The sequence below is a fragment of the Rhodamnia argentea genome, chromosome 6 (genome assembly GCF_020921035.1).
Source record: "Rhodamnia argentea isolate NSW1041297 chromosome 6, ASM2092103v1, whole genome shotgun sequence".
In the NCBI taxonomy this organism is placed as follows: domain Eukaryota; kingdom Viridiplantae; phylum Streptophyta; class Magnoliopsida; order Myrtales; family Myrtaceae; genus Rhodamnia; species Rhodamnia argentea.
This window is the reverse complement of record NC_063155.1, coordinates 28,205,422-28,326,981: the sequence shown is the minus strand read 5'-3', so window position 1 is coordinate 28,326,981 and position 121,560 is coordinate 28,205,422. Positions and strand designations below refer to the sequence as shown.

The window sequence follows — 121,560 nt, the reverse complement described above, 5'->3', positions numbered from 1 at the left end:
CTAGATCACCTGTTTTGAAGACGACTCTCTTCCTACGCCTATCCACCCACCGCTTATACTTCATGTTTTGCTTGTTGATCCGATTATGAACTTGTGAATGCAACTCTTTGATCTGTTTTGCATGTTCATCTGCGTCCGAACCGAATCGCTTGTGAACCGGCAATGGCGTGAGACCTAGATGAGTAATTGGATTGCGTCCATAGACTATCTCGAAAGAACTCTTGCTTGTAGTTCGATTATGTGATCTATTGTAAGCAAATTCCGCTTGAGGTAACACCAAGTCCCATTGCCAAGGGCTATCTCCAACCAAATTGCGCAGTAAATTCCCCAATCTTTAATTTAAAACTTCAGTCTACCCATCGGTTTGGGGATGGTGAGAGGAACTAAACTACAATTTGGTTCCCATGTGCCTTCAAAGAGTTCGCCAAAAGTGACTCACAAACTTCACGTCACGATTAGAGGTTATAGATTTGGGAATTTCATGTAACTTAACAATCTCTTGCAAAAACAATGGAGCAACCTGTAAAGCATCAAATGTTTTGTTATAGGAAATAAAGTGCGGTATCTTCGAAAATATATTGACAACCACCATTATGGAATCTTTATTCCGCTGTGTTCGTGGCAATCCCAAAACGAAATCAAGGTCGACATCCTCCCATGGGGCAACCGGGACAAGTAGAGGTATATATAAACCAGCATTGGTACCTTTGGTTTTTGCCAAATGATATATTCTGCATCTCTCTACAAATTGAATCACATCACGCTCCATACAAGGCCAATAAAAGTGCTCACATAGCAAGACCATCGTCTTATCCATCCCAAAGTGCCTAGCTACACCTCCTACATGATTCTCGGTAATAATGGATTCCCTCAAAGAACACCGAGGGATACACAGCCTGTTGCCCTTGAAAAGAAAGCCCTCCTTAATCAAAAACTGCTGAAAATGTCATGTTTTGCACTTCATCCAAATATCTCGAAAATAGGGATCATCAATATACAAATCCTTAAATAATGACTCGAAGCCCAGAACTCTCACCTGCATTGTAGATAGCAAAGAATATCTTCTGCTCAATGCATTTGCTACCTTATTCAACGTTCCCGCTTTATGTTTAATGGCTAAACCGAAAACCCGAAGAAGCTCCACCCACTTTGCATGCCTAGCATTCGGTTTGTGCTGCCCATCGATGTACTTCAAGGCCTCATGATCCGAATACAAAATAAATTCCTTCGAAATAAGATAGTGCCTCCAATGCTCCAAGCTCCTCACTATGGCGTAAAATTCTTTATTATAAGTCGAATATCTTCTCTTCACATCGTTCAACTTCTCACCGAAGAACACCACAGGTTTATTCTTGTGGCTCGGGACACCCCCAACACCAACACTTGAGGCATCGCAATGCACCTCAAAAGCTTCAATAAAATCTGGAAGCACTAAAACCGGGGCTTCAGTCACCTTATTCTTCAATAACTCAAATGCAGCGTCTGCCTCTTTGGTTCACACAAATCTGCCTCCCTTCATACAATCCGTAAGAGGCGCAATAATGGTGCTGAAATCCCGAATAAACCTTCGATAAAAGGACGCTAATCCATGAAAGCTGCATACCTCATGAATATTTTTCGTAGTCTCCCAAGTCGTAATGGCGTCGATCTTAAGTGGATCCATCTGAATGCCTTCCTTCGATACAATATAACCCAAAAAAGTCACTTGATCGGTTAAAAAGTGACACTTCTTGGTGTTGGCATACAATTTCTGCTCTCTCAAAATCTCAAATACTTTTCTCAAGTGCTGCAAGTGTTGCTCAATTGAAGCACTATAAATCAAAATATCATCAAAATAAATGACAACAAATTGGCCAATAAAAGGACGAAAAGCCTAATTCATTAGCCTCATAAAAGTGCTTGGCACATTAGACAATCCGAAAGGCATCACCATCCACTCATACAGACCATCTCTAGTCTTAAACGCCATCTTCCACTCATCCCCGTGTCGCATCCTAATATGATGATATCCACTTCTCAAGCCTATCTTCGAAAAGATAGTCACCCCATGCAACCGATCAATCAAATCATCAAACCGCGAGATAGGAAATCGATACTTGATTGTGATTTTGCTAATAGCTCTGCTATCTATGCACATTCTCCACGACCCATCTTTCTTAGGAACCAATAAAGCCGACATTGCACAGGGACTCATGCTCTTGGACTGCTCCTTTTTCTAACAGCTCCCGCACTTGTCTCTGCAGCTCCTCATGTTCCTTAGGACTCATCCCGTAAGCTGCTTTATTAGGAATAACATCTTTTGGAATGAAATCAATACAATGTTGAATATCTCTCATGGGCGGTAACCTAGGTGACATCTCTCCCAAGACGACATCAGCAAACTCTTCAAGCAAGGGCAGAACTTGAGTGGGAATTTTGGGACTATCAAAATTCTGCTCCGTCACAACAATGGCAAAAAGCTCGGGCGCATTCACTGCCTCTTCTTGGAAGTCCGACTTGGATAGCAGATTATTCATCACCCCCTTTCTCAAATTTGAAGGATTTAGGATAATAATCCGACCATCCTTATTAAAGGTGTAGGTATTCCCGAAGCGGTGATGCTGTGTCTTCCTATTAAATTGCTACGGTCTTCCCAACAGAATACGACAAGCGTCCATCGGGACTACATCACACCACATCTCATCAGAATATCTTTTCTCAATCGAAAATTGCACAAGACACCTCTTACTCACCTTCACCTCGTTCCTTTTCCGAAGCCACGACAGCTTGTATGGTTGAGGATGATCTTCTGTTTTCAGCCCCAACTTCTCCACCATGGTGGTGGACACCACATTCTCGCAGCTCCCTCCATCTATTATCATGCTACATAATTTTCCTCCACTAGTGCACTTAGTATGAAAGATATTATGCCTAAGCCACAATTCATCTTCCGCTACAACAGCATTTAAAATTCTTCTAACAACTAGTGACTCGCCAGAATCAACATAGATATGTCATCCCGATCTAGATCCGTATCCTCTTGTCCTCCATCGGCTTCATCATAAACTGGATCTTCATCAACAGTTGGATTATCAACAAACGTTACGATCCGTCGATTCGGACAATCGGTAGCGAAATGTCAGAGACCCTAGCACTTGAAACATCGCTTGATTGTAGCTCCTCCCCTGCTAGTTCCAGTACTACTCTGCCCTTTCTTGGATGCGGGTTTAGAACTCGCACCCTTAATTGCGGTTGGTGTCGAATTGGTTGAAGAAATCCATGTTTTTCCTCGGGGTTCTTTGTCTGATCACCGATTCTAGAATTTGGAACTGCTGTCCTTCCTTTTATACTGACCTTCTACCTTCAAGGCCAACTCGCACACATCCTCATAGGTCCAATATTGTTGTAACTGGACAAGATCAGAAATTTCATACCGTAGCCCCGCCAAATATCGAGCAATTGTTTGTTTGTCTTCCTCAACCACATCACAACGCATCCGCAATTGATCTAACTCCTCGGTATCTTGCTTGACTGTTAAATCACGCCGCTTAACATTGTGATACTCAATAAACGCCTTCTGCCTATAATGAGTAGGTAAAAAAAAAATTTGCAACAATTTCTTCATCTTATCCCCGCAATTCACTTTTGATTTCCCCTCTCTAGCACGTTGCCTTTTCACATGCTCCCACCATATTGAGGCATGCTTTCGTAGCCTAATAGCCACTAATTTAACTTTCCGCTCTTCAATCGGATCCTTAATATCAAAAATCATCTCTACTGTATGTAACCAATCAATAAACTCATCGGGATGAGCCTTACCTTAAAACTCGGGAATCGCGATCTCCATCCCGAAATTACGAGAAGATGGCTGATTTCCGGGTCGTACTCCTCAATTCCGTCCCTGGTTCAAAACCTCGAAAGGGTTGACATCCTCCTCTTTATCATTGGACTGATCCTCAGATTATGCTCCTTCTTCGGATTGAACATCCAATCTCGCCTCCGCAAGTTGTCGCTCCAAATCCTAGATTCGCCTTCTCTGTTCTTCAATTTCTACGTCTTGCGGGTCTCTTAGATGCGGTTGTTCATCCGCTTCAAGAACGACTCCATGTCCCCGACCACCTCAAGCCTGCCGTCCACGACCACCATGATTACGTTCAGCCATCGGTCCAAGGCAACTTATGCTCTGATACCAATTGATGCCGAAACGCAAACGAAAATTGGTCGAACAGGAGAATTAGAATTGATAACGAGAAACAATCTATTCTCTCAAATACGATTATCAAATTGATAGAATAATATCAAAAAGTCTCCCCTCTTCGAAACCCTAAAATACTCTTTTATATGGTGTTAACCCTAATTACATTAAGGAACATAAAATTACGAAAACGCCACCAAAACTACAAAAAAATGCTCAAAAACCCAAGAAGACAACTCCGAAATGCTAAAAAATGACATTCGTCACAGCATAGCGTGAGTTTCAATCAGCGGCCCGTTTCCATGCAGCCGACCAAATTTTGGCCCATTCCGAGTTCGCCGGTCCTAAGTGCATCGGAGGGCGTTGCGGCCCTCACCGATCACTTGGCAAGGGCTTCGCGCAGCCCCTTACCCAGGCCCGGTGAGAGCCGTGACGACCTCGCCGGATCTGGGCTGAAGGCTTTGCGGCCCTCGCCCCGATCTGGCTGGCTACAAGCTCTGTTCTTACCTTAATGAAAATAGAGCTTGTAACAAGTATGCTATCCCACATACACGGCTCTCCTGGCCTCCCATAGGAATTGTTTTTTTTTAACCACCAAAATCTCCTTCGGATTTTGATTCACAATGTGGAAACACTTTATAATACTAGAATGCTGATGCACAGGTTCCACATAGTGGCAAGTGCCAAGCATGCTATTAGGATTAATCAAAACATTTCGATATGTTAAGAGAATCATACTAGGCAAAAACGAAAGGAAGGATAAAGTGTTTATGAGCTCATGAAATGACAGCACACAAGTTTATTATAGGAGGGCGAAGTCTGCCCCTTAGATTACAAACTGCCGCCTTATATAGGCATGAAGATAGGCAAAATACATAGTGCACACGCCAACAATATTGGCAATAAGGACAAACACAAACATATGAGGTGCACAGATTTGTGCCAGATTTTCAGAATCATATCCTCCGTCCGAGCTTTCAGATGGACTTGGTGAGAAGGCTGATCTAGGACAGATTTTGGGTAGATTTCCGACAGCTTCAAAGCCATGCCCACCCGAAAATGGGGGAGGTCTCGGCAAATCTCCTCAGGTATTCGTCCATGGTGAACTGCCGAAAAGCAGCGGGTTTACCCGAGGATACGAGCTCCGGCAACGGTCCGACCTGAGTCTCTGAATTGTTCAAGTTGTAGAAAACTGCTATCGACACGCGTGGCTCACGATTATGGTTGGCCAACACCCGGTGGTCCACGCTTTTGTACTCATTGTTGGACATGATCTGGGAAAATCGAGATTCAGATTCCTATTTCATAGTATAATGTTACTATTAAACCTACTCAATTGGCTTACAAACGCTCCTAGTACTCAACGGAAGTTTACCTGGAGGATGTCGCCGACATTCACAACGAGAGCGCCCGGGATGGGCGCCACACCCACCCACTCATCGCCGTGCTTCACCTGCAAACCGGGGAGGCGGTCCTGCAGGAGCACTGAGATCACTCCCGGGTCCGTGTGGGACGCCAAGCCGACCGTCAAATCGGGCTGGGGACAGTGCGGATAGTAATTGGCCACCATCGTCCTGCTCTCCGGGCACACCAATTCCTGTAGCTTTGCGGGACTCAATCCTAGGCCCTCGCTCAGCAGTCCCATCAGGATGCCTCCCAGCCGTTGGATCTGCTGATTCCATTCCATCACCTCATTTCTGCACACCTCGGGGATCTCTTCCATGTCCGCTTCCGGCTCCAGCCTTATCTGGAGCGAGTCCCTGCGACATTATTCCTTGCATTGGTTTGAAGTTGAACTAATTCTTTATCCAGTTATTCAATATCACACTCATCACATTAGGATGTGTCATCATCGTCCTTAAATTTTATATATATATATATCAATTAAGAGACTGAAGCTAAATGAAGTGGTAGTGTTGATTACCTCCAGGTCGCCGCTTTGGAGTGGAGCATGCTGGCGTTGGAGAAGAACTTGACCCCCGTCTCGGACTCCTTCCGGTAGATCCTCGCCTTTGCCTCCATCGGCTGCTCATTGAAGGCCTTCACCGCCGTGATTGTGCGGTCCATTACCTCCGTCGGCACACCGTGGTTGACTACCTGGAAGAAGCCGAGCTCGCGAGCTGCTCGCCCCACTTCTTGGACAATGGAAGGCCGCCGGCCGGAGTCGCAGCGGGATAGGTCGATGGTGGGGATGGAAAAGGGCCTGGCCGGGGCAAGCTTGAGGCTGGAGAGGGTCTCGGGCGGGTGGACGAAGAAGGGAGGGATGGAGGTGAGGCCGGAGTCGACGAGACCTTTGACTCCGAGCTTGGATTCTTCGAATTGCTTGAGCTCTTGGGCGTGGTCGAAGGCATGTTGAGTGGCGTCGGCGAAGCCCATGGTTCGACTCCGAGTTCCGGTTCGACCGATGGGAGTGGGGTGCAAGGAAAGAGAAAGGGAAGGACGAAGAGGCGATGTGAGAGGAAGAGACATCTCCTAGATTCATTAAATAAGAAAATAAACTTACGAAAGTCAACGGGTGCTTTCCACTTTCTGTTTATGGAATTTGACCTGGTATTAAAATCAAATTAATAAACGAGATTGGATAAGAATTGAGGGATCATCCAGCTCAACATGTTGGTTTTTTAAAGCAAAGTCTTCCCATTTTTTTACGGGACTGCGAGCAACACGAGGAGCACATCAGAAGTAATGCATTAGGCCTTTAAAGTAATTATTCTGGGATTTTTAGTATTTACAACTATTATTCGTTTATACCATGTGTGGGAAGAATCATGAAAGCTAATTTAAATTGCAATTTAGGGGGAAGTGTTTAATCCATGGACAAAAGAACATGCTAGGGAGGCAATAGTAGCACATGCAGTTGACTTGGGACTCACTTGGCATTCGCTCCCAGAAATATAGCCATCCCCACCAAATGAATGTGGAGACTTCAAATTTTTTTTTCTTTTTGTGCACGGCCCATATTCCTATCAAAATAAGAAATTTTTAATTGTCATTTCTCTAGTGTATGAAATAAGATTATATTCTTGGTGCTCGAAAAGTTTGTTATTTCTAATTTCAGAAAATACAATAACATCTATAAATGAAATTTTCCTAACAACCTTTTAACTGGTCGATTGAAAATAATGGTCATCATATTTTATGATTCGAATCAGACACATTAAGTTGTGCTAGATAGCCCATGAGAAACACTATCTAATCATAAAAGCTAATTTAAGTTGCAATTTAAGGGGAAGTCTTTAATGTATATACTCAAAAGAACATCCAGATGAATGTGCAGACTCCAATTTCTTTTTCTTTTCTTATTATTAAAAAGAAAGTGACATGTGTGGTTGATTCTCTTATCCCAAACAATCTTTTTTATTCTGTGTACATTTTCTTTTTCATTTTTTGTGCAAGACCCATATCCCTATCAAAACAAGAATTTTAAATTGTTATTTCTCTATCGTATGACATATGATTGATATAATTCTTGATGCTCGAAAAACTTGTTGTTTCTAATTTCAAAGGATGCAATGAAATCTAAAAAGGAAATATCCTAACAATGTTTTTATTGGACCATTCAAAATAATGGTCATGATATTTTATGACTCGAATTGTACACGTTACCCACTGATATATAGCTCATGACAAACTATCTAATCATAAAAACTAATTCAGGGAAGTCTTTAATCTATATTCAAAAGAACATGCAAATGAATATGGAGACTTCAAATTTTTTTTCTTTTCTTCTTATTAAAAAAAGGTAACGTGTTTTGTTGATTCTCTAATCCCAAAAAATCTTGTTTGTATTCCGTGTACTCTTTTTTTCTTTTGTGCACAACCATGTTCCAATCAAAACATTTACATTGTTACTTCTCTGTCGTGTGACATACGATTGATATTAGACGATTTCAATGGGAACAGCAGAGCGACGAGGATGAGGAATGAGCCGAGTGTTGCCAGACATATCGACTAATTGTGAAGAAAAATAGATGAAGACGTTAGTTAACATAGTCACACACACATTGTTAGGATTAAGACAATGGCTTGGAATTTGGTAAATCCAAACCAATTACAACTTCAAAAGCGATTGCTTCTATCAACAACAGGGAAGCATCTTATTCTTGCATCACAAATCTTAGCCTGTATGCCTCTTAAATCACGCCCTGAAGTAATTTTTCGGAGATCTCCCATCCAACTCGTTGGTGTGGAATGTCTTCAGGTAATCGCCAACCTTGAACTGTCGATATACAACGGGTTTCTCCTGCCATTTGAGCTCCGAGAACGGTCCGAACGGGCTTTCGCAGTCGCTGGGATAGTAGAAAACTACCACCGACATGCGTGGCTCTTGACTGGCGTTGGCTAGCGCTCGGTGGTCCACACTTTTGTACTCATCATTGGACATGATTTGGATAAATCCAAATTTATGTTAGAACAGATTTTTGTCCCTTATAGAAAGGATTAATACCACGAAAAATTTCAAACTGATACATCTGTGATAAATATATCCCAAATTACTTTTTCGTGGTATTAATCCTTTCTATAAGGGACAAAAATCTGTTCTAACGTAAATTTAGATTTATCCAGATCATGTCCAATGACGAGTACAAAAGTGTGGACCACCGAGCGCTGGCCAACGCTAGTCGAGAGCCACGCATGTCGGTGGTAGTTTTCTACTATCCCAGCGACTGCGAAAGCCCGTTCGGACCGCTTCTTGAGCTCAAATCGCAGGAGAAACCCGTTGTATATCGGCAGTTCAAGGTTGGTGATTACCTGAAGACATTCCACACCAACGAGTTGGATGGGAGATCTCCGAAAAATTACTTCAGGGCGTGATTTAAGAGGCATACAGGCTAAGATTTGTGATGCAAGAATAAGATGCTTCCCTGTTGTTGATAGAAGCAATCGCTTTTGAAGTTGTAATCGGTTTAGATTTACCAAATTCCAAGCCATTGTCTTAGTCCTAACAATGTGTGTGTAACTATATTAAATAACGTCTTCATCTATTTTTCTTCACAATTAGTCGGTATGTCTGGCAACACTAGCTCATTCCTCATTCTCTTCTCTCCGCTGTTCCCATTGAAATCGTCCAATAACAATCGTATGTCATATGACAGAGAAGTAACAATGTAAATATTTTGATTGGAATATGGTTGTGCACAAAAGAGAAAAAGAGTACACGGGAATAGAAACAAGATTATTTGGGATTAGAGAATCAACAAAACACGTTACCTTTTTTTAATAAGAAGAAAAGAAAAAAAATTGAAGTCTCCATATTCATTTGCATGGTCTTTGAGTATAGATTAAAGACTTCCCTGAATTAGTTTTTATGATTAGATAGTTTGTCATGAACTATCTATCAGTGGGTAATGTGTACAATTCGAGTCATAAAATATCATGGCCATTATTTTGAATGGTCCAATAAAAGAATTGTTAGGATAATTTCATTTTAAGATTTCATTGCATCTTTTGAAATTATAAATAACAAGCTTTTTGAGCATCAATAATCATATCAATCATACGTCATAGATAGAGAAATAACAATTTTAAAGTCTTATTTTGATAGGGACATAAGTCTTGCACAAAAAAATAAAAGAAAAAGTACACAGGATAAAAAAGATTATTTGGGATAAGAGAATCAACCAAACATGTCACTTTTTTGTAATAATAAGAAAAGAAAAAGAAATTGGAGTCTGCACATTCGTATGCATGTTCTTTTGAGTATACATTAAAGACTTCCCCCTAAATTGCAACTTAAATTAGTTTTTATGATTAGATAGTGTTTCTCATGGGCTATCTAGCACAACTTAATGTGTCTGGTTCGAATCATAAAATATGATGACCATTATTTTCAATCGACCAATTAAAAGGTTGTTAGGAAAATTTCATTTATAGATTTTATTGTATTTTTCTGAAATTAGAAATAACAAACTTTTTGAGCACCATCCTTACCGGAAAGGAAAAAAAAAAACTTTTCGAGCACCAAGAATATAATCTCTTTTTTGTGATGAAAAAAATAATTTGGAGTAAATACCAATTTGGGGATTTTTTGTGGTGAGAAAAATAATTTGGAATAAATTTATCACATGTGTAGCAGTTTTAGGTTTTTCATGGTATGATTGTTAAGGTGTGTTGAGCACAAATCTCCTTAAGACACTAATTAAACCAATTAATTTGCAAGAATGCAACTTTGCAATTTAAACGGGGTGGGTAAACTTCCATAAGTAGAATTTTACCTGAAGGAGGTCGCCGATGTTGACAACAAGAGCACCCGGAATGGGAGTCACATCCGCCCACTCGTTGCCGTGCTTCACCTGCAGCCCGCTGATCAGGTCCTGAAGGAGCACCGTGATCACTCTCGGGACGGTGTGGGACGCGATTCCGATCGTCAGATCCGGCTGGGGACAGCACGGATAGTATTGCCCCGCCATGTTTATCAGGAGCGTGTCCCTGCAAAATTATTTCGTGCTTTGAACTCATTTCATGTTTTGAAATTTTGAAGTGTTTTGAGTTAACAAAACATCAAAATGAATTCACCCGCAACATTCAAATTAATGAAAAGTAAAACTATATCCAAAGGCGCACTTATGTAGGAAGAAAGAGTTTTCTAACAATATATGTGAAAATCGATACTTTATGTTGAGTCACTGTAAGTTTGTCATTCGTAAAATTCGCAAAATATTTAGAAACTTGTCCAAGGACGTTGAAAATTATGGTTTACACCAAAGAATGAAATAAAATCACGTCAATCTTGAGTTACTCACATTCGTGTCGATGTAGAAATGGACAATCCTATGTCAAACCAAACTAATATCCTAAATCAATAGGAGAGTAAGATAATACGATGCATGTGTGACTTACCTCCAGTTACCCGCTTTGGAGTGACGCAAGTCGATGTTGGCGAAGAAGGCGAGGCCGGTCTCTGATTCCCTCCGATAAATCCTTGCCTTTGCCTCTGCCTCTGTTGGTTGCTCATGGAATGCTTTCATTGCCGCGATCGTTCGGTCCAGGACCTCCGTAGGTACGCTGTGGTTGACTATTTGGAAGAAGCTGAACTTGCGAGCGGCGCTGGCAACCTCCTCGACTACTAAGGGTCGCTGATCAGAGTCAAGGCCGGAGAGGTCGACAGTTGGGATTGATTTGGGCTTGTGCCGACGGGTTTGAGGCTGGATAGAACGTTGGGCCAGTGGATGAAGAGGGGAGGGAGCCGGGGAGGCCTTTGACTCCGAGCTTGGAGTCTTCGAATTGCCGGACCTCTAGGGCTCTGTCGAGGGCTTGTTGTTCATTAGTGTGAAACCCATGCTTACTGCGATCTCCTTCTTCTTCTGAACTTTGCTTGGACGTGTTTTGGAGGTGGGGGAAAGGGGTCGATTTTAAAGGGAGAGAGAGGGGACCATGGCATTCGAAAGATTGCGCACGTGCTGAGAAGTTGTTGCTTGGTAAAAGATGAGTTGGTTCCTGCGCACCTCGTCTTCATCCGAGGAAAAATATAGTGTCTCCTGATAAGTAGCCGCCAATCCATTACCACACTTCCATGTTTTACGTATTATTTGCACATCGTGCAGATCATAGTAGCTCAAGTAGCCATTCTACTAAGCTATATTTAAGTAGATTTTGCAGACAAAAGTAAGTGCAATTATCGTTATTTCCCATTATAGAATGATCTAGGGAAACCCTAAAATCAACCCGGCTCTTAAATTATGGACCCATTCTGGTTAAGATGTTTTATTGAATTGACAAATTTTTTTTATTGGTGTGTTTATCAGTGTTTCACCAGAAATTGACCCAGTCGGCGTAATACTTTTCACCGGAGATTTATCTCTTTTTTTTTTTTTATTATTGGATTTGGTTTAGTGGCAATTCCGACAAGAAGTAGATTGGGTAGAAAGAACTAATTTAAACTAAAGGTAAGTAAATACAAATATGATGGTTAATAATCAAATTGACAGTTACAACCAAATCTTCATAACTCTAGGCTTCATAATTGCATGCTGACCTTATCTACAGGCGGTTACAATTGCTATTTGCCATGGGATATAACCATCAATTGGTATCTTTACCTCGACATCTTCACTAAATTTTCGAGCTTCTGAATTCAATAGTTATCTATGTTTGTTAAGTATCAATGGTCTTTGACAACAAAAAAAAAAAGTATCAATGGTCGACTAATAGCCATCATATTTCGATAGTTGTATCATGGCTATCAATAACTCATCGCTCATATAAACATAAAACCAAAACTCATCGATGCCACATCAATTAAAAATGCTTTGTCATTTTTTGGTGTCAACAATTAGCAAGATTGATGGTTTGCTAAAATATTTGTTCTTATGTGGTAGAAAATTGGCTCTCAACTAGTAGCAATTAACTACATCAATGGTTGTTATAAAACTGTATTTCATGAGCTAGTAGTATATAAGGTTAATGCCATGAAAACCCCAAACTGGTACATATGTGATAAGTTTACCTCAAACTAATTTTTTGATTGCAAAAAACCTCAAAATAGTATACTTGTGATAAATTTACCCTAAATTGGTACACATGCAACTAATTTACCCTCCGTTAGTTTTCGTAAAATTGAGTTAATGCCACGAAAAACTTCAAATTAGTACACATGTGACAAACGGAGAGTAAAAATCTCAAACCGATAAATCCGTGAACTGCCTTATGTCGTCTAACTCAACAATTTGACAGTAAAATTTAACGAAAAATAATTGAGGATAAATTTATCACGGGTATACCGATTTATAGTCTTTTATGGTCAAAAAATTAGTGTGGGGTAAATTTATCTCAAATGTATCTATTTGAAATTTTTCGTGGTATTAACCTTAGTATATAAGGTTAAGGGATCAATCACCTCCATTTATCCAGTTGTAATCATGATTCAGTTTCTTCGCGGCTCCCACACCCAAAATGTCGTGACACACAAAATCGGTAAGTTACGTAAGACGTTATGTGGGTGTAACAGTGAAAATGACCTTCGTCACGATTTGGAACAACAGAAGAATGGTCCTTGAGGGATCATGGTTAGGTCAATTTGCCCCTTAGCGAGAGGAATTTGTTTGGTAAAATATCATATTTCATGATTGAGTAATTAAGTCCAAAACTTTTTGAAAAATTGTTAATGTAGTCTATTTGGCTAATTTTGATCGGAAATTGCTAACATGGTATCGGCGGTCCACGATCGTTCTACGTGGCACGGCCGATATTGACGTGAATAATTTTTGCGAATTTTTTTTTATGTTATCTATTTTTTTTTCATTATTTTTCCGCCAATCGCCGGGCCTCGACGATGGCCGGCGATTGGCCAAAGGAAATAATCAGCGAGGGTCTCCCTTGCTGGCCTTTGACGAGGGGCAATCCCATTGATATATGGCGAAGGCGAGCCTCACCTATGGCAAGTCATTCGCCATTGCCAAGGCCCGATGATCAATGTAGGATGAAAAAAAGAGAGAAATAAACAAAATAAAAACCAAAAAGAATAAAAATTGTAAAAGTTGTATGCTTCAATGCCGGTTGTGCCACGTAGGATGCCCAAGATCCACGTCGGCGATTTCCAATCAAAACTGGCTGAATAAACTATATTGGCAAGTTGTCAAAACGTTTAGGACTCAATTGGTCAAATTAAATGGTTTAGGATTAAATTGATATAAGTACAATAGATTTATAACTTTTTTAGTAATATCACAGGAGATTAATGGGTACTTGATTGTTATCATTTATCTCGATTTTCTGATAAACTAAATAGGTAAATAGATGGGGCAAAGACTGCTATAAAATTGTAACAAAATTAAATTGGATGTGGCATACGGTTAACCAAATCTCCTTAAGATGATTAGTTCCAGTCAACGATGCTAAGCAGCTTCACGAATTATGCCTCCCAAGATATAAGACCTCTAACCCGTTTGTATTTTCACTATACAAACATGACTCTGTCGAACACTTATCGACACCGGCATACTTAGAGAATGACTATAGAGAAAACTAGAGGAGTGCTTTGGGGAGTTCTTCTAGTTCTTATTTTGAAATAAAGAGACACGTCTATTTATATACAGTGAAAAAAGTTGCAGAAACTTGCAAGGACATAAACTCAAGAGTCATATCTGTTATACTCCACATTTAGCAAGCCATTAACCCTTAATAACTACAATATTAAAGTGAGAAATCGCAACAGAATGAAGAGTCACATGAAATGAAATAACATATGAATTGAAAAGATACGTGAATTGAAGAGGCGTATCTCGCTTTGCTCAGTTTCATTAATCTATTAACCGACCATAATTATAACACCTGCAATCTTCTTCTGATGAACTTGGCCGTGGTGTTTTGGAGAGGGGGGGGAGCGGGGGGCGCTTGATTTTTAAGGGGAGAGGGAGGTGACCAAGGCATGCTAAAGAATGTGCACGTGATATAATAGAAGTTGTTGCATGATAAAAAGATGAGATGGTTCACTCACACCTTGTCTTCATCTGAGGAAAAATTTAATGTCTCCTGATAAGGGGCCGCCAATCCGTCACCGCACTCCCATGTTTTATGTTATATTTGCGCATCAAGCAAATCATAGTAGCTTTGAATTTCATTTCTCAAAATTACCCATAAGAATTCTTGTTACTTTTTCTCGTAGAATGATAAAGGAACTCGTGTTTTTTTTTTTTTTTTTTTGCACTTTTAGATAGGAAATCAATCAATACTTAGCAGAATGATAAGCCTTAGATTATCAAAAGTCTGATATGAAAAAAATTGTTCATCCACAAAAAGAACTAATATACTCTAATAAAGTAAGATTTAAATGATGGGCGATATGGATGGGAACAGCATGGTGAAGAGGATGAGGAATGAGCGAATGTTGCCAAACATACCGTTGACGCCTGAATTTTGGTTTTTATTTTATCATAAACTGCTTAAAAAATTGGAGGCTAACTTCAGTCTCTAACAAAAAAAAATAATTGAATCAGTTTTCATATTTATTTTAGCATACATTTACATTAGCATTTGAGTCGGATCGACGTCGGATGAACCTAATTCAATTTGGATTAAGCTCGCAGGAATGTGAAAATCAATCTAGCCGATGATCTTCTGGTCAATTATCGCGAAGGATTACAATTCTCGAGCGGAATTCTAAGTATGGGTGTTTCACAACAAAACGTAATCTTTAGAGCGTGAATCAAGTGAAAGTAGGCAGAAGCAAGATTTTAAATGATTTATTCGGGATCAGAAAATATATTATCAAATAACATGGAATCGTGCATGGAGATTTGATTTTATCTCGGAGTCCAATCTTCTGCTGCTTATAAAAGAAGGAGGGGGGCTTCATCCACAAAAAGAATTAATATACTCTAATTAAGTAAGATTTAAATGATGGGTGATATGGATGGGAACAGCATGGTGAAGAGGATGAGGAATGAGCGAATGTTGCCAAACATACCGTTGACGCCTGAATTTTGGTTTTTATTTTATCATAAATTGCTTAAAAAATTGGAGGCTAACTTCAGTCTCTAACAAAAAAAAATAATTGAATCAGTTTTCATATTTATTTTAGCATACATTTACATTAGCATTTGAGTCGGATCGACGTCGGATGAACCTAATTCAATTTGGATTAAGCTCGCAGGAATGTGAAAATCAATCTAGCCGATGATCTTCTGGTCAATTATCGCGAAGGATTACATTTCTCGAGCGGAATTCTGAGTATGGGTGTTTCACAACAAAACGTAATCTTTAGAGCGTGAATCAAATGAAAGTATGCAGAAGCAAGATTTTAAATGATATATTCGGGACCAGAAAAGATATTATCAAATAACATGGAATCGTGCATGGAGATTTGATTTTATCTCGGAGTCCAATCTTCTGCTGCTTATAAAAGAAGGAGGGGGGCTTCGTCCAAAGAAAAAAAAAAGGTGAGCAGAGAAGGGTGAGAAAGAGAGAGAAGCGTGAGGATCATAGATAGCAGAGTCTTGAGAGTGTGAGAGAAGGGCGACGCACTGGGCGAGCACGGCCAGAAGGAGGAGAATTCACTGACAATTCTCCACGGCCAAAGACAAAGGAAGGCAACATATGAGAGCTTGAGGCGGTGGATGTCTTTATGTGGATTTCGTCCAGATCAGGGAGAAGGCTTCTAAAGCTACTTTCTTTTTTTGTTCCTTTGACATCGTTATTTGTGATTTTGATCTTTGCTCTTCGTTGTTTTACTTTCTTACTTAATAGTCAGAAAACATAACTAGAAAATCACGTGAGAGAGAAAGAAAAGAGGAGGCAGCCGAAGTCTCTCTCCCAACGTCCTCTGCGCGCGCGGTCTCCGTCGCCGAGATTTGTCAGCCTGATGAAGCGGCTATAGTTGCTGATCCGTTCATGAACAGCCGTCCCTCTCGAGCTTACCACTCTCACGTAGACATCGGCAAATACTCTCTCCGTAGCTCCATCTTCTCGTACCATTCATTATTCTACGATCCTGGTTTAGTCTTCCGATAAAGTTAATTTCTTTTCCATTAATTGCTAAGTAGAGTTGAATTTCTTTTCCATTAATTGCTAAGTAGAGTGCAGGCCTGAAGGCAACACCCAGGAAAAAGAGGCCAAAGAAGGAGACATGCGATGGCGTTTATCCTGATGGATCCATGTCAAATGACAGAGAAGGGGGTGAAAAGAAAGAGGTGCACATTCTTCCAGAAAAAGAGAAAAAGTCCAAAGGGGTTGTTCAATGTATGAGATCAACAACTCCTGATGCATTATTTTAGAGAACACTGAGAGTAGAGATTTTTGGGCTATATCAGTAAGAGAACGACAAAACAAAAAGGAAAGTGGAGAGATCTGTCTCTTCTCGAAGGATTTATTTGATTTATTTCCAGACAACCGCTGCCTTGCCCTTCACTGCACCGAACAAGTCCATTGGTCTTGTTCAAATTGTTTCTTTTGGGCAGGTGTCCTAATTAGGAATCAGCAGCTCCCATCAAGCCTTCTCCACAGCCATTGCGAACCGCGCCATCGAGTCTGTGCCGAGCAATCCGTGATTCACCGCCGGTCCAACCGCAAGTCGATTGGTTCGAGTTTGAATTTGGAAAGTTCATCCGCAAATTAGGTAATATTCTTATCTTTATTGGTTTGAAATATTTCATTACCTATTTTGAGCTATATCTTCATCCGACGAAATCTTTTGAGCTACAGGTGATCAATTAGGAAATCTTTTCCTAATCCGCAACCGCATACATTAAAATAAGTCTGTATATCATGCTTTAGATGGAATTATTTTTCATAACGGGCATTTCGAATTTTTAAGGTCGATCTATCGGATCGAAACTTGATTAGAAAGAAATTAAAATATTCAAGGTGATTTATTTAATTTTCATATTTGAATTGAATTTATTGGATTGTTATCTTTTTAGCAATATTTGAATGCATGTTGAAAATCTCTAAAAAATATTGCATATAGATAATTGCTGTATATATATTTGATTTACACATCATTTTAGATAGAATCGCATGTTCAAGATAGATTGCATCATTAGAATAGGATCACTTCGATAATTTGCATATTTAATTGATTTCCAGAGTAATTTAGATTAGATTACATTCTAGGATAAAACATGCATGTTAGAGTAGATTTTTATGCCTTAAATAGCTTATCTTTGATAGGTTAGGGTTTAGGTTCATTTAAACTCTAAGATATACAAGATAACTATTCCTTTGGCATAGTTTATTTTAGGGTCATAATTAAATCCGAAAATTATAAAATGTCATATGTGCCATGTCATCATGCATTTGTCATATCATTTGCCATGTCATTAGTTCATCATATAGAATTGCGTAGTATGGTCTTTAATTAATTCGAACCACGTAGTCGATTTAATATTATTTGTATTATAATTTAGTTTAATTGCATGTTTAGAATAGTCAAGTAGATTAGATTAATTTCATATGAATTCATTCGTGCCATTGCAATAGATTAAAAGTCATGCATTGCATATGAGTTAGACTTCATTTAAAAAAAATTGAAAATCAAAAAGAGAAAACAATATTGCTTGGCGCATGCTCCTTGCATATTATCTTGAGTTTTCCGGATGTAATTTAATTGATTGCACACCCATATGATAACCTATGTTAGTGACTTGGGTTAAAATCAATTAAATTTGCTTGATCAAATTTTTTCATGTAATCAAAATAGTACTAAAAGGGCGTTGCAATAATCTAGCGTAATTAAGTTTCCGCACCCAAAGTACCCAAAATCTCTAGTTCGTAAAAATAAAATAGTCCCCTCGCTATTTTATTTAGGTTCCTAATCAACCTACCATAAATGATTAGTGACAACTCCAATTAAAATCGTGGCATGTTAATTACTTGGGCTTAATACCCAAAAAAACCTCCAACATTAGCATTTGTGACAATTATAGCTAAAACTTTTTTTTTGTCTCATAAAAAACCTCAAATTTTTACTTTTGTCTCAATTTTTCTGGTCTAATATCCAAAAAAATCCTCAACTTTAACATCTATCCCAATTCTACAACCTTCAGCCTTTCGTCTATAATCATTGTTAGTTAATCCTACGTTACTCGAATTTTCTTGCCGAACTTACTAATGAATCTTCAAAATTTAGAAACAAGAGGTTTCAAGCAACAAGAATTTAGATCATTCGACCAAATACTTTCATGTCTAGAAGTTCTTTAGGCTGTTGAGTGCCGAAGAGAATACGGAAAGTGCCATTTTGAGTAACTCTGTATCTCTCGGCAATATGTAGGAAAAGTAAACAACAGAAGAGAAGTTCAAGAATTTTTTCATGTCGGCTTTATCGAAGTGTAATTCATTAACAACGTGGAAATGCCATGTATGATTAACTAATGATGATTGTGGAGGAAAAGCTATCGATGGTAGAATTGGGACAATAATAAAAGTTTGAGGTTTTTTATGAGACAAAAAAAAAGTTTTGGATATACTTGGGACATATGCTAAAATTGAGGGGGGTTTTTTTTTTTTTTTTGTATGGCTAGTAGAATTGAGACCAAATTAAAAGTTTGGGGTAGAATTGGGACAAAAATAAAAGTTGGAGGTTTTGATAAGACAAAAAAAAATTGGATATAATTGTCACAAATACTAAAGTTGAAGTTTTTTTCGGTATCGGGCCTAATAACTTGACCTTAAGTTGCAAATTGGTAGAGTTTGGGGAGAACTCGAGCTAGGTTAGTTAATTTAATTAACTTAGTAATCCATTAACTTGAAAATTTATTTAGATCGCGACGCATACCGACTAATTGTGGAGAAAAATAGATGAACTTGTTATTTAATATGGTTACACACATTCTCAGGACTAGTACGATGCCAAAAACCAAACTGAATTTACAACTCCATAAGCAATTGCTTCTTTCAATAATGGGGAAGCATCTGATTCCTGCATCATAAATCTTACCCTATATATGCCTCTTAAATCATGCCCTGAAGTAATTTTTCAGAGATTTCTCATCCAACTCGTTAGTGAAGAATGTCTTCAGGAAATCCCCGACCTTGAATTGCCGATAAACCGCAGGTTTCTCCGGTGATACGAGCTCTGGGAACGGTCCGAACAGGCTCTCGCAATCGCTTGGATAGTAGAAAACAGCAACCGACATGCGTGGTTCTCGGCTCGCGTTGGCCAGCACTCGGTGGTCCACACTTTTGTACTCGTCATTGGACATGATCTGGATAAACCCAAATTTATGTTAGTGCAGATCTCTATCCTCTACAGAGATGAGGTGATTGTTAAGCTGTGCTGAGCACAAATTTCCTTAGGACGCTAACTAAGCCAATCGATTTTGCCAAAAAGCCACTTTGAAATTTAACCGGGGCCTTAAAACTTCCATGAGTGAAATCTTACCTGGAGAAGGTCGCCGATGTTGACGATGAGAGCACCCGGAATGGGCGTCACATCCACCCACTCGTCGCCGTGCTTCACCTGCAACCCGCCGATCTGGTCCTGGAGGAGCACCGTGATCACGCTTGGGTCGGTGTGGGACGTCAACCCGATCGTCAGATCGGGCTGGGGGCAGCTCGGATAGTAGTGCCCCGCAATGTTTCTCTTCTCCAAGCACGTCAAGTTCTGTAGCGTGCTCGCGCCCAATCCTAGCCCCTCGCTCAGCAGTCCCAACAGGAGGCCTCCCAACCGTTGGACCTGTTGGTTCCACTCGATCACCTCGTTTCTGCACACCTCCGGAATCTCTTCCAGGTCTGCTAGTTTAGGACCCGACCTTATGATGAGCGTGTCCCTGCAAAAATCATTTCGTGCTTTGAACTAATCTCATTTACTTATTCTTCACCCGAATTATCGCACATGGAACTTTAGCGCTTGTTTGTTTGTGATTGTTACAAAGCAAGGCCTCTTTTCTTTTCAAGTTTAATTTAGGGTTAACACCACAGAAAACTTTAAACCGGTACATATGTGACAAATTTATCCTCAAACTATTTTTTTGATCAAAAAAAATTTCGAACTGGTACACTTATGACAAATATACCCAAACTGGTATACCTGTGACAAATTTACTCTTCATCGGTTTTCATTAAATTTAACCGTCAAATTGCTGAGTTAGATGGCACGTGCCAATTCATGAGTGTACCGGTTTGGAATTTTTACTCTTTGTTTGTCACAAGTGTATCAATTTGAGATTTTTCGTGATATTAACCCAATTAATGAATGGTAAACTTGTCACGGGTATATCGGTTTGAGGTTTTTCATGATTAAAAAAATTATTTTATGGTAAATCTATCATAGGTGTATCAATTTAGGTTTTTGATGGGCAAAAAAATAGTTTTAGATAAATGTGTCACAAGCAAACCAGTTTGGGATTTTTCATTATCAAAAAAATGATTTGGGGTAAATTTGTCACGATGTACCAGTTTAGGGTTTTCCATGGTATTAACACTTTAATTTATTATGCAAATTTCAAAAGATTAAAAAAATTATGTATGAACTGACGTGTCAATACTAGTATGTTATGAAAATTCAAAGTGTTTCGAATTAAGTACAGATCAAAATAAATTTATCGCCAGATATAAATTAATAATAAGGTAAAACAATCTCCAAACACGCACTTAAAAAGGAAGAACGAGTTTTGTAACGTTATACGTACAAATCCGTGCTTTATACTGAGTCACTGTACTTTGTCACTGATGACTTTGTACAATCCGCAAAATGATTAGAAACTTTTCCAAGGAAAATGAAAAACAAGGTTTATACAAATGGACACAACAAAATCATGTCAACTTTGAGTCACTCGCATTGGCGTCGTGTCTTCTCAACATAGAAATTGACATTCCTATGCCTAATCAAACTAATTTCATTGATCAGTTGAAAAAGTAGACAAGACGATGCATTTGTGAGTTACCTCCAGCTAGCCGCTTTGGAGTGAAGCAAGTCGACGTTGGAGAAGAAGGCGACGCCGGTCTCCGATTCCCTCCTATAGATCCTCGCCTTCGCCTCAGTGGGCTGCTCATGGAACGCTTTCAGTGCCGCGATAGTTTGGTCCAGGACCTCTGTAGGCACGCTGTGGTTGACTATCTGGAAGAAACCGAACTCACGAGCAGCACTTGCAACCTCCTCGACAACTGAGGGTCGCCGGTCAGAGTCAAGGCCGGAGAGGTCGACGGTTGGGATTGATTTAGGCTTGGCCCCGACGGGTTTGAGGCTGGATAGGACGTTGGGCGGGTGGATGAAGAGGGGAGGGAGGGAGGTGAGGCCCGAGTCGAGGAGGCCTTTGACTCCGAGCTTGGAGTCTTCGAATTGCCGGACTTCTTGGGCTTTGTCGAGGGCTTTTTGTTCATTGGCGTTGGTGACACCCATGGTTTTTCCAGCGATTTCTTCTTCTTTTTCTTCTGAATTTTGCTTGGGTGTGTTTTGGAGATGGGAGGAGGGGGGGGCGGTTTGATTTATAAGGGGAGATAGAGGGGACCATGGCATTCGAAAGATTGTGTACGGGGTAGAAGTTATTCCGAGGTAAAAAGATGAGTTGGTTCAGCCGCACCTCGTCTTCGTCTAGAGATCTACTTGTTGCGAGGTAAAAAGATGAGTTGGTTCAGTCGCACCTCGCCTCCATCTAGGGAAAATTTTAATGTCTCCTGATAAGTAGCTGCCAATTAGTCCCATAGTATAGTGTTTCCTTTGCAGCGTCATGTAGATCTCTAGTAGCTTAAAGTAGATTTTGCAGACAAAAATGGAGATCTCTTTTTGTATCGTTTATAGGTTCCAAATCATTGGAGATCGGCAGATCCAATGAATTATAAAACCAATTCTACATGAATTTCAAAATTACCCGAAAGAATTCTTCTTATTTGTCTCATTTTACAATGACAGAGGGAAACCCTATAATCAACATGGCTCTTAAGATTATGGACCCACTCTGGTTAAGATGTTTTATTGCATTGACGATTATTGAATTGACGATATTCCTTTTTGATAGTTGCGTCTATTAATGTTTCGCCCGGCGAAATTCCTTTCACCAGAGGTTTATCATCGGTCTTTTCTTTTAATTGAATTCGGTTCAAGTACATTGGGTAGCAAGAATTATTTTAAACTAAGGGTGCCTTTGTTTTATGGAAAACGAGTGATTCAGAAACCTTTTTTCAAAAAAGGTCGCTTGTATCATTTGAAAAAAATGAATTAATTAAATATTTTTTATTTTAATTTTCATTCATTTTTTTTATGTGATATAAGCGATTATTTTCAAACAATATTTTTCGATTCACTTATTTCCGCGAAATAAATGCATCCAAAAGGAAAGTAGTTGCAGATACTGGAAGGCCAAATCGAAACTTAAGAAATACATAAGTCCTTGGGTTGATGATCGTGGACAATTTACAATAATTCAGCGAGGCCTTATATAGCCTATTATAAAGTGTAGCCGCTCACAAGTGGTTAATATTCAAATGAATAGTTACAACCGTTTCATAATTTTAGGTTTCATAATTGCACGTCGACCTTATCGACAAGCCGCTACAACTCCTCAGCTGCCATTAGATACAACCGTCAATTGGTATCTTTAACTTGGCGTCTTCATTCTGTTTTTAGTTTCTGAATTCAACACTAATCTATATATAGGACTCAATTGGTTCGATGGACTACATTGGCAAAATATCAAAAGATTTGGGACTCAATTGGTCAAATTACAAAAATTTATTGGCGGAAGTGCAATAGATTATGAATTTTTCTGGTAATTTCCCCCCACAGAATCAGTATGTTATATGGGAGGTTATGCGGGAGTTAGGATGAAAATGACCCTTCGTGCCAACTAGAATACAACGGGAGAATGGTCCTTGAGGGACCGTGCTTAGGTCGCTTTGGCCCCTAAGAGAGAGGAATTTGTTTGCTCAAATATCAAATTTCATGATCGAGCAATTGTTGAGTTGTAAAAAACGGAAAAATCCGACGGCGACATTATATAATTTATATTATAGTATGGCCCTAATTTGATCGCTTACCGTATCACTTTTCGTGTCAATTTGCTGTTCGAAAGAAAGTACTTATTCTTGTGATAGTTGCTTTACTAAAGGGACCCCAACAGTGTAGCTTCGGTTGACTTCTTATAGAACTTCTTTTTCCGTGTTGAGTACAGAATCAAGATCTGACTCCAGATAACCCGATTAAATTACATACTGTAAAATAAGAAGTCGAAAGATTCAGTTGAAATCGTTCGTTTGAAATTTTATTGAAAAGGTAATCACAAGTTCTTCTCTTCATCAGAATAACAGTTTGAGAGCAATTTACTTATAATACTTAGTTGACATTCATGAAATGTATATAATGAATTATATGTTCAGTACATTACGTCTAGTAGAAAGACGGATATTCCTTGCTCATTATCGGACAATGACTTATTCACAAACCTTGTGTGGGGCTAATAGTTTTCATGTCATATCACGTGAAAAACCCTTTTTTGCTCCGCTTAGACCCGTCCCCCTCTAGGGGTATTTTAATAATAGGTTCTACAGGAATTGGACGATCCTATTTAATCAAATACCTAGCGACAAATTCATATATTCCTTTCATTACAGTATTTGTGAACAAGTTTATGAATCATTGTTATGCTTATTACTAAACTCGTTGAAGAGCTGAAATATAATCAAGGTATGTCTTTTTCGTTAGAGGTTGGATCGATCATCGGTTTTTAAGTAGGATGGTGGGCAAATAATAAGTTTGTAATCAGACTTGGCGAGTTTAAAGTACGATTCCCACGATTTAAGGACACAAGTGCATCGAGATTTTTTTTAGGACTTTATTTGTTGATGTATTATTTTGATACATCTTAATTGAGAAGGACTTTTCATGGGGACCGCCCAAATTGGCAAGTTGTGAATCTTGGAGCTCTTATGAAAGATGTACATATTTGGTTAAGAGGTGTAATTTTTTTCTTTAATTCTCTTAGTTATCGTTATATAAAGTCTTAAAAATATATTATTCAACCAGAAGTCAACGCTGGCTTCCTCAATATTCTTGTAACATTTTTTAAGAATGGAAATTTTTACATAAACAATATAGAGATACAATTTCTTACGTGAAAAATAATATGAAGAAATAGATAGTAGAATATTATTGTGAATACATATAAGGAAAGATATAAGAGAATTCAATATTCAAAAGAGCACTATTGCTAAAACACATGTCAAGTGCATTTTGACTTCTTTCATCTTTCAAACAAACTAAAAATAATTCTATATATGTTCATTTGATAGAAAAAATCGTTTGTGTATTGCTATTTGAACCCCCTTAAAACTAGAAGAAATAGCTTACTTTCTGTGCCCACAATAAAAAAGAAATAATCAGAATACACCCATTTAGAAGAAGACGGGAAAAATTGCCAAAAAAGTCTTAAACCTATTATAATTATGTCAATTCAGTCCTGAACTTTTTTTTTTTTGGCCAATTGGGTTCTAAACCTTTTGAAATTGTACTAATTCATCTATTTGACCGGCCGGTGCTGACGTGGATAAATTTAATACTAATTTAATATTTCTCGAATTTTTAAATTCTGTAATAATTTTTTTCTATCGTTTTTTTCTTGTCTTTTCTTTTTTAGGACCGGAAGGAAGGCGTCGGCCACAGGCCACCGGGTGAGGGCCTGCGAGCCCATGCCGGCCTTAACAAGAAAAAAGAGAAGAAAAAAAAGACATAAAAATATTTAAAAATGATTAAAAATTTTAAAAATATATCATATTATTCCACGTCAATGCCGATCGGTCAAATGGACTGAATTGGTACAATTTCAAAAGATTTAAGACTCGATTAGTAAAAAAAATTAGAACTAAATTGGTATAATTGCAATAAATTTATGACTTTTTTGGAAATTTTCCCAAAAAAAGATGCGAAGGTTTTGGTCTTTACACTTTATGGATGGTACACATCTTTCAGATGTGATGAATTTCACCCTTATTTTATCAGTTTACATTTTTAGTCATTGAATACAAATTGCAATTCACTTTAAATATTTTATTCTTGTGAATTTTAATCTTGCAACTAAAGGTAGAGATTAGTAACTTTTTATGGGAGGTGGCAGTCGGCTTATAACTGATTTTTCACCCATATGAATATTTCTTTCGTCAAAGTTCCTCCATAATGACAAAAATAGTCCATGAACTTTAACAAATATATAATTTTATCTTTGAATTTTTAATTTGTTCAGTGTATGGACTTTTAATACATGTTCAATGTAGTACTTGAACTGAATGTTCACTATTGTCATTCCATTAATTTAAGTTCATGAATAATACTGAACATTTTCATATAATTCAGAGACTAAATAGAACATAAACCAAAAGTTCAAGGACCACATTGAACTAATTAAAACGTTCAAGGGCTACATTACACATTGAACTAAAGTTCAGGGACCTCATAAAACAAATTAAGAGTTCATTGGCCACACCTTTGGCCAAAATTGAGAGAACATTGCACCTCGAGCCACATTGCATTGGTCAATTTGAGATCATAATTAATTTACTAAACTTATTTGAACGGCTTGAGTATATTCTTATTTTAGTCGTAGCCCAATTATGAAAGAGCGAGAAACCAATTTTTTTTAAGGATTTGAGCATCGGAAGTCCTAAAATATGTTGCAAAAATACAATCGAGTCTTAAAATTTACGAAAAGTGCGGTGAAGTCCTAAAATTTATCAAATTGGCGCAATTAAGCCTTTTCGTTAACTCGTCCAACTTGGCTAACAAAAAATTATTGACGTAGCTTCTTAATCCTCTCTCCTACACGGCACCGACGTGATTAAAACAATGTCATTAGTGGGATGGCCGGTCAAGGGTTAGTGAGGCTTGGCCAATGGCCGGTGACCGTTGCCCAGGTATGGGGCGGCCAATGGCGGAGGGTTAGTTAGCTTAGCAACGCTCCATATTTTGGTTCAAATTATTTTTTAAGTTTTGACCTGTTAGATTTTCAGACAACAAATTCAACCACATTAAAGTTAGAGTTAGCTAAAATGACGGTAAAGAATGGCTACTGTAAAAAAGAAAAATCACGCGTTTTTAAAGGAAATTCAAGTTGGAAAATAATTTCACCGGAGAAATTTTCCGAGTGGGCTATGTAGTCTGCTACTAGCCTACTACAAGCCCACAGTTCGCAATCCAAAGAAATAGTTTTGAGTAAAATTCGCACGAAGAGATCAATCTGGCTTGCTTCATGTATTATTCATCCAGTTTCGTGATTTCTCCATGTCACCCTTATCCGAAGGCATTGTATTGAGTCGGAACCTATTCCAGCCCCAGCTCGCTGCTTTGGAGCAGAACACGTCGACGTTGGAGGGGAAGGCAACCCCAGCCGCCACCTCCCTCCGGTGGACCCTCGCCTTCCCCCTTTGTTGGCCATTCGCGGAAGGCTTGCACCACCCCCGTTTTGCGGTCGGACCTCCGCCAGCATGTCACGGTTGACAACCTGGAAGAAGCCAAGCCCGCAAGCCGCGCGGGCAACTTCTTCCACCACCCGGGGGTGCTGCCCAGTGGAGTCTGTACCGGAGAGGTCGATGGTGGGAACTGGATCGGGCCCAGATAGAAAAGGCATTGGATGGGTGGAGGCGAGGCCCGAGTCGATGAGGCCTTTGACTTCGGGCTTGGAGACTTCGAATTTGGTCGAGCTGTTGGGCTTCGCCTCGTTGTTGATGGACGTCACTGCGGTGCTCTTGGAGATGATCTTCGAGCGAGCGAGCGAACTGTAGAGGGATGGCAAATTACATAAACACGAACATCAGCCTCTTTCTCAATCTATATAAATGATCGTTTTCGGTATCAATTGAGTAAACAATTCTTGATTTATTATGACTGTCTTCATGCACTCTCGATATGATTAATTAACGATGAAATTCATAGATTCAATTCGATGGAAATCTTAAAAAACTTGACCGTACTTTTTCTTGTTTTCGTACTTTGGGAACTCATTCTGAAAAGTAAATGTTAAATGAAGGCCAACCTATTCTTCCAATGACTAAAAGTTAGTATTTATTCTTATTGTAAGGTGGGAAGTGGGGTTTTTGTCTTTGACTTTTTTTTACTTTTTCGTTGACCAATTTTACCTTTCATCTATGTAAACTGCACGAGTGATATGCATATGAGGGTTGAACGAAAATTTAAAAGTGGGGTTAATTATTGTTTTATTAAGTGATAATGAGGGTTTAAAATTAAACCCAAAGACAGCTCCGGGATTCTCTCGCGTAAAGCCCAATTATTTCCGAAGGAAAAAACAAAATGGACAGAGAGAAAAAGAGAAGCGAATGAAAAGGTGGGTGGAAGTGGAACTATAAGACGACGCCGTTTTCTTCACTCGCTCCCCCACAGCTTGTTCATCTGTTGCGACCCAGCCCAAATCTCTCTCTCTCACACACACACAACCTTCGCGGCCAGAGCCAGCACCGACCGCCGTCGCCTCCGCGACGCCGTCTCCAGCGACCTACCGCCTCCATCGAGCGGCAGTCCACGGCCGGCAGTAGCCAGAAACCGGCCTTTTACGAGCTCTCTCTCTCTAAGGATCCGTGTCGATGGCTGTAGGTACGGTCCTTCCGACTTCCCTTTCACTCTATGCTTGATTTGATGTTTGGAAGCTTATCTGGGGACAGAGGAAGCATTGTGTGGGCAGCATATGCTACTGCTAATATGTTAAGGAGATTTTATCGATCGTTTTTATTGTTTCTCGGTTCTATTTGTCGATTTACTCGGTTCTAAGCTATTTTATCCAAATTTTAAGCTTTCTGCATGACATCGAGGGATGGTGTCGACCCTCATGTTGGGAAATGTGGGGATCCGCTGGTTGGTTCAGTGGATTGAAGTGGGTTGTATTTCGGCTAGGGTTTGAGTGTGGGAACATGGGCCTCTGAAGTTCCAATTCGTGGGTTGTTAAATTTACCCGAGGGTAGAGAGAGTTTTAGATTGTGTACTTTATTGATGGGTAAAATACGTCGCCTTGTCTTTCTGGAGTTTTCATGACTAGGGAATCCTGAATCATCAGATGATTAGATGGACTTAATTGCTGTTATTTAGTTAATCATCAATTAAGGGGAAGTGGGTCAGTGTATTGTTATTAGTATGTAGGTGTCTCTGGCTAATGTTATCATTTTGTAATGATACACTCAAATAGATTGTTTCAAGCTAATATGGAGAATTGACAACTGGAGTCTATACTGGAGCTATTCTCTAGTTCCCTAGTTTGAGCTAGAGTTGAATACAAAAGGATGGTGCTAGGAGTGTTGATCTTGTATCTTAAGCATGAAATTGGGATTCTGACTTGTGTCAAAGGTGGTGATGTTTATGTAAATTGCCCTGCTAAATATTGTTTTTCAGGTAGTGTGGATTGAAGTTAGTCCTGTAGATTTAAATATTGGTCAAATTTGGCTGTGAGCATCAGTCCTGTCTTTATATCACTTTTTAAATCACCTATACCCGGTATCATTGGAAAAAAGTGGTGAACTAGTTGATTTTGAGTCATATATTCTGTCTATGGTTTGCATTTAACTATTGAAAGAATGGGGAGGCCATTCTAAGAAATCGAAACTATCTAAAGCTAATCCTGCGATTGTATTTCAGTGGAATGTGTATGAATTCGTGCATGGAGTTTGTTTTTGAAAGAAATAAAAGCGTAGTGGCTATTTCTTGGGAGTGACCTACTGGTTGTTTGATTTAAAATTATGTATTGGCTCTTAGCATGAGAAATGTGCAAAGATGAATTAGCATTCCGGATTATTAAATATACTTATTTTGTTTCACTCTCATTGAGAGCTGTGTGTGCATTTTGATGGGTGAGGAACTTAATAGATTTATGCTTAATATTTGTGGAATTGTGAGTGCACTCGGTTGTGACGCTTAGATTATTGTTTGTGCCGATCTTGACTTCGATTCAATTTTTTGTGGAACATATAAATGGATCAATTTGGATGATTGGTCATTGTTGTGCTTCAATTGAGAATAAGGGTTTTTCTTTATATGCTGAAAGAACACGGTTTGTGCTTGTATGTGATTAGTGGACTTTTGAACTTCATGCTGCTGGTACTCCACGTGATTATGTTATGGTGCTTTGTTGGTTCTTGTGAAGCCAAAGTTGGATATTATAGGGATGTTATAGATACCGTCCATATGGCATATGGACATGGAAAGTGCACTCTTTTGAATATGCGAAGCCTGAAATGTGGGCTGAAAGGGGTAAAAAGTGTCTTTTTACTTTTCTTAGCTGGCCCAGCAAATGATGACAAGATTATTCTCATTTAGTAGGGTAGGTGGAGCAAAAACACTTGAAGTCTCAAACAGAAATAGAAGGCTTCTTGAGAATAGTCGCTTGTTTTTCTGGTTCCTTACAGATATGTAGATCTTTACTGTAAGATATTGGTGCATCGAGGAAAGGATTTTTCTTTCTTTAAAGTCTGGCTGATACAGTTGGCACAAATCGCATGTGAATATGATCTTATGACTAGCGGAAGTCCCCATAACTAGCTGGGTCAGTTTGGCGAACATGTGTAACTTAAGAAGGATACAATCAGAATTCTAATGAGCTTGATTGAACTAAATTGCTTTCAAGTGCATGTCTCCTGTAAATAAATTATTTCGGAGAATAACTTACATGCTTGGGAGCACATTTATTCACACATTGGCTTTTGATAAACTACAATCACTATTGCTTTGCTTGTAGACTTTAGTTTTGTGGCATAAAGCATGTGCAAAAAGCTATCCTTAAAGGTTATTTCCGATTGGTCTACCCTATTAATACTAGGGAATTTAAACTATATTCTAGTTTTTTAATAAGTATTCTTTTATTGTATGTTTCCTTTTTTCCTATGTTTGGTACATCGATCTATGTGTTTAAGCTAGAATTGACTTTTGTCTCCCTTTCTATTGTTTCCAAAATTACACTTGCAGCTAAAGTGAAAACAACCACCACTTTCTCTTTTATCTTAGTTAGCACTCAATCCACACATATTTAATAGCTACCTACTACAAATCTATTCAACTTAATAATCGATCATTTCCTTTCAAAAAATTGTTCCTTTCTCTTCATACGAATCTGCTGATGATGATGCACATACATGGCAAGAAACTTAATACCAGTAGACTTCTAACCAAAAGAAAAGGGGGGAAAAAAAACATATACAGTCCATAAAAAGTTTAAGATAATTAAAGTGAAGTCATTGGTCCAGTTCACATTTAACATGGAGTAGAACTTGTCAGCCCTAGCTACAACATCATCTCAGCTTCTCTTTCTGGCTGGTTCGTGTCAGTGAGTCAGATAGAATGTCAGTTGTCATTGGAAGTCTTGTACTGAAAAACTATAGTGCTTCTGTTGTTATTATTTTGTACAATTTTGTTTGATTTTGTGTTTGTGAAGATCATGGTGACTTGTGAGACTGATTTGTGTAAATATTTGCAGTTCCAAGGAACTTTAGATTACTTGAAGAGCTTGAGAGGGGAGAAAAAGGAATTGGAGATGGAACAGTCAGTTATGGAATGGATGACGCTGATGATATATACATGCAGTCGTGGACAGGCACTATCATTGGTCCTCCTAATGTAAGCTGGGGGAACATGCCTCTCTCTCTCTCTCTCTCTCTCTCACACACACACACACACACAAATGCTTGAGCATGCACGTAAACACCGAACAGACAAAAATGAAAAGGAAAAGCACCATTGAGCAAGTGAATCACTATCACATAATAGTATCACATAATAGTATACCATCTCAACTGCTTTTGGAGTATAGCTCCTTAAACCCCTTTGCTGGTATTGTGAGATTCTATTTTAGGTCAATTTCTTTCCTAAATTGTGGTTGAGCAAGGAATGGTGATTATCCTAGTGAGCAATCATTTCACAGATTAGTTACTAACGTAATGGATGCTGAAATAGGAAGTTGTGCAAGTTTGAATTTAAGTTGAAGTTTAAATGAATTTTATGCACCTAGAATATGTTATTGATTGAACTTGACTTTGTTTTTTTTTTTTTAATACATATATATATATATATATATATATATATATATATATACATAGGTAGAGAGAGAGAGAGAGAGAGAGAGAGAGACACGTACTCAAATGAGTCAGCTGTTGGCTGGCTGGGCCAGTGAGATGAGAACTAGTATCAATATATTACCTGCTTTAGGTTGAGACATTGGCAAAGTACGTTTGGGTATATGTCATCTTCTTGTCTGCTCACACATAGCTTGTCTTCAAAAAGTAGTTAAATTCCAAGCTCAAGTAATTTTAAGGGGGCTAATATCCAGTCAAAATAGGATGCTCAGACCTGTCTGCTACTGCCTATTAAATATAAGGAACTGGATATTAATATTGCTGTTGCATAAATTTTGTTCATAACTGAACTGGCTCATATGTATGACATCCGTACTTTAAGCAACTTTACTCATAAAAGAAATGGCCTCTGTAATTGTATAGAGCAAATTCCGACCTTCCATTTTTGTATTTGACTTATTAGTTTTGTACAACACTAGTTGAGTCTTTGAATGCCGAAATGCGATTCAACTTCCAAACAATATATAGCACTCCTTTTCTTTCTGAGAAAATTTAGTTTTGCTCACTGACACATGCTGCCTGGCAGACTGTTCATGAAGGTCGTATTTATCAGCTGAAGTTGTTTTGCGGCAAGGATTACCCTGATAATCCGCCTGCTGTGAGGTTCCAGACTCGGATAAACATGACTTGCGTCAATCAGGAAACAGGCGTGGTATGTGAGCAACTTTGATTCAATTCTTCACATAAGAACTTGATTGTTTTGAACTCATTACTGGCTATGTACCAGGTTGAACCTAGTCTTATGCCAATGCTTGGTAATTGGAAAAGGGAATACACTATGGAAGACATATTGTTGCAACTGAAGAAGGAAATGTTGTCTCCACAGAACCGCAAGCTAGCACAACCTCCTGAAGGTGAGAAAGAATTTACTGGCTGGTTTCTTATCTCTTCTTTCTACTTCCAGTGGCTGTCTGTAAAATGAACACTAGTAAAGCACTTTCTTTTTGGGGGACACATGTTGATATACCTACTTGACACGAGATTTGAATTTTCAAGTTGGAATGGTTTGGAGGAAAACGAAAGAGAACCAAACGAACTCTCGTCATTGGAAGTTAAAGTCTCTGAACTGGTTTTGGGATTATAATTTCTAAGCTCTTAGCATGTGCTGTGAAATTGCAGGCATTTTCCCCTTATAAGGATCTTGATAACTTTGGCTCATGCCTGGTTGTAATCACTAAGGGTATGCCTTTTCGAATTGACTTGTTCAAAATGGTCTTACATGCCTTTGTAGTCGGAGAATATAGTAGGTTACTTGTAGTGAGTGGTGAGATATTTCCAATGATTGGGAGCTACTACCTTGTAATATTAGGTATTACACATGACCGCTGATTTGTTTCGAAATCATCGTCCATGTTTGTTTCCCCCCCAAACTTATGTATAAGGTGCAATTTCAGGAAATGAAGAGGCGAGGATGGATCAAAAGGGGCTTGTTGTGAGGTGCTGTGTCATGTGAGGGAAGTCTTTGTTGTTATGTATATAAGCACATATATACTGCCCGCGGTAACATTGCTCGCAAATATTTATGTTGGGGGATTGTTGTAATTGAGAAATGTCTAATTAAGACAAGATCAATCATCCCTCTCATGTTTTTCGTTTTGTGTCTACCAGTAGCTGAATAAGTTTCGAATATAAGTGTCCCCATGTCTCAGTAAAGTTTTGCTCTCCTTGCATTTTGTATTTTGATACCGTAATTGTGTGTCGTTGCATATGAAAATGCTTCCGCCTTCTCGTATCTTTGAAGTCCATATGCAGAAACTGGCACAAGGTTTGAATTTTATTGCAGACCCCTCAGTTACGGTTTCTACCGTCCTGTCCAGTTGGCCAGTCTTAAGCAAGTTGTGAACGATCAATGGACGACACCATATGGAATCATCCAAGAGCTTGGTGAATGAATACCTCCGACGTATTTTAAGCTCTTCAAGCGTAGCTCACATGATGCTCCTGGATCAAGGTTGAGTCTACATATGGAAATCAAGGAGTTAGACTTGAATAAGGAAAAATTGAAGAAAATGGAAAAGGTACTAGATAGACCAGTTTTCATGGGAGACACAGAACCGATGACGTTACGGCGCTCTCATTCTTCCATATAATTTCCTGTCGGGTAAGCATTCTTGGTGTTGTTGATACTAGGAAAAACAGCCGCTCATTGCAGAGCGCCCAATACCGAGTCATTCTCAACCCAGACACCATTTCCGACTTCTGTGACCTCCCGCTATCTCGGCGGCCTTCGGCAGGACTAGTCTCCATCTTATTCTAGAGTCACGACGTTGTCAATTTCTCACTTTCCCTTATCGCTCTCAGTTCGAGTTATACACTACAAAGACAAAAGGCACTCAATCCAAGACGTGTGATTAATTTTAGCGTGAACGACGCGAAACTAAAGTATAGCCCACGTTGTGCACATAAAAAGTTGTACTTCGGGGGCTTGAGATTCACACAACACCTTTTTATCGGGCAGCGATCTTGAGCTCATCGTGCCATGGAACAAAGCTCAATTATATTACTCAAATCATGGGATTCAAGGGGATTGATTACGTGGTGAGTTACCGGGAGTTCCTTGTCGATTTTATTTTCCCTTCCCCAAAAGAGTCCCGGCACCAAAACAGAAAGAGAACAATGCAACACAGTGGTTGTTGGAGAGAGTGTGTTTTTTCCTCTTTAAAAATACTAGGTAAAGTAAGATTGGTCTACAAAATTAATATACTAAGAGAGGTCATAAGTTCTTATTGGGTATTAGACGTATGGCTCACTTGTTTACGTATTCACTTTGAGTCTGCCACATCCCTCAGTTTAGCAACTTTACAAATCAGTCCTCGAATACCGTTGACACCAAAAGAAGTCCAAGTCCTTGCGCGATGACTCGGTTGGTAGAGATTGGGGTGGAAGCGGTAGAGCAAAAAAATTTGCCAAGTGCGGAGAGCTTCTAGTCGGCAGACAACTTTGTTAGTCGACAAGAAGACTAGTTTTAGCCGACGAAGGATTATGTGTGGAAATAACCAAATCTTGAAGCAAAATGTTCAGCAAATGATGATCTTGCGTCGGGATGGGATTAATTGATAATGGTAACGGTGAAGAAGTGGAGAAGATATGACTATCAAGTAGCGAGGCAGGTTATTTGGGGATAGAAATTGCTGCCTTGTAAGAATCGCGTTGAATGTATTTGATTTTCTTCGTTATGGTTTGTTAACTGTCCATAATCGATTTAAAGTGCTTCAATTGTAGTTTGTAGAAATGACCGCCAATTAATTAAAGAACAGCGGCTGTTTACTTTTATCTTCTAGTGCCTTTTACATTTTTTTCCCCTTGGTCGGAAGTAGTACCTTTTACATTACTAACAATAATTATTCCCAATCTCAATACCTTTAAATTTCTCACCTCAAGCCCATTCGTCTCATGTTCAAGAATCAACAAAGATCCCTTCGCATCCTTTACCGATTTATTCATCAATTCATATTCCGAAAGGTATTTCGTGGATACTTTTCGGATACCAATATTGCTATGCAGCAGTCAAACGAAAAGAGACCTGGTCGATCTATATCTCTAATAAAATTCTATCAATTGTGTAAATCGTTTTTCACGGTATTTAGCCTTGTTCCTCCTCGAATGCTGAAGAAATAGAACAGACTAGTAGTTCCTTCTGTCAAATCGGCTCCACTAAGACATTCTAGTTTGCGCCTTGACTTGATCTATCGTTGACCTTAGCTTCACCAAAGTGGACCGACCACTCGCTCACCATCAATCCCATGCATCCACATCATCTTCCTCACTCCCTCACGTAACCCGTCGATCGTATACTTCAACAAGCTCTGCTTCACCAAGCCACTTCCATGAATCCTTGATCGCACACACGTCACAACAGTAGTCCCGGTCATGTCTCTCTCCATGCTCTCGCTCCTCCTCCTCCTCCTCCTCCTCCCCTTCTCGTTCCTTGTTTCCCTCTCTACGTCGTCCTTCGACTCCTTCATCTACGTCCGCTGCTCTCAGTACAAGTACTCCCCTGGCTCGCCTTTCGAGACTGGCGTCGACTCCGTCCTCACCTCCCTTGTCAGCTCCTCCGCCTCCTCCTCCTACAACAACTTCACCATCCCGGGCTCCACCCCCTCCGACACAGTCTACGGCCTCTACCAGTGCCGCGGGGACCTCACCGTGGCTGACTGCTCCTCCTGCGTGTCCCATGCGGTAAGCCAGCTTGGGACCACCTGTGCCGGCTCCTCCGGCAGCACGTTCCAGCTCGAGGGCTGCCTCGTGCGGTACGACAACACGACGTTCCTGGGTGCGCAGGACAAGACCGTGATGCTCAGGAGATGCGGGCCTCTTACTGGGGATGCCAATTCTGATGAGCTGACAAGGCGCGACGCCGTGCTTGGGTATGTAGGAGCCGGGGACGGGACCTACAAGCCATACAGGACCGGTAGCTCGGGAAGCGTCCAGGCAGTTGCGCAGTGTGTGCAGGACCTGAGCAACGGCGACTGCCAGGACTGCTTGGCGGAGGCAATTGGACAGCTGAAGAGCGACTGCGGTGCCGCAAAGTGGGGCGACATGTACTTGGCCAAGTGCTACGTACAGTACTCGGACGGCAATCACACCAGCGGCGGACAAGGTAAGAGGCCTCGCGGCCGTTTATGGTGGTTCACTTACGGTGCATCGCTTCTTAGTTGGGTGTGTTCGTCTCCGTACGTTTCAATTCGTTCAAAACTTTGATTGCTATTTTTCCTTGTGAAGCGACGAATGACAGTCGTCCTGAATTTGAGCACGCTTGTGATTGAGAAGAGAGTGGGACATGTAGGGAGAGTTATGATTCCTGCATGGAGATTGTTTGGCTTCGAAATTGAAGTTACTTAATTTTGACGCTTGAATAGAAATTTAGTGCAAGAACAAGAATGATCCCACAACGTGTGGAAGCTATTTGTTGACAGATAGATTCTTATGCTCGATATGGTTAAGTTTTTTGTTCTTTTCATTTTTCATTTTTGGCTTGCTCTATGATGGCATCGGATGCCCCAATAGGAATTGCTATATTCTTTGATTTTCCCTTCCTATATATCTATATATTTAGCATTGATTATGCTCAAATAGTAGTTTTGAGTTGGACAAAAAGTACTAGATGAAAGAAAGAAGGAAATTCTCTCGAAAGTTCTCGAGAGATCACATCACGTCGTTACTCTTCTGTTCACTTCACACCCTTATTCCATCTTCGTATATACATAGTATCTTAATGCACTTTGATTGTTAAGTACGGTTTTAGATAACAAATTTGTATTGAGTCAGTCACGTTCCGGCATAGAATCAAGAAAAGGTGATGAACGTCTCCATTGGTCAAGACGACTAGAGTTTCCATGAGATTTTCTAGATATATCATCATTCACTTCCTTTTGAAGTTATTACACTAGATACGGAAAGAATGTTTACGAGTTATACATATGTGAAAATGGAAATAGTTCACAAGAAACACCTTCTAGTACAATGTCAAGTTTAATGTAGGAACTCCGATGTTGGACGCGATTGGGTGAGACCAATACAAGGATAGATGACCTCTTGGGAAACTATCTACACATGCACCAAAGTTGTATATGAGACGGGTCAAAACAGACGATAAATCGAATGAGTAAAGCTTGATATAAAGGGCAAAAGGGGAGCATTTTTTGTGTAGTACAGCACCACATATGGAAATTACGACAATGTGTGTACATAGATATGAAGAATTAAGATTGGGGAATGATCACTCGAGGGAACGGACTGCTCAAGAAGTCATCTAGCATAAGCAGGAAGTGGGTTTCAACTCTCCTGAAACGTCGTCTACGTCGCACGTCCCAAACGAGTTTTAAGGTCGTGTATTTGGTGTACGTTCATTGTTCACTATGGTCCCTCTGGAAATCTAGGTTATTAAGAGATGATGATGAATCCAATGCCACTAATTAAGTAGTGATCGCACCATGCTCCACTCGGTGCACGATCGAATCTAATCATCAAACCAAAGAAAAGGACTGTCACTAAATTAAAGGAGGATGCAAAATATTCCAAGATGCAAGCCCAAGTTTTATTCACCATCGTTGTAGATGCATCGTGTTCTGCAGCACGTGAGCTCAGACGGCGCACTGTGAAACGGGTGGCGTTCTAAAGTCGGATCGAGCTATACTTGTAAACCCGCATGATTTGTAAAGCACTTCTTGTTATCGACAATCTGTATAATAAGCGCGAAAAAGATGGAACGAGCTAGTTAACTTGATAGTGCATCGATTGTGTTATTGGATCCAGGAACGACGGATGAAGAGGTCGAGAAGACTGTGGTCATCTTGATCGGTCTCGTCGCTGGGGTTGCGGTCGTGATTATCCTCCTCGCTTTAACAGCAACCATGTGCGAAAGAGCAAGAGGTGAAGGCTTATTCTTCTTTTATTTTCTTTCTCACCTAGCTTTGGGCTGTAGAATTTCAACTAATTTTCCAATTAAACTGCGGTTCTCTCTCTTCTTCTTGTTCTGTGAATATTGCAGGCGGCAAGTAGAGCAACAAATTATGTGGAAGTGATAGAATCAGCTGGCTGATTTCCCGGTTTGGGTTCCTAAATCGTGTAAGATCAAGTCCGTCTAAACCGTTGATTATGTGAACCTCGACATGGGCTCATATGATTAATGATTCAGATGATACTGATGTACATGAATTATACATTAGGAATTCAATAGAACTTTACCTAGAAATGGGCGAAAAGAAAGATTGCTGCTTTGTATAATATATGTAAGTTGTGCACAGAGAGAGATGGTCAAAAGATTGCTGCTTTTCATATTCTATACACGTTGTTGGTTTGCAGCTTTTCATAAAAGCACCGATTATAATTCATGTCTACCCTTTATTTTGAGGTAGCCAAACGTTCGATTCTAAGTGGGTTTCATTGTTTGCACTTTCACGAATTCAAATTCAGAAGAGGTTATGTCCCCGAGAAGTACACTCCATTTGAATTCACGACGCATGGAACTTGGGTATGATATTATATGTATTAATATCGGGGTACGGGTAATTAGAAAAAATAGGTCTAGGTTGATATCTCTTTTGACGCTCCTTTTTGGCACGAATATGTATAACGATGCGAAGGTTGTAGTACGCTCAAGTGTGTTTTGACATCCGAAATTACAGTCGCATACGGTTGAGAATTCTTTCCGAGGAATCGCAAACGGTGATCAACGAGTTCGTTTCCATGGACGAGGCTTTTACATTATTCACAGATACGATTAAGGGCGCGCTTGTTTGTGCTTTTACATCGAGCTTGGTGGACTTTGGAGGTATCGATTAGGTGCTGAAAACTAATGTGTTCAACACTTAATAAAAATAAGCACGTTCTACAATCATAACTAGCTTTGACTTAAAAATTCAGTTTAAGTAAAGAAAATCACTTAATTAGCGAAGTAAGGATGTGGACTTAATTTATTCAACTGGGAAAAGGAAAAACGCATCCGAAATGGGAAATAAAATCCGGCCTTTCACATCGTTCAAAGCCTTCAAAAAAACCCGTCAGTGGTATTCACAGTTCTATACTTGGCAAAACAAAAACAAAAATGTAGTTCGATAATCAATATTCAGTTATTATCAGACATTTTATTTTCATGTTTTAGCACTTACATGGATCAACGCTTACAATTTAGTACTCTTGATTTTTCCGTTTTTCCAAACGAGCTAGCAAGGTCCATTCTGATAGACTATTTAAATATTAGACCTTAGTTTTATTTAACCTTAATTTTTAAAACAGTTGAAAGTGGTCTTACAAAATCTAACTTGATATCAGAGCATATGATCCTGAGTTCAATTCTTTAGTGATCCCCCGGAATCTTACAGATTTTGGACTTGTTTTGGCCAATTACATGTACTCTTCTTGGTAGGGAAGCGTGTACAGAAGTGATGCCATAGCAGAGCATTACAACTTTCGTATTATCCTCCCTATGACAAATCTAACAGTAGTGAACAAATAAAAATCATAAGCTCGATTAATCAATCCAGTAATCGGTATCTTTACTCTTTCTAAGGCCACATAAAGTAATGACACAACAAGATGTTGGCATCATCTATAGTTTGTCTTGCTCCCCCACTTTTTGGGTGGGTCATTTCCTGTAGTTGTTATTATTAATTGGCTGGAATCAAATCTGTATATTCCATTCCGCGGCAGGATCGATCTTTCTTGACACGGGATGACAAGTTTGATGGTTCGGAAACATTACAGAAAATTAGTGGTTTGAGGAATCGGTGGTAGCGAGAAAATTATCAAAAAAGTCATAAATCTAATATAATTATGTCAATTCATTCCTAGACTTTTTTTTGCTAATTCAATCATAAACCTTTTGCATTTATGTCGGTTCAGTCCATCCGGCCAATTTTGATCGGAAATCGCCGACGTGACGCCGCCGAAACCGACATGAATAATTTTTTATAATTTTTTAGTATTTATTCAAATTTTTTTGATTTTGTTTTTCTTTCTTCCCTTTCTTCTTCATCTCGCCGATGGCTGGCCAACCAGTCATGGAGGTTCAGCGACCAGTTGGAGGAAGAAGAAAGGGAAGAAAAAAGAAAGAAAAACTAAATAAAATTTTAATTATTCAAAAAAAAAATTGGAAATGTTATTAAAAATTATCTACATCGGTGCCAGCCGCTCTACATCAACTATTTTCATCCAAAATTAATCGGACACACTAAATTGGAAAAAATATAAAAGATTTAAAACTGAATTGATTAAAAAAATTAAGACTAAATTGATCAAAAAAATAATTAAGACTGAATTGACACAATTGCAATAAGTTTAAGACATTTATTCGTAATTCTTCCGCGTGGAGCCTTGCCGTGCACGACATATTCATCAGATTAGGAAGGATTAGTAACATGATCCCTACCTTAACCCTCTCTCGATAGAAGTCTCTTCGATCTCGTTCCGCAGGTTGTTCTGCTATATCATGACGTGTGGATGAATTTGAAACTTATGTTCAACGGCTTAATCATTTCAAAGCTTTACACACCTAGAGATTGACTTAAATCCCGCAAAACTCTTGGTGCTTATCCTCCAAAAGCTAATTCGATGGGAACATCTGGCGTGACGGTGAACGGAGAGGCCTATCTCACTCTTAAGTGTGTCAAATATTGCACTGTGTTACTGCCGGTTGGATGTCTATTTTGCCAGCAGATAAGATCCACGAAGATGAGGTGACTTTTGTCTATTGGAACACCTAATCAGATGCTGATCTCATTGTTAAGTAGCCAAGGTTGAGGACGACATTCCTAGCATCTCTCTTTAAACATAATTTAGCATACATCTCATAAATCGACAATGTTTACACTCTCAAGATGCCATGTGATCTTAGTATGTGACCTATCGTGGATATTGTGCAGAGTGGCCCAAAGGTCTGGACATCCCTGAGGATCGTATTCGATAAAAGGATTTTCCTTTGACGGGTTGGCTTCACCCCTCTTCTATGTTGTGACTACCTAGAAAATTTTCATATTTTTGAGACATCGAATCCTAACGAAACAAGCGTAGGGATTGAGCTCTACAAGGCAAGCGGGCCTGCGATTTACTAAAGTTTGGGATTTATTCCATGTTTACTTCCGCTAGCTCGAGTCCAATTATATACATTTGCAGAAACCCTTTCATGAATCTTACTAATTTCATCTAAATCATTCGATTACGTTTAGACATGAGAATGCATGAAAGAAATCAACGTGTGCAATCACTGGATGGGCTTGGGCGGAACGGGCCGGGCATAAAGGTCGGGGCCTAAACTTTTGTCAAAGCCCGGTCTTTATAAACAAATCTTTGGGTAGGATCGAGCTGGCACTATACCCTTGCCCAACCCCGCCAGAAATGTCGTCAGGCCATTGTGGCTCGGTCGGCGTCCATGGGGAGTCAGGACCATGATCAGATTCATACCGAGCGGGGGTGTTTTTTTATACTGGATATTATGCATCTAACAACTAATAGCATAGTGCAATGAACAACACCATGGTCACATTGGCATTGTCGGTAACCCGCTCTGGGCCAAACTGGGACGGCCCATGAAGAGGTAGGCCCAGAAGAGAACGAAGACTGGCCCATTTGTCCCGCCCTCAACTTGGGCCTAAACTCAGCTTGATCGACGGTTGAGATGAAAAGCACCGAGAGAAGCAACGCAGAACCTCCACGTGTCGGTGGAGTGGGCTCCACCTGTAACCGAACCGATTTCCCTTCCTTAAAATCCCCAATTCGACGCTCCAAGAGGACTCCTTCGTCCCGAAGAAAAGCACCCCTAACAGATCACCTAATACTACGCAATCGAAAAAATCCAGTGAACGAGAACTCAAGCTCTCCACCCCACGCCGAGCTCAGATCTAAAGCTTCTCCTCGATCATCACGCCCTGCGGATGGCTCTCGAATGGGTGGTCCTCGGGTACGCCGCCGGCGCTGAGGCGATCATGGTGCTCCTCCTGACCCTCCCGGGCCTCGACGGCCTCCGGAAGGGGCTTGTCGCCGTCACGCGCAACCTCCTGAAGCCGTTCCTGTCGGTGGTCCCCTTCTGCCTCTTCCTCCTCATGGACATCTACTGGAAGTACGAGACCCGCCCCAAATGCGAGTCCGACGCGTCCTGCACCCCGTCCGAGCACCTCCGCCACCAGAAGTCCATCATGAAGAGCCAGCGCAACGCCCTCCTGATCGTCGCCGCCCTCGTCTTCTACTGGCTCCTCTACTCCGTCACCCACCTCGTCGTGCGGATCGAGCAGCTCAACCAGCGGGTCGAGCGGCTCAAGGCCCGCGATTGATTAGGTACTCGCCTCTCGAGTTGAATGGACTTTTCCTAAGATCGTGTTCCTAGGTTTGTCCCTTTTTGGTTTTTCGATTTTGTTGTCTGAATGCGCTCGGTGATGTTCCCATATTTTCTGGAAAGATCTTTCGATATGGAATCCGATTATAAGTCTCTGTTGAATCTGTTTGGAGATCTTGTAGAATTGTGGTTAGCTTTCGGTTCGGTGTGTTGGTTATTGTGGTTTTTGAAGATGGAAGGTGGATGTAACCTGAGGCTTGGGTTAAGTAACATTGTCAAATTTTCTGGGGAGGGGGTTGGGTTGACTTGCAGATTCATTATGTGAGTTTCTAGGTGGTTTGATTGAAGTGTTATTGATGCCTAGGGTTTATAGGATCCAGTTTGAGAGGATTTTTCTGTAGCTCAATCGATTTGCAGTTGCACTAAACATTCGTTTGCTGTCTTTATGGAATGCAATAACTGCTTGCACTGCACGGAGTTCGTAACGGGAATTTCCCTGTGCTATCTGATTGTTTCCGAGTATCCCAGCCTAAGTTTGCTTACAGCTTGGAGTTCATAAAAGGAATTTTCTGTGTGCTATCTGATCTGATTGTTTCCGAGTATCCCAGCCTTTGTTTGCTTAGAGGGGATGAAATGCAGATAGTTGTGGAATGGGATGATGTGGAGTAACATTATGTACAGGACTCACCCAACAAATTTAGGGTCCTCATAGAAATAGTTATGAGACTGGAGTACGAGCTGAAGGAAGTCCTTGTGGATTTAGCTATATGCTGCAAGCTATAGTCGTGGCCAATTGGCCTTCCGACAATTGAAAGGAAAAGCGTCTCTTTCGATCATAGAAACATGAATTATTTTTCCCCATTTGTCAGGCTCTGCTATGAGCTGTGGATTGTGATTAATCTTTTATGCAGCAGAAAACGTGAATACACTGATCTAGTTATTTTACAATGAATCCAGTAGGAAAATCGATTTTTTTCCAGCCTCAATTTGGTTCACATAAGATCAGACTCATGCTTGGAGCTTTACCAATTCTCATTAAGACAATAAATAGTATGGTAACATGACGTCTTATCAGACATACTCCTTTTGGTAATTCGAACTAGAAGTTGATGCAAGTCTGATTATTGAAAATGAATAAGGCCGTAATGGGGTTTGCACTAAGGACTGGAGCAATTAAGTGTGTGTGAAGTGTGGGTCATCAAAATGTATTTTCATATCGAGTGGGAGGTTGATGACGGACTGAGTTTGTTTATTGGATCAACAGCTGCAACCAGATCGCTTCTACTAGGTCAGATAAGCTGCACTGGAAGTAAGAGGTCTTGCTACTCATTCCTGCTTGCGACTTGAATATTCTGTATTTTCCCAGAACCTGGTATGCTAATTGAGCTCGACACAATTAATGCACACAATGGTTAAGAGACTATTTTCAGTTGGAGGATAATGATGTTCCTTAGTTGACCTAGAGACCTTTACTGAGCTCCTGTGGGAGAGCGTGGAGATTTAGCTTCTTGGGTTGTTAATGTCGCTGTTGGAAGAAGGTTTTCCAATAGCAGATTGACTAATCTGGTAGTTACCCCCGCAAGAAAAATCTTATCCTGGTATGTTTGTGCATGCCTGAGGTATTCTGTTCTTTCAGCCTAGTCACTACTTTGAGAACCAGCCTTAGAGATGTATCTTAACAATACGTATTCTTCCATGAACAGATAGTGCAAAATGCGACCTTCCTATTCTCGAAGGTTGTGTCATATGGATCCTCAGAGCATGTTCTTTTTTAAATCTGTAGATCTTGCTTGTGCACCGTGATGATTGAATTTTATTTATTGTGAATGTATGAGTATAAATCGGCATATATGCATTCCAGAGTCGTTACAAGTCTATATAAGGCTCCGGTTCAGTCCACATCGCATTCTGTCAGGCGAGATACCAGAGAACATCCTATTTGCCGGATGCTTTGTATTCCTTTTGTCAAAAAAGTTATTTGCCGAGAACATGTAGGAAGAAGATTCTCTTAAGAGACCCTTTCAAGTGTAATATGTGCAGCCAATATTTTCCATATGCTTGGCTTGATATTGCTTTAGGGATCTTACATCTGATTCATGTCAATTCGGGGAAGCCAATCTTTTCCATATGCTTGGGTTGATGCATAGTTTCGATGCAAGTCCCATTATGTTCTTCCTGCGTGAAAGGAAAACTACTGTAATATGTGCAGAGCAATCGGGGTTTTGTGCCTTGTATGTCTTCTTCAACTCCTGTATTCACTCTTCAACTTGTTTTCCAAGAGATTCAGTAGTTTTTGCTTAAAGGAACCGCATAGCTGGAGAGCGCAAAGCTATAAACCACACATCAAATTCTAGTGTGGGTCCAACTCTTCTTCTACTTTGCAATTACGATTATCGCAGTGGCCGATAGGTACAGGCTGCTAATAACCGCAAACGCTAGCAGATACGCGTGTGGAGATGTCCCTACAGCAAACGAAATTCTTCAAAATCATGTATTATGGTATCTTGGACAAATTTAGCTTACTGAAATATTTATTTATATTATATTATTGTAATTATTAACAATCTCTTTTCCATGATCTGTTCGGTATTTTGAATGATAGATTTAGGAATTATGTGATTCTATTTTAGTTATGATTAGTAATGTACAACGATAGTATTTATGGATAAGAGCTTTGAGAATGTTTCTGAAGGATGAAGATTTACGATCATTAGAAACTAATACGCAGAGTCCCCATTCAATGGCCGAGAGGAAAGGCCTGCGTGCTGGGCCAATACATCCATCTCTGCTCTCCCATCTTCTCATCATAACTACTACCCCATGATGCCATACTAAATCAGATTTATTGGTGGCACGGAAGTAATCAGGGGTTAAAATCTATGTAGCACCAACACGAGATGGGATATAACACGGTACGTCGACACGTGATTTCTGAAAAAATAGAAAATTTCAATACGCTGGGATACGTATATTGAATATATATTTTTATATATACATGATAAATTATAATTTTTATAATTTCATTTGCTTTTTCCTTTTTTTATTCCCTAATAAAGAACACAAAATAAAATTTTAGAACAATTACTAGTACAAAAATAAAAGCCCAAGTAAAAAATAAATAAATTCAGAAAAAGTATCACTAAAAGTCAAAACCCTCTCTCTCTCTATAATTCCAAACCCTTTTCTATCTTTTTTTTTTTTTGGGTCATAACAGTACTTTTTATTCAATTGGAAGAATTCTCAGCCCAGGCCCTTTGGGCCTTCTCTTGATCGTGCAATTTTCCACGAATAGAGATAGAGTCGTGGCCCTCGTGAGAGCCTCCATCTCAAAGTCTCCCTCTGTAACCCTTCAGTCTCCTCCTTTTTTCCAACATCGTCGTCCCACCACCGTCGCAGTCTCCTTCGTCCTCTATCTCGTCCCGACATTGCAGTTGAAGAAGGAAATCCTAATTCTCCATCGCAGTGCATTCCCAATCACCCAATTCCAGCAGGTGTACCTTGTGAAGGTAAACCCTAATCTCCCATGGCGAGCCAAGGCAAGACGAGGCAGCAAGCGGCTAAGTGGAACCGAGAGTAGAGAGGCAAAGAGGGGAGGAAGATAAAATTAGGTGAGCGATTTGGGGCTTTTAGATTTCGATTTCACTTAGCTTAATTTTCCCAAATTATCTGAGGACATGTGTCCTAATAGTTGACTGCGTGTCGAAAGCTCGGACACACATTGACCGCGTGTCCGACACGCGAAAAATGCCCAAACTCCCAAGTCCGTGCTACATAGGTTAAAAACTTAAAACTAGCGAAAAAAGCAAACCAAGAATTGACCAACTCGCCGGTCCGGTCCAATTTTGAAAACACTAGTGACGCTATTACTCCTTAGTCCTTACACGATGAACTATATAATGTACCTCGGACTGCGCATGGTTACATTTTCTTTTCTTTTTTTGGTCCAAAAATGTCTTCATCTTCAGTCGTGATATTCTCTGTACGAAGTTGCAGAGATCAAATTTGTCTATCGAAGAAAAGTTTGGCATTTCCTAACTATCAATCTGAACAATATATCCCGTACAGAAATTCTGAAAGGAAGGCCTCACCATTATCGGGAGATCTTAATACGACTTTTCGTCGACACGGCAGGGATTTTTGATGAATCGACAAGAACCATTAAATTAAGCAGCCAATTAGACAGGTCAACATCCAAGACAAGCATACAGGGAGAACAGAGGAGAGGGGAACTTGGTAACAACCCAACTCCACTTGAAGTTTTAATAAATAACCAAGATTCGAGGTGCTATCTAACAATAGTAGGCTAGTAGAAAATCAAGCCTCAACTACATCATGCAAGTTATTTGACCAAAAAACAGGTCAGATTAAAAGACCCCAATTACGTTCACCCATCCATATATCACAAGATGGGGTATTTACAGATTTACAGGAGATTACCTGATATTATACAGCGAACATGGTTTGTGGGTTATTTATGACGCCGAGGTGGGCACCAAGTAGACTTGCATATCTTCACGCTTCAAAGGCAGCGAGTGCTTTGCTTTCAAATGCAAGCATGTATCAGAGCGGAAAACAGCCAAATGAGGAGCCCCTTGTAATTTTATTGAGCAAACATATGATGATGTTCCAGGAGTCGGCTATTGATGCTTTCATTGTCCTGGATTTTGTGCAAGCTTCGGGTGGGTGGCGGCATAGATGGAAGTGTTCACATCAGGCTTCAAGTGAGAAAAAAGGTGCTGCACATCTGGTCTAAGTCTCTCGGATGCTCTACCAAGAAGAACAAGTACCTCAGGTCTGGGCTTGCTGTTTGCCTGCACAGGTCCTCCCTGACCTTCATAATGGACAACATGATGCCTGGCAGAACAATTACAACAACATCGATTAGGCAATGGGTGCAACTCTCATTTCAGAGTACATGTAATTAGAGGAGATTGGATGCTATTGCTTGCAATTCCAGTGAAAGGAGAAGTAAAAGAATTGTTGTAGATAAGATCAGTTCGGGCCAAAATCACAAGGAGTCTTCATATATACAAAATTGACGCTGATATATCATACTTAAGTGGGGAATTGTCAAATTCAAAACAGAGCACTTTTTGGAAAGCACTTTAGAGTGATGTAGTACTTCTCCAAAACCCTGTGCAGCAAAAACATCTGCAATGGTCTGCCGAATAAGTATACGAAAGGAAAAACCACTTACAGGAAATCAATGAGATCCCTTATTTCTGATGCTTCAACGGGGTTTGAGGGTTGTGAGTTCTTCCCAAAGACATCCACCAATGTGCTTAACAACAATGATAGCGTCTGGAAGTGATAAGAATATGAAACGACTTAGTTTGATGAGTGGTGCAAAATAGCACACAACAGATAATTTTATGATGCGCAGAGACAGTTGACAATCACAGAAAGTAGAACACAGAGAATCATGAAAACCTGGCCATCTGAACAGCATACATCTCTTTTGTACACAGTGATTTAGCGGACACATCAAAGTTCTGCTGTTCATGTTATCTTTTAGTGAAAAATAAAATGACTTCAAGAGAGTCATACATTCACCGATAACACGTAACAAGTACATAGGATTTTACGTTCGCTATTGCTGAAACACCATCTGCATCAAGTATTTTCAACTGAATGATGAGTTTTAAACAAAGACTGATTACACTCACTTGAAAAATGTAGCATCCTGCTATAAGACTTCGGAAAAATATAAGGATATTTTATAACTTGCGTGTTATCAGTAAGTATAAAGAATAAAAGTGCAAGTATAAACTTAAAGAAGAATATTCCAGTTGCCAACCATGTTGCTGAAAAAGTCTCCTTTGAAGCTCAGAGTACAGAGCATAATAAAGAAAATAGGAAGACAACACCAAGGAACAAAAACAATAAGTCAACTTATCCCATTGTCTCGCACTTCAAACCAATTATGGGAATCACGATAACCATCCCATTGTCTTACACCTTAACATATTTGATATGACAAAACTGGTATTGCTTTACACTAGGCAAGCAAAAAGAAACAATATAAGTTGACAGCTGAAATGAAGAAATGATGCAATAGAAGAAAACTCACGATACGGGTCATAGACATCAAGATGGGATTTCTTTTCTTTTTCAAGCTCCAATCTTAGTGAATCTCATAATTCTTGGCAAAAGACATTCTGTATATTATAAGATCACGTGAGAGAAGGTAGTGCTTTGTTACTTCACCCTCTCTACTCTACATATGTGCCAAAAGGGAAGGATAGATTCTGTTTTATGTTTCCTGTCTCACTCAAAACTTTGTAATTGTGAGATGACTTCATTTTCCTTCAAAACTTTCAATTTACAAGAAGAAAAAGTCCGATAATCCAGAAAGTTTTTATCCTGCTCAAGTTTTAATTCTGCTATTGTTTCTCAACTAATAAATGGTAAAGAAACATACTTGAATGAACAATGAGCTTCATTTCGCTGCATTGCATTTTCCATAGAAGCATCTAAATACAAGTTAGAGGGATCAATTCCTTTACCTTGTTGAAAAGAGAGTGAGCATTGGCAAGTCTTGGAAGCAATGGACCCATTATACGAAATGCTATTCTCAACATTGCAACGGATGTAATTGGTCTAAGATGTTTGATGATGGCATGTGCCCCTTCCAGCCATTCTTGAGGGAGATTACTGAAGAAGGAATGAAGCAGCGCAACTATGTTACCTGGATATTCCACAAAAGGACAATCATCAGAGTAACAAAAAAGATGCAAGCTCCTACTCTGCTTGGACCATAATTCATGGACCTCTCTTTTATAACAAAAAGATTCAATTGAAACATTGAAAAATATTAGAATTGACTCAGAATTCATTGAATCCACTTATCAGGGCCTCTCTTTTATTGGAACTAAACTTACTTGTTCTAGGTCTAAGGATTTTTTTCATTCAATATAGACACACATGAATAATACAAATAACACAAGAGCGCATACAGATCAGTATAATTATCCATATATTCGCGATGGACATGGGTTGGGTGAATTATGATGTCGGAGTCCATCAAATAAAAGTCAGGTAAATAAACAGCACACGTCATGAATTTTACATGTCAGGCCGAGTATAGGTAGACCGCACAACAAAATGGAGAGTCATTTATTACATCGCATCATCAGAAAGGCAGTAAGTTAAAACTGATCCAATGTTTTCAACGAAAAATCCCATGTAGAATTATTACTAACCGGATCATTGCAATCTTTACAGGCTTAAGATGAAAATTAGTTCAGCATAAAGAAAACTGAGAGTTCGTAAGGGCAATGATGCACACTAGGACATATTCAACTTATGGAATTATTACACAGACTGCTCCTTGATTAGTTGCATATGATAATTGCATATCTGATGCTATGTTTGGGAAACTGGGGATTATGGAGGTGTGAAAAAATTTGAGTGTCAAATTTTTGAAAATTAAAATTCTTGTATGTAGATGAGGAAAAACATTAGAAGTACCATTTTCTTTGCATTCTCCTCTCCCATCATGTTTTCTGAACATATTATTAGGGTAAAATCATCATATTACAGTTACTTCTAACAAAAACCATGAAGAGGATTATTACTTGAAGCGAAAAGGTGGAGGCGCTTGCTGAACATTATTTGAGGGTATGCATATGCGGAAAGGTATTCCAACACTACTGCTGAGAAGGGGTAGTAACGTATGCATACCAATGGCAGTTGAGGTATTATCTTGTGCAGCCCAAGTTGGATCTAACAATGCATAACCAACAGCAGAGTCTAGTTCACCCGATGACCTCTTTATATCAGTCAGCCACCAACTCTCCTTAATTACGCGCGTAGCCTCCAAATAAAGTTGCGAGTGAAATTCAGTGGGAAGCTGAGCTAATAGAAGCCCACAAGCTTGGATCAACAAGCAAGACAGTTGTTGACATGTATAAGCACTTCGCCAGACAAAGTTAGAGGTACTTAAACCAGAAACTGAAGGAGTAGATCTGCTTGCACTCAAGGAATCAGTGCTTCCACCTGAAGGTGAAGTTGGTAGGACTGAACCTTGTCCAACACCATTTGGGGCTCCATGCAGAGAATTACTAGATTGAATTAGGGTAGGTTGGATATTAACAACAATCTGAACTAGGGATGACACAATTTGAGATGCAGATACAGGAAGTGAAAGCAGCTCTATCACAGCAGTTTCAAGAACCAGCTGAGTGTGCGTGCCGGGATCTTGAATTTGATAAAATGCCTTTTGACCTTCTGAAGCGCTCATATGGCCAGGCTGGGCTGGCAAAGTTTTGTTATGCGGAGCTCGAGCTGAATTATTTGAAGTATCCCCAACAGAAACAGATTTTGTGTTGCAATTCAATGGAGGAATCACATGGTTGACCAGCCCCAGTAGCAGAGTAGCAAAATAATCCAGAGGTGGGCACATGACTGGATTTGGAGAACTAATGTGTTGTGGGAATGACTCAGAAAATGGAATCTGGAAAAATAAGAAGTCGTTATGGTTGTACAGACAGCAGCATTTTAAAGGATAAAAATATATAGAGGATATTCACCTTGCTAAGATCAAGTACTTTCAGAATTCGGACTATGAGCTTCCCAGGAAGATTACCATAGAAATACGCGAGTATGTCACGAACAAATGTGAATCGGAAAGGGTGGTAAGCTAGAAAATGAGAGTAAACAGCCAGAACTACGTCAGCCTGATCCATGGCATCATTTTCAATCAGTCTGTAAACAATAAGGGGGATCACAGGAAGCAACCGGGCTGCAATGTCATCAAAAAATGGGGGATACCTGCATCATCAAGAATCATTTTCCCAATTAACTATTCTTGAACATAAACTGCTAGAATGCAGTCCAGTCTAGAGTCCACTAAATATTTGAAATTAAGCTCGTTGACCATGCATCAATGTAGGTTGGAACCATCAAGAAGTATAGCTCACACTATTCTAAAAACTGCTGCAGTAAAACTTAAAGCTGCATTAAATAGATCCAATAACAGTAGGTGTACGGATGGAAACCAGCTTTGAAGAACTTACTTGAGAAGGAGCTCATGATGAAAGTTCTCAGTCCAAGTAAAATGAATGCAGCACAAAGCACAAAAATTTGATCATTCAGACTCTTACCTAGAAGATAATCTATATTGTTCCTATGATTAGTCCTATACAATAACAGGATATGGTCCATCCATGCTATAAGAGCTTCGTTGCACGTTCGTAACTATAATTGATTTAATTGGAGATTTGGAAGCCGAAGATCGAGAAAGCTCTAGAAAACCAGACTCCAGTGATAAATGGTGAGATGGATTAGCCCTCAAAGCTTTCAGAGACCAATTTTTGGGAGGACTGTAACAATTCAATCAGTAACTCTCGAGTAGGCAAGAAAAAGTACTCTAAAGAAAAATGACTGGAGTATCTTCTCCTATACATTAGTTATTTCTGCTCTTCCGTCCCGTCCCCTTTTCCATGTACAAAGAAAAGGTCAATGTTGAATCGTCTTTTACTTGTCTATCCCATACTCACCCTCTGTGACTGCAAACCTTTGAAAGTGACTACAATGGATTAGCTTGATTCAATGTAAAGATGATGCATATAGTTTCAAAAATTTCAAGAAAGATTGAGATTTAGTACATAACCAGCATGTAAACATTGATACATAGTAAGGAACCCATGAAACAGGAATTTTCGTTTTGTCTAATCCAGATTTCACCACAGTGAAAATCAAATTCACGAGGAGACAACTTAGACTGGGCTGATGTGGAAAAAAAAAACGGTGATGCAACAGAAATAAGCATATTGAGTAAATGAAACACAATAAAGTCACCATGTCCCTGCATTTTCAAGCTAATGAACATAATGCAACAGATTGGCCAAATGCAAATCTAACCCGTGTAAGTTCCTATATTGACAAAGGACAAGACAAACTGGTTTCAACAGGAAGAGTGAATATTCCTTGCCAGTTTATTTACATGCTATACAGGATTCCTGCATTGAAGACTTCAACCAGATTGAGTCATTCACACCAGACATCTGTTCATCAACTAATTACTAGACTTCGACCAAATAAAGAAGAGATCTTAAATTGAAAAATCCAGGGTTGCCTATGATAAGATCTATAAATATGAGGGACAGCAACTAATCACTTAATCCTTTAGTAGAAGAGTTTAAAAACCTACTTGTCTAACAGTATTTTAGATGCTTCTTTAGAAATCTCCTCTTGAAAACAAGCCTTTTGAGAAAAGGAAAACAGGAACCAAAATACTCTCCTAGGTATTTCTTACTAATATTTTCTATTGAAACAAGTGCACATGCCAGTTCTTAATTAAACAGTTTAATAAGGGGAATTATAATTGTTGATCATCCAAAATTAACCAAATTGACGAAAGTGGAATTTTCTTTTCAACTTACAGTTAACATAAAATGGTTCTTATCTAAATTTGAAAAACTTCTCCAATCTAGCATCGGGAGCTCGTGTAATTCCTAAATGATCGATCAAGATTCTCTCCTCCCAAAGCAGAAAGTCATGATGAAGATCATATTGGAGGAAGATTATGATTACAATAATGCAATCTCACACTTACTGAAAAATCATCGGATCAGTTTTTCAAACTGTAACCCCTTAACAATTGTAACTATTACAGTATCCAACCCAAAAGCTTAAACTGTTAGGTCGAAGGAGAACTACATATATGCAAGGCATAGACAAACCTCATGCCCAAGTGATGTGGAATTACTTGTAAACCCCCTCTTGCATACAAATAATATGAAGAACAGCATGTGGAATCAACGAACAAGGAATAAGCCCAAAAAAGAACCATGTGAAACAAAATGTTAAATGGAGCATGAAGAATAGACGTCTGCTCCGATGCTATTTAAATAATTTAACCCAAAAGTTTGAGATTCGAGGTGGAGGGAAACTGCATATATGTAGGACCAAACGAAATCCACCAGACAAGCATTGTGAGATTGTTTCAACAGTTAACCATGAACAGGCCTAACATTCTGAAAGGGAATTGACTTGCTTTGAAAGGGATTTCCAATGTTGACATCAAATACCTTCAAATGCATCACGAATACAGAAGTATTTACAACAGGCTCATTTTACCACAAATAAGGGAATTGATTAACACTGAAAGGACACACAAAATCGATAACCAGTACCTCCAAATGCATACTGTCATTTTACAACAGATTTATGAAATACATTGCATCACCATCTGAGATTAAAAGAGCAAAATTCCAAATCTTTTTTAATGTGCCATAAGAGGGCGACAATGCTAGCAAGTTTACCTATCCTTCCATGAGAGATGATTCCCAAGTGCTTTTTGCAGTTCAACACGCTTAAAAGTTCCAGTGTTAGTCCAATGTTCCGGAGATCCACGATTCAAAGTATATTGCTTCACTCTTTGTTGAAGTTCTTGTCGTTCAAGTAGGTTGATCTGGAAAGTAATGCTTGTCAATGCCAATGAAGTAGAAATCCCTCTTTTGATAAATTCATAATTCCTTTATAGGGACAACTGTTCAAGTAGATGGGGAATATAGAACAGCAGTAAGAGAAACACCAAACCATCAAATGTAAAGACCGTTTTCAGACATGGCTCATCTTGCTGCTCCCCCAGAGACGGGGTGGGCAACTTCAGCCGATGCTGGCTGGAATTGAAATCTCATTCAAAGAGAAATATATCAAGGGCCTGCATAGTAACCATTCTCATTCTCATCCCAAAACAGTAAAAAATGAGAATGTTGTTTGGTAACGTAAATAATTCTGATTCTGTTCCCAGAATCAGTTTTAGAGAATCAGAATCAATTTTAGAGTAAAATCCAAAAGCAAAAAAAAATTGCTTCGGGAAAAAGAATGACTTTTGAAAATAGCAAACAGAATGAAGTCTCACATCTCTCACTTTTTCCTTGTAATTTTCTCGTCATTTTTTCCCCTCTACCTAATAAAATAAAATAAAAAATAATTTTTTTAAAAAATAACAAAAAATTTAGAAAATCTTAAAAAATAGAAAAAACTTAGATTATGCTAGTTTGACCTTATTTTCATAAAGTTGGGCCTAAATTTCATAGATTTCACTCTCCTACAAAGAATATTGCAGAGGATGAGGGCATCCAACATGCATACTGGTAGCCGTGCGTCACAAGATATTTCTATGTATTTAGAAAACGCAACATTTAAAGAACTTTAAACATCATGTATTAAAATTTGTATTTCATTCATAACATGCTAAAAAATAATGTATTTTAAATTATTTGAGTGTGCATTGAAAATTAGTCTTTAGTTTATGATGAAATTTTATAAATTAACTGCATAGTTATTTGACTTAAATGAAAAAAATAGGGAAAGAATCATTTTTTTGAAACATAAATTTTGTGCAGTTATCAAACACGTTCTGATTCTCTAAAACTCATTCAAGAATAGAATAAAAAAATTCATTTGAACCGGAATCGGTTTTTCTGGATCGGAATGAGAATCAGAGAATGAGAATAGTTACCATGCGGACCCCAAATATCTGCTCTTAGGAAGCAGTGCTAGAGCATCTCGGTTCGAGTCCACTTTCGGGAAGTGATTGGTCTACCCGGAAACGAAAGTCAGGTTTTTTTGTTATTGGGATAGGTGAATTCTTAAAGCTACATCGAAAAAGATTGAAATATGAGACCACAAACGCTTGAAGTCCACTATACGACCGGACCAGTAGCTCTTCTTATTTCTCAAACATATCGGACCCTATTTCTTATGACTCAAATACTATTTCTTAAGACCACCAAGCCTTAATAAGCTTAGCAGCAAGTCAAACACATCATGGAATTGGCAACGACTTGTTGGCCAGTCAAGCAAGAAGGTTCAGCATGGGATTAATACAAAGTTGCAGTAGGCAAAACCCTAGGAAAGAATAAATTATTAACCATTTTAGGGCCTACACTTGTTTTTCAGCTTGGGCCAAGATGAGCCACCTCAAGGAGTGTCTTCAGAGCCAAGCTTTCCTCAAGCTTTCCCACTGAGTATGTACACTTGGCAAGTTGTAACTATGTATCAGAAGGTTCATTTTTTCTAATTATCAGGCATTTGGATCCAGCTTTTCTCCATGATTTGACAGCAACGATGTATATAAAAGACAACAAAAACTTCTAATCTTGACTTAACATGCAACACAGCCTACTTTTAACAATTCTTCAAATTATGAGCAGTAACATTGAAGAATTTTTAAATTACGGTGAAAACAAGGTACTGAAACAATGAGCACTTTTCATGAAAAATAATTTGTTGAGGCAAAAGCTAAGGCAGCTCTCTACTAAGCTAAGGGGAGATGTGTCAACGGAGTAAGAGGACACTAGGAAAGGTAGGTAATTATGAGGTAGAGAGAAGCAGATGAAGCTAAGCCAAGTCGAAGATAGTAATAGATGTTTCCAGTACAAGATGGTAAAGCTTTGCCAACTTATAACAGAAAAGAAGATTGACAATCGTCAAATAGCAAGGTAATACAAATGGCTGAATCATCACGGTGAAAGCTTATAAAGCAACAGAACATTCCTTGAAGAGTAAAAAAACTACATGACAGACTCATCCATAATGACTTTTTTTTTTGGGTCAAATCCATAATGACAGTTGAAAGACATCATAGTAAGACTACTTCTGACCTATAATTTTAACCATTAGGTATAACATCAGATGCAAATGGTTGGAGTACCATCAATAGGATAACATCCACCATAGTCTTGTCGTATCATTTAATTCCAAAAGTAGCACCACTGTGTTCACCCTCGTACTAGAGCCTCAACTACCTAATATATAAGGGAAAAATTTTCTTCTTATGTTATCAGAAGACAAAATTAATAACGTGCCCCCTTGAAACTGTTGATTTAAAGACAACACTAGCAAGAAGGCAAAAGAGCCTGATTTGATTAGGGGAGCAGAGCAAACAATTAGCAGACTAATTATTATATGATATGACAAATGGATATAAGCTATTGCAACGAAAAGTATAACTGATTTAAATTACCACAATGCGTAAGGCATGGGGGTCATCATCACGGTCAATTAGTGCCAGTAGCAGTATGTCCAAAGGAAGCAACTCATGGTTCCAAATGAGAAATGCAAGGTTGGCACTTGTTTTAAGTAAGAGGTCCTGAAAAGGAAGAGCTGGACATGGATCAAAATGGATGCCTGCATTGTGTGTGTGCGCGTGCGCGCGCGTGCGTGTGTATATATCTATATAGAGAGAGAGAGAGTCCTTATGCACTTGGAATTATTAGAAAGTTCACATTAAAAGACCTGCATGGAATGCCCATGATGAAGTTCCACCTGAACTTGATGAAGAAGAACATCTACCATGGTGTAGATATTAGCAGTCACTTCCTCAGGAGAGAACTCCCTCAATACACGCACCTTATAACCAGAACACACGTATATGTAGGTTTTAGAGAGAGATTGAAGGAGAACTTAGTATTACTGGAATAAACTAGGCCAACAACCTATTCTGCTATTAGGGAAACATGCAACTAATTAATTAGCACCACATGGCAACATGCAAATGCTATAAGGCTTGCTGTAGTACCAGACTCGCAGTGTTAATGTTTTCAGGATGCCCGTGCATCAGAATCCATGCTCCAGCACATAGATATTGACGATGCTGAGGAAAACTATGGCTAATATAGGTTGTCACATAATTAGGTTCTGCGGATGGTGAAAGAAGCTGGGTGCATTGGTTTATGACAGTTCTTTCCGCCTGGAAAAAAAAAAGAGAAAAAGGAACGAAGTTAAAGCAAACCCTGACATTTGAAAATTAGTAACGACCATAGTGCAAATGACGAGGATAACCTTATTCTGAGTAATAATCTACAACACTGATAGCTAAAAACTATGTCCTGAAGCCTCTCGTGCACAATTTTCAGGACTTTCCTGAACTGATATTGCAATGTACATGAGTAAAACACGGGGCCTCATAGTATAAGAGAACTAATTTCTCCAATAACTGCCTCATTAACTGAAAAGCCAAAACATGTCTCCCTCATTTAAGCCTTACCGAGAGGACATTTAAGTACATGAACAGGATGCACACACTGGCTCTATAAGTTAATTTAGCTTGTTAAATAATCATTGCAAACGAAGTCTTTAACATTCCCATTTTTAACCCCTTTGCAGCTAAACAAAACCCATATGCTAGTTTTGAGATTGTTTTAAGTATCATACATCACTTGTCTACAGGGTTCAAATGAGCCTTATATTCGTGTGATCCCTCCACTAAAAGGCTTAAGCTTTTTTGTTGGACTTTCTACCATCTAGGTATCTCCCCAAGTTTATTACACGTGTGAGGTCGATTCCATATGTCACTCTTAGCCCAGTTTACACGTGAGAGGGAGTATTGAAGTATCCCGAATCGCTTGTCTATCATGTAATCACCCTCCACCTAATAACTTAAGCTTTTGGGTCTCCACCTAATAACTTAAGCTTTTGGGTTAGACTTTCAAAAAAGATTACCAATATTACCAATATAGCAAGCATCAAATTCAAACACCACCCGCCCAAAACACATGTGAACGTATATCTTAGCTCATCCATAGACTGGAAACTACACTAAAATCTAAGATGTAATAATCAGATCCAAAGGCAATGATTTTCTCAGCTAAATACAAGCACACTAAATGATCCTTGAACAGTATAATATTCAGAAAACAGTAGAATCATATGCCACGAGACTCCTCATGCCTACGGCCAGAACTGGTGATAGAATGGGGTGGTGAAAACAAGCAAAGGGAAATGGAAGAATGTTTAGACAAAAGGAAGTACAGATCCTGTGAAATCCCTCCATATAGTGCAAGCAACAAACGATACTAGAAAGAAATGCAATCTCATTTGAAATAATTATGGCTAGCAAAAGTAGAGATAACAATGAACTGAAGTTAAAGACGAACCTCCTGCCATGCTTGAATGACAAGGCCCTTCTTATCGATTCGCCCCTTCAAGGCGTCGCGAAGCACAGAAGGGAAATAGCGTAGTGTCTTTTCTGACCACGTATGTTGACTAGTTGCTAGTATTTGTTCCAGCATAGTTTGAACATATAGAAGGTGATCAGCATCAGCAACGCCACGAGTTTTAATGAGTATTGCTAGGGTAATGACCGTCACTCTATTCAAAGTTTCAGTAAATTCAGTTGGACCCTGCCAAAAGAAATATTAGCAATATACTACATAAACAATCTTCAGTATTTGAGATCACAGGAGTAACAGGCAAGAAAGAATAAAAGAGCAGATAACTAGTTCTTCGTTCACCTAATATTTTACTCACCTTCCCTTCCCTTTTCACCGAAAAGAAATCTCTCAGCGAGAAAATTACATTCATGCATAAGTTCTCAGTCAATCTAAATACACGATGATCCCCGCGTTTCCCTTTGAGAGCAGCAATAATTTTCGTGACATCATACATCAAAGCTTTGGTTTTCCCTTGGTATCTGAAAAGAAAGTTTATTCCAATGACTATGGAGAAAGATTAAGATTGATGAAGAATTGGAGCCAAGAAGTTTCAAAACAGGACGATCATCAAAGGAATAACCAGAGTTAAGCATATCATGGAATCCTATGGAAACGAAACAACATTCTATGGACCAATCGGAAGTACCTGTAGAGAGGAAGTAAGCGATAGTTCAAAATCTCAAATAGCAAAATCGTAACACCGGGCTTGCTCAACAAGGCCGGATTTTTCTGGGCCAAATGCTGCAGAAAATGGGACGTAGTCACATCACCATCAAGCAGGCAGAACTTTGCATTAAAGATTAGGCATACTAAAAACCAAGACCAAATGAAAGAAGAGCTTACACTGATGTGAGAGCGAAATAATGAGTGGGGGGCAGCAAGCAGCAGTCTTGTGTATGTTTCCACCATTGCAATGCTAGGCACAACCTGCATTCAGAAGAGACTAGATGATATTGCCAAAGCAGTGGCACATGCATTATCAACATTTACTGGTATATTATCATCTTGGATAGATTAGATGCCTGCCGCTTCATATTCAGGTGTTGCAGAGCATAACCATAGATTACACAGTAACAAAGGATAGAGCCGTACAAATTGGCAATAGATGATTTAATGCCAATTAAAAATTAAGCTGAAGATGAGCAATGATGGAAAAGCAAAAAAGCACAATCCACCAGAATTGTAGAAAGGAGACAGCTCCATTAATGGATACCTGGTTGGAAAATAAAGCCTCCTCCATCTGAAACGCCAATTTCAAACACAGGTTCATTGAGAACCCAGAGATTAGGGCCATTGGTATTGGGCTTACTTCCCTCATTACCTTCTCATTTGTTGGCATATTAGAACCTGGTAATAATTCCGCAACTCCAGCAGAGGATAACCAGTTCATCACCGTGTCATAAGCCGGTTGAGCCATGGTGTAAGATACAACCCAAAACATCCCTATGGACCTCTCATCCATATTCATGTAGTCCATCATGCGATCTCCTGAAAAATAAGTTCAACGAGCTTTAGAAAATCTGCTGGATATGCATGGATTGAAACTTCATAAACATGTCTGAGACATCAGGTTTAAGCAAATGGTGAAGTCCAAATAAACTTTGCCATTAGCATCCACATTGACATCTTGATACCCTAAAACTAGGCTAACAATAAGAAACAGGGATGAATATGGCCACATGCTTGAGGATAGCTTTCACTTGGCGAAGAAATAATCCAGAAGGTTGATTGATTTTCTCCGTTAATATGTGATTCAAACTACAACGATCTAATTCGTGAGTGTGGGTGCAAGCACATTCATCAGGTCTGTGAACTCGTATTATGCATGCACGAAAGTGGTAGGGTGGCACAGCAGATGCGCTCACTAAATACACATGACAATTGTGAGAATAATTAATGCAGCCAAGAGCATAAGTTGTCAAAGCTATGTCAACTGAAGAGTTTAAAGGTGATTTCCAGTAAGCAGCTCAAGCTACTTTTTGGCTCTCCCTTCCTATTTAAAGGTATGCCAAGCTTTATAGTTTGAAATCGCATGACGCAAAACCAGACGATGGACACATATCGGCACATTCATCATCTCTATTTTAGAATATGTGATGGTTAAATTTAGGATGCCGCTTCAGAATTATAATAGATATCTTGATTTGCAGTTTACATTAGTTTGATGCTTAGAGGCAGTCTCCGAGTAAAAGAACATTTCCTGGGTGATCAAGTAAAAGAACACTAACAGAAGGTGCAGGTAATTATTGAAGATTAAGTTAGAGGATGTAAAGTGTAAATTCTGGAAAGTGAGGGTGCAGAGTCTAAAAACACCAATAGAAAAAGATGTTTCAGAAAGGAATAAGGTCTTTAATAAGACTACTCAGTTAAGGAACATTTCCTGGGTGGAGGAACATATGCATTTGCAGCTTCTATTTTAAGGTACCATGAAGTCTCCTTTTGCCTGGCCTGCCATTCCTATTAAAAATTCCTGAGAAGTACATTCCTACTTAAATTAGACCATATGAGCCAATATTATGATAACTAGCACATCAATGGTGCTAGGCACAAGAGATGTCATTTTCTCTGTGTCCAAGATTCTACTTATTCAAAGCATATAGTCCATTTTTTCCTATGCTTTTTTAGAAGCCAATGAACATTTGTCAGCCAATAGAAAGAATGCCTTGAGTGAGAAGACGATGATTATGCAACAGTAGATAGAATTCACAAGTAGTAATAGGTATGTCAATACCATCAAATGACTGAACTCTAACAAGGCTACTTATAAGTAGTACCTTTGCCCACTTGCCTCCACCATTCATCTATTTGCTTTCCTTTCTGAAGCTGCTCATTATTCAAATATTCCCTCGTTGATGAATTCAGGGACCAAATTCGTAAAGTCTGACAACTGCTAATAAAATCGAGTAGGATACTTTGCGGATTATTAGGATCCGAGCCTCTATCTTCTCGATGAAATGACAAAATCTTCCTGATTGTCTCCACCTAGCAGGGGGCATAGCATGAGTTACGTAATGATTCCACATTTCGAACTTCAAGAGCAAGCAACGTTAAACATTTGAAGAATTTGTGAATTAATCTGCAAAGAAAACAGCCATCTACTTTGCAAGGAATCACATGTCATATCAAGGATAAGTCACTGTAAGTGAGAAGTGGGGGTAATTATTTTGTCCGTTTACTCCATGGTCTATTAAAATCTTGTTCATCAATCAAACCCTTCACCAGGTAGTACAAGACAAATATCATCTAAAAGGACCTGATTGCTGGAGAATCACAAGTGTTCCGAGCATAGGCAAGTTACTCTGGAAGAGTTATAACTTCTTGAAACCCTGTAGACAATTATGATCAAAATGTTGCCTCCTCATCCTCAAAGGAAAAGTTTGGGAGCATGGAATCAATTAAATGCTCCTCGGTAATTGAGGTTCATGCGTGTGATCTATATCTGTTCTATGCAAGGTTTGAGCGTGGAAGCATGGAATCAATTAAGTGTTCCTCAGTAATTGAGGTTCATGTGTGTGATCTATATCTGTTCTATGAAAGGTTTGAGCGTGTGATCCATATCTGTACTATGAGAAATTTTTGCCACCAGCAAATGAATTAACTCATTCAGTATCAAAGATCAGCCACCTGAACAAAAACCTATGGACCTTTTCCATTAGCCCCCTCTTTGTTCTAACATAAACACCTTTTCATTGTAAACTACTAAGGAAACATTAATTTACTGGACTGTTGTTCTTATCTTTCAATGTTGAAACTTTCACAAATCTACATTCAGCTGAATAAAAGTTAAGTCCAGTCTTCCACATTGTATACTCCATTATAACTCATCTAGAATCTCCATGCTCACAAGAACCATCTGTTCTAGCAACATTCTACAAGATTTTCATGAAATTATTTTTCCAGCTCATTCTATTCAGCATTTCCCTCTTTCTCTAGTTTATCACTATCATCATCATTATGCAAGTTCACTTTCTTCTGTTTTATAACTTCATTCTCACATGAAGTTATGGGTCCTCTTGAGGACAAGCGCATAATAGATGAAGAGCAGAACACATTACTCGATAGCATATTAGGTGTATTAAGTAGATGCATCCTGCAAAATATGTTTTACAAAGACATAAAAAACTTTACCAACAACACGGACAGTTGAATTACTGTAGGATCGTACCTTGAAGAAAGAACCAAAAATACCACAAATAAATTATCATGTTCATTAAAACACAAATAAACTGGGATGGTCAACAATCAACATATGTTCTGAAGCTTGAGTCAGATGTCGATTGATGACCAAAAAATGCTTTGATCACCATACCAACTTTGTGCCTGTTATCAGCTGAGTTACCATATAAGGAAAGGATTATATTCAACAGGAATGGGTTCCTACTTCATCATGTAAACTTATCTCTCTGTTTTCTAAGACATCGTTCCAACAACAAGATGTGAATTACCTCACACCCGCCAGCAAAAGTACCCCTACTAGAAACAAGACAGTATGGCCGAGGGGAAAAATAAATAAATAAAGAGATCAGGAAAGATACAGTAAAAACACTGAAAAACAGTGATCCAAAACCAATTGATAGTTCAAAACCAACCTTTCTAGAATCGTTATTCAATGCATTTACCACGAGCTCGACTCGAATAATTTCGGCAAGTAGCCAAGTCACATGATTTGTACGAAGAATATATTGATCACCTTCTGTAAGTCGCGCAACTAGTTTGTCCACAAAATCAACAAAATCGATACACCCACTCTTCATTAGGAAAAAGAAGATATCTGAAAAGATGAGCCACTCTGACCAGCAATTTATCTCTGCAACAAAGTATGCTTGTTGTGAGTCCATTCTAAATCCCCAGCAATCTATGAATGACTAGATTTTAATCATTTTTTAGCAGATTTACAAGTCCGGGCACATAAAAAAATTAAACATACCACTGGCAGGATGTAAGGAAATCTGCAGTTTGAGAGCAATTTCCGTCACAATAAACACAAAAGCATAACTTTGAAAATTTTAATTTTAGCAGCAAAACCAAAAGAGCATGGCCAAAGCTTATCTTTCCCTCCATGAACACTCCCATATTTGATAGAAATCGCCTCATCGTATTACGGAGAGGTTCTCATTATCAAATGAGTTACAGCAAAAATATCCTATATAGGGTAATATGATATCTCTTATATCCACAGGCGTGTTTCAATCTTCCCAGGTCTTGGCAAGGTGACCAGCTTTCCCCTTAGTCTTCAAGGAAGTTGTTAGTAAAATGTTAGGATGGGCATCAGCTCCTTTTTTCCTTTTGATAAGTAAAGAGAAATTAACTATGAGACACCAATGGGAAGCCAACCTATGCACAAAAAGAGTTCATATCCAGAAAGAGCTCAAAACTGAGAAAGGGGTCTCATTTACAAGACAAGGAATCCACAATGTCAAGCAAAGCATCTACATCCAAGAACATCTCCCCACTATACCAAAGATGTAGAACTTTTAAGCCTATTTTGACCAAGATCTTGATAGAGGACTCTTGCCACTCAAAAGTTCTCTCATTCCACTCTACGAACTAAAAATCAAACAGAGCAATTTACAATACTGGCTTAACAAGCCGCGAGGGATAATAGTACCTCGCCATGTATCAAGTTCTTGCTCAAGTGATTTGGCTATAACCTAACAAAGCGCCATAGAGGCATAACAGGTTGCCGAAAAAGCACTCATCCAAAGACAATGAAGAAGAAGGTTTGTCACGTTGTCGCCTCTCTGTTTGGAAAGGAAGCATCTATTGCTTAACACAACTCCTCTCTTTTTCAGATTGTCCAAAGTGAGGATGTTCTTGCAAGAAGCTTCCCAACCAAATAAGGCAACCTATGTGGACCTTGGTTTTCTAAATAGATATACAGGAAGTCAATCTATCATCAACCATCATCAACTCCTTTATACAATAAAAGGTTCTAACAAAAAAGTTAGCACTTATGAATATTTCCTCATCAGTATATCATTAGGAAAGGAGGCGATATAAGTCCTAAGCCCAAGAAAAATCAATATCTTAGAAGTCCCTCCAAAGTTCAAAAAATAACAATCCTCACGATACAAAAATGTTCAACAAACCAATCTTTTAGCAGCATGTTTCCACGCCAAATGTCACTCCAAGTATAAGTTCTATTCCCCAACCAACTTTAATGAAGGTGTCCCTAGCCTCTCTAATCCGCCTCCACATTCCAATACCAAGCAATGATCTTCTACATTTGGCAATCCACCCCGTGTTATGTTGGGAGCATGCAGTAAAAATTCGATACCTTCACCCGTGGAGATCGCCAAGAAGGAACCTAAGTCCGAGGCCATCAACATATCCAATTGGCCCCAGCTTCATTCAAAAGTTTAAACAAATAAGTTATGGGCCAATTAAATATATTAACCGCTTCACACCACACCAATTCTCCAATATGCAAGTTTCTAACACGACTCACACATGCATCGCAACAATCTCCCCTCTACGTGTGAGCCTTAGGGTTAGGTCTACTACCCTTTAATTCGGGTATCATTCTACATTGACATGTCTTCATGAAGGTTGCTAGGAAACCGCGTTTGGCACAAGATTCCTTCTTTAAGATATTCAACAAACATCGATACATTATGGGAGTGGGCCACCAATCAATCATCGGCTCTGCTACTATTTGTTAAAAATGGACAGCAGAAGTCTAACACCTTCACCCGAGGAGATCGCTAAGAGACAACCCAAATCCAAACCTACCAACATATCCAGTTGAACTCACCTTGACTCAAAAGCTTAAGACAATGAGTTATGGGACAACTAGAATATATCAACCATTCCATGCCACACCAATTCTTTGATGTGAGAATTTTCTAACACAACTCATAAACAGTCTACCCCTTAGTGAGCTTAGTGTCGGGTCTACTCCTCCTTAATTTAGGTATCCTTTCGCATCAACTTGTCTCACCTTGAATCTCCAACGCCCACCTTCATCCATGGTCTCTTTCTCCAGAGCAAACCATGAAGCCTGCCATCGGGACCGCATTGCTACATTGCCATGCCCACCCTCATTTCTAGATCTCTTTCGCAAGATCAAATTATGAAGGCTGTCCGTAAGCTACATTTGTCACAAGATTTTACTTCCTTGAGATATTCAAGAAACATAGGATAGGGGCACCGATCAATCGTCGACTCCGATACCATTTATTGGGAGCATGCAGCAGAAATCTGATATCTTCACAAGAGGATATAACCAAGAAGGAGCCCATATCCAAGTTCGTTAGCATATCTAGTCGGACCTACCTTCACTCAAAAGCTTAAGCTAATGAGTTATGAGTTGACTATAATATATTTACGAGTTAATACCACGAAAAAACCCAAACCGATACACTTGCGACAATTTTGACCACCAAAAATCCCAAATTGATACACTTGTGACAAATTTACCCCAAACTAGATATACCAGTGTGGGGTTTTCATGGTATGGACCCTATATTAACCGCTTTACACCACACTAATTTTCCGATATACGAATTTCCTAACACAACCACACATTCATCTCAACATGTTATCCAAGCCATATTGTGCAGCCACAATATTCTCCAGAGATGACCATGCACAACATTTCACCGTAACCATTTGCCAAGTAGAGCCTTATTAAAAATCAACAAACATCTAACTCCCAACGACTACTCTATCAAATGTTTGTATTGCCTTCCACTTGACCAAATCGTTGTCCCACCCCAAAAAAAATTCAAAAATAAACAAAAGAAAAAGTTGTTTAGGGCATTAGCATCGGGACTTCACTAGTAATACTATCTTTTCTTGCAAAGATGGTACCTAGCAATTACTTTATTTGGATAACATTTTTTTATGTTATTTAGGGGTGTTCGGGCTAAGATCGACCTAAGCAAGAGTGGGCTTATCTTGTTGTATGACGGAATGAATGGTGCTTTGTCAACCACAATAGGGTGCTAGTGTTCATTCCTAATCATCTACTTAGGCCTTTCTTTGAGTAAAAACTTCAAGAACAAATGAACGTGGGAGCCACCTGTCCAGAAATTTAAGAAGAGTTTGTTGTTTGGAAAAGATTCTTTCTCTTAAAAGGAACACGGGACCTTATCAAAAGCACGTTCTCCAAACTCCCAATTTCCTTGCTCAGTAGCTAGAAGCTATATTCTCAAAAAATAAAGTTCGTTTGATATAATTGTGGCTAAGGTGCAGCTATGTCTATTAATGACTGTGTTGGGAAGTGTTGCAGCTTGCATATTTGGCAATACATGTTTAAAAGCTATCTTAAAATCTAGGATGGACAAATCCTTAAAAACTGTTCTAAGCCATTATATCTTCAGAGATGCTGCAGCTGTGAGGCACTTCCCAAACACTTTATAAAAGTTGCAGTGCATCTTTTCACAACTGAACTTACTCCGGAAAAGTTCTCCAAACAACCTCTATTGTTGTACGTGAAGATCCTCACCCAGCAATTAAATAGATTAAATGTTGCATCAGCATGACGTGCTTCATTATGACAATTTAAAGAAGTTATTTAAGTATCAAAAACAACAATTTCAGCAGCAAGACTGGTTTTTTGGCTTAAGAGGAGTTGATTAGGCAAAAGTGAAGAGCGCAACTTCACTAGCTACATAAAGGAATTGCTGCAAACATTCAAAAAAGAGGATAAACAGCCTCCTCCAAATGATGGCTAAACAAATACCTAACTAAGTCTCAGGTACTTAAGTGTTCAAACAGTTCCTATTTGAATCCATCAGAGTGACTTTAAGGTGGTCTTCCATCATTTTGAGAAAGTACTATTTGGCCTGCTTGGCATAATAAATTTCATCATTTCACCATACAAGCTCTTCTCAGGTTCTTTATCTGCTCAAGCTGCTTTTACATGGCTAATTTGACCTCCAATCATGAGTCCCAGTAATCTCATAAGCACGAATATCTTCATAATGGGCTTATCAGTTGTGCATCTCCTAGCTACTTGATTACCTTTCCTTAAGATAGAGAAGTATATTATCTACAATTATCTTTATCAAAAAACCAATTAAGACCTTGATGTATCCTTTTAGATAGCAAGTTAGATCCTGAACATACCACTGACTGATTCTTAGTCGATCCCCATTCCTTCCCATCAAAGTACCAATGAGAAAATGCAAACCCCAATAATAAACCCATGATCCGATGTTATCGGGCAACGAGAGATGGATGTCGATATCCCATGTTTAACCAGATAGACCTTACATTCAAAGCATGCAATTTTGCAAGTTATCACTCCAAAACTAATATGTTTCCTTCTCTAGAACTATAAACCACAATTCTTCTTAATAGTGCAAGAACGTGATATACAATATATCTAGAATTCCTAAGCTAGTGTACATTTAATTTAGGGAAAATGATACAAACGGTCCACAAACTTTAACCCAATGTGCAATGTCATTCTTGGACTTTTAATATGTTCAATGTGATCTCCGAACTATTCATAAATGTCCAATGTAGTCCTTTTGCTTGCTCAAATGACAAATCAAACGATATTTGATGTCGTGGATCATCCTATGCTGAGTTGGACTTTTAAAAATGATGAGGCAACATGTTCATCTTTTTATCCATCTACTTTTTGAAGAGAAAAAAAAAATTAGGGCATTATATATCCACCAGTAGTTGATGACGTGGATCATTATATCCAGATTAGAGATGAATATCTTACTTGAATAATTTACATGTAATTACTTTTTGTTGTTCAATCTTCAAACTTAAGAAATTGGGAGCCAAATTAACAAACTCCGTTAACAATTAACGAAAGGATGACATTGAACAATTTTATATATCTAGGGACCGATTGAATGTTTACAAATTGTTCGGGGACCACATTGAACAAATTAAAAGTTCATGAGAGATATTGCACATTGGACCAAAGTTCGGGGACCATTTGTGTCGTTTTCCCTTTAATTAGGGGGAAAATCCAACTACATATATGAAGATAGAAGACCTTGCCTGAATTCGTCAACTTCAATAGCTCAATAATCCTATCGATTGTTGCCTCACAAATCATTTCAGACGTAAAAACAGCACCAGGAGTTGGTGGTTGTCCTGAAGGTCTATAGCAAGGAGCTACCAAAAGCACACGCTTCCACCGGTCAGGTGATGGAGTAGTCCTAATAGCATGTCTTATACATCGCAATGCTCTTTCCCAATCCAAACTTCCCCGTACAATTGATGTTGCAAGTTCCTGAAAAATATGATTAATGCGTAAAATCTATCATAAAATCACCTTTAAACTTGGCGATGCATATCGATCTTGTAGAGAACATAATTGTAAATCATTTACAAACATTAGGAATAGCCAATCACCTCTCCGTTTAGTGGTTCTCCAAGCACACTTGGATATGTGATCGGGGAATACCGTAAGTTTCCAACTGCTTCACCAGAAACATTAGGAGTAGTAAGGGTTAGTATCCTTTGAGTTCCAAATGTAGGACAATGAAGGTGCTGATCTAACATCTGCATGTGCATCGCCATCATATCCCTCCTCCTATGGATCTCCAAGATAAGGGTGAATAAGGCTTCATCATCCGGGATGTTCTCTATGAACTGCAAGCCACTGCGTAGCAATTCATAAAAGGGCACCCGGCATTTGTCCTCCTCAACCAGTAGCCAAATCACATCCAAACAACTGTGTAGCCATTCTATCAGTGCCTTGTCAGGTCTCCAGGACTTGATGACATCAGATTCATCCATTCCATGTTGTCTTTGATCCCAGTTAACAAGCCAATTAAGCATATGTGAGAATATGTCAGCGTGAGTCACTGGTTTTAAATTAAAGTCAAGACCTGTCAAGATAATCTTGCAGCATAGCTGACGTAGGCTGCTCACAGCACTGTCTTTTACAGATGAACTGGTTCTCATTGCGGCTTGTTGACCAGAGAAGGAGACATCAGATGATTTTACTGGTGACATTGTCGCACCAGATGATGGTTCAATTGTTGACTGGGCAGGAGAACCTATGACATGAACCGATGACAATGGAGATGTAGGATTGGAAGGCTGAAAGTTCGAATTGGGGATTGCGCCCGATGATGCTACCCTGTCAGACTGTGATAAGCTTGTTGGTGATACTACAGGCATAGACTGGCTCCCCTGACCCGCTGACAGTTCAGCTGACGAAACTGAAGAAAGAAGAGAAGGCAGAAATGTGTCCCAGTTAATGTAACCAATACCACACAAGCTCCGTAGAGCAAAGAGAAGAAACTCTGCCCGTGGCGCATGACCACTGCACTGTACAACCAAAGATATAAGAACAGATTCTGTCACAGCTCGCAGTTGATCTTGGTCCTGAAATGCATAGCACACAATTTAAGCTCACACCTACTAGTTACATACAATTACATAGGTAGAGGGGAGATCAAGGAAAGAAGTGAAAGGAAGATGTATTTGAAATTGGAGTTATTAACCTACAGGAAACTGGTTTTGAAGTTGCTGGAAGTCTACAATGAACTGGTCATTCTGAGGAGGAAGGTCTCTGTTTAAAGCCACAACACGCTTCTGCGCCTTATTCCTGCAGGTGATTTACATACAAATTAAGCAGAATTAACTCCTATGGGAAGCAAACAACCAAGATTTCTCATTGCATCCGATGCACAGCCCAACAACAACCAGAGTCGAACTCTCATTCAAACAACAAATACATTGAAATTTTCCTTTCCAACTTTGGACAGCAAAATCACCTCCTCATCTTATACCTAGAGCAAGGGGAGGTGGAAATCATCTAATTCACCCAATAACGAAAAGACCTTTTTTTAAGTTGGACCGGAATTTGATCATCGCTCCACAATCGTACTCCTACGCCCTTAGCTCGACCACTTTCAAACACATACAGAAACAAGCGACAACACAAGCCACAGTTTTAGTATCCCGAGTTTCGAGTCCTTACGGAGGTTCGCGGACGGAATCGTCGGCTCTGTGGCGGCTGTTCCTCTGCGAAACACGAACGAAGTCAAGACACTGTAAAAACCAAGTCAAAACACACGAAGCCGAAGAAGGATTGTTTCAGCGGGAGGAGCGGGGAACGTACTCCTAAGTAGAGGTTGAAGAGATCGTTGATGGCGGCACGAGCCGGATGGAACTGGTAGGCCCGCGAGGCTGAGGCCGAGCTCGATCGCTGTGGCGGCTGATCCATTTCCACAATCTCTCGTTCACACGCAGCGAGTGACGTGACGAAGCCCCTCAAGATTCTTCTTGGCGCACCATTTTAATGGCGCGGCGATCGCCTTCTGGGGGAGGACGGGGGGAATTTCGTCGCTGTGTGTTCCTGCTGGCTTTCTTCTTCGCCTTCTTCTCCCTCCGGAGTTGAAAGGAGAATTTTGCCCCTAAATCATGTTTTTCCTTTTGGCTTTATTAGTTTCTTACAAAGCCAAAAGGGGCAAAAAAGAAAAAAAAAACCTTAAAAACTGAAAAACTAGAGAAGGAAATGCCAAATTGTCAATCATACTATTCTTACTTTCACTAACAAAAATCCGTAAATTAAATCGAACACAGGTCATTGCTATGTGAATCCTAAAATTGCAAAAAAAAATTATCTGAAATCCAGCAAAATTATAAAATTTAATTTTGTACAATCAAGTGTTAAAATCCGTAAATTTATGCGGCCGGAATTTCCTCTTCAGTTCAAGTTCATTTCAAAATACTTCAATCGGTACGAGCAAGAAATAGGCCAATTCGGCGGCTTTTTGCTGTATTGTAAAACACTTGAAGTTGATATGATGCCAACAAGGTTTTACATCGACCTAATCCATAAATAAGAAGCAAAAAAATAAACGCACTAATAATCCGAACTGGCATTTTTTGCTACAGATTTAGGCAAGCGTCATGACCCTCGTCATAGCAGTTGGTTATGGCAATTTTTTAAAAGTTTTGGAATGTGATGGAAATTCGAGAATAATGTTTTCTGCAAAATTAGCTTGACATTAACAAGAGGCAAAAATGCCCTCTGGCCATGAAGTACTTGCACTTTTACATAAAATGCATACATATACATGATTTGCAATATAACTTTTGTATCCCGCTAGCTGAATTTGTGAGAAAATAACCCTTTCTGGAGTGAGAAAAATCGTACGCGTATAAAACACTTATTGTATTATAATCTGATTAAAAGACCTCACAATCCACTCGATTCATAACTTTTCAATCGGTCAATTATTAATGGCGCCATTGAAATTATCAATCGTACCGGAGTTTGCGAATCATGAAAGAGCAGTTGCAAAGAAGCAAGAAAAGATAGTCCCACAATGAAGGGCAGGAATCGCCTCTAAGTTGTCCCAAGTAAATCACTTGAACAAGGAAATTGTAAGAGAGTGCAACTGAAAGACAACCGAAATGAGAGTCATGGAAGATGTTGCACGTTTAATAGGAGGGGACAGCACTGTGCTCCATAGATGGTAAGAATGTTCCATGAGTAATCTGCTCAGAAGCCGAGTCCAAACTCTGTCCATAAACCAGTTTGCGACTTCCGTAAACTTATCATCGGTCTCTATCGATCGCATACTATTGGGATGGAGATTTATAGAGCGAAATCAACAGATAGAATCAATGGAGTGAGGTGTGACGATTTCTGATCCGATATGAGTTGAACGACACGATTTCACGCGTAAAAAACTTAACGTTCAAATCGGGTCATCAGGCACAAACTCGGAACTGCGCATACTCTTGCCTGTTTCATAGCAACATCAAAACGAATGAAACAAGGTTCATTTCTGGAGAAGAGAAGGTATCATTTCATCACCTGTGTACTAACAGGAGCAAAAAGAGACTATTCGGTACATGCTGCACATTGAGCAGTAGCTGGCTGCATATCGTTGCCTTGATGAATTCATATGCAAACGAGGGAACTCTTATGCTTGTGCGTTCTCAAGATACATTGACCCGAAGCTATACATCAATGTCATCCTCCTCGTGTACAGTGCACAACTCGCAAACAAACCCCCGAGGCCCCGAAGGATTGAGCCGCCCCTCCGCGTGTCGCTTGCAGTATGGCTTGTTGCAGAAGTCACACTTGCGCAGTTGGAGCCAGCAGCTCATGCATAAGATGTCCGCGCAAATAGCCTCGGCCTCCTCTAGATCTTCAAGTGCGACGCACACGCCACACTGGATGCACCTCGGAATGCAAGAGCCGCATCCTCTGCATTCGCTTAATCGCCAGTCTCTCTTTCCCGCGCACATTTCTATAGGGCAGCTAATGACCTTCCTCACCTCGTTGCACTTCGGACAGATTCCCACGTCGACAGGACAAACATTGCAGTCGCCTTCACGCCCAAACTTTATGGAACATTTGTGGTCCAGCGTTTCGGGATTCACTTGAATGAAGGATCGGAGCACTTTAAGGTGTTGCTGCTGCAGATTGTAGATGCCATTGATCTTTATGGACTGTAAAATGTTCCCATTTGCTGATAGAGTCTTCACTGCGTTTATGACTCCATCTGGTGTCAAGCCAGTACATCCTGGTAAATATAACTGCATATACAACAATTTTTAGCCATTAAAGTTAGCTTTCTGCAAATCAAATTACTTATATTTCCTAGAACAAAAGATTATTACTGCGAGCAAACGGAGCAGCTCGCTCCGTAACCACAAGTCTATGAAGCAAATAAGATTAAGGGTATGGTTAATTGTTGGACATGATCAGCATACAAGGATATGCAGGTCACTTGATTTGTTATCTCCACCAATTCACAATAAACAGAAGCAAAAAAAAGGGACAGCTAGAGTAGCGATTTGCATCTTACCTTGTTGATGAGAGGATTTTTCTCTATAACCCTTTGCAGCCCACCGTCTGTGATTTTTGTGCAATTGGACAGCCCCAGTGTCCGGAGCTTCCCATTCGCCTTCGAAGTGATCTCGATAAGGATCTCGTCACGCATCCGCCGACTCAAAGGATCGTCGACGGCGAGTTCGAGCCACGGCAGAACGTCGTCGCGCACCGCATCTCTCAGAGATGTGCACGCTTTGCCCACGGCAATCAGCCCGGATAAGGTAAGATAAGGCAAGACCAGAAACAGGGCCTCATGTGGTCGACCGGGTTCTGTCGGCTCCCCTATGTTTTCGTCCTTGGGAGACGCGTGATCGACATCAAATGATAGTTTCGACATTTCTTGGTTCTACCAGTCTTCTGACAGAGCATGAATCTCTGGATTTGCTGGTTTATGATTGGAAACAGGAGAGGAGAATGAGGCTTTGAGGGGAGGGATATGGAACAAGAGCCTGTGAATGTCAGGGAGGATGTGATTGGACATTTGGACTCAATATGGAAACGTGGATTAGATCAATTTTTGTCTGGACTGTGTGAAATGCGGGTTTGATAAGAAGAACAAGATATTTTCGTTTTCTTAGTTGCCAAGAAAACTGGAAGTAACACGATTCAGATTCACACATAAACCATGACTTGGCCAGTGCTGGGGTCAAATAATTTCAGGTTCGGTAATATTTGCTGTGGTCCAATGACTTGACACTTGTTTTGTCAATCAATTCCTCACAATATCTAGACCGAGTTCTTTGGGGGATAAAACCTTAAGCGGCTTTTAGTCGCCGGTTTCGTTTACATCGGTACATGACCATCTATAGTCAAGACTAGGATTGTATAGTATAATTACATCGGTACATGACCATCTATAGTCAAGACTAGGATTGTATAGTATAAATAAATCACTTACTAAAAAGTATAGCGTAATCTGCTATGTATACAGAACAACCATCTTGTGCGGTCACAATTGCTGATGGCGACCTCCAGTGCAAGGGTTGCCTGACCATGGCAACCACCATAGTGGCGGTCACCTCTATCATGGTGGTCATCTCGTAAGTGGACTAGCAATCGACGACAACATCGTCCTCATTGGGAGGTGTCACCGGTGGGTGGTCACTAGCAAGGCGACCACAGCAGTGGCCTGATTTGGCCACCGTGCTCGCAACAGAAAGTGTAACTCTTAGGCAACCCCACTGTCTAGTAGTCGCTTGAGTGTTGCAGCTTCAGACCACCAAGCAATGGTCGAAAGGGCCGCAATCGTGGTGCCATTGGAACGCAAGGCAGCGTTTGTATCTGCTCTCTCATTTATTTGATTTTTTCTTAACTTTTAATGGTATCCGAGGCCATTGATGGTTGCAGTCAAGCTCTGACGTGGGCTGCAGATAGACCATGGTTAAACTGCTGTCGCTTGCAATCAGGCGGAATATCGAAACAGTTACCTATGAGCTTGCTTTTGTTGAGTCTCTCATATTAGATAGGACATTGACGAGTGACAAATCACAACTCAACTACCTTATTTTACGTCCGAAACAAGGCATATGTTAAGACACCAGATACTTGATTGAGATTCAATCCGACATGGAAAATTATCACGAGAATTGGTAGTCACTAGTCCTCTGGCAAGCAGTTAGTGATGAATACCATGGAAGTTGAGGCTTGGAAGTTTCACAAACCACAATTATACATACTAAATCTAGGTAGAAAAGCTTGTCATGACAAACAAGACACAGAATGTCCAGACACGATCAATGGTCCAAGGGCTCAACTGCTGTCTTGAAGAGAAGGATGTAAACCTTATCAATGGAGAAGTACAAAAAGCCTCCAAGTGAGTGTGTAACGTAAGATCCAAAGCTAGTACCCACAATGCAGTGCCAAGCTGGACCGTGTGAACAGTCGAATTCCTGCAATGTGCAAACACAGGGTAACAAAGAGAGATGTTAGCCGGCTATCGAAGAAACAGAAAGCTCAATCTTTTGCCTGAAACAGACAGTAAGTTATTCGCATGTGTAGACCAACTCCTCGAGACAGGTTCAACAAGTGGCTTTAACTATTCTTGACATTGCAGGCTGCACAATTCCAGCTCTATTACACAATAAAGGCATACCCAGTGTCCACATATGCGCAGATGTCCATGCATGCATGCACAAAGAGAGAGAGAGAGAGAGAGAGAGAGAGAGAGAGATTAGATCATAGCAGTGGCAAAAGAAGACAGATCCTTTTGAATGAATTCTTTAGTACACTTTCAATAAAGACCATAAAACCTTTTCAGAAATCAAAGGCCTGTACATCTTTGACAGTTTTGGAAGTGCAAAATACAGCCTACTGTCATATGTTAAGCTTAATTAAACAGACTTCCCAGGCTCCCAGCAATGCTTAATGTAGTGCTGCAGACCTAAAATTCACAGCCAAGTCTGTGCAAATGGTAATATACAAGGATTAAACGGTTAGAGAATCAAAAAAGAACCTTAAGACTCCAATGGGGTACCCACTAAAACCCACTGGAAATACAACTTACCTAGGAATAATGGTCTGAGTTAATAAATATCTTCTACACAAACGACTAGGATGAAATCAGATGAAAATCCAGACAGGTGAAGATAGAGTCAACAAGCGAAGCACAAATAGATTAAAATGTAGAATGAACTTGATGTGGCAAAAGACGAAATCAATAGGCACAACATCACCTCGATCCTGACCATAAACCATCGGAAAAGATGAAACTCTATGCGTGACAACTCTCCCTTCCTAAGTTCATAAGGCATCATTCAATGAGCTCGTATTTAAGTAAATAAAGAGTGTGAGACAGACCACTCATGTTGATTTAATGGACAAACAACAGTTTATATTGTCATATATGCAGTAAAACTCTACTCTTAATGGATGGCATTAACTGAGGCTTCTGCCTTAGTCAGGTTTTATGTGATGGTCCAGAGTTAACGTTACCATTGCTTTCATGACTTTTCTGCTAGACTATCTTCATTCAGCAGTTCCAATCATGGAAGTAGCAGAAAGTGGGGGAATATCAAAAACCAATGCACCAGAGCAGAAGTAACAATAAGATTATTTCACAAAACATACAAAAGGGGAATGGACGGAAGAATGACAGGAAATGAAGTTAACAAAGTTAGAAAAATAGTTGAATAATTCTCCCTATATATGCGAAAAGGAAAGGAAATCAGTAAGTTAATATTTGACACCCTCGCAATTCATACAGCATGCTCTACCATTCTGCCTCCTGTAGCAAATTTTGCATTGCCAAAAGAAATAACACAGAGAGACAAAATTATAGCCAAAACACTCATACACATACAGGGACAGAACTATTCTTTTAGCATGCTAAACAAAAGTAATGACATTACTAGGTCTACACTGGTATGATAGATGTAGCTATAGGTATTCGCAGTTCAGACAATGATTTGAGTCTGTAAATCACTCTGACATTGCATGGTGTCATTTGTTCCAGTATCAGTCGCAAATTAATAGCCTTGGTCCAATAGTCTTCAATTTGTTTCCCCCAGTGTCCTATAATTAACATCAGCTAAATCTTGTATCCAGCGTAGAAAAATGGCTTGAAATAATTATTTCACTGTCACAACATGCAATGGGGTTGGGTAATCAACAGGCCATTAGATGTTCACCCAACAAGTGGACTCCTGATAATAATTCCAGCCACATTGTAACTCCATCAGGATGAAAGAAAAGTCTTATTTGCATGTCATGCTTGCAACAAGTAGGAAAGAATATACTCATCCTGCTAGACAAATACCTAGAACTTACAAGGATATGTGATTTGAGAATGACGAACTCAACCTGGAGATCACAAAGATGAAAATGATGCATACCCCCTCACCCAAATGCCAGATGATAGGTCAATATTAGAGTACACTCCATAGGCATGTCATGATACTCTAAATAATGAAAGATCGGGAATAGAAATTTTGTTGTGTTCGGCTGTGCTATAACTGTTGGGAGAAATGGATTAAATGCTTGCATTGTTGTAAAGGCTAAATTGTAAATGATAAGCATCAGAAGCCGTGTGATATTTGCAGAATCTCGTGGCGTAGAAAAAACTAGACATTGTTAAATGGGGCATGCAGCACGATTAGTCGACCCACTTCAATTGGCACATAAATGAAATAGCTTATTGATCTATAAGAAGAAAAAAGAATGAGCGATTGAATCAAGCAGCTGAAACAGAAGGAAATCCATGGGAATGCCATTTTACCCCTAAAGACTGCCAAAAAATAAACCAGTGAATATGATGTAAGATTGGAAAAGGAAACCTCCATTGGAGTAGTTCCGCCTCAACTAAATAGTAGCTGAAGAAGCTATAAAAACGTGCCCAATAATACACACTCAACAGAAATCTGCCTCAACTAAATAGTAGCTGAAGAAGCTTTACAACTTGTCCAATAATACACAATCAACAGAAATCATCGACTCCAAGCAACACAGCTGAAGTCCTGGACCAAATTTCCAGTTGAACCGAGGCAAACAAACCCAATGGACCACCGACACCAAAAACATAAAACTGGGCTTATCTCGTTCAAGTTTAGCATCTGACAAAGATTTAATCCCGAGGGAACCAAAATGAAGCATTTCAAAGTTCAAACGAAGAACGGTGAATCTCTTAAAAGAGAGATTACCCCGAACACGACGAGCATTTCTGTAACCGCTCTAACAATCTAAACAAACCCACAACCGAAGACGAAGAGATCAAAAGCAGGAGCTTTCACCTTCTTAAGCGCGAGAGCGATTCGCTTGCTGTCGAGCTTGCCACCGCGCATGGCGTCGAGGTGATCGCGAGCGCAGCGGAAGGCCTTGTTCTGCAGAGGGATCGGCATGTCCGACGCCCGCACGCGGACGTTGAGCCGATCGTGCTGCTCCTGCTCCTCCACCGCCTTCTTCTTCTGTATGAGGCTGCTCAAGAACTTGCTCCTCCTCTCCAGCTCCTCTTCCGCTCCTCCCGCCATGTTGGTCCCCCTCATCCACTCTCTCTCATAACTCGAAACGAGCCCCTCCCCCCCGAGCCCTCTGTCCGAACGCCTCCACGTCTTCCTTCAGAATGCTATTCGCATTCGTGCAGGACGCGACGCTAGCGGCCAGTGGTCAGCTCAGTGCGCTTCTGGTGTTTGAGCAAATGAGAGAGAGAGAGAGAGAAGGCTCCGAACGGGGGAGACACGGGTCTCGATAGTGCCAAAAGGAAAGTCATTAAAAGTAGGATTGCCTCGTGCTTGCCTCGTGCTTTTGTGTATTCCATTTTAAAACATTATATGTACAACAAGTCACGAATATAGTTAGTGCATTGGATATCGCAATATATTCTTATTTGATCGCTTCACAGGTGCAACAGGCTCTTTTCAGCAGAATTATTAGCACTTCTGAAATTAGAATTTCTCCGCTAAAAATACTTCTGAAACATAAATTCGTTTCGTTTTGTTTCGCTACGCAATATTATTCTTTTACTTCTTGAGCATTTTTTTGCTCTAAAAGTAATTTTGAAACCACTCTCGAGAAATAAATCTTTAGAATTAACTTTTGCTCAGAAGCAAAAGTAGAAAAATCAATTTCTGACTAAAAATTGATTTCTAATTTTAGATAAAGCAATCGAGATTAAAATTTTTACAAAGAGAGACCCTAGAGCACGTGCAAAGCGTTTGTATGGAACTTTATCGTCTTTAAATTCGCTGAATTATATGTCTCGTGAAATAGATGACCAGCTATAGAAAAATAAAATCATTTTTTAATCAAATTTACTTTATCGGTGCTTAAAATCATTTCATACCGTGCTTTGTTTTTTAAAATCTTTTTCCTCTTGTGTTTGGAAGCCATGTTTGACAAGGTCGCTGGGTTAGGTGAAGAGACCACGGAGGAGGAGGAGACAAAATCCAGTCGCAGCGCGCTTCGATTAGCGCAAAGCTGCCGACCCCTCCCGCTAATCAATGACCGATTGGATTTTGAGGGAACTTTGATTAGACGTTCGAGAAATTTTACCTAAGTTAAAATTTTTAGTTGGTTAATTAATGGAAGTCGTGTATGAACACTTTGAGGGGGGCAAATGGGAGCCAACGGCAGAAAAGTGCATTAGGCCATAATTGCAACATCTTGGAGATTTTGTTGTTGGATTAGTGCTGTAGTGCATGTTTAGTGAAAGCCAGAAAAGAAATCCAATGGGAAGGACTTAGATCCGGTCTGTCTTCATTTTTAAGCAATTTTTTTGTTTTCTTTGCGAAAATTACAAAGAAATTATATAGATCTTTTGGATTATGACAAAAAAATGTTATTATATGTGTTGACATCCGAGTGTCCGGAAAATTGATTGTTTGTTAAGTAAAATGTTTGGTACCATCAAGGGCGGTGGCCTCTCGACAAAATGAGTCATCTGTCTTCCCGTAGATTACGAGTTCGAGTTATAGGTTCCAATTGTTTGCAGCCTTGCGAGGGTGGTCAAGTGATAAATGGGTCGCATGTCTCTCCTTGTGAATAGTTGCGATTCGAACGAGTAGACAATTAGCAGCTTTCGAGCATTTGCTACCTTATGTGGAGATAATCTTCGCATTTGGCATGCGGTTTAGACAAAAGTGACAGATGTTAGACCTTCCAATTTTGAGTGAGTCGAGTAATTTTGGCTTAAATCAAACATTGACATAACGAATAAAGTAATCGATGTTCGTACAATATGTTGTTGAAAGTAGTGGCAATTGCTAGTATAGTTATATTGTTTCCCAATGCTTGAAATTCAACGAAGTCGAATGATTAAATGCTCAAGAGGGAGTTGTTCATGTTAATATTCACCGTGCGCAAGAAATGCACATATTTGCGCAAGCCACCTTAAAATCCTTGGTTAGAGCCATAAAGTCCATTTCTAGAGCTAAAATCCACTTCAAATAAAATATTCATTTATTTCGCGAAAAAAATGAATAATTTTGAAAGATATGTCCCTAAAATCAACGACTTATCTCGCTTACAACAATAAATGAACAGTAAAATATTTTTACTGTTTACGAAAATATTTAGGTAAAAATTGTTATCGATAGTGAAATATTTTTTATTGACTATTTATCTTCGAGCGATATGAGCAATTATTTTTAGGAAAATGCTTTTTTTAAGAAGATGCTTTTCAAATCATTCTTCTTCTTTTTTTTTTTTGCCAAACAAATGGAGCCATGAGGTGTGTTTGTTTCAAGAAAAACCATTCATCTGAAATTATTTTTTGACTTCGTGATATTCGGATAACGGAAAACTAATTAATTTACAAAACAAAAGACTTTCCATGTACGAAAATAACAAGATTAGGTTAGAGAAAAACGACTTCTTATCCAGGCGAGACGGAAATCATTTTCCTCGAATCACCAATCAATAAATAAATAAATAAAACGTTCCCTAAAATGCAACACATGATCCGCCGTAAGTGCCCCTGGATCTATGTAGCACGGACACGACACGGGACACGGGACACGACACGACACGACACGCCGACACGTCTTTTCTAAAAAATTAGAGAATTCCGACACGTTGGGACACGTTGTATATTAAATATATTTTTATATATGCATGGTATATTATTATTTTTATAATTTTTTATAAAATAGAAAATTTACCAAAAGAGGTCTTATAATAATAAAAAAAAAAGCTCATGTCATGATTACTTCCGTAATTTGATCCCAACCAGCCTAGAAAAAAAAAAAAAAATTCCTGTTATCTGCACGCTTCCTCTTCTCTCTCACGTCTCCTCCCCTTCTCTCTTCACTTTTTAAAAAATCTCTGACACCTTTCTCCTTCTCTCTCTCCCCCTCTTCTCTGTTTTGAAAACACCACCGAAAACCTCTCTCCTCTGTGTTGCCCCCCTCTCTGTCTCTTCACTTCCTGAAAAAGTCTCACCCCCCACTCTCCGTCAGTCCTCTCTGTCTCGCGAAACCAACCGTGGCGTCGACCACCATGAATTTTGCTACTCGCTCTGTCCTCCGGCGCTCTCTCGCACTGTCTTCCGGCTCGTTCGCTCTCTCTGCTCCGGCGTACACGAAGGCTGTTCTCTGCCTGGGCGCTCGCGTCACCGGCTCCCTCTCTCATCTCTCTCATGGCCCGAAACGCTCTTACTCCTTCCCCCACCGTTCTCTGCCCTTCGGATCTACTTTTCCCCGCCCTCTTTCCTCACCGACTCGCGTGTCCCCCGGCGTGTCGCTGGCGTTGACTACGTATCGGACCTCCGACACGCGTTGACCGCGTGTCGAACGCGTGTCGGAGCGTATCGGACGCGTGTCCGAGTCCGATGCGTGTCCGACACCGACACGCCGAGGGGTTTGGCGTGTCGGTGCTTCATAGCCCTGGATTGCTAAACTCGCCACCCCCGGGATAATCAAAACTAATTGCACGAAGGAAAACGCCAAATCAACCAGAAAAAAAGAAAACTGAAAAAACGCAGAGAGTGCCGTTCCATGCGGAGGGAAATTTTTTTCTCCGAGTCGAGACAAGGAGGACGCAGATAAGAAAAAGAAGTATGTATAGAGGATGTGTGGGTCCCAATGACTGTTCTCCTTTTGAAAACCGGTCGGCTCCTTTTGTACGGAGTGGGACCATCCTTTGACCGCCAACTCTAACACGCGCCTAAGAATTGGACCGGATAGACGGACCCGGTTTGATATGCTCGAATCGGGCCCCATGGGAGCGTGATATTAGGTCCGTGGGCTGTAAACGGGTCAGGCTTAAACAGGGAGAGCGGGTTAGGTATCATCGATTCGGTTGCCAGAGGAACAATGGTGTAAAGTAGATGCGACTGTGGTGGTAGCGAGCGAAGGCGCCGCGATGGTGGAAAGAAAACTTGATCATCGGCGGGCGGCCCGATGGGCTAGCCCAGGCATGGTCGGGTTCAAATGGCCTACTGAATCGGGGCAAGCGATTTCCCTCGGCCTGCCCGAAGTCATCCAAGCCCAATCAAATTTCCAAGTGATTTTGATATTTGTTTCATAATGGGCAAAGCATAGGCAAGAATTTGTGTCCACTAACGGGCTCGCCCATCGATCATGTCTGGTCGAAAGGAGAGAAGTCTCGACATGGATGGTGGTCGTGGAGCACCGACGCTAGCGGTGATTTCTTTCGAAAGTGGCAACGGCAAGCGACAACCTCGGCAATAGAGGCGGCACGATAGTTGCAGTCGATGAATGTGGATGGCTGATGCAAAGAGAGGAGGAGAGACGGGGGGCGAGCAAGCTAGTCATTGGTTGGGAGGCGGTAATAAACTCTCCATATCGGGAACTCTGTGACGTAATTTATACTTCAATCCTTGAATTTTCAAGAAGCAATTTTTTATTTTTCTATTTTATGCTTATACAGTTTTTTTTTTATAATTCAATTCAAATGACGAGCTAAGCAGATCTGACACCAACATGCGACACGCCGCACGACACGCCGATATGTCATTCTAAAAAAAAATAAAGAATTCCAACACGTTGGAACACGTTGTATATTAAATATATATTTTTACATATACATAATAAATTATATCGACAACGTGTTCCTCCTTCTTCTTTTGTTATATCACGATTAGTTTTTTTTTTTGGCTGATCGAGCATATTAATTTTGGGTTGACTTGATATATGATTTAAGTAAATATATTTTTCATAAATTTACATTTTGATCCTTTATTTATTAAAAATGTTTAAAATTGACCCGTGTGTGTCAAGATGGTGTGTTTGAAGTGTTGACCACGGGTTTGGCGCATGTCGGCAAGTGTCGGGAGAGTGTCGGGAAATGTCAAACACAACACGTAAACCCCCAGAGAGTGTCCGTACTTCATAGATGCCGAGATGTCTACTCCACGAGTTAAGTGGTACATTACCAGTATTTATAAACATGGTATACTATATTACACGAAAGGATTGCGGGTGAGAATTTAGACAAGGGATTCATATTCAACACCCGACAACGCTATAGCAGTGTAAGTAAGCTCGCATTCGTCTTTCGCATTATTAGGACACACTAATACACAGCTGGAAGACATTTAAAGTTGCCGTTTCAGACAAGCTCGAAACAATCAACGCTTCATGCCGTCCTCCACGATCGGAGCCACCGGTGGCATCGGAGCCATTGCCACCCCGTGATTTTGCCTGTCCACGCTCTCATGCCAACCTATACATGTCACCATATCAAATTATCCAATTAAAAAGTATATCAAGGTTCAATGATACGGGTATGAACCGAAAGGAAACATGTCCTAAACATGATGTTTACCGAGAGACGGGTTGAACCCGCGATTCTTGAGCTCGCGATACTCTTGGGTGAGGGCGCACGCCTCACAGAGGCAATGGACGATGAAGTCCTCGGCGGCGGTCCCGTCGATCCTGTACTGCTTCCTCATCTTTAGACGGTAGAAGAAGGAATAGCAGCATGAACACCCAGTCACACATGCGATGAGAAAGTAGACTGCGCCATTGAGACCACAAGCTGCATACATATGAATTGTGATGAATTTGGCTGTCGATAATCGATCATCTATCATGTATGATCGTGTTAGAAATTTCCCAAGCACGATCAAGTTATGCCGATCAATGCATGGTGGAATGAACTATACACTCATAACATTCATCAAATTAGAGTCTCTACATGTTAAATAACTCTTACTAGGGGAATCGGACGGACACCAACAAATCAAATTCAACCGTCCAATTAACCGATACTTGTTTCATCGGGGAAAATTATAAAAAAAATTCTAAATATATTACATTTTTGCCAATTTAGTTATAAACCTTATAATTTTACCAATTGAGTCATAAATATTTTCATATTTTTTCAATTGAGTCCATCCAGTCAATTTACTGAAAATTGCAGACACGGACTCCGATTTTCTTATGTGAACGACCGACGCTGATGTGAATAATTTTTAATGATATTTTTTTATTTTTTTTTCCTTTCTTTTTCGTTTTGCCGGTGGCCAGCCACTAGCCATGGCTAGGCCGGCTGGCCTAGCGAGGGCGGGACCATTCATTCATTATGCCGTAATTAAATAGGACCACGACCCCGACTTGGCTTGGCAAGAAGAAAAAAGGATAGGTTTTTGGCTTGTGGGGCTTAGCCTGACTCAACTCCTATCCTCCATCTTGACTTCTTCAACATCCAACAGTATCAAATTCCCTGCACTCTCTCTATTCAATTTGGTAGATGAAAAGTGAAAACCTTCTATTTTCGGACACAAATAGCAATTTCATTTATCCCTCTACTAAATTTAAGCCGTGGTTTTCAAGTTACTTACAGGAAGATCCTCTGTCAACGATCTCCGAAATCTGGCCGAACGTGACGCAGGGGCACCAGAAGCTTATGCAAACTGCACAGACCATCCGTTAATCAACCAACTAATCATATCGATTAATTGCTGTAGAAGCATAGCTTCACTCGTCACCCCGTGCTTCGAGGAGCGATGAATATGAACTTACAGCGTTCGAAGTCGGAGAAGCAGTCGCAAAGACCCGTGGACCAGGCGGCATAATCCGACAACGGAGGTAGAGCGACCACCGGAACTCCAGTCACTGGCGGCGGCGGCTCCTCTAGGGAAGGAGCGGCCTTGTCGGGAGACTCTGGGTCGTTTGGTGCGCCCATCTTGTTATCTTTTGTTGAGAGAGAGAGAGAGAGAGAGAGATGCTTTGTTTGGATTTTGTGCTCGGTGGATGAGCAATGGTGATGTTATACAAGCATAACGGGGGAGACTGGCTTGTCCATTGCAGGGTCAAGTCGTCCCTGCCAAACGCGTCTTCCTCGACTAATTGACTCCAATTAATTTGTTTTCGAATCCCGATGGTTCTCAAGTTACGGCACCTTATAACAGCTTCTTGAAAAGCGGTTTTACCCAACTTTGAGTTACCAAACATCAAAGATACAGTAACACAACAGTTTTACCAAACGGGCGCCCGGTTAAAACATAGCTTAAAAAATTCCACGAAATGAGAGAGAAGCTTTCGGATCTAGATTAGATCGCGAGAAAAAAGCTCCACAAATGGAAAAAAAAAAACCAAGAAATAATAAACTAAAACAATTAACAAAGAGAAGAAGGGAGGGGAGGGAGAGATCTAGCTCAAACCCTCCCCTCCATAGAGGTAGAAACCGTAGAATAAGAGAGTTGTGTGAGATGAGAGGCAGAGAGAATTGAAGTGGCGGCCACTCGGGCCAGGGTTTTTGGAGAAATGTCGAGAGAGCATGCTTGTGTACTCATATATGAATATAATTAGGGGATATGTGCACTGAAAGTACTAAGACCTGTCATGAAAATATGATTGAGTCACAGAACTTGTAAAAAGTGTAAAGTCCTAAAAGTTGTTAAATTGATGAAATCAAGTCATTCCGTTAATTCCATCCATTTAGATTAACGAAAAATACCGATGTGGTTCTTTTAAATATCCTCTCTCTCTCTCTCTCTCTCTCTCTCTCTCTCTCTCTCTCTCCTCCGTGGTGATGACGTAGCTACAACATGAAATATAATGTTAAAACAACGTGGTTTTGGCCAAAATTTTTATTTTTAATCAATATCTTAATTAAGTACGAGTGATAATTTAAACAAATGGTCGACACTCAACACTTGACTATAACATCACATATTATTTATTTCACATCATTTTCGTGAAGCCATATAAGAAAAACCCGCATTTGTCTTTCGGATTACTTGGATCCGCCAATAATATCGAATACATAATCACGACACGAAGCTTAGAGTCATTTCAACGACGCACTCCAAACAAGCTCCAAACGATCAACGCTTCATGCCGTCCTCCACGACTGGAGCCACCGGTGGCATCGGAGCCATCGCGACCCCGCGGTTTTGCCTCTCCACGCTCTCAAGCCAACCTACACACGTCACCATGTCAAATTAACCACTGAACAAGTATCTCAAAGTTCAGTGACACAGATATGAATCGGTCGGAAATGTCCTAAATATGATATTTACCGAGGGACGGGTCAAATCCGCGGTTCTGGAGCTCGCGATACTCTTGGGTGAGGGCGCACGCCTCGCAGCAGCAATGGATGGCGAAGTCCCCGACGGCGCTCCCGTCGATCCTGTACTGCTTCCTCATCTTCAGACGGTAGAAGAAGGAATAGCAGCACGCACACCCGGTCAACCAAGCGATGAGGAAGTAGATAGCGCCATTTAGACCACAAGCTGCAAAACATATGAATTATGATGAATTTGACCACCGATAATCGATCAACTGTCCTATGAACCAAACTCGTTTCATCTTCCAATTGGAGAATCTGGATCGACCCGAGTTGACTAAAAGTCAAAGTGATATGAGCATGGCCATGGTCAACAATTGGCAAGAAACAAAAGTAGAAAATCAAATATACCCCACGAATATCCCCCCTCCTTCTATGCTTCTTCAAGATCCAACTTCACCAATCACTCTCTCTCTCTCTCTCTCTCTCTCTTCCGACTTTGATTGAAGTAAACCTCAGATTTTCGCGCATTGGCTTAGGATTTTGATTCCAATCGTCGAGCGCTCGTAAAGATAGAATCATTGGAGAATAGATAGATACCATGAATTAAATAGCAATTTCCATTTATCTCTCTGCTTAGTTTAAGTCGCAGTTTCTTAGGGTACTTACAGGAAGCTCCACTGTCCACGATCTCCGAAATCTGGCCGAACGTGACACAAGGACACCAGAAGCTTATGCAAACTGCACAAACCACCATCATTCATTCATTAATTGACTACAAATACCACATACTCGAAATTGCAAATTGCCTTTTTCCTTTTTTTAAGTTTCAGCACACACACAAAAAAAAAATAACAAGATACACGGCTTCACTCATCACACGGGCTTCAAGGAGTGACATCTATGAACTTACAGCGCCTACAGTCGGAGAAGCAGTCGCAGAGATCCGTGGACCAGGGAACGTAGTCGAATTGCTGAGGCGGAGCAACCACTGGAACTCCAGTCACCGGCGGCGGCGGCAGCGAAGACTCCTGGGAAGGAGCAGCTTCGTCATGAGCCTTTGGGTCTTTTGGTGCACCCATCAGAGAGAGAGAGAGAGAGAGTTGCTTTGGTTGGAAACTGAGTTGGAAGGATGTGCATGGTTCAATTTATATCTGCAAGTAGTGGGCGAGACTGGCTTGTCCTTTACGGAGTCAAGTGGTGCCTGCCAGTGCCAATTGCGTCTTCCTCGCTCCATTGACGGGGTCCATCGCCATTGGCTCAAGTACTTGGATTCATGTGATGAACCATCGTCGAGTCCTCCTCGATCAAAGTGTCTTACAAACTCCCGACCCTACCAGCACCTCCCAAATTATAACGGCTTTTGAAAAATCGTCTCGCCCATGTTTTGGCACAATTTAGCGACAGCTATTCCAATCCGGCTCCGTAGATATAGTGTATTTGCAATCCATTGTAGGTATCTTGAAGGGTCTCATCGGTGACTTTGTAAATAGTGATGTGTAAACTTAACTAATGATTATTTGTTTGCTTACGAAATAACTATCGATGTATGCCACGATTAATCGGATATTGATGATAAATAAGCTTGACTTCCACTTCCATTTTCATGTCGGTACCTAAATAGCAGGACAAATCGAAGGGCCCAATTCCACGTCACACCCCACGGATCAATTGACCCTTCCTAATGACTACCATATGGCAATTAACAAATGTTGTGAGGTTGCCAGCATTTTGTCTTTTCATTGTAATTTTCAATCAGATTTTAGAACAAGTCAAACCTCGGGATGCTTTCCCCGTAGAATACGCGCAACTTGAACGTGAAAGAAATATGAAGTGCATGACCTAGTTGCTTGGATTAAATCTCCTGTACTTTTTAAAGAACGTCATCTTAATTCATTAGATAAAATCAGATCACCAATCACAACTATTCTATTTATCTTCACACACACACACACACATATATGTATATGATGTGGCAATTTTTATTCTCGGTTACAATCCCGGTCGAGGATTTCAATGCATTGTCATAATTAAATTGCATAGGATATTATACCTTGCATGTGACAAGGAGACAGATTCCATTTTGTGCACACGTGTGACTTTGTATGTGCATGAACTGTGACCATCAAGTACAAAGACGGATCGATTAACCGTCAATATGCATCCTCGTGAACCATAGACATCCAACACACAAGTCAACACCGTGCCTCGGGTCTAAGGATTATTTATACAAGATCAAAGCATGAACAATTAGACATTGACCACGCTAAAAGCTTCCATGTCGCTAATCGTTCAACTCGTGTCACGTTTAGTGAACTTGTCTCGTACAAGCACTTGTGTTCTAACTCGGGCATCGCAATACCCAATGACTTGTGACTCGTCATTCCTTTAAGTATCCAATACTTAATTGTGAAGTCAAGAACACACCGATCTCAACGGGATCATTGATATCCATTCAATGATCCATTGATCGGGAACATTTTAAAGATTCGGTTTAATCGTGAACCCGTCACACATATTCTCAACGTCTCAAGAATAGGTCCAATCACAACTGATCTTATGGAATTTATTCATATAAGTAAATAATTGGATAAATGAATAAATACGTATTTGCCATTAATCAAATAAGAAATTGAAAATACAACTGAAATCTTTACCATGTAACTATTACATAATCACTTTAGGGCATATCTCTAATAATTACCAGCAAGTCTCTTTGCAGTCCGCCATTGTAAGTAGCGAAGAACAAGACCAGGAGGAGGCCATTGATGAGCATATTGCTTCACTTCCCCAAAGGAAAGGGGGCGGTTACTCCTTCGTACTCCTACCAAAACTTTTGGTGCCCGACTATAGTGCCGCGCGTTTCAGCGGAACTTCCAAGCGAAAACATGAGGCCATTGTGATTTCCTCTTGGCACCTCTACCTCGGGATGGCGCGGTCGTAGGACCAGCCGGAGTGGTCCTTTGAAGAGCATTTCGAGACCTTTTGCCAAGGGAAAATATCGTTCGGGCCGTTTTGGGAACACATGGTGGGGTATTGGAAGGAGAGCTTGGAGAGGCCACAGAAGGTGTTGTCCTATTTCATGTCATATTTTAGAACAAGTCAAACCTCGGGATGCTTTCCCCATAGAATACGCGGAACTTGAATGTGAAAGAAATATGAAGTTCATGACCTAGTTGCTTGGATTAAATCTCCTGTACTTTTTAAAGAACGTCATCTTAATTCATTATATAAAATCATATCACCAACCACAACTATTCTATTTATCTTCACACACACACGCGCATATATGTATATGATAGGGATTTTCAACCGAGTGTATTATAGTTAATAGTAGATAGAATTTGTCAACTCTATGCTTATGATGATATGTCTTTACAAATATAGCCTTACTCGGTGTTGACACTCGATTTTTAATCATGTTTTCTTTAGAAAAATTTTCAAAAATCCATAAAAATTCATAAAATTGAAAAATCAATTTTGGAAGCCTTGGCCAAGCTTAAGGATCCATTTTTGAATAAAAATATATTTTTGGTATTTTTCACAATTTTTGATATTTTTGGTATATTAGAAAAATACCCAAAAATTACAAAAAATAGCATTTGTGGCCTAAAAAATATGGGAAAATATCCAATATTTTTCCTTTAATTCTCTCTTCATTTTTACCTTTTGAAAATTGAAAAATTCAACTTGGGGTAACATGAGTCTTTGCAAATGTGGACCTAAATTGAGCAAAAAAAAATCATTTGAGGTCTTTCTATTATTTTTCTTACTTTTAGTCAGTTATGACATTTGATTCTTACACCTTTAATTGCATTTTGGTCCAATCAATTTCAATTTTTGAGCAGATTGCATTTCCGATATAATCCGCGATTTTCAATCAGAGTCAAATTGGCGATTGTAAAACCCAACCCATGGACAGATGAACCTTTACCCATAAGTTCTTCAACGTTTTAAACACATTGGTGAGGACTAGTGATTAAAAAATACCTTAATTGATCAAATTTTTACAAAGGTCAAAATTAATGTTGCATTTTTAAAGAAACAAAGTTGACCTGGTCAATCCAGTTGACCAAGTCAACCTAACAAGGACAGCAACATTTTCCCTCAGTCCCCAGACGTGCATTAATAGGGTCTTCAACGCAGGAACACGAGAACTTCTCTTCGTTCAGTGTGTTCGCGCACACAATTCAAGAACGGAAACTCGCCTGAGTTCAAATTTTTTTAAAAAAATCAAATTGGTCACTACAGGGAACTTTGGGGGGAGCGACTTCCAGCGAGCATAACAAACTCGGGACCAAAATTTCTGTTTAGGGGGGAAGCAAAAAATAAAAATAGAGGTCGACGAGGGAGTGCTGGTAGAGAGGGGTCAAAAAGGAGAACAAACGAACGAAGGTTGGGGGTTCGGTAACAAGAGACCGAGGGAGAAAGGAACAAAAGGAGAGCTCGCACAGGGAGAACAGGGGGGGGAACAGATAGAAAGAGAGAGAGAGAGGCGATCGAGGGGATGATCGGAAAGTTCTCAGGCTCGCCATCACCAAGGACAGAGCAGAAGCTTTGAAGCTTCGGCGGCAACGATACAGAGCGAGACGAGCCACGAAATCGGTTCCGCGAGCTTCGTGGAGTCCATACGAGGAGCTCGAGTCCGATCGAGCGTCATCTCGTCGTCGGAAAAGGTGAGGCCAGTTTTCATCCGCCCTAGCTCGCGTTAATGGCAACTTGCGATCGAGACCACGATTCTTCAAACTTTTTGATTCAGATTACTCATCATACTTTATTGCTCACATACGTGCTCTCTTTTTGCATTGTCGTCGCATATATCTCACTGATTCGACCCCGAACCCAAAAATTCGTCTCGAGCTCCCGAACTCATTTCGTGCTAAACCAAACCCGGAGAAGATGCAGGTAAGTCTCCTTATCCTTCATATATGCTGATCGGTGGATTAAATGGCTTGTTTATAGTATAAATCGCTTGAATGATGTTCGCCGGAAAAGTGCATTCTGGCCGGACCTGTTTGACCTTTTTAAGGATAGTTCCCCCCGTTTGATCGTGCTGATTTTCGGATATGTTATAGATGACGTCGAGACGATTCCGTCGATACCTAGATCGCCCAAATCGGACGAGATTTCACCGTTGGATCGTGCCGGGAAGCCGTCGGCCGTCCATCTCGTCGGAGTCTAGAGGTAGGAGACGAAGCTGACGTGGCGGTCAGCGGGTCAACGCGCTGACGTGGCGCTGACGTGGTGCTGACGTGGCGGCCACGTGGCAGCCACGTCAGCCGGCGGTTATAACAGAAAAACAAAAAAAAACAACCTTGATCCGACGACCCAAAATAGGCCACGTGTCGAGATCTCAGATTTTCCGAAAATAAAAATCATTTTTGAAAAATATTCAATTTTTCAAAAATAAAAAAAATATTTTGTGATCACGCGGCCCAGGTTTGGCCGCGTGTCACAATTCTGATCGTTGGATCATTCTTAAAAAAAAAAAAAGAATAAAGGAAAATCATTTTTGGAATAATAAAATACTTTTGATCGGACGGTCGTGGGTTAGCCACGTCGTCCGATCCTGACCGTAGATCTGATCGGAGGATCAAACGGCCGTGGATTAGCCACGTGTCTCTATCCCGACCGTAGATTCGATCTCTGGTCAAAGAGCCATAATTTCGCCACGTGGCGAACCCTGAGCCATCGATCTTAATGTCCGATCGGAGCGTCCAGAGAACGCCACGTGGCGAAATCTGAGACGCACATTTCATTTTAGGCGGGAATTTAAAAAATTCGAACGAAAATGTTGGTGCGACGTCGTTTCGGTGCCGCGCGGATCCGGGTGTGAGTTCGGACCGGGTTGACCGGTCCATTGACCGGTTTGACCCGGTCCGATAAATAAAAAAAATATAAAAAATATATTTTCCTTTAATAAAAAAAATTCGAAAAATGATTTTTAAAAAAATCCAAAAAAATAAAAAAATCATAGAAAATCCAAAAAAAATTAGGAAAATTGTAGAAAATTCCTAAAAAATTCCAGAAATTCTCAAAAATTGAGAAATGGCCACAATCAACTGGCCAATCCTATTTTTGAGATTTCTTTTCCCGATCTTTCCAAAATGACATGTTTACCCTTTAGGGGGTAATTTGTCTCTAGAAAATTTCAGAAAATTCTAAAAAATGTTGAAAATTAGGAAATGGGTCAGTTTAGGTGGCCAATCCTATTTCCAACACTTTTCACTCCGGGTCTTTTCTGAAATGACGATTTTGCCCTTTTTGGCAAATGGTCCCCAAATTTTCTCAAAATTACGATTTTGCCCCTCATGGATGAATCGCTTCCAAATCACTCATGACCCCCTCTTATACTTTGAATACCCTTTCTCTAAGCCAATGGGGCTATATTAGGAACGTCGTGGTGATTTGATGCGATTTATCCGCACGTTATGGATTCCTTGATTTGCGCATTTATTTTAATTGATTGTGATTGCTAGGATAGCCACTCCCATCCGCATGAACTCCTAGATTAGGATTCGTACCCCACTCGTCCGCATGAAATCCGAGGTTAGAAAATTCATTCAACTTAGGTACCGAAAGGGCGTCAACTCTGATAGTTGGCGTAACTAAGTCCCCGAACCCACTTCTCTGGTTCTCGCAGAATCGAATAGAAACTCCCGACTATTCGATAGGGTTTCCAATCGTACCTTCCACGAAACGATTGGTGGCGACTCCAAGGCATGCACACGTAGCACATGTCACTAGACCGCACCGAAAGGTCGACTCGATTTTTATCCTCCGTTGCGATTTGGGTAATGGGCCTTGGGAGGGGCCCGCGTCCGAAGGTCCACACGCAACCGGGCCGGAAGGGCGACCCATTAGCCCTCTTCCTCTGCTCCGAGAGAGGGTCGCGATACTCGGGTGAGCTGTTCTCGAGGAACTATTGACCCGAACTCGAGTTAATTACAAGGTTTGACTCAATCTAGTCCCGAATGGATGATAGGGGAGACGAGTGCCGACACTACATACGTTTCCTCGAGACTTTTTATGCCCGGTAGGGCCAAAGCCTATCGATGACGACAATTGAAAATTGGTAAATAATCTGTTTGTTCCGATAGAAAATTTAGCATGGTAACCTCCAATTGCTGCTTCCCTGTAGAATATATGAGGGCGTCGCAGATTAGTCCAAAGCCAAATCAAATTAGTTGATCCCCGCCGTTCCATGATACTGACGCAATCTGAGTGCCACAGTTAACCTGACTTGCTGAATATCATATTTAACTAATCAAAATTAACGTAAACGCACAAGCTTAACTCTCATCCATATCTCGATCAATGTATTGGTTTGATTTTTTGGTGACAATGTTATTGGGGGTTTGATTTACACTCTCCATCGTCAAGAAAGCACGGGATCTCGCTTAGAAGACTTTTGTAGTTTGAGCCCATATATTTTCATTGGTAGTTTGGGCTTGTGCCCATGAACAACTATTGCTATTTAATATATCTTTCTCTATTAATTGAGGTATGTGACGAGAGGTGCGAGATGATAATTATAGATGAATCATCTATTGGACGTGGTCCTGGTTTAAAGGTGAACCATGATAAAACCTTGTGCCTCGATTTTTCTTTTTCGTTCTTGACACTTTACTTCTTTGTGATTGTGCGCTGAATCTTTATAAATATATGTTATGATGCAACTAGTATGTCAAAAAAATGAAAAAAAAAATAGCTTATCCTTCTTTTAGGGAAATTACCAAAAAAGTCTTAAACTTATTGATATTGCGCTAATTCAGTTTTAAATCTTTTTTTTTTTTGTTGCCGATTAAGTTTTAAACCTTTTAGAACAGTGTCAATTCGGTCTATTTGATGGGCCGACATTGACGTGTCAATTTTTAATAATATTTTAATTTTTATGTTTTAAATAATTTTTTGTCTATTTTTTTTTTACTTTTTTTTGGGGGGAAGGGATTTGGGTCGGTAGCCCCGGGCGAGGGTCGCGGCCCTCGTGGCCACTAGGCAAAGGCCGCGACAACCGTGGCGAGCATCTCCGGCCTTCGCTTGTGGTCGCACAATGGTCGCAAGCCCTCACCGCGGCCATCATCCGGGCGAGGGCTTGCAGACCCCGACCTCCCTATAGCCGGGCAAAGGTCGGAGCCCTCGCCGGCCCTTGACCGGGTGTAAAAGTAAAGAAAAAAAAAAGGACAGGAAGAAAATTTATTAAAAATAAAAATTAATTCAAAAATTGATAAAATTGCCACATCAGCAACAGCCGATCAAATGGACTAAATTGACACAATTATAAAAAGGTTTATGACTCAATCAGCAAAAAAAAAAAATTAGAGCTGAATTGGCACAACCGTAATAGGTTTAGGACCTTTTTTTTTTTTTTTTAATTTCCCCCTCCTTTTTATGACAACAAACTGAAACTACATTCGTAAAATGGTCCAAATTCTTTTGATGATTTATATTAGTGATGTTCGATCAGCCACCGCCCAACTCCATCGCCGATACTACCAGCGTTGTTGACCCATTAAGAGCTTGTGATTTGGATTAGCATTCCTTAAAAACTGGAGAGAGAGATCGATGGTGTAGATTATCATTTTCAATTGTGAGATAAATCGAAGCGACGAAATTTAAGTAGACTGATGGTAAAAGAAATATTATTACACTTAATAGATAAGAAAATACATTCACTACTTTCGGACATTTGAGGATTAAGAAAAGTGGCAGAGCCAGTGACCGACTTCAGTCTTCATTCACGTATCCATAATAATGACACAAATTACCATTTGAAGACTAAACTTTCCATCATTAAAAAAAAAACAAAAAAACAAATTAAGGAACAGAAATGCAACTCTCCACACTGGTAGGGTGACCTTCGCGCACCACTTCAGATTTTTGTGCCTTTCCCTGTGGAGGAGGGTAAAGTCAAGAGTGGGCCGAGAAGTACCCGAGCAGGCCCACGAGCGGGGCGTTGATGTAAGTCGTGGGCTCGGACTCCTGGAAGAAGGGCCTCGAGTCCGGGAAGGCGTCGGTGACGTTGGGCCCGCCGACCACGGCCCCGACCAGCGGGTTGGGATTCGGGTCCGGGCTGAGGAAGTAGCTGGAGCCCGCCTTGCACCCGATGCGGGCCGGGTGGGCCCGCACCGAGGGGAGCGAGCTGGCCCTGTGGTGGATCCTCTGCGGGTAGCGCGCGCCGTAGCCGACCATGTACGACATGCTCAGCGGATTATCCCCAAGAATGTAGTCCACCTGATAAAAATATATAAAATCGAAAAACATCCTTAACCAACATGTCCCTCGAAGAGATCGAAAGTGGTGCGGTCTCGACTTTATTTAATATTAGAGTATTTGTTAGAAAAAAAAAAGAAAATTTATTTCGAAGCGAGGATAAAGAAGAGACCTGACGCCTCGCCAGCTGACGGAGGAGAGCGGGAGAAGCGGAGGTGCCGCCGCAGGAGACGGCTTTGTTGGCGTGGCTCAAGTAGTTTGAGTAAGCCAATAGCAAGAAGGACAGTGACGTCACGTGCTGCATGTTGCTCCCTCCCGCCTTGAATATCAACCCCCCTTTCCGCCGAGAAAATGTTCAAGAAAATTAGCGCAGAATTGAAAACCGCAAGCATCCAAAACGTGAATTTACTGTGGCCAGCACTATGTACCACAGGAACAAACCATTCCTTAAATCGAACGGTGCGTACGAGAAAGATCTTAATCTCATTCCGCTGTCACTTTAGCTTAGGTTTGGGCCGTCGAGCGAGCGGCGGTATGGAATAAACAAATAGGTAAAATGTGTACCGGGAGAGTATTGAACTTGAGGGTGAGAGATGCCGGGCAAAACAGAGCAGATGAACCCGTCTGCATTGGCCTTGAACGACTGGAAGTAATCTGCTCTTCCCATCAGCACTTCCTGCAATCCAATAAAAAATATCAATTGAGATGCGCTGAAGAAAATTACGTAACCAACATTTCCTCAAAAACGAAATAATCCCAAAATTAAAAAATAAAAATAAAATTATTTGGCATGCAATGCCAACTGGCTAATCTTTCTGATTGTAAGAACAGAGACGCACGCAGCTATGGAGAAGTCGCCTTCACTTTTTCCCCGAAAGCAAATCTCTCTCTCTCTCTCTCTCTCTCTCTCTTGCCTTTTTCGTAGAGAAATTATAATTATTAACTTTTTAATTTCCCGAGTGAGCCCGAAAAAAGAAAAAAAAGAAAGAAAAGGGGGAGGAATTTTTGTGGTAAGAGCATGGGGAAGAGCCGTCGTCACAGGCTTTAAGCACATGCCTCGGCGTGGTGATTGGTGCAGCTCAGACCAGAGCGGGGGCCCCACGCGTATGGAAAATAGCATTCAGGACTTTTTCTTCACTCCGTCGCCAAAACAAACCCGGCCTTTGGGTGGTGGCCCCCACCACCTCCCTTTTCGTCCCTTCGATTCAGCAACGTCAAAAGACAGAAATGGCCCACGACTAATCAACGATCTGCTCCGGCTCGACGTAGTTACCCCACCGGCCACCGCGATGGCATTTTCGGCTTTTCCGCTACAAATTTTTTGCGATCGCACTGGAATTCGTGTCTAGATACAATTCCTTGGAAAGATCACTATGTGGCCCCCACAAGTAAAACAAAATGAAAGCGAAAGGTGGCGCCCAACATCATGTGCAATCATCGGATTCACAGGTGCCTTTTGCTCCTCTTTTTTTTTTCGAGAGAGAGGGACTTTTGCTCCTGTTTATCTCGGCAATTTTTCGTGTAAAACTTAGTTCTTTTTTAGGTCAAGATATAAATCTACACGTTTGCTTATTAATGAGATTGTGGAAGTATTATAATCGTTCCACGTGTTGATTTTTGTCATAATATAAGTGACCAACGCCTTAAAAATTAATTCTTTCCGCTAAATGCATTTATAATGAGAAGACAATTCACCTAACTTTCTACGTGAGCCCAAATAAGTATGTAGGGTCCATAGAGCCCACGACCAGCATCGACCCCCTTGAATTATTCAAATTCCTTTTCCCCATGATTCTCGACAAATGAGAGCTGAAGTCTAAAGCTAATGTCCCCCTCAAAGAGCATCCACATCTCTTCAAACCAATCTTTTTCTTCTTCTTTCTTTTTTCTCAGAAGGTACATGCTTTTGGCCCCATCTCAAGACTTTTCATATGTAGCTCGCCATCTTTGGGTAACCATCACGTGACACCACGGTAGTACATCCCCCTCCCACCAATTCTCTCCATTCCGACTGCTCCCCATTAATGGATGTGAAAACTGAGGGATATTGACCAACATTTTCGTCTTTATTTTACCAGTACTTATCCCCTGTCATACACGTGGCTTGGCAGCTGAAAAGATTAATGCCACTGCCACTCCATGTGACAATTGAGCACAAGCGGCATGGCACGAGTAGGCATGGGTGCTAGGTTCGAGAGAATGACCGCTCCTGCCTTCACCACTTCTATCGTAGGATAATGCTGACCCACGACTTGATTAAAGAAAATTCAAAACACCCATATGAAAAAAATAATTGTTTTCATTGGGAAATTTGGAAGATGTTCGCGCAAGCGGGCATTGTGAAGTTTTAACTTAGAAAGTGTGTGCCGTTTTGCCCAAATTCGTGCACATTGACTGAAAATAGCGTTGCTTGTTTGTGATAAGCAGGTGCGCCTATGCTAATGAATTCTCCGAGCAACACTTAATTAAATGGTTCCGAGTAACCAAAAGGGATGATGTTTAATTGATAGTTTAATAATACCTTGGAGAGGAGGACGTTAATCCCGGCATGCTTGTTATCCCAACCGAACTCGTTGATGGTGTCGCCGGCGTGCAGCACCACCTCGTTCCGCATGATGTACTCCCTGTACAGCCTCCGCCGCGACGCCTTGTGCAGCCAGGCCGCTCCCCACAGCAGCTCGTCCTGCGGCAACAACCCCCGCGTCAATACGGCGGCTCCTGAAACTTGTTCGGGCCAGATCCAACGGAGATTTGGGATCCAAGGCTTACCTGGTAACCGTTGACGTCGCAGTAAAAAGGGCACACCGCCCGGCGCAGGCTGCCACTGTACGCGCCCCGGTACTTGTCAGCAAACGCGAACACCTTCACACCGATAGAGAGAGAGAGAGAAACAAAACTCAATAACAAATAGACCGTTCATACTCCTGTCCACCGCAACGGTCACTCGATATTTTCTTTTCGCGTTTCTTCTTTTGTTTTTGCTTGCAATGAATGTTTCTGATCGACTAACGTTATTGGTCCCTTTCAACCTTGTCAAGTAGCTTCTTGACGAATGTTTCACGTACCCCAAATATAATGATTTAGTTTTTCCAGAGTAGCAACACTACAAATAAAAAAAAAAAATACAACAGCTCACCTTTTAAAAAAGTGCAACTTTTGCTTACTCAATTACTTAGCAAATATATTCAAGGGCTTGTTAGGAAAAGTATTCTTTTGCACTAATTTCGTAATTGTCAGCAACTTTCTTTCTCACTATATTCAAATGATGATGCAGCAAAATGAAAACTTTTACGTGTTGAGGAATGTTGGGCTACTGCGGAACAATGGGTGATGCCCGGCAAACATTCTTGTTTGTCATAAGCAAATGATGATCAAGTTCACCGATAATTACGAGTTTACGACAATTCTAAACGTGCATCGAAATCCGGGAATGTTTGCGCAATCTATGCTGCTGCCATAATCCTGAACAAACTCGTGCAGTGTGCTAAAGAAAATGAAAAAAAGAAATCATCTGCAGAGGCGACCACGACCTTTTTTCTGACCACATCACCACCATTGCGTTCCCATCTCAGTGAAAGACAAAAGTAAAACAGAAATCGCCCAATCAAAACCAAGAAAAAGCTCGACGCATTTTGATTTTCCGTCGTCTTTTCTATTTCCTCGATAATGAAATAGGGAAAAGAGGAGAAAACGGAGAGCGACAGAGTCTAAATTCAGTGAGACAGGGACGTACCCTAACGGCTCGGTCGAGCAGCAACCGAGAGTAGCCCGGGTCACGCGACCGGAACACGATCGAGGCGGCGGCGAGCGCCGCGGCGGTCTCGCCTGCCACGTCGGAGCCGGGGTGGGCCCGGTCGATGCGGTATACCGTGCGGAGGGTGTCCATGTCCTCCGGCCGCTCCCAGCAGTTGTGGTCGGAGACGGCGTCGCCCACCTGCACGAACACCACGCCGGGGACCGCCGTCACCTTCAGCAGGTAGTCCGTCGCCCACCGCACCGCCCTCACGGCGTTCCGGAGCTCCGGGCCCATTGTCCGCCCGAAGTCTATCACGCTCCATGACAGCACCGTCGTCGTGAAGGCCAGCGGGAACCCGAACTTCACATTGTCCCCCGCGTCGTAGTAGCCCCCCGTCAGGTCCACCTGATGATGCGGCGATAAACGCAGACACTTCGGTTAGGAAGTTCGCAGCGTCGAAATCAAGAAACTCAACATGAAATTTCATATGCTATAACGCAAAATTATTAACAATTACACCCCTCACTTCGCAGATTGTGGCAGATTGCATTAGAATTTTCTCACGTTTTTTTTAATTAAATCACATTTCTCACGTCAATGTCGGAGAACATGTCAAAATGAACTCGACACGCATTGCATTGCGAGAAGGAAAAGGAATGGGAAAATGTGGGGGTGTGGTGGGTGACGTACACCGGCGGTGACGCCGTCGTGGAGAGCGGAGTCGCGCCGCCAGCTGACGCGCTGGTCGGGGGGGAGCTTGCCGGAGCGCTGGCCCTCGAAGAAGAGTATGCTCTTGTGGAGGGCGTCGAAGTAGTCGTGTCCAGCGGCGACGCGACGGAGAGGGTGCAGGAACAGAAGGATCGCGAGGGCGCGGAGCGCTGGGAAGGTGGTCGGCGAGGGGAGGACGTTTGGCGCCATTTTTCTTGCTGGCGGAGCAAAGGTGGTGGTGGGTGAGGCAAGCCGGAGGACAGTGGCTTCTTATAACCCCAAAAAAGGTGTCATTGGATTCCAGAGAATGGCCCAACTGGATGAGGCCACGTGGATGAAGCAGTACCATCTGGTTCTCGGGTTCCAAGGGAGTCGTCGCATGCTCGACTGGCTCGTCTCGGGTCTGTGGATATCGTCGGGTCGGATGGCCCGAATTGTTCATGGAATGCTCAAACTCGAGTTCTCAACTTGAAAATTTTGCACTGACCATAAAAAAAAAATGAAAAATTTTCCCTGATTTTACCCTAAATTTTATAGTCCCATAAAAATATCCTCAACTTTAGGTATAATCCTAATTCAACCCTAAACTTTGTTGTCTCGTGAAAAGCCATCAATTTTTACTTGAGTCCCAAATTTATTCTTTTTAACCCTATGTCCAAAATTTTTCTTGGCAATCAAAAGATGGAAAATTCACCAACTCGAGCTGTTTGACGTCTCAAGCCGAGTATCTCGAGCGCGAATTCTATGACGTGAGAGATGGAAGATTTCCGACCACGAGAGATTGAAGACTAAACACAACATTGAAGATTTTCGAGCGAGACAGAAGGAAGACTCTCTTCGGAGTAAAAGCAATTGAAGACTAAGCACAACATCAAAAATCTTCAAGCAAGGTGAAAGCAAGACTTTGACTACGCTGGTTTAGCATTTCAAATGGGTTACGGAAAAATGCAAATGCCTTTAGCCTAAAGGGGTTTGGGAAAATGCTAATTGTGTTTGATATAAACTCTTTTGAAAATGGGCTTTGGATTAAATGCTGTTTGATAAAAAAAAAATTGCAAAAGGGGTTTTGGATGCAAGATGTGTGAGCCTAATTAAAATATTCTTCGTGTGCTTATGTACCCACATAAGACATGCCTAGCATATACACATAGATGTACACATCTATAAATGTATAAAACATATCTTAATTTTTTAATTTCTATTGTATATGAGCTCTTTTGGGGACCACTAAAATTTGTGACAATCAACTTGAATAAGGGACCATCCGGATAAAGTTTTACTTTTCGCTTTTGTTTGATCTGAATCTTGCAAAAGATTTGATCTTTTGCTCCAAATATTTGAAACTTTCACGATAGATAAATGTTGACATATGAGAACATAAATAATTTTTCATAATTGCTCAAAATTTATATAGTATTTTAATTGTTGGAATAAATACCGTTTGTTGTAACCAGTACATGAACTAATCAGAACTAATAACTATGAGAAAGTAATAACAAATTAACTCTGATAAATATAGCCATTGGACGAACTGAACATGTTATTGCCTAATTTTGTGCTAGGCATCGGCTTAGGAAAAATCGTCGAGCCTACTTTCTTGAGAGATGCAATCTCAAAAACGAGGAGATGCTTTAAGCGCAAGAGTCCCTTCACTCGGTACGATGAGACAAAGATGCGTGCGGAGCCTCCATGGACTCTCTTCAGAAGTTTCATTGGTTGGTTGCCACAGTTGTTCGACTTTGCCATGCGTCATGTGGGAAAAATTGAATTGGCTATAACAAAATTAAATAGAATGCGAGGCACGAATTGCCAAATCTCCTTCAAGCGATTAGTTCATGCTAGCGATGCTATGCGGACTTAAGAACTATGCCTCCCAAAATATGACAACTTGAACACGTTTATGTCGGCACTATACAAACAAGACTCGTTCAAAACACTTCTTGAAACCGGCACATATCAAGAAAGACTTGACAATGGCTTCAAAATGCCTTGAGAATGACTTCATAACAACTTAAGAACGACTTTGTAACGACTTTAGACCGACTTCTGAAGAACGGAAGAGTCGTGTCTTCTCAAAGACAGAGAATCCACTACACACGAACTAAAGAGGCACGCGACTGAAAAGACACGAACTAAAGAGACATGTCTCTTAAAGACGACAAAACTGTTGAGCCATTGACGCATAATTATAACAATCCCCTACAGCAATGGATCAACAAGACATGTAGCTTTTGCTTTGAACCTTTGTTAGTGAAAGCCTATTGAACTTACTTAACTAGTTAATGGACTAAGGCTTGAATCGTTAATAGTTTTTGTAAGCCAGACAATAAACCTCACACAAAGTCCCTTCGATTCAAGATCAATTCTTAGTTGTGTTCATTTTTTCGACTTTGAACGTCCTTAGATTCGTGCATGCTTTTTAGGAAAGATAGCCTTTCAAGATTCTCATAAAGTCGGCCAGCTCCATGCATATAAGTACATTCTTGTCAAAGGTATCCTACCAAACCTTGCTAGAATGTTGTATTCCAAGATATATGAATTATCAAAAGCGTAGCGTACCCTTAAAATGCTTAAGGAATCATTGTTGCATCATAGGAGAGGGGGACAATGCGCATACTAGAGTTTCCAAAGTTTGCATTGCCCCATCGAACCCATTCTGTGGGACCTCCAATCGCTAGGTTAGGCTTCCATCTTAGAGCCTTTTTATTGAGTTAAAGTTTTTAACCTCATTTCCTTCAACGCGTAGTTTACCTGCTCTATTGACAAACCTTTTATCAGTGCATTCATAACGTTTTCCTTGGACTTTACAAAGTCCAAAGAAATTATTCCATTTAATCGCAACTGCCTTGCAATAGACTTTGCCTTACATCACGTGAGAAAACTCGAATGGATTGTAACAAGATTAAACATGAGGTGAGTTGCGCATTCTTGAATCTCCTTAAGGTGATTAGTTCCTACCAACGGTATTATGCAAACTCAAAAAATATACCTCTGGAGATACAACATCTTCAACATTTTTGTATTACCACTATACGAACACGACTCTATTGAATCATTCTCAAAACTAGCACACATCGAGAATGACTTGCGAATAACTTCGGAATGAATTAAGAACGATTTACGAAGAACACGAGAGTCACGTCTTGTTAAAGACAATTAATCCACTACTCGTGAACCGACATGACACATAACTGGAGAGACTCGGCTCTTAAAGATAACAAAATGATTAAGCCATTAGCTCGTAATTATAACATAAACTCTAGCTATAAAGTGAAAAATACTATTTGCTTTCGAAGTGTAAACAAACATGCCAATTAAACTAAAGTATCTCGAGTGTTTCATTGACTCGAGTATTGGGATTAAATTCAATTGAAAGTCGCTGAATTTTAATGACTTGTATAATCAAATCATTAGGCTCTGAATTATTAACAGTGATATTTGTAGTTTATCAGCGAGTATTTTTCAGTATTTGGTGAGAAATTAATTGAAAGAATTAAATGTTCTAATGCGTAATCCCTACTATAAAAATCAAGATATTTTATACTTGCATATTCTGCATAAATACTCCAAAAATATCGGTTAAAGGCTTTTGAACCAAAGCAAAAGAAGGAACGGAAAAAAGGTTGGATGAAGGGAGGGACCCAAATTCTAAGGAGGGGCCTAAGAGTCAAAAGAAAAATATGATTGACAGCATGTGGTCACCGACGTATTGATGAGCGACACGTGGTGAAGGGGGGTCCCCTCCCGGTGGGCTCCACAAGCGTAGGGAATCGCCACCACCTCCTGATGAACGGATCTGTGGTGGTAATGATTGTGCAGCGTCGGATGCTGCGTTGACCGCGTAGTTGTTGTGCGTCATTATTACATCGGTGGGTAAATTTACTTTAATCGGAGGTGGGAATGAGACATGTGAATTCTTGTTGAAAACTATTTACTAATGTCGTGTCTAAAAAAGAACAATTTTAAGTTGTCGCGAGGGAAGTGTAGAATTAATCCTTCGGAAGCGAGAGAGATGGAGTCTTCATGCTACGATCGGCCTATTTCTCACGGGCCTATTGTCCGATCAGAGGTTGGCAACGGATACAATGCATCCTGGTACATTTTCCGATTCGCGAGTGTCTAGGTAGATCCATCAAAATAAGTCACAAACATATTTCTTAATCAACATATGGTGGGCTGACTCATGACATGAGTTAATTATATTTAATAAACGGATCATAAATAAGTTTAAATATAAAATAAGTGTTAAATGTGTAATAAATTAATCGTGCATTGATTATATATGGGTTTATAACTTATTTAAATCCAACTCACTTTCACGACTCTCTATTCATTTTCTTTTGCCCGCGCTTGATCTCATACTTACTCGCTTACTCTCTCTCTCTCTCTCTCTCTCTCTTTAATAGTTGCTTGTATTACTTATAAAAAAATAAATAAATGAAAAGTTTTTTCATCAACGAAATGTTTAGACATAATCATATTTGTTTGGACGTGAGTTTTCATAAATTGAATTAAAATAATTGAAGTGCTTTAGGAACACGAGTCGAGTCGACATGGATTATTAGATTTGCATTGTAATAAATGAGTCATAAACGGTTTAAATGAATTTATCTGTGTTGAACAACTTATGACCCGACCCAATCCACTAGTTTGACAGGTTTACGTCTAGGTTGGGAATTTCAAAGATACGTTATTGTACTGCATCTTCATATGTTTTTTTTTAACGTCAGTTTTACACTTGGTTATGGCAGTGTTACGCCATTTTTTTGGCATGTGGCTCACATGCAAATATGACGGACTGATTAGTTACGTCTTTTCATGGTACTGGACATTACAATGGTAATCAGATGTTTGAGCAATTACTTTCGAAACTTAAGGTGTTAGGAAGAATAATATCTGCACGATGTCAAGATAAGCAATGCGAACGGTCGTTGGGAGACAAATTCTGTTGGAAAATATGGTCGAATGGGATGAACAACAAAATCAGACTTTGATGCGTAATAATGCTCTCTTTAAGGATTTAGTTGCCCCACAACGTTGCTAACGATTTTCGGCAGATATCCTCCAAGATACAACAATAGCATATAGTAATTCTGATAATTCTCTAAGGAAACAATTGGAACCAAAAGGCTAAAATTCTTTTGTTTTGAAAGAACGAAAAATGGAATGAGAAGAAGTGAAGTTATCCAAAAAGCAGTTAATCCCCATACCACTCTTCGTATCCAATTACGATTAGTTTGGACATACCTCCTTATGTCCGAATAATCGCACCATTCAAACACACCTATTCACGTTTGAACTAGTGATAGTTAAAATTATCTTCAACTCCTATGTGAGTAGTAAGGCCGAGTGCTAAGTACGCCTAATAATCGCACACCCACACCGGGTATAGTGGGGTGCAACCCACTTGCCCATTTTTTCATTTGAAAGACTAGGATAGTTTCTAACTAACTAATAGGGTATCTTTCACTCTCCCATCTTTCTTATATAGGATAAGAAAAACGGCCCTTTTGTTTGTTTTACAAATAAAGTCCAACAAATTCAACGTCCTTGGACGAGCAAATTGAAAGGAAAAGGGAAGGGAACACACGGACAAAGAATCACGTACATCGTGGAAGCCCGTGCTGGATCACCGGGTACAGGCTCGTTTCGCACCAGCGTGGGCCTGTTGTGCAGGAACTTTCTGGCGGGCTCATCATTAGCGAACCCACATAAGATTTTCATCCATTGTTTCGGCCCCTCGTTTTCCGGTACAAGCAGTGTCCTCCCGTTCAATTTTTGGGTGTTTGTCCTAGGACAGTGACTGGCCTTTGCCATGTTCTGCCGACCACCATCCCGCAATCGACGCGACTTTGATCTTGTTTTCTCACCAAAAGCAATTTGAGTCGCATCCCCGATCATGATATATACCATGTTACGGTCTGAATTCTCAACATTTTTGTCCCTGGAAATTCTGTTGATATATGAGAGGCTTTGAGGTCGATGGCTTGCTTTTTTTTTTTTTCCAGGAAATTAGTTTGTCAATGCTGTAATTAGCATTGTAAAAGGAGGTCACAGGGCTTGTAATTCTCATTTTCATCATTGCACCTAAAACTTCCGTGCCGGGACGCCTGAAAGATGGCTTTTCATTCAGAATTTTGATCCACGGAAAGATGGTTAATGCGCGCGGTTGAGAATTTACAAAGTCAGTGCCGACACTCTAAATTCCTTTGAGCAAGACTTAAGATATTCTACAAATATCACGTCCACATGATAATTAAGCATCATAAGATCCGTTTAAATTGCAAATTTCGTGGACCCTCTCCATGTTATGACCTGTCGTTCATTACTTACGATTTTCAATAATAATTAGGGAAAATTTCAAATAAGGGCCTAAAATACTCTAATTTTCTCAAATAAGGACTTGAAATGATTATGTCAATCTTAAAAGAAGGCTTGATTCACCAGTTGGTTAAGAGTATTTTTTTCATTTATTTTTTTAATTTTTCTCTTCCTTTTATGTTTTTTAAAAAATTTAAAAAACTAAAAGTTAAAAAAACGAACCATAGGGGAAAGGCAGCCCTCCGGCTGGTGGGGCGGCTAGGATAGCTGTTGGGGCTGCTCGCCTCTATTTCTATTTTTCTTTTTAGCTTAACTAAAAATTAAGTTAAAATTATATTTGATGAAAATATCCTTAATCAAACAGGAATATTTAGCCGGTCGGCGAGGTTAGTCTCTCATTTGAAATAGCTATGGCCACTTCATGCACTTTTTTGAAACTGTCATTAAAAATCACATCCTGTATTTACTTAAAAAAATAAAAGGATTTCAAACTCTCATTTAAAATTTTTCATAAGATTTAAAACACATCGCCGCTTCACTTCCATCGGGCAAATGCAGAATCACGAAAAAGTTGGATGCTGACTTGGGTTCTCGGGAGTCGGGATGCTTCTCCGACAAGGACTATTCGACTTGTGTGTGTAGCAGGAAAAAACGGCAAAAAGAGAATGAAGGACCTCGTGAACTCGAAGCCACGTGGCACGATCACAGCGGTTCTTCTGCTAAGGACAGCACGCAGAACCCGAGGAGCCAAACCTCTGCCTTCCCGATCCTTCTCTGCATCCGAAAATTTGAAGGAGTTATTGAGAAACCACGCTGGTTCACGGGGCTGACAAGGGAAAAACTATTGGCGCCTACCTGTAGGCTGTAGTTCTCAAATGTTTCCCGTTGCCGGTCGGAATGGGAGGCGGTCGGCTTGGCGTTCATAGGATTCCCATCTCACAACATCTTGATCAGAGACGGCAAAATCCGACCACAAGAATCGACCCACAAGCCGATCTGATCCGAACTGAATTAGATTAAGAAAAGTCAACCACTTGAAAATAATCGAAATTAACCGAGTGCCACGAAATCGAATCATATTCAATCATTTAAGTTCGATCCGATTCAAAGTCGAAGAAAATCGAAGCTTTAGTGAACCAAACGTGACTTTGCCTCAGCCTTAACAATATTGAAACCAAACTAATTGGACTAGTAAAACATGCTGAACCCAAAATTGTTGGAGATCGGCAAGTTGGACCGACTTAAAAAGAGGGAAACCCAATCTTTTTGCGGGAGAGAATCTTGAAATGTTTCGGACATTTTCAGTTTGTAAACTCGTGTGGTATTTCCTTTTTATGATATTAGTTGCTTTAGTTTCGGAGTTTCTGTTAAACTATAAATAAAGTAACTATGCATGTCTTCAAGCTAAAAAAGTGTATCGACTGGAATCTATAAAATGCGTCTCAATAACTTGGGTTACTGATTACGTTTATTTTGTTTTACACATTTTTGCTTCCTTATGATTCGTATAAAGTGTTAATATGTTGCAATTTGAAAGGTATATTGTTAATAAGCGTTAAAATCGAGTGATTCTTACGACCATATTGACAATTAATTTTTAAAATGTCATATTGAACGATTCTCTACACTTTTTTTAATAGAGATACAAAATACACATGTATAAATAAATCGATATTTGTTGACGTATGATGTGAATCATTCACATATCGAGTGTGATATAATTCATTCATAGAAAAGATATTGTGGCGGTGGCTAACGTCGGTGTTTCAGGAAAGTTACCAAAAAGTCTCAAATCTATTATACAAATTGCAATTCAGTTATAAATTTTTCAATTTTGCCAATTTTACCCTAAACCTTGTGACAATTTGTCAATAAGTCATTCACGCGAATTTTGGCTAGAAATCACCAACGTGGACTCCAACGGTCTTATGTGCACGTTGGACAACGATATTGACAAATTTTCTGATTTTTCCCCTTTTTTTTCTTTCTTATTCCCTCTGTTGGTCCATGATGGAGGTTTTTATTTATCAATCCACAGTGGAGGTTGCCAGCCGCAAGCGAGGGCTGCAAGCCCTTGTCCAATTGCCAGCGACCCTCCTCATTCCACAAAAAGAAAAATAAATAAAGAAAAGGAAAAGAATGAAGAAAAATAAGAAATTATTTAAAAAATAATAAAAATAGTTCACATCAACACTAGTCATGCCATATAGGTCGGCTGGCTTTCACGTCAATGATAGCCGGCTAAATTGACCCGAAAGACTATATTAGTAAATCGTTAAAATGTTTAGAATTAAATTGATTAAATTAAAATGCTCAAACTGAATTGGCATTGCTAAATAAATTTAGGACATTTTATGTCTAAATCATAACGGATTAGGGAGACAGTCAAGAGTTACGAGACAGGTTCCGGACGATGTTTATCGTCCTGAATTTGTTCCGCCCCATCCCCAGTCGCTCGTTGCCTTGCTGTAGTCATTGTTTAGCATGGCCGGTAAAATGTTGAGTCGCGTCGCAATCACAACACGCGACGAACAAAAGACAGGTGGCATACTGCTGTATTGCTTCGGTACGGAGGCCATCTTCGTATTTGTCCGGTAACCCTCTTGGAGTTTAAAACCCGCCCGAACTCCAGAAGAAGAGAACCATTCCACAATGCTTGCCCAACGCACTCTCGCGCTGCTCCTTCACATCGTCCCGTTCCTCGCCGTCCCTTCCCCGGTCCCCGCTCTCCAATCCGACGGCACCGACTTCATCCGCGCCAGCTGCGGCGAAACCCTCTACCCCGACGTCTGTTACAGCTCCCTCTCCACCTACGCCGGCTCCGTGCAGCAGAGCCCCCGCCAGCTCGCCCGTGCTGCCATAGCCGTCAGCCTCGCGAGCGCCCACACGATGGCGGCCTACCTCGCCGACCTCTCTCGCCGCCGTGCCGCCGAGCCGCGGGCCGCTTCCGCCGCGCTCCACGACTGCCTCACCAACATGGGGGACGCGGTCGGCGAGATGCGCGGCTCGCTGAAGCAGATGCGGAGGCTTGGGGACGTCGGCGACGGCGGCAGCGGCGGCGCGAGCCAGGAGGGGTTCAGGCTCCAGATGAGCAACGTGCAGACGTGGATGAGCGCCGCCCTGACGGACGAGGACACGTGCACGGACGGGTTCGAGGACGTGCCGGAAGGGGAGTTAAAGTCGGTCGTCTGCGGTCGGGCGGGGGAGGTGAAGAAAGTGACGAGCAACGCATTGGCGTTGGTGAACAGCTATGTGAACAAGGAGGCACCATGAATGAGATATTCAAGCAGTCCTTTCTTTTCCCCATAATTTTACATTTCCTCCCCTTTTGTTCACTGCCTGGATATGCATTTTATTTTAGGTTTCTTGTGTGATTACTAATGCACATAGAGTTCGCCAAATGAAAGAGTTATATTCTTGTAGGTGTCAATTCTATGGCCTTTTTTTGCTACCCTAATTCTAGATTATTTTAGGAGAAGTGCATTGAAAATTGCTGCATTCTCTTATGTGATTGCTCCCTTTTTCCGGGGCGGACCCTCTAACGAGTTTCGGAATTTTCTCAACCAAAGAATGTTAGGTTACACGGGATGTTGATTCGGAAATTGTTGAACGTAGCAATGCTAGTTCAACTAACCAGTTGACAAAATCGAAATCCACGCGATCATGAAAAGACAAATTTATGTACTTGATAATTTTATTGAATGCAAATGACCTTCAAACATGCGGGTCGTATTCAAAGCACTAATGTAAAACCTTATTACGTCATTTTGGGTTCATATCAATAACTTGCACATGTGAACTTTCCTCCCTTTAGCAGAGAGGAAAGTGTGAACCGCGAAGCAGATTCGGCATTCATCATTACAGATACTGATGATCAAGATGCGATTTTATTTAACTCCTTAGTGAAGTTTTAAGAACAACTATTTTAGGTAGAGAGACAAGGAAGAGGAACATTGCGGCCATTGACATTGGGTCCTCCACTCCATTTAATTAACTAGTCAAGGACAAAAACACAGTCTAATCATTATTTTATGATTCTGTTTCAACGAACCCGCAGCTAATGCCTGTTAAAGTAACGAGCGATCTGAGCCGTAAAAATACATAAATAAACCGTAACGAGTGGGTGGAATGGTTGGGCACTTGGGTGTTGGACTCGTAAGGTGGTTAGGGCACGAGACCTTATGAATCCTTAAAATTAACAAAAGGTTTAGCAAGGAGGAAGAATCTAATCAATCAGCACGCTGTGGAGCTTGTGAATCTGCTAAGATTTGTTAAATCATCCGTAGCTGGACAATCGAGAACGATAACCTCGAATCTGGGATTGAATAAGAGGAAACCTAATGGACAAAGTGGGTCCCCGTTAATTTAATTCAAGGGGAGGAGATGAGTTGAACAAAATGTTCAGGCTCCGTTTGTTTCGTAAAAAATGAGGGATTTGAAAAACGTCATGTGATAACCTGTATTGCTAAGTTATCCAGCGAAAAATATTTTCGTTATCGATGGAAAGATTATTCGTTCATTTATTTTTATAAGCATTATAAGTGATTATTGTTAGAAAATAATTTTTCAAATCACTCGTTTTTTTCTAAACAGACATAGCTTCGACCAGGGGTTCACACTAGGACTTTGCTATCGTGGCTCAATTCCGGTGGAAAGGTGCTTGAAAAGTTTCACGGAATGCAACTCTTGTTTCCCTCCTGGTCATGTCCACCACTGGTTTTTTTTTCCTTATGGAACCTCTGTTTTCTCTCTAGTGCTTCTTGATCTCAAGTTTGATGATACAAGAGGAATGATCCAAGCATGTTCTTATATAGAAGGCTAAGTTTTTATCTTTTAAATGACATGCCTTTTGGAGGTTTTATAAAACTTACCTGTTATCATGATGCCCCAACACTTCTGGGAAGAGCCTACCCATTAAACCGTAGTCTCAAACTTCTCTATCTCTTCATGCACCAGTATGACGCGGGTGCCGAGCGGATCTGAGCTCCTTTGCGGGGCATCAATGCATCCATCCCCAAAATTCTGCCACCTCGAATGCCATCTACCCCGTCATAGTCGACCCCAGATCAAAGGTCGATGACTGTAGCCGAACTTGTGTCGAAAATCAACTGTTGCGTATCGATTGGAGCGCGGGTGCAGATTAGAGTTTCGGTTGGTTTGGAGACTATGGCTTCCCATGCAATTGGTGGAACTTGATTAACCGCGACGACTGGATTTCGATTAAGCTGATGCGCCTGTCATTTTTCATTTTGAGCGGGCATGGAAGATTTTAATTTATTTAGAAAGATGGAAGTCTTTCTTTTTGGGCCTGACGCAGCCCTAGTCTTCTTGCCCACTTCATCTTCTGTTGACTGTTGGACGTGATCCTTTGCTGCCCAAAGCCCAAATCACTAATTGTCGTGATCTCAGCTCTGGCAGTGGATCGGCCCAGTTTAGTTCGAGTTAAAAGTTGTCATATGAATACAAGTATTTTTCTATGCTAAACATTATGGGAGGTTGTGCGTAAGAGGTCAAAGTCACGACACATTCCATAGGTCGACATTATAGAATCTAAACACAAAAAAGTAGAAACACGTCTCGACCATCTAATTGAGAAGATGGAACTGATTTTAAAAGGTTTCCCAAATTTGGGAAAGGGAAAGAAGTGTAAAAAAAGTCAAAAACCTATTGTATTGGTGGCAATTCAGTTTTAAACCTTCTTTAGCGCCAATTTAGTCTTGAAACATTTGCATTTTTGCCAATTTAGTCATAAACCTTTTGCATTTGTGCCAACTCGGTCATAAGCCTTTTGCGTTGTGTCAATTAAGTCAATCCGACTAATTTTGATCGGAAATCGCTAGTATAGATGCCTGTTGTCTTACGTGGCACGATTGACATGGTAACAAAAAAAGTGCAAAAAAATAAAAAGGAAGAAAGAAAAAATATTTAAATATTATTAATAAAATTTAAAAAATATCCACGTCAGCATCAATTGTGCCACGTACGATAAACTATATTTACGTCAGCAATTTCCAACCAAAATTAGGTTCGATCTTGACCGACATCCACATCAGCGATTTCCGGCCAAAATGAGGTTTAGTACTAAATTAACACAAATACAATAGGTTTAGTACGAGATCTAAAGTCCAAGCCCGTCGATATATCCAGTTGGATCCATCTCAAGTCAAAAGGTTAAGCTAGTGAGTTATGATCCAGTTAGAATATATTAACCGCTCAATACCACACTAGGTCTTTGATGTGTGATTTCTCTAACACAACTCTTACGTGTATCTCAACATCTCTCACTCCGATTTGATTTTCCTCTTTCGGTCACCAATCTTGACATAACTCATTTCACCTGGTTCTTATGATCGACAAGCTATTGGACCCAATAATGTAGTCTTAACCACAATTTCCATGGAAAGTCATTTTATCAACAGCTACTAATAGTCAGAGGGCCAACCATATGCTATACTAAAAATTTCGAGAGGTGTCCCAAATGGTTTCCCAACCTTTGAATTTGACTTAAACCCTTCACAAATAAGCCTTTAATAAAGATTAAATTCGCTCGTTATCCAAAAGTCCAATCGATGGAACTTTTAAGCCGGTTACGTAATGCCATAAGAGCCCCGCCAATGTTTGGCGCCCACGTCCATACAAATTGCCAATAGAAATGCTCTTAGGGTGCCATAATTAGAAGGTACGAGTCATACGAAGGGACCAATAATTTGCCTTTCAATGACAAAATTGACGAGATAACGCTAATGATGATAGTAATAGCAATGACGTTGAGGTCTTTTGGTGGGTCTCGCATGGCAGATCCCATCGTTATATATTATCAAAAGCAATTGGTATGAGGTGACCTGATCAAACTTTCAAGAATTTTTAGTAGAAAATGAGGTTTCTATAAGTATAAGCATGAAGCAAAATTTCTCCTCCTTGCGAAGTTTCCTTTAAGCTTTATGCTCTCTTTTCCGTTGAAATTGGTATACGTACACTTAAGTGATCCGACAAAAACCAACTCAAGCATTAGCAATTAGCATTCTGCCGCCGGAGTATTATAGAATCGCTTGTGTAACATAAAACTGCATTTCCTTTGATGGCATTCACATAAAATATTTTAGAACTATTTTACCAAGTGAAAATCAAAAAACTTCTTCTATCGGAGTCGGTAGAAATTCATTATTGAGTTTCATATTTCGAATCGGATATTAATCGGGGTTGTGGAGCGCCCGTTGATACCTCGTAAATAAAAATAGAAAAAGAACCTCTTTGAGCAAATATGTGTTGTATTCATCTATCATTGCTCGAGAGAAAAATCCAAGCGCATGATTAAAATCTCCGGCCTAAGATTAACTAATGCTAATCATCTGTTGCTTCCTATGTCCAATCCCAATCGACCAAATAATTAGTCGCGATTTCAGCTCCAAAGAAATTCAGACACCCTCGAGAAGCGATGTTGCATTTGTCAATCAATCTTTTTTGATCATCACTTTCAGGCAACCGGACACAGGGTGACACCTAAGGCTGTGGGCGTGACACGTGTCATAGCTGGGGAAAGCTGAGAGGCAGGATTCAAAACCATTGCAATGGCGCCATGTGTCAGGAAGAGAACTTGATAATGTCGGGAGAAGAAGCCAAAGATATGAAGCGCATCGTGATCAAGCCCCAAAGCTTCACGTGATGATCATCGTCTCGTGTGTTTCTTTGGGAAGAAAAGCCCGTGGTGATTAACTGGTTCTAGTGAAAAGCAGCACCTACACTCATTAATGAAGAAAGATGAATTTGTGATTGATCGTGGATCGAGATGATATTACGTGTTCACGTAGCATTTAATCAATGGAAAATTGCAATAGATTTTAGATAGCATCTTGAGCTTTTGCAATTATACTTGTAACATTTATCGAATGATGATCCCATTTCTATTTCCTCTTGCTCGAGTGTGGAGATCATGGCACAATTACGTGCAAACCACACGACAAACTTAGGATGTATTTAGGAGTTCATGCTGCGTTTCTATCTCGATACGACTGATCATCCTCTCGGATTAGCTATCGATCATCGCCTTAGTGGGTTATTGTTTCACCAACTAGCTAATCGGATGCAAGCGGAGGATTCTTCCTTTTGCTACTCATCCTATTGGGTATTAGCGATTGTTTCTAGCTATTGTTCTCCTCCTATGGGTAGGTTCTTAGGCGTTACTTTCTTCTTCTTCTTCGTTTTACTATTTCATTCGAAGTTTTACAGAATATTGCCATCTCAAGTTCTTTAGAGTTATTCCATGTATATCTTTTGAAAAATTTAAACTATTCTCTTCCATTCTTGAAGGTTCGAAGAGAAAGCAATAAATAATTTTTAAAGCCCATAATTCAGACTTTCTATAAACTTTTTTGGACGACTTTATAGAAATTTTTTTTCTTTAAACAGACTTTCTTGCCGGCAATAGGTGTAATGCATATCCACTAACTCTATCCTGAAAAAGCAAAGTTAATGGCGATGATCGTCATGAACCTACCCAAGATGTACGAACGTGGTTTTTGTTTGAAATATTGCTTTTGCATCCCGTGAAAACCTTATCATGATAATATGGCTACAAACTATATGGTGTATTGTCTCTATTAATCCAAGACTTAGAATGCCGTCATCTCGAATACAAGGCTTGAAAACACACGCAAATCAAAATCAGCAAAGTCTAATTATTGAAACCCACTTGCACTCTTGGGTTGACCCACAAATTTTTCTCCAAGTAAATGCTATGCTCCCACAATAATATTAAGATGCCTTTCTCAATTATGTAGGAGCAACGACAAAGATGCCAATTCCCATATCTCATTCCTTCATCCCTACGCGTTGAAATTAAAAATACGTTCTCAAATGTCATGTAAACCGAGAGATTTGCACTTCTCAACACGCACGGGAAATCTATTGTGGGGTAGGTTGAGAGGGATCTAAAACCAGAAGCTCCTTCAAAACAAAACCCTAGAAAACTACGTGGCATTCAAAACCAACCACGAACTCTCCCAAGACAAGCCACAAAAGTTCCCCTTTCACGTAAGTGTCGTTGCATGGCCCAACACGTATTGGAAAATCAAACCATCATGCCTTCAAACTCCATGGTTCGTTCGTACCAGTACTCACGTACTATCCCCCTATATAAGTCGAACCCCCAGAACCCTAAAACAGACCATAGTTCTCCTAAAGGCTCTGCCCTGCCACTTCGATATGAACAAGATGGTGCACAAACTTGTTCTTTGCGCCTGTGTTCTGCTTTCTTCTTCATTTGGGTTTTTCATTGCGCACGGTGCCCCGATGGCGTCGTGCGCTCGAACCCCGTTCCCCGAAACGTGCCACTATTTCGTCACTGCCGAATTGATGTCGGACCTCGAGCGGAAGGAGTTTTCTTTCCGTGACGTGGCCCTCAAGGTCACTATGGGTGAAGCTCTACGAGCTCACGAGCTGGTGTCCTCCATGGACCCGAGCTCCTTTGATGACCGAGCTAGGTTGGCCTGGTCTGACTGCATCGAGCTCTATGAGGACTCGGTGCGGTTGCTCAATCACTCCCTGAGCTCGAGAAACCCTAGCGACTCTCAAACATGGCTAAGCGCTGCCATCACAAACCACCAAACTTGCCGAAATGGGTTCGAGGAGTTCAATTTAGCATCTCACTTAGAATCCTTCCCTTTGATGTTGAGCAACTTCTCTAAGTTGCTTAGTAACTCCCTAGCAATAAATAAGGTCTCGTCTCCTCCTTATTCATCAGCGAGGGTTTCGTTTAGTAAACAAGTCAGGGGTAGGCGGTTGCTCGGCGATCGTGGAAAGTTTCCATCATGGGTTTCGGCCTCCGATCGGAAGCTTCTTCAAACGAGTGGAGCACCAGCCAAACCTGACCTTGTAGTGGCAAAAGATGGCTCGGGGAACTATAAGACTATTTCGGAGGCGGTGGCAGCATCGTCTAGTAAGGGAAGTGGGAGTTCGAGATTCGTTATATACGTTAAAGCAGGTGTATATAGCGAGAATGTGAAGGTTGCTAGGTCCATGAAGAATCTGATGATTGTTGGAGATGGAATTGACGCCACTATCGTTACCGGCAATAAGAATGCTGAGGATGGTTCGACCACTTTCAGGTCCGCAACTTTTGGTAAGTTACATTGTCAAGCTCGATTGTCTCAAAGTTTTCTAAGTTATAGTTCATGATGGTTGAGTTAACTAAAGTTTAAGATAAATGATTCGTGCGTTACAATCCCTCTATGCGGATCCTGGAAATCAAAGTATAGGAAAAGTGTATGCATGAACATGTAAGATCGCATAAACAATACCCTCGTAGTAAATATCTTTCTCGATAATTGACAAGCATTCTCTACTCATCGTCTATTTTAATATCGTGACCGAGAACTACTTTAAACTCACATGAATGCTCTCTTCACCCCTCGATTGATTAGTATAAAATTTCTTGGTTAGACTTGTCAATTTAGTTAACAAGTTGTAGTCATGGCCTCATAAAATGAGACAGCCTTTGACAACCTGGTTTGACCCGCTGTCCACGTAACATAGTCGTTTTCTAGTTGTTTTTAGCACGACCGATATGTGGTGTCTGAACTGAAAATTATTCACGCCCCATGAGTCATATCAAACAAAGAATTACACTGATTTAACAATAATCAAAGAACGAACGATAGCATTTGAAAAAGTTCATAATTTCCGAGGGAACCGATTTGAGTCAACTTCATGTTACATATACTAGGGATAGACAAATACTCCAAAAACGTATATTCCAAGATTTGCAAAATGAACAACCTAGAATTGAAGATATTCAAGAACCTTAAACAAACCAAATACTAGTGAAAAGGAAGATACATACATGTAAGTCAAAAGTTGCAGATAAAGCTTGTATCTTGCTCACTTAAAATAATGATACCCTCTCCTACAGCTGTTATGGGCAATGGATTCATAGCACGGGACATAACCTTCCAGAACACGGCCGGGCCGCAGAAACACCAAGCTGTGGCGCTCCTCTCTGGCTCGGATTTCTCGGTCTTTTACGCTTGCAGCTTCAAGGGCTATCAAGACACCTTGTACGTCTACTCTCAACGCCAGTTCTACCGTAACTGCGATGTCTACGGGACTGTAGACTTCATTTTTGGGAACGCCGTGGCCGTCCTCCAGAACTGCAACATCTACATAAGGAAACCAACGAGCGGTCAGAAGAACACGGTCACGGCCCAAGGGAGGACCGATCCGAACGAGAACACGGGCATCGTTGTCCATAACTCTCGCGTCACGGCATCCTCGGACATGAAGCCCGTGCAAGGCTCGTTCAAGAACTACCTCGGGCGGCCGTGGCAGAAGTATTCGAGGACGGTGTTCATGAAGACCTTCTTGGATGGCTTGATTGCCCCTCAGGGCTGGGCTCCGTGGAGCGGTAGTTTCGCCTTGAGCACTCTTTATTACGGCGAGTACATGAACACTGGCAGCGGCGCAGGGACCGGTGGGAGAGTGAATTGGCCGGGGTATCACGCAGAGATGAGCGTGACGGAGGCGGCGAAGTTCACGGTTGGGAACTTCTTGGCTGGAGACTCGTGGCTTCCAGCAACCGGAGTGCCGTTCTTGGCCGGGCTCTGAGATAATGTTGTGGGAATGATTTTCTTTTTTGTCTTTTTGCATGCTCCATAGGAAATGTGGGTATGTGTCAAATATATGTGTAAATATGATAGGGACGTGTTCGCCATCAAGTTGTGAAAATGTGTATGGTCCTGTACTTTTGTGTATGGTATTGTTGTGAATACAATGTGAGGGAAGATGCATTTGGTTGTGTTCACTTTGTCAATCCCACGAAAACAAATGAAGTGCTCCAAAGGGTGCCCGCTTGATTTGGCAATTTGAAAGGGTTGTCCCATTCGTCCTCTTGTAGTTTCTTTTGTTTGAGTCATTTGCTCGAGGGTTAATGGTACTTTCACTTTAAGACTCTAGACTTCAAGTTTGGGTAGTTAGGCGGATGTGAAAAAGAAATCCCAACTCAGAAACCGAAGATTAACAGTTCGAATCCCATCAATCGCGTTCAAAGGGCTTTGAATCATGACCATCTAGATAAAATAACGATACGATTTTTAACCGTCTTATGGGACTTGCAAGGTGTTCATAGACCTCCAAATTAGAGGTGTGGATGGGAATTGAGCCCGGTTTCAAGGTGCAAGCTCGAACTGCCCAAACCGATATGTGTTTTTTTTCTTTAATTATTCCTTTTATTTTAAAGACCAAAGAAAAGGAAATTGCCAAACCTCTAATCCGATCCAATCTGATTTCTATCCCAGGTTGGAACTGGCCTAACTTGAGAATCAATCACTCTTGCTCCAAATAGCGGTTTCTATGCTCATGTTCTAAATTATACAAAGGAAATAACATCCCGTGGCACAATGATCTTGAATTAATACAAAAATCTTGTTGTTCTTCTTATTAAGCTCATCGATATTTGATAGTGGAGAAAAGGGTTTACATGAATATTGTCATTATGAGAAATGCTTCCCTCTTAATACTATCAGGAACGATACAATCTGAATTGTAAATCCGCACACTATCATTGCATGTTTTGCATAAAACACTCATTGGTTGGGATATCATGTAGTCATAAATAACCGATAGTATTGTCGGGCTGTCTGGCTCGCAACTTTCTTGTCATTATAGAGCTCGAGTTTAGAGATTCCGTAATCATAACTAATTATTCTATGCGTGTCTTGCTAACGACGCCACTTATCTAGATCTCTTTTATTTATTCCATTGCCAAAGAAAATTTTTTCAAGGCAAATTTTTTTATTATTTTATTTCGCTTAAATTTTGAAGAAACGTCTTCTCGTATACATGAAATTATTTCAAAATCTAAGGTTTTAGAACACATTTATTGTTATTTTTCCTATTGACCTAGTATAACTAGTATCCTTGGGGAACCAATATTTTTGTATCTCGTGCATCGTGACGTGGTCAATACCCTAAGAATGATCAAAGCCCTCTGCTTGATAACCAACTTCCCAAAAGGTTAAATAGTCAAGGACCAACAATGCAGATACAGACATTGTTTCTACATCTGAGTTACAATGCCCTTTTACGTCGGGTGGAATTATTTCCTGAAAGGCGTCGGGGTGTTATAGCCGTGTAGAATTTGACATTACAGTCGTAAAATATTTATCAGACGCTTCTATTAAAGTAACCCACGTTATTCGTTTATGGAGTTTATATGTTACTTATATAGATGTGGTCGCCCGACATCTATTGACAGCCTTCTGATTAGACATTCTAACGACTTCGAAAGTTGCCGCTCAAAATTGTGAGAAAAGCTCTCTAGGCTCTATGTGGGACAGCACTTATAATTCTGGATGGGAGTCTCTCTTCTAATAAAAGTTTGTGATTCTGCATATGTTCCTGACTTCACAGAAATTTAGTTAATTCATTTAAAACAGCAGCCACAGGTTCCGGACCCCTTACCTAAAAGATTGCTGTGCTCTGTCGGACCTCAAGTCTTGGTTGACGGGGCACCCACCGTCCATACAATTTAATTCGTACCCACAGATGTAAACGTTGATTTGCGAGCACTAATGGCTCGGATAAGCAACGATAAGGACCAACGGTTATGCTCATTTCTTTACGTTCCGTTAGGGTTATATTATAATTAGCATATTACATCTTTCTATTACATTACTCCGTTAATATATATATATAAATAGCTATTCATGGACTCAAACTCAAACTACCGACAAAATACGGCTTAAACTATAATAACCCTATGGTGTCTCGGAGACAGCCCTACAGGACCCCCACTCGCCCACCTTTGAGTGGGATCCCCGTGCCTTCCTGTTGCCGATGGGGATTATGAACCATACCTTAGTACATTCCACGTATGCTTCGCCTATCATTCTCAAATAATTTAAGTATGTCGGCCTAACCAAGATAAGCTTTTTGAAGGAAGGCCTACGCCTTGAAGATTGGGGGCACTTGATTTCGAAATTAGAGGGCCGGTTGTTCAATAATAGATGCATTAATGCTATCGTAAACAGATATAATTTATTTTGCGAACATCTTGAACTGTCCTTAGCCAATAAGAAGAAACTATCAATGCGACGACTGGCCGATAAGGACTCGGCATCGGAAGTCATAGTCTTGGCTGGTATTAATTTTTCATGATTTGGCCAACTTGACCGTTGTTCTTTCGTTAGAAAAGTGTCGTCGTCATCATCACTAGGAGAAATAACAGGGGACGATTAAAATTTTAGCTGAAAAAATTATCAAAAAAGTCATGAACCTATTATAACTGTATCAATTTAGTCTTAATTTTTTTTTTTTTTTGCAAATTCAGTCCTAAAGCTTTTGTAATTGTGTCAATTCAGTCCATTTGATCAAATTTGGCCAACTAGAGCCGACATGGACGTCGGCCGCCCGGTGACATAACATTATAATAATTTTTATTTGTTTATTTCTTCTCTCTTCTTCTTCCTCCTCTTGCCGGCGACCGGCCGGAGGCGATGGCCGACGAGGTCGGCCTCGCCAACCCGGATTTGGTGAGGTCTTGGTCGGCCCCGCCAGATCTAGTAGGCCTCGGGGAACTTGGCTACATTAGTCTCGAACAAGGTTTCAGGGGGACACATCACTAGTTTTCGAGAGGAATAAGAGCATGTACTACATCGACATCTCGAGGAACCAGTTCGAGTTCGACTTGTCGAAGGTGGAATTAACTTTGAAAAAAAGAAGGTGGAGTTTAACGAGAGCCTGACGACCTTGGACTTGAACCACAATAAGATTTATGATTCCAAAGGCCACGGCGGGTCTGAAGCTCCAGTTCCTGAACGTGAGCTTCAATCGGTTGTTCGGGCATATTCCAGTGGGCTGGCGATTTCAGAGCTTCAATTACTCGGTGTACTTCCACAATCGATGCTTGTGCGAGTCCTCGAGTGGCCTTGCCTGGCACAAAAGCCCTTCCAGTGGGCGGGTGGTTGCAGCAAGGTCTCGGGCAGTCAAGACCTTGCATGGCCACAGCGACGCCGACCTCACCAGCTATTGCCTCTGGCCGGTCGCCGGCAAGAGAAAGAAGAAGAAGAGAGAAGGAAAAACAAATAAAAAAATATTAAAATATTATATTGCCAAACGGCCAACGCCAGCCAGCTAAATTTCGCCGGATAGACTGAATTGACATAATTGCAAAAGATTTAGAACTAAATTGGCCAAAAAAAAAATTTAGAACTGAATTGACACAATTTTAATAGGTTTAGAACTTTTTTGTAATTTTCCCGTGTTAGCCCTTGGGAAAAACTCATTGGGCTAGCGCTAGCAAGAAAAGGCCGGTAAATTTTGAGCCAAACGGCAAGACATCTATAAGCTTGGGGTGAGCAATACGTGTTCAATCAAATATTAAGGGTCCCGAACTGCCTTTTGCCGACGATGATTCATTGAGCCTCCAGACGAACTTCAGAGAACGAAAGACAATGCCAAACCAGCCAACAAAAGTGTAGAGGATACTGCAAGCTACTTCACGATCGTTGCTTTTGTCCCGAGCCTAACACAGGTTCT

General features: G+C 40.4%; 12 protein-coding genes across 16 annotated transcripts; 5 read left to right on the top strand and 7 right to left on the bottom strand.

Moving 5' to 3' along the window:
* Positions 1-8,107: 8,107 nt before the first annotated feature.
* LOC115728093 (1-aminocyclopropane-1-carboxylate oxidase homolog 4-like) lies at positions 8,108-22,018 on the bottom strand. The gene is made up of 5 exons (XM_048280404.1): positions 21,493-22,018; positions 19,989-20,376; positions 19,464-19,812; positions 13,215-13,225; positions 8,108-8,208 (listed from the first exon to the last, which is right to left on the bottom strand). The coding sequence occupies exons 1-3, from the start codon at positions 21,945-21,947 to the stop codon at positions 19,564-19,566; spliced, it is 1,092 nt and encodes a 363-aa protein (XP_048136361.1). The 5' UTR covers positions 21,948-22,018; the 3' UTR covers positions 8,108-8,208; positions 13,215-13,225; positions 19,464-19,563.
* LOC115756019 (1-aminocyclopropane-1-carboxylate oxidase homolog 5-like) lies at positions 10,351-11,142 on the bottom strand. Its single transcript, XM_030695695.2, has 2 exons — positions 11,015-11,142; positions 10,351-10,603 (listed from the first exon to the last, which is right to left on the bottom strand). Exons 1-2 carry the CDS (start codon positions 11,140-11,142, stop codon positions 10,351-10,353), a joined length of 381 nt encoding a protein of 126 aa, XP_030551555.2.
* Positions 22,019-27,914: 5,896 nt separating the features above from the next.
* LOC115728109 (ubiquitin-conjugating enzyme E2 variant 1A) lies at positions 27,915-33,310 on the top strand. 2 transcript variants are annotated; one of them, XM_030658455.2, is made up of 6 exons: positions 27,915-28,139; positions 31,003-31,142; positions 32,184-32,309; positions 32,385-32,511; positions 32,777-32,837; positions 33,052-33,310. In XM_030658455.2, the coding sequence occupies exons 1-5, from the start codon at positions 28,130-28,132 to the stop codon at positions 32,791-32,793; spliced, it is 420 nt and encodes a 139-aa protein (XP_030514315.1). In that variant the 5' UTR covers positions 27,915-28,129; the 3' UTR covers positions 32,794-32,837; positions 33,052-33,310. The 2 variants fall into 2 exon arrangements, with proteins under 2 accessions (XP_030514315.1, XP_030514306.1); XM_030658446.2 differs by lacking the exon at positions 32,777-32,837 and having other exon boundaries at positions 27,916-28,139.
* A 1,947-nt stretch (positions 33,311-35,257) lies between these two features.
* On the top strand, positions 35,258-38,623 carry LOC115757082 (plasmodesmata-located protein 6-like). Its single transcript, XM_048281048.1, has 4 exons — positions 35,258-36,257; positions 37,913-38,029; positions 38,148-38,154; positions 38,404-38,623. The coding sequence occupies exons 1-4, from the start codon at positions 35,528-35,530 to the stop codon at positions 38,507-38,509; spliced, it is 960 nt and encodes a 319-aa protein (XP_048137005.1). The 5' UTR covers positions 35,258-35,527; the 3' UTR covers positions 38,510-38,623.
* A 3,241-nt stretch (positions 38,624-41,864) lies between these two features.
* Positions 41,865-42,587, top strand: LOC115757136. The gene has a single exon (XM_030697255.2). It carries the CDS (start codon positions 42,028-42,030, stop codon positions 42,421-42,423), a length of 396 nt encoding a protein of 131 aa, XP_030553115.1. The 5' UTR covers positions 41,865-42,027; the 3' UTR covers positions 42,424-42,587.
* A 4,084-nt stretch (positions 42,588-46,671) lies between these two features.
* Positions 46,672-70,697, bottom strand: LOC115757034 (mediator of RNA polymerase II transcription subunit 23). 2 transcript variants are annotated; one of them, XM_048281046.1, is made up of 22 exons: positions 70,640-70,697; positions 70,419-70,555; positions 70,278-70,321; positions 69,803-69,902; positions 68,699-69,679; positions 68,342-68,576; positions 62,962-63,179; positions 61,147-61,354; positions 59,586-59,860; positions 59,216-59,299; positions 59,019-59,113; positions 58,689-58,851; positions 58,316-58,561; positions 56,959-57,129; positions 56,676-56,789; positions 56,404-56,529; positions 53,693-53,841; positions 50,957-51,197; positions 50,109-50,880; positions 48,932-49,113; positions 47,623-47,726; positions 46,672-47,279 (listed from the first exon to the last, which is right to left on the bottom strand). In XM_048281046.1, exons 2-22 carry the CDS (start codon positions 70,521-70,523, stop codon positions 47,075-47,077), a joined length of 4,818 nt encoding a protein of 1,605 aa, XP_048137003.1. In that variant the 5' UTR covers positions 70,524-70,555; positions 70,640-70,697; the 3' UTR covers positions 46,672-47,074. The 2 variants fall into 2 exon arrangements, with proteins under 2 accessions (XP_048137003.1, XP_048137004.1); XM_048281047.1 differs by lacking the exons at positions 70,278-70,321; positions 70,419-70,555; positions 70,640-70,697 and having other exon boundaries at positions 69,799-69,902.
* A 1,411-nt stretch (positions 70,698-72,108) lies between these two features.
* Positions 72,109-73,657, bottom strand: LOC115757073 (F-box protein SKIP28). The gene is made up of 2 exons (XM_030697170.2): positions 73,126-73,657; positions 72,109-72,853 (listed from the first exon to the last, which is right to left on the bottom strand). The coding sequence occupies exons 1-2, from the start codon at positions 73,486-73,488 to the stop codon at positions 72,272-72,274; spliced, it is 945 nt and encodes a 314-aa protein (XP_030553030.1). The 5' UTR covers positions 73,489-73,657; the 3' UTR covers positions 72,109-72,271.
* Positions 73,658-74,676: 1,019 nt separating this feature from the next.
* On the bottom strand, positions 74,677-78,295 carry LOC115757128 (dynein light chain 1, cytoplasmic). Its single transcript, XM_030697242.2, has 2 exons — positions 77,876-78,295; positions 74,677-75,040 (listed from the first exon to the last, which is right to left on the bottom strand). Exons 1-2 carry the CDS (start codon positions 78,125-78,127, stop codon positions 74,885-74,887), a joined length of 408 nt encoding a protein of 135 aa, XP_030553102.1. The 5' UTR covers positions 78,128-78,295; the 3' UTR covers positions 74,677-74,884.
* A 4,818-nt stretch (positions 78,296-83,113) lies between these two features.
* Positions 83,114-90,543, bottom strand: LOC115757107 (protein PLANT CADMIUM RESISTANCE 2-like). Of its 3 annotated transcripts, none has more exons than XM_030697211.1 (5): positions 87,062-87,158; positions 84,566-84,671; positions 84,385-84,456; positions 83,367-83,579; positions 83,114-83,264 (listed from the first exon to the last, which is right to left on the bottom strand). In XM_030697211.1, the coding sequence occupies exons 1-5, from the start codon at positions 87,134-87,136 to the stop codon at positions 83,170-83,172; spliced, it is 561 nt and encodes a 186-aa protein (XP_030553071.1). In that variant the 5' UTR covers positions 87,137-87,158; the 3' UTR covers positions 83,114-83,169. The 3 variants fall into 3 exon arrangements, with proteins under 3 accessions (XP_030553071.1, XP_048137007.1, XP_030553082.1); XM_030697222.2 differs by lacking the exons at positions 83,114-83,264; positions 83,367-83,579; positions 84,385-84,456; positions 84,566-84,671 and adding exons at positions 85,633-85,967; positions 86,068-86,280; positions 86,724-86,795; positions 90,532-90,543 and having other exon boundaries at positions 86,968-87,157; XM_048281050.1 differs by lacking the exon at positions 87,062-87,158 and having other exon boundaries at positions 84,566-84,767.
* Positions 90,544-94,876: 4,333 nt separating this feature from the next.
* On the bottom strand, positions 94,877-99,966 carry LOC115757064 (endoglucanase 8). Its single transcript, XM_030697158.2, has 7 exons — positions 99,694-99,966; positions 99,001-99,408; positions 98,037-98,129; positions 97,789-97,950; positions 95,832-95,943; positions 95,440-95,603; positions 94,877-95,288 (listed from the first exon to the last, which is right to left on the bottom strand). Exons 1-7 carry the CDS (start codon positions 99,919-99,921, stop codon positions 94,965-94,967), a joined length of 1,491 nt encoding a protein of 496 aa, XP_030553018.1. The 5' UTR covers positions 99,922-99,966; the 3' UTR covers positions 94,877-94,964.
* An 8,650-nt stretch (positions 99,967-108,616) lies between these two features.
* Positions 108,617-109,454, top strand: LOC115757100 (pectinesterase inhibitor 7-like). The gene has a single exon (XM_030697198.2). It carries the CDS (start codon positions 108,685-108,687, stop codon positions 109,303-109,305), a length of 621 nt encoding a protein of 206 aa, XP_030553058.1. The 5' UTR covers positions 108,617-108,684; the 3' UTR covers positions 109,306-109,454.
* Positions 109,455-113,608: 4,154 nt separating this feature from the next.
* On the top strand, positions 113,609-117,826 carry LOC115757055 (pectinesterase). Its single transcript, XM_048280757.1, has 3 exons — positions 113,609-113,691; positions 115,068-116,149; positions 116,939-117,826. The coding sequence occupies exons 1-3, from the start codon at positions 113,609-113,611 to the stop codon at positions 117,628-117,630; spliced, it is 1,857 nt and encodes a 618-aa protein (XP_048136714.1). The 3' UTR covers positions 117,631-117,826.
* The last annotated feature ends 3,734 nt before the right edge of the window (positions 117,827-121,560 follow it).

What these genes read in the sequence shown, in the direction of transcription:
- LOC115756019 (XM_030695695.2), bottom strand. Translation starts at nt 11,142, where the DNA reads ATGAAAGCATTCCATGAGCAACCAACAGAGGCAGAGGCAAAGGCAAGG. An exon ending in TCCAAAGCGGGTAACTGGAG is followed by an intron (nt 10,604 to 11,014) that starts GTAAGTCACACA and finishes ATAATTTTGCAG; the next exon opens with GGACACGCTCCTGATAAACA.
- LOC115728093 (XM_048280404.1), bottom strand. Translation starts at nt 21,947, where the DNA reads ATGGGTGTCACCAACGCCAATGAACAAAAAGCCCTCGACAAAGCCCAA. An exon ending in TCCAAAGCGGCTAGCTGGAG is followed by an intron (nt 20,377 to 21,492) that starts GTAACTCACAAA and finishes TGATTTTTGCAG; the next exon opens with GGACACGCTCATCATAAGGT. An exon ending in ACATCGGCGACCTTCTCCAG is followed by an intron (nt 19,813 to 19,988) that starts GTAAGATTTCAC and finishes GGGTTTATCCAG; the next exon opens with ATCATGTCCAATGACGAGTA.
- LOC115728109 (XM_030658446.2), top strand. An exon ending in CTATCATTGGTCCTCCTAAT is followed by an intron (nt 31,143 to 32,183) that starts GTAAGCTGGGGG and finishes GCTGCCTGGCAG; the next exon opens with ACTGTTCATGAAGGTCGTAT. An exon ending in GCTAGCACAACCTCCTGAAG is followed by an intron (nt 32,512 to 33,051) that starts GTGAGAAAGAAT and finishes GTGCAATTTCAG; the next exon opens with GAAATGAAGAGGCGAGGATG.
- LOC115757082 (XM_048281048.1), top strand. Translation starts at nt 35,528, where the DNA reads ATGTCTCTCTCCATGCTCTCGCTCCTCCTCCTCCTCCTCCTCCTCCCC. An exon ending in TCACACCAGCGGCGGACAAG is followed by an intron (nt 36,258 to 37,912) that starts GTAAGAGGCCTC and finishes TATTGGATCCAG; the next exon opens with GAACGACGGATGAAGAGGTC.
- LOC115757136 (XM_030697255.2), top strand. Translation starts at nt 42,028, where the DNA reads ATGGCTCTCGAATGGGTGGTCCTCGGGTACGCCGCCGGCGCTGAGGCG.
- LOC115757034 (XM_048281046.1), bottom strand. Translation starts at nt 70,523, where the DNA reads ATGGATCAGCCGCCACAGCGATCGAGCTCGGCCTCAGCCTCGCGGGCC. An exon ending in TCTTCAACCTCTACTTAGGA is followed by an intron (nt 70,322 to 70,418) that starts GTACGTTCCCCG and finishes CGTGTTTCGCAG; the next exon opens with AGGAACAGCCGCCACAGAGC. An exon ending in AACTTCAAAACCAGTTTCCT is followed by an intron (nt 69,680 to 69,802) that starts GTAGGTTAATAA and finishes TATGCATTTCAG; the next exon opens with GACCAAGATCAACTGCGAGC.
- LOC115757073 (XM_030697170.2), bottom strand. Translation starts at nt 73,488, where the DNA reads ATGTCGAAACTATCATTTGATGTCGATCACGCGTCTCCCAAGGACGAA. An exon ending in AAAATCCTCTCATCAACAAG is followed by an intron (nt 72,854 to 73,125) that starts GTAAGATGCAAA and finishes TTGTATATGCAG; the next exon opens with TTATATTTACCAGGATGTAC.
- LOC115757128 (XM_030697242.2), bottom strand. Translation starts at nt 78,127, where the DNA reads ATGAGGGGGACCAACATGGCGGGAGGAGCGGAAGAGGAGCTGGAGAGG. An exon ending in TCGCTCTCGCGCTTAAGAAG is followed by an intron (nt 75,041 to 77,875) that starts GTGAAAGCTCCT and finishes TGCACATTGCAG; the next exon opens with GAATTCGACTGTTCACACGG.
- LOC115757107 (XM_030697211.1), bottom strand. Translation starts at nt 87,136, where the DNA reads ATGGGTGCACCAAAAGACCCAAAGGCTCATGACGAAGCTGCTCCTTCC. An exon ending in CTTCTCCGACTTCGAACGCT is followed by an intron (nt 84,457 to 84,565) that starts GTAAGTTCATAT and finishes TGGTCTGTGCAG; the next exon opens with TTTGCATAAGCTTCTGGTGC. An exon ending in CGTTGACAGAGGATCTTCCT is followed by an intron (nt 83,580 to 84,384) that starts GTAAGTAACTTG and finishes ATATGTATGCAG; the next exon opens with CTTGTGGTCTCAATGGCGCA.
- LOC115757064 (XM_030697158.2), bottom strand. Translation starts at nt 99,921, where the DNA reads ATGGCGCCAAACGTCCTCCCCTCGCCGACCACCTTCCCAGCGCTCCGC. An exon ending in TGCTCGACCGAGCCGTTAGG is followed by an intron (nt 98,130 to 99,000) that starts GTACGTCCCTGT and finishes ATCGGTGTGAAG; the next exon opens with GTGTTCGCGTTTGCTGACAA. An exon ending in GTCAGCTGGCGAGGCGTCAG is followed by an intron (nt 95,289 to 95,439) that starts GTCTCTTCTTTA and finishes TATTTTTATCAG; the next exon opens with GTGGACTACATTCTTGGGGA.
- LOC115757100 (XM_030697198.2), top strand. Translation starts at nt 108,685, where the DNA reads ATGCTTGCCCAACGCACTCTCGCGCTGCTCCTTCACATCGTCCCGTTC.
- LOC115757055 (XM_048280757.1), top strand. Translation starts at nt 113,609, where the DNA reads ATGTGTCAGGAAGAGAACTTGATAATGTCGGGAGAAGAAGCCAAAGAT. An exon ending in ATCAAGCCCCAAAGCTTCAC is followed by an intron (nt 113,692 to 115,067) that starts GTGATGATCATC and finishes CTTTCACGTAAG; the next exon opens with TGTCGTTGCATGGCCCAACA. An exon ending in TTTCAGGTCCGCAACTTTTG is followed by an intron (nt 116,150 to 116,938) that starts GTAAGTTACATT and finishes CCTCTCCTACAG; the next exon opens with CTGTTATGGGCAATGGATTC.